The sequence below is a fragment of the Durio zibethinus genome, chromosome 25 (genome assembly GCF_047325235.1).
Source record: "Durio zibethinus cultivar Kanyao isolate XHJ-2024 chromosome 25, ASM4732523v1, whole genome shotgun sequence".
Classification (NCBI taxonomy): domain Eukaryota; kingdom Viridiplantae; phylum Streptophyta; class Magnoliopsida; order Malvales; family Malvaceae; genus Durio; species Durio zibethinus.
This window is the reverse complement of record NC_143186.1, coordinates 8,193,076-8,337,254: the sequence shown is the minus strand read 5'-3', so window position 1 is coordinate 8,337,254 and position 144,179 is coordinate 8,193,076. Positions and strand designations below refer to the sequence as shown.

General features: G+C 31.5%; 1 protein-coding gene across 1 annotated transcript; it reads left to right on the top strand.

Annotated features, from left to right (window-relative positions):
* Positions 1 to 89,765: 89,765 nt before the first annotated feature.
* LOC149511583 (UPF0481 protein At3g47200-like) lies at positions 89,766 to 91,852 on the top strand. The gene has a single exon (XM_089754543.1). The coding sequence runs from the start codon at positions 90,189 to 90,191 to the stop codon at positions 91,716 to 91,718; it is 1,530 nt and encodes a 509-aa protein (XP_089610669.1). The 5' UTR covers positions 89,766 to 90,188; the 3' UTR covers positions 91,719 to 91,852.
* Positions 91,853 to 144,179: the final 52,327 nt, after the last annotated feature.

Below are 144,179 nucleotides of genomic sequence, written 5' to 3'. Positions count from 1 at the left end.
ATAAAGAACGGGGGTTAGATGTATTTGCCTTAGCCGTATACGGACTGGTGATCTTTTCAAAGGTTTTGAGATATATTAAGATAGCAATGGTTGACCTTTTTGAGAGTGTGATCAATAGCTATAATCTTTCAACGGTAATATTAGCATAGACTATCAGATCTTTAAGTTATTATCGTCGAAATAAAAGACGCTTCATAGGTTGCATACAGTTGTTGTACTTATGGATGAAAAGCCATTTTGAACAGGGAAATGCGCTTTCTCAAAGCTTTATATCCGTAATCGTGTTCTAATCAAGAAATTCTGTGAAAGTGGATGGTCAAAGCGAAAGTCTAAACAAGAATGGATAACTTTCCTACAAAAGTTAAAAAGCGTCAGGGTGAGATGGTTGGCCCCATGGATGAATCGTGAGCCTATGCTGTATCAATATGGGGATAGTACAGTGGTCTTGCTTCTAGGTTTATGAGGAGTGACAAATTATGCACCACTCCTAGTGAGAAGGTAATTTGGGAGAGAACAGTTCATTCCTATGACTTATGGGCTTCATCAGTTAGATTTCTCTTACAGTAAGCCTAAAGCATTTTAAAGGATGAATGAGATGATTAAAGCATGAAAAGATCCCCGAAGAGTGAGTCTTGGACCATTTACTGATAAAGTCACGCTAGGATACTTGGTTTGAAGAACAAAAAGAAGATAAGAAATGGTATTCACTTATGAAATCTCTCAACCACCAATAGAAGAAAGACTCGAAGAGACACCATCAGAATTAGAGCTGACAATAAAAGAATTTGAGTCTAAAAAAGGCAAGTTAAAGTAAGAAATCCAGAAGCTTCAAGAAAAAAAAGCCTAGTGGAAAGGTAGAGCCGAAAGTCATGAAGTTAAAGTTCACAAAATTGCTAGAGAACGTGACACAGCTATTGAAGATCTAGCAAAGTTACACCAAAAGCACAAAAGGGTAAGTGTGAGAGAAAGGGCCAAAGAGATAACCATTGTCGAGCTAACTGAGGAAAATACAAGATTAAAGCAAGAGTATGCTGAATTGAAAGAAGAAAGTATCGAAGCACAAGCAGAAATTAACATGCTAAATAGTTATTTGAGCAGGCTAAGTCAAAAGTTAGATGAACAAGGAGACCACATCACTGCATTAGTTAGAGAACATAGAGAATTATCATACCAAGTCTGGTGTGATAAAAGAGAGAACTTAGGAAGGCTGAAATACATTGAGCACCTAACGACCCAAATTCGTAAAGGGGTATGCAAGGCAAGAGAGATGGTGGAAGAGGCAGAGGCATTGAGACAAATGGTGACCCTAGTAGGAGAACATGGACAGCGTTTGTTGAACTTCATCAAAGAAGCCAAGGCCCAATATGAATAGATCAAACAATTTTATGGCTATAATTCTAAGATGATAAACTCAATATAGATAAAAGTTTTTTTTGGAATAAATGAAATTTTTTAGTTGAATACCGTTTTTAAGGTAAATGTTCTTTGCATACATGCATTTTTTATTCATTGCATTTTCATTCATCACACTTAATAAAATGACCATGTGATAGTCATGCAAATTTACTAATTCTAAGATATGGTACTCAAGGTTCAAGGATAACTCAATCTAGCGAGAATCCTACCCATCGATACAACACAAGATCCAGAGCAAGGCAAATGAAGCAGAAAAATTCTTACAGATTTGAAAAGATAGAAAAAGTATAAGAGAAGATTGAAAATGAGTTGAGCAAGATTCTGGATGCTCTTAATAACCTGAATAAAGGAAAAAGAGTTAAAGAAAATGTAAGCCAACAAGTTCCTTCGTTGCAAGAAGTGGCTGACCCTTTATATCCTTTAGGTTTTGGCCCACTTCAAGCCCAGTCTACTCAAGAGGTTTCACCGTAACACTTCACATATCCAACATATCCTGGAATACCGTCAGCTTCCAACCCAGGGCATTATAATAGCTATGTAAATCTTGTCTTTACTGAAAAGACAGCAGAACAATTCCTGATCTAGATGATTTAAAAGAGAAAAAGAAAGAAAATATAAGAATGGAAACTTCTGAAAGCTCCAAGATTAGTATGCTAGAGCATAAGCTACGGGCTGTGAAAGGATTTAGTTTTTATGGGTCAGTTGATGCTACTGGGCTCTGCCTAGTCCCTGATGTGGTTATTCCTCATAAGTTCAAAGTACCAAAATTTGAAAAATATGACGGTACAAAGTGCCCTAAAACTCACATCATAATGTATTGTTGGAAGATGGCTGCTCATGCTCATGATGAAAAACTATTAATGCATGTCTTTCAGGATAGTCTTACTGGCTCTATGACTAGATGGTATGTTCAGCTGGATAGAACCCGCATTCACTCTTAGAGTGATATGGCACATGACTTCATCGGTCAATATCAACATATTATCGATTTGGCCCCTGATCGTTTGTCTTTACAGAATCTGAAGAAAAAGGCAAACGAGTCTTTTAAAGAGTATGCTCAAAGGTGAAGGGATATTGCTTCTTAGGTACAACTTTCTCTGATCAAGAAAAAGACTACAGTGCTGTTTGTTAGCACTTTAAAACCTCGACATTATGAAAAAACGATAGAGAATGCAACGAAAAACTTTACTGATATGGTAATTTTAAGAGAAATTATTGAGAGTGCCATTAAGAATGGCAAGCTAGAAGGAAATGAAGCATCCAGCAAGAGAGTTTCGAAGAAGAAAGAAACTGAAGCTTAGGCTGTGAGCTTTGATAGACAGTAATTTGAAGGCTATCCACCCTACTCACCACCAGAATATTTACCATATTACCCTACTGTAAATAACACTTCCCTTCACCCATACCAACCATTTGCACAATCACCATACCCCCAAACATATCAAACCCCTCATAGGCCTCAAAATATCATGTACAGTCTCAACACTCAGCTTATCCTAAGACCCCAAAATTACCCAACTAACCCTATTAGTGGTTCGCGGGAGCAACGAACTACCCGTGAGAAACCTGTGTTTGACCTAATTTTAATGACTTATACGAAATTATATAAGGAGCTTTACAATAGTCATTTGACTGCTCCAAGTAAATTGAAACCCTTCAAGCCACCTTACCCCAAGTGGTACGATCCCACAGCCCACTATGACTACCATTATGGGATTACCGGTCACTCTACCAAAAATTGCACCACCCTGAAACACAAAGTGCAACGATTGATCAAGGATGAGATAATTTGCTTTGATATGGGAGGGATGACTGCACCGAATGTTAGTGGTAATCTTTTACCAAATCATAATGTAAATGCTATAAGTGAAGAACAGGAGTGTCATGTAAAAAAAGGAGTGGCAGATATTAAAACACCTTTCAACCAACTGTTCGATGTTTTACAAAGAGCTGACATGATACGACTAGTAAATCCACATAGCTATCATGGAGCATATATAGCTGGTACTAGTTGTAAGTATCATAATGGGGCAATAGGTCATTCCATTGAGACCTGTGAGTAGTTTCATCAAGAGGTACAAAAACTCTTAGATTCATATCAGATGGAGGTCTATGAAGAAAGCGATGACTTAAAGAATGTTGAGGTGTACATGATTGATAGGCTTGTGAAGCTGTTTCCAAAACCAGTGACAATTCAATGTGGGAACAAACCGAAGTCAATCATAGACAAACTCCTCTTCAGGTCGATAACTTTTAAAGTTTCGACTCTTTTTTCGTACAAGGATGATAAAGCTATATCCTGGAGATATGGCTGTGACATTGTAGTTCAGAGCCAAGAAAAAAATGTCTCCAAAGCTGACGCTTCCAATATAACTGGTGTAGGAGGTATTACTCGAAGTGGGAGGTGTTACACTCCAAAAATATTAGAGAAGGCTAGAAGGAAGAAGGCTAAAGTAAGAGAAAGATGAAATAATCCTAAAATAGAACCTGAAAAAGATCATCCGAAGCCAGTATTAGAAAAAGAGGTTTATGAATTCTTGAAGCTGGTAAAACATAGTGAGTATTCAGTTGTGAAACAGTTGAATAAAATGCCAGCTCGAATCTCATTATTATCACTACTATTAAACTCAGAGCCACATCGAAACGCCCTGCTAAAAGTGTTGAATCAGGCATACGTGACACATAACGTATCTGTTGAATATGTAAACCACCTAGCTGGAAATCTAGTCATGCTAAATCATATTTTATTTAGCGATGATGAGATTCCTTTAAAAGAAAAAGAAAATGTCAAGGCTCTGCATATCACAGTCAAGTACAAGAGCCATATCATAGCCAAGGTCCTTATCGATAATGGCTCTACTATCAATGTCATGCCTATGTCAACTTTGGTAAGACTACCCATTGATTACTCTCATATGAAAGACAGTCAGATGATTGTGAGAGCCTTTAATGAGACCAAAAGAGAAGTCCTAGGGGATATTGAGATGCCCTTACAAATTGGGCCATGCACCTTCAATGTAAAGTTTCAAGTGATAGATATCTCTCTATCCTACAACTGTCTATTAGGAAGACCTTGGATTCACATGGTAGGAGCTGTGCCCTTTACTTTGCACCAAAAGATCAAGTTCAATGTAGAAGGTCAATTAGTAGTGGTAGTTGGAGAGAAAGACATGCTGTGACCCAACCATTGAACACTCCACATGTAGAGGCTATCGAAAAAGCATTGGAATGCTCCTATCGATCTTTTGAATTGGTTAATTTTGTAGGTGAAGGATTTCAAAATCAATCTTTTTCAAGGATAGTGATAAGCCAAGTCATCAACAAGGGCTGATATTCAGACTAGGGCTAGGCAAAAACTTGTAGGGAATAAAAGAACCTCCGATGGTGATAGACAATAGCGACAGGGTAGGCTTAGGCTATGAGATGGCAGAATGGAAAGTCAAAAGAAGACCATAAAAAAAGACAGCAAGACTGATGTTTATCCCACACTTGTATGAGACTTTCAGACCTGGAGGATTCATATACCTAGAGACGAAAAAAGTGTGGAAGACGCTTTTGCCTAGTTAGCCATTAATGCTGTTGAAAATGAAGTAAGGCTTAATCAAGAGGAGTGGGTTCACTTTTATCCATCAGATTATGAGTTGAATAACTGGAGTGCCATCAAGGTGCCTTTGACTTTTGATTTTGATACAATGTAATTGTAACATCTCAATAGTTATTGCCCAAGGCATTGGGGTGATCTTTTTTGTTTGGGCCATTTATCTTTTATTATTTTTAATAAAAAATAGAAAGGATGCATTTTCATTCATTTCTTCTTGTGTCTTCATTATTTCCATCTTTTCAAGCACATCTTGCCAACATATCCCATTTCATTCAATTTCAGGTCTTTAAATGAACATGAAGATAATCATGATAACAATCAAGAGGTTAGCTTTGAAAATTTAATTAACACTGATAAACTTGACAATGAAGAGAATTTTGAAGAATATGTTATGCCTCCGGACCTAATGAGGATGATTGAACAAGAAAATAAGCCAATTGAGCCTCATTAGGAGGTAGTGGACTTAGTGAATCTGAGAGATGAAGAGAATAAAAAAGAGGTCAGAATGGGCACTTCACTTTCATCTAGAGATAGGCAACAATTCGTAAACCTACTTCGAGGATTTGTAGATATATTTGCTTAATCTTACCAGGATATGCTAGGGCTGAGCACAAAGATAATGGAGCACAGATTACCCTTAAAGCCAGAATATAAGCTAGTTCAACAGAAACTAAGACGGATGAAGCCCGAAATGCTACTAAAGATTAAAGAAGAGGTGAAGAAACAATTTGATGCAGATTTTCTACAAGTGGCTAAGTATCCAGAATGGGTAGCTAATATAGTCCCAGTTCTTAAGAAAGATGAAAAAGTACGAATGTGTGTATACTATCGGGACTTGAATAAGGCTAGCCCAAAGGATAACTTTTCTTTGCCTTATATCGACATACTGGTAGATAACACGGCTAAGCATTTGATTTTCTCTTTTATGAATGGTTTCTCAGGATATAATCAGATAAAAATTGCTATAGATAATATGGAAAAGATTACTTTTGTGACTATGTGAGGAACCTTTTGCTACAAAGTCATACCTTTTGGGTTAAAGAATGCTGGGGCAACATATCAAAGGGTCATGGTAACACTCTTCCATGACATGATGCACAAAGAGATCGAGGTGTATGTGGACGATATGATTGTAAAGTCTTATGAGGATGAAGATTATGTCACTAGCCTTAAAAAGTTATTTGAGAGATTGAAAAAATTTCAGCTAAAATTAAACCCAGCCAAGTGCACATTTGGGGTAAAGTCAGGAAAGTTACTAAGCTTTGTGGTCAGTGAAAAAAGAATTAAAGTAGATCTCGATAAGATACGGGCCATTCAAAATCTGTCACCTCCCAGCACACCAAAGGAAGTTCGAGGTTTTTTGGAGAGATTGAACTACATTTCTCGATAGCTTACTTACAAATGTGATCCCATATTTAAGCTTCTTTGTAAGAATAATCTTGAGAAATGAAATGAAGAATGTCAAGAGACGTTTGATAAAATTAAGCAATATTTATCGAACCTTCTAGTATTGGTGTCACCTGTTCTTGGGAAACCTTTAATCTTATACTTAACTGTATGTGAAAATTCAATGGGATGTGTGCTGAGGCAGCAAGACGAGGCTAGCCGAAAGGAGAGAGCTATTTATTATCTAAGTAAAAAGTTCACGGAATATGAATCCAAGTATTCTTCATTGGAGAAAATGTGTTATGCATTAGCGTGGACTGCCAAAAGACTCGAACATTATATGTTCTATCATACTACGTGGCTCATAGCGAAACTGGATCCCATTAAGTATATCTTTGAAAAGCCTTTTTTATCTGAGAGAATCGCTAGATGGTAAGTAATGTTCTCGAAATATGATATTATATACGTGAGCTAAAAAACAATAAAAGGGGGCGCTATAGCAGAATTTCTTACAGATCGTGCTACTGAAGAGTATGAGCCAATGAAGCTGAAATTCCCTGATGAAGACTTAATGACTATTTCCTAACTGGAGGAAGGGAAGCATGGAGAAAAATGTTAGAGAATGTACTTTGATGGAGCTGCTAATGCCTTGGGGCATAGGATTGGGATAATTTTGATCTCTCTAGAAGAATGATACTGCCCTGTAGTAGCAAGGTTAAATTTTAATTGTACAAATAACATCGCTAAATATGAGGCATGTGTCATAGGCTTACAAGCTGCTATAGATAGAAGAGTGAAAGTACTAAAAGTGTTTGGAGACTCAGCTCTAGTTATATATCAGTTGAAAGGAGAATGAGAGATGAGAGATTCAAAACTCGTTTCATATCTTAAGTATATTCTAAAGTTGATGAAACAATTTGAAGATATCCAGTTTGACCACTTACCTCAATAAGAGAATTTGATTGCTGACGTATTGGCCACTCTGACTGTAATGATTTAAATTAATGATAATACTGACATTCAGCCCATCAAGTTGGATATTAAGGATATACCAGCTTATTACTCTAATGTAGAGGGAGAAGAAGATGGAAAGCCCTGGTATTATGACATCTTACAGTATATTAAGGATCAGCAGTACCCAGTGCAAGCAATAAAAAATGATAAAAAGGGTCATCCGAAGATTGGCTATGAGCTTTTTCCTGGATGGAGATATCTTGTACAAAAGAAACAGGGATCAAGTATTATTGAAGTGCGTAAATAAGATTAAAGCGATGAGAATCATTGAAAAGGTGCATGATGGAATATGTGAGGCACATACTAGTGGACATATGATGGCAAGATAGATCATGAGAGCGGGATATTACTGGTTGACGATAAAGAATGATTACATTAATTATGCTTATAAATACCATAAATACCATATATATGCTGATAAGATCCATACTCCGTCATTTGCTTTACATGTTATGGCACCACCATGGCTATTCTCAATGTGAGGCATGGATGTCATTGGTCCAATCACCCCAAAGGCTTCTAACGGGCATAAATTCATTTTTGTGATAATTGATTACTTCACAAAATGGGTAGAGGTAGCATCATATGCAAGTGTGACACGCTCTGTGATTTGCAAGTGCATAAAGAAAGAGATCATTTGTAGATATAAACTTTCAGAAAGAATTATTTCAGATAATACCAAGAATCTAAATAGTAAGATGATGCAAGAAATATGTATTCAATACAAGATCAAGCATCATAACTCGGCACCATACCGTTCGAAAATAAATGAGGCAGTTGAGGCAGCCAATAAGAACATAAAAAAGATTTTGGAGAAGATGATCGAGACTTACAAAGATTGGCATGAGAAGTTACCATTTGCATTACATGCATATCGAACGTCAGTTCGTACCTCTACTGGGGCAACCCTATTTTTTTTGGTTTATGGAATAGAAGCTGTACTACCAGTGGAAGTAGAGATCCCCTCCTTAAGAGTTCTAAAAGAAGTTGAGTTGGAAGAAGCTGAATGGATTCGAGAACGTTATGAGCAGTTAAATTTTATAGAAAAAAAGAGATTGACTGCACTGTGCCATGGGCAGCTATATTAAAGAAAAATGATGAGGGCTTATGATAAGAAGATTTGACCTCGTTATTTTTGAAAAGGAGAGTTGGTCTTGAAAAGAATTCTCTCAATCCAGCACGATAGTAGAGGAAAATGGACTCCGAATTGGGAAGGGTCGTATGTGGTGAAACGAGCTTTTTCAGGTGGAGCGTTGATACTGACTGAGATGGATGGAAATGATTTATCCTATCCTATAAATTTTGATGCTGTGAAGAAATACTATGCTTGAAAAAAAATAAAAAAATAAAAAAATGAAAAAAAATGAAAAAAAATGAAAAAAAGTGAATGAAAAAGGAGGACTCAAGGCGAAAACCCTAAAAGGGCGGTTTGAGTCATAGGGGGTTTGTCTAAGTTGAAAACCTGAAAAGACAGCTTAGATAAGGAGAATACAGCATCAAATTTAAAAGTCCGCTGATATGGAGGCTTGCAAATTCGGAAGAGTTTCAAGTTGTTAAATACATCAGAAGGTTGGATTTTTAAAAAAAACTTTGAGATGTGTTATCATGATTATCTGATTGTTCATTTTGGGCTTTGTCCTCATACTTATTCTTGTAATTCTCCCTTAGCTGAAATTAGCCAACATTTTACTAATGAGAGACATTCTATTTCATTTTTTGTGTCTTTTTCTGATGACTGTTTCTCAACCATTCATATTCTTTTCTTCTTGTACCCCACCATGAAAGAAATGTGCAAATGCATTCTTACTTTTTGAGTTTGAAATAATGATTGATGAATGAATAACAACATGAAAAGATTTTTACATTACATTGAATAAGTCAAGAGTGATAAAGGTAGAATCAAGATGTTCAGTTCCTGATTAGGACATTGAATCTAGAGAGAGATTTCTTACAAGACGAATGTGAGTGGAAGAGACAATTAAGAGCTACACTGGCTCGATCTTAGAAGAGCAGTGTAATTGGATCTTTGAAGAATCAAAGGGCTTGATGCCTAAGAAAAGAGCTTGAGAAATTTGAGTACCATACATTGAATAGGAATTAATTGGCCAACATTTCCATAGCATGCATTGAAATTCATATGCATTGCATAGCATACACTACTTTCAAGAAAGTATAGTGTACAAATTCAAAAAGCAAGGGTTTTCCAAGATCCCACATAGAGAAGATAGATGTGAAAACATTTTTAAAATTGAAAAAAAAAAGCTTGTCAGGTAAGTTCCTAATCCTTGAAATAAGATGTCTTTTGGTATCATGGTTGATTTGTAAGACCTTTGGGCATAATCTCCTGAAATTCCTTTAAACACAACTTTCAACTCCTTTGGACATGATTGTCAAGGAGCAATTTACTTTTCAAAGTTGTGGTGTCTCTGTTTAGAGGAGCAATTTAATTTTCAAAGTCGTGGTGCCTTTGTTTAGAGGAGCAATTTACTTTCCCAAAGTCGTGGTGCCTTTATTTAGAGGAGCAATTTACTTGCCAAGTCGTGGTGCCTCTGTTTAGAGGAGCAATTTACGTCCTAAAGTCGTGGTGCCTCTGTTTAGAGGAGCAATTTACTTTTCAAAGTCGTGGTGCCTCTGTTTAGAGGAGCAATTTATTTTTCAAAGTCGTTGAGCCTCGGATTAGAGGAGCCATTTATGTTTCTCAAAGTCGTTAAGCCTCTGCTTAGAGGAGCTTCGATCAAAAACAGAAAAAAAGCAAAAAAAAAAAAAAAAACAAAAAAATAAAAATGTCGAGTTGAGTCTTGATTGGTTGTCTACGTCTTTGCGTAATTTTTGTTTCACAGAAAATGTGCAAAGAGGGGCAGCTGTAGACACCCAATTTGGTCCAGGCCCGGATCAATTGGGCCTGGTCCAAATAGGTAAGTCTATTTTCTTTTTTTTATTTTTTTGTATTTTATATTTTTATTTTATTTTTATTTTTATTATTATTTTTTATATATTTTTTCTTTTATTTTTATCTTAGGTAGTTATTATTTTTTTATTTATCACTACTATTTATTAATATATATCTTTATTATTTTTTTCTTTTTCTGTTAATATTTATAGGTATATCAGATTGTATGTTATAATTTATCTATTATTTAATTTTAATTTATCTGTTAATTTTTTTGATTTATCTTATTTATTTTTATTTGATTTATTTTTATTTTTTTTTATTTATCCGGCTGGAAATTGGATTGGGATTCAATCAGAAGAGTCCATGTTTGATTAAATGATTGAATCCCGATCCAAAGAGGAATTGGGATTGATTAGAAACTCTTTTGATCAATCCCTATAAAAGGGATCCTCAAGAACAGAATGGAGAAAAAATAGTGAGAAAAATAGCTACTGGTTGAGAGAAAAAGGCATATAGAAGAGATTTGAAGGCTAAGAAAGGTTTAGAAGTGTTAGAATAGCTTTAGGAATCGAAAAAATTTTTTGGAGATTTTTGGCAAAATTTTTTTTCTGGAAATTTTTGAAAAATTTTCAGATTCCGGTAACTTTTTCGACGAACATTGAATTTTTCGACGAAAATTCCAGCCAAGTTTGAAGTTTTCGGCCAATTTCCCAGTTTTCGATCAATTTCTCATTTTTCGATGACATTTTCAGAAATCGATCAGTTTTTCGATGAACTTGCCACGAAAAACTTAGATTTCGATGAAAAATTTTAGAATTCCGTGAATATTCAATCGGAGTTCTTCAGGCATATTAGAGAGAAGGGAGAGAAAAGGAAGGAAGAGAGAGAGGGAAGAGGTTTGGTCTGTTAAAAAACGAAAGAACCAATCTTATATACCATCCCAAAACGATGCTGTTTTTACGTTAAATAACTCAGAGGATCCGCACGTTTTGCCAAGATCGACTCGATCCGAGCGTCGACTCGTTTTTCGACCCGCGCGTGTTCTACCTCCTCAAGCCGTTAGCTGAGCCGAGCCGACGTCTTGAGATGCTTCTCCGAGCCGTTTTTCTTCCTTAAGTCGAGCCAAGCCGAGCCATTTTATCCGAGCCGCTCTAGGTTTTTTTTTAATTAATTAATTAATTTATTATTAGATTAGGTTTATTTAATATTCTTTTATCTTTATTTTATTTTTATTTTTGTTTTACTTTTCTTTATTTTTTTATTATTATTTTTATTATTATTTTTATTTTCGCTTTTATTTTGTTTTATTATTTTATTTTCTTTAAATAAATAAAAAATACTTTTGGGGAAAAGTTGAAAGTATCAATTTTCCTTAAAAATAAATTTTCAAAAAAAAAAGTTTTTGAAGAAAAGTTGAAAGTATCAATTTTTCTTAAAAATAAATTTTCAAAAAAAGGTTTTTGAGGAAAAGTTGAAAGTATCAATTTTCCTTAAAAATAAATTTTCAAAAAAAAATTTTTTTGAGGAAAAGTTGAAAGTATCAATTTTCCTTAAAAATAAATTAAAAAAAATGATTTTTGAGGGAAAGTTGAAAGTATCAATTTCCCTCGAAATTAAAGTTTTCAAAAAATATTTTTGGAAAAAAGTTGAAAGTATCAATTTTCCTTAAAAATAAATTTTCAAAAAAAGTTTTTGAGGAAAAGTTGAAGGTATCAATTTTTCTCGTAATTAAAAGTTTTTCAAAAAATATTTTTGGGAAAAAGTTAAAAGTATCAATTTTTCTTAAAAATAAATTTAAAAAAAAATATTTTTGAGGAAAAGTTAAAAGTATAAATTTTCCTTGAAATTAAAAGCTTCCAAAAAATATTTTTGGGAAAAAGTTGAAAGTATCAATTTTTCTTAAAAATAAATTTTCAAAAAAATAAAATTTTGAGGAAAAGTTGAAAGTATCAATTTTTCTCGAAATTAAAGTTTCAAAAGAATATTTTTGGAGAAAAGTTGAAAGTATCAATTTTTCATGCACAAAAGCAATCATTTTTTTTTCTTTTTTTGAATTTTTCTTAATGTCAAATAATCCGACAATGGAGCCTCTGCAAGTAAAACAATAGTTTTTCTTGCATACTCTTGATGTGAGGGAATTTTCTCAATTTTTTGCTAAAAGTATTAGAGTCAATTGAGAGTAATTTCCAATAATTAATTACTTGATAAAATTTTAAGGCTCATTGGATAACACAAATTTAAGCTAGTACCATATTTTGATGGGCGTTGTAAGGGTGCTATAACTTTCCTCACACGTAACCGAACTCCCGAACCCTGTTCTGGTTAGTAGACCTTGTAGACACCCAATTGGGTCCGGGCCCAGATCAATTGGGCCTGACCCAAATGGGTAAGGCCCATTTCAATCCTGTATATTTTTTTCTTTTGTATTTTATGTATTCTATTATTATTATTATTATGTATATCTTTATTCATTTATTTATTTTTATTCAGATTAGATTTATATGTATATTATTTATATAGTTATATATTTATTATTATTATTATTATTATTATTTTTGTAAGATATTTTTGAATTTATCTTATTTTATTATTATTTTTTTTAAATTATCTGTTCTGATTTTTTCCTGATTATCAGATATTTTTTTTACTATAATATCTTTTTATTTATCTGTTCTAATTATCTATTATTTTTTATATTTATTTGATTTTTTTTTTGAAGGTTGAGATTGAAGCTGAAGAATCCTACTGGGAGTGGGGATTCAATCTAAAGAGTCCAATTGGATTCAAAGACTGAATCCCCGTCCAAGGAGGAGTTGGGATTGATCAGAAACTCCTGATCAACCCCTATATAAAGGACCCTTTGGAACAGTTCAAGAACACACAGAAAACAGTCAGCTAGAGCTACTGATTTGAGAAGCAAAGGCGTAGGGAAGAGTATAGAAGGCTAGGAAAAGGTTTAGGAGAGTTCCAGAAATTATCAGAAATTTTTTTGGGGATTTTTCGAGATTTTTTTTCTGGGAGTTTCTGGAAAATTCCAGTTTTCGGTTGAATTTTCCGGCCAACCTTGAAGTTTTCGGCTAAAATTCCGGCCAACATTGAAGTTTCCGGCGAACTGCCCAGTTTCCGGCGAAGAATCCCAGAAACCGGCAAAGAATCCCAGAAACCGGTGAATTTCCGATCAACTTTCGGCGAAAAAACCCAGATTCCGGCGAAAATTTCCAGAATCCGGTGAATCTTCCACCGGAGTTCTTCGGTTTTTTAGAGAGAAGGGAGAGAAAAGGGAAGGAAGAGAGAGAGGGGAGAGGAGCGTTCTGCCGAAAAACGGAGGAAGGTGCCTTTTATACCCTCCCAAAACGACGTCGTTTTGGCTTTAAGTTAATCAGAGGATCCGCGCGTTTTACCGAACCCGACCCGACCCGAGCGTCGACCCGATTCTGACCCGCGCGTGCCCAGCCCCCCTCCGAGCCGAGCCGAGCCGAGCCGTTCTTCCCGAGCCGCTTCTCCGAGCCGTTTTCTCTTCCTTGAGCCGAGCCGAGCCGAGCCGCAACCCGAGCCGCTCCAGGTTTTTTTTTTTTTTTTTTTTTTTTGAATTTTTTTTTTATTTGACTTTGATTTTGATCTTGATTTTTTTTTCTTTTTTCTTTAATTAATCCGACGACGGAGCCTCTACAAGTGAAACAGTAGTTTTTCTTGCATACTCTTGAGGTGAGGGAATTTTCTCAATTTTCTGCTAAAAGTATTAGAGTCAATTGAGAATAATTTCCAATAATTAATTGGATGATTTTGTATTTTTTTAATAAATCCGACGACGGAGCCTCTGCAAGTGAAACAGTAGTTTTTCTTGCATACTCTTGAGGTGAGGGAATTTTCTCAATTTTCTGCTAAAAGTATTAGAGTTAATTGAGAATAATTTCCAATAATTAATTGGATGATTTTGTTTTTTCTTTAATAAATCCGACGACGGAGCCCCTGCAAGTGAAACAGTAGTTTTTCTTGCATACTCCTGAGGTGAGGGAATTTTCTCAATTTTCTGCTAAAAGTATTAGAGTCAATTGAGAATAATTTCCAACAACTAATTACTTGGTAAAATTTTAAGGCTTTTGGATAACACAAATTTAAGCTGGTACCATCTTTTGATGGGCGTTGTGAGGGTGCTATAACCTTCCTCACACGTAACCGAACTCCCGAACTCTATTCTGGTTAAGCAGACCCGAACCTATTCTTTTAGGGACCCTTAAGCTTAGGTGTTCCCTAAAAGGGCAGATTCCTTAGGTGGCCAATCACACCTGGATAAAAAAAAGATTGGTGGCGACTCTCTAAAGTCAATGTCTAGCGATAGATCCCCGGATCTAGACGTTATGACAGCTTGGCGACTCCACTGGGGATTTTGAGAGTCAGGCCAGCAAATAATTTGTGTTATCCAAAAGCCTAATAAAATTGAACCTTGTTGTATATATGTGTAATTTTTTTTTTTTTTTAGTCATGTTTATTTACCTTGTTAATTATGTCATTCATATGCATGTGCATAACATGAGCTCTATACCCGAGCTCCGTCCCTCTAGGAGGGAGTAAAGTACCTATTGCTTTCGTGAGGTCTAATACCTCCGCAGTGGCTAGCGAAATACTCCCACTCAAATTGAACCTTTTTCGCTCGTAGCCTGTAATGGGTGAGAATTAGGGTGCCTTACTAGTCTGTGATGGACAAGGATGTAAGGAACAATTTGAGGGCCTTTAGACTCTGACTTTAAAACCGCATGTAGTGAACCTTAAGAGTGCTTACACCTAGGATAGAGCCCTTTCTACCCAATGATAGATATACCCTGAAATTAGGACACAAAAAAGGTGTTTATCTAATCATTTTGATTGCTTAACTTTGTGTATTATTTTTTGTAATGTTATGCATCAGCATTACTTTCATTTCATTCATGAAACTAACTATGTTGTTTGTCTAATTTTATGCATCTACATTACTTGCATGGTCATGTTTTAACACAATCATTTGTATCCATTTCATATTAGATTTCATTCAGGAAAATGTACATTTTATTCATGCATCAAAGCATCATACATAAAGCATAACATTTCTAATCATGAGTATGGTACTCAAGGTCCGAGGATAGCTCCATCTAGCGAGAACCCTGCTCATCCATACAACACAAGATCCAGAGCAAGACAAATGGAGGAGGAAAATTCTCATAGATTTGAAAAGCTAGAGAAAGCCCAGGAGAAGATTGAAAGTGAACTAAGCAAGATTCTGGAAGCTCTAAATAACATGAATAAGGGGAAAGGAGTTGAAGGAAGTACAAGCCAGCAAGAAGTGGCTGACCCTTTGTACCCTCCAGGTTTTGGCCCATCTCAGGTCCAGCCTGCTCAAGAGGTCCCGCCATATCCTGGAATACCATCAGCTTTCAACCCAGGGCAGTATAATAGCTATATAAATCCTGTCTTCACTGAAAAAGTAGCAGAACCAATTCCTGACCTAGATGCCTTAAAGGAGAAGGAAAAAGAAAAGATGAAAGTGGAAGCTGAGGAGAGTTCCAAGATTAGCATGCTAGAGCAGAGGCTACGGGCTGTGGAAGGATTTAGCTTTTATGGGTCAGTAGATGCTGCTGGGCTCTGCCTAGTCCCTGATGTGGTTATTCCCTATAAGTTCAAAGTACCAAAATTTGAAAAATATGACGGTACCAAGTGCCCCAAAACCCACATCACCATGTATTGCAGGAAGATGGCAGCTCATGCTCATGATGAAAAACTTCTGATGCATGTTTTCCAGGACAGTCTTACTGGCTCTGCCGCCAGATGGTATGTTCAGTTGGATAGGACTCGTATTCGCTCTTGGAGTGATATGGCACACGACTTCATCAGTCAATATCGACACATTATCGATTTGGCTCCTGATCGTTTGTCTTTGCAGAACCTGGAGAAAAAGGCAAACGAGTCTTTTAAAGAATATGCCCAGAGATGGAGAGATATAGCTTCACAGGTGCAACCTCCACTGACAGAAAAAGAGACCACAGTGCTGTTTGTTAGCACTTTGAAACCTCCCTATTATGAAAAGATGATAGGAAATGCAACAAAGAATTTTGCTGACATGGTGATCTCTGGAGAAATTATTGAAAGTGCCATAAAAAATGGCAAGTTGAAAGGAGGAGAAACCAAGAAGACATCAGAAAAGAAAGAAGCTGAAGCTCAAGCTGTGAGCTTTGATAGACAACAATTCAGGGGTTATCAACCCTATCCATCCCAAGGCTACTCTCCATACTATCCCGCTGTGAATAATGCCTCATCCTACCCATACCAGTTAGCTTCACAACCATCTCATTCATCCACTTACCGCCTTAACATTCAAGTTCCTGTAAGAACTCAAGTTCGCCCTACTAACCCAGCAAGTGGCTCGCGAGAACAACGGACTGCTCGAGAAAAACCTGTATTTGATCCAATCCCTATGACTTATACAGAGTTATATCGAGAGCTTTATAATAGCCACTTGATTGCCCCCAGCCATGTGGAACCTCTTAAACCACCCTACCCAAAGTGGTATGATCCTACAGCCCACTGCGACTATCACTATGGAATTACTGGCCATTCTACTGAAAATTGCACTGCTTTAAAGTATAAGGTGCAACGGTTGATCAATGATGGAATGGTAAGTTTTGATCAAGGAAAAGCAACAACATTCAATGTTAACACCCTAAGTGAAAGTCAAGAACAGAAAGGATCTGGAGAGTCACAATGAATTGAGGGGCAAGACGTCAATGGGGATTTCTTCACCTGATCATATAGGGGGCTAATTTTTAATGGAGATAAGGCGGGTTGAAAGTTTTTTTGTCACTTTAAGATTTCTTTTCAAGTAATGTTGGATTTCTTTTTGCAATATGACTTTACTTGTTATCATTTTAATAAAGGCAAGTCAATGCATTTCATTACATTTTTCTCTTTCATTTGACCATTATTCCATACCCTGCTACCCTTCATAACTTCACATTCCCATTCTTAAATTTCAGATGATGAATATTTAGACAATGATAACAATAATTCTGGGATTTAATTTTGAGAACTCATCCACATTAATATGAGAAGATGATTTGAACAGAAGTAAGCTATTACTGGAGGAGAAACAGATATGTCTTGAAGATGTGTAATCTTTTATACAGATTCATGAGCTTTGTTCAATAGATAATGTTCAAGAAAGGTATTCACAATTGAGATGAAAAATGGCCACCTTTCTTTTACCATTGGAAAAACCATTTATTGCTACCCCTTTGAGCCAATCATGATTTTTTTTCTTGAAGAACCCCAACCAAGGATCACCCTCTACACTGGAGGGTAATTTTTGAAAAAAAAAAAAAAAAAAAAAAAGGGAAAAAAAAAAACACCACAAAAGGTCTCAAAAATGAAAAAAAAAAAAAGAAAAAACAAATGCCACACATGACTTGGGGCAAAGTAATGAGAATCCTTTGTGTGATGAAAGAAAAAAGTAGTGAAATGATGTGGGGGCAAAATGCCAAGCTGCATCAAATGATCCTTTGGTTTTGAACCTTTTTAATACATGTTTTGAGCCTATTATATCCATTTCTTTTATGACCCTTCCCCTTGGCCTACGTTACAACCTTGAAAAGTCCATTTGGATCAAGTGTGAATACTCAACTTGAATGATCATATGTTGAGCGAATGTATGCTCATGATGAAGCAATGAAATCATGCTACATTGCTCTAAAGTTGGATGTATGAAAGATATCAACAATGGATGAAAAATGAGAAAAAAAGAAGATGATGAAAAAAAAAGAAAAAAATAGAAAAAAAAGGAAAAAATGAGAAAATGGAAAAAAGAGATTCAAATTGAAAACCTGAAAGGGTGATCTTGGTAGAAAAAAAAGATCCAGGGCAAATGGCTCACATGAATGAAAGGTCAAAGACATCTGAAGATCCCTCAAAGACTGGGGCAAAGTTCGACAAGCTCAAGATGACTTCAACTGTAAATGGAATGAGTTTTTGAAAAAGAATCCTAGATTAATGTTGAGAATTGTCTGAATATTCATCATTTGGACATACCATCCATCTCAATGACATCCAATTTATTTCCTTTCCCATTTGTTTTGTACCAAAACAGATCTTCATTGATTATCTTTACCATAATTCACCTTGCGTTCTCTCATTGTTTCACCCCTAGAATGAATTGAGAAAATGCTTGATTGCATGGTATTTGTCAAGAATTGAAATGATAATGAATGAATGAATATGCGCTTAAAAGAGTCTTGCATTCATTTGAAAAGAAATCTAAGATGATGAAAAAATGGTAGAAACCTAAAAGAGATGATTTAGAAGGATGTATGATGTGACCAAATAGAGAATATGATGGGGCAAATCTTGAAAAGCGATACAATCAAGTGATGAGTACGAGGATGAATTGGTCGATATGACTTGCAAGTTGTGATTGAATGATGAAGACAAAATATGTTTTGGAAAGGTTAATGCTGAGACACCTATGAGTAATGACCCAGTGATGATGGATGAAACTTGTTTTGAAATTTGTTAGTGCTGAGAAATTCATTGAATGATGGTCAAGTGATGATCGATTGATGAAGCTTATTCCAAAGTATTGAAAAACAGAACAAGGAAGAATCTGAGTGAAAGAAATAATTAAGAGCTACACTGGTTCGATCTTAGGAGAACAGTGCCATTGAATCTTTGAGGAATCAAAGGGCCTGATGCCCAAGAAAAGAGCTTGAGAAACCTGAGTACCATACATTTGAACAGGAATTAATTGGCCAACATTTGCATAGCATGCATTGAAATTCATATGCATTTGCATAGCATACACTACTTTCAGGAAAGTATAGTGTACAAATTCAAGAAGCAGGGGTGTTCCAACATCCCACATGAAAAAGACAGATATGAAAAGACTTTGCAAGTTTGAGAAGAAACTTGTCAGGTAAGTTCCTAATCCTTGAAATAGGATGTCTTTTGGTATCAGGGTTGATTTATAAGACCTTTGGGCATAATCTCCTGAAATCCCTTCAAACACAGCTTTCAACTCCTTTGGACATGATTGTCAAGGAGCCTATTAATTTCCAAAGTTCCGTTGCCTCTGTTTAGAGGAGCAATTTATCTTTTCAAAGTCGTGGTGCCTCTGTTGAGAGGAGCAATTTATTTTTTCAAAGTCGTGGTGCCTCTGTTGAGAGGAGCAATTTACTTTTCAAAGTCGTGGTGCCTCTGTTGAGAGGAGCAATTTATTTTTTCAAAGTCGTGGAGCCTCTGTTGAGAGGAGCAATTTAATTTCCAAAGTTCCGTTGCCTCTGTTTAGAGGAGCAATTTACTTTTCAAAGTCGTGGTGCCTCTGTTGAGAGGAGCAATTTAATTTCCAAAGTTTCGTTGCCTCTGTTTAGAGGAGCAATTTATTTTTCCAAAGTCGTGGTACCTCTGTTGAGAGGAGCAATTTACTTTTCAAAGTCGTGGTGCCTCTGTTGAAGAGGAGCAATTTACTTTCCAAAGTCGTGGTGCCTCTGTTGAGAGGAGCAATTTACTTTTCAAAGTCGTGGTACCTCTGTTGAGAGGAGCAATTTACTTTCAAAAGTCGTTGAGTCTCTGTTTAGAGGAGCTTCGGCAAAAAAAAAAAAAAAAAAAAAAACAAAAAAAAACAAAAAAAAATCAAAAAAAAAAAATCAAAAAAATCAGAAAAAAATCAAAAAAATAAAAAACAAAAATAAAAATAAATCAAAAAATAAAAATGTTGAGTTGAGTCTTGATTGGGTGTCTACGTCTTTGCGCAATTTCTGTTTCACAGAAAATGTGCAAAGAGGGGCAGCTGTAGACACCCAATTGGGTCCGGGCCCAGATCAATTGGGCCTGGCCCAAATGGGTAAGGCCCATTTCAATCCTGTATATTTTTTTCTTTTGTATTTTATGTATTCTATTATTATTATTATTATGTATATCTTTATTCATTTATTTATTTTTATTCAGATTAGATTTATATGTATATTATTTATATAGTTATATATTTATTATTATTATTATTATTATTATTTTTGTAAGATATTTTTGAATTTATCTTATTTTATTATTATTTTTTTTAAATTATCTGTTCTGATTTTTTCCTGATTATCAGATATTTTTTTTACTATAATATCTTTTTATTTATCTGTTCTAATTATCTATTATTTTTTATATTTATTTGATTTTTTTTTTGAAGGTTGAGATTGAAGCTGAAGAATCCTACTGGGAGTGGGGATTCAATCTAAAGAGTCCAATTGGATTCAAAGACTGAATCCCCGTCCAAGGAGGAGTTGGGATTGATCAGAAACTCCTGATCAACCCCTATATAAAGGACCCTTTGGAACAGTTCAAGAACACACAGAAAACAGTCAGCTAGAGCTACTGATTTGAGAAGCAAAGGCGTAGGGAAGAGTATAGAAGGCTAGGAAAAGGTTTAGGAGAGTTCCAGAAATTATCAGAAATTTTTTTGGGGATTTTTCGAGATTTTTTTTCTGGGAGTTTCTGGAAAATTCCAGTTTCCGGTTGAATTTTCCGGCCAACCTTGAAGTTTTCGGCTAAAATTCCGGCCAACATTGAAGTTTCCGGCGAACTGCCCAGTTTCCGGCGAAGAATCCCAGAAACCGGCAAAGAATCCCAGAAACCGGTGAATTTTCGGTCAACTTCCGGCGAAAAAACCCAGATTCCGGCGAAAATTTCCAGAATCCGGTGAATCTTCCACCGGAGTTCTTTGGTTTTTTAGAGAGAAGGGAGAGAAAAGGGAAGGAAGAGAGAGAGGGGAGAGGAGCGTTCTGCCGAAAAACGGAGGAAGGTGCCTTTTATACCCTCCCAAAACGACGTCGTTTTGGCTTTAAGTTAATCAGAGGATCCGCGCGTTTTACCGAACCCGACCCGACCCGAGCGTCGACCCGATTCTGACCCGCGCGTGCCCAGCCCCCCTCCGAGCCGAGCCGAGCCGAGCCGTTCTTCCCGAGCCGCTTCTCCGAGCCGTTTTCTCTTCCTTGAGCCGAGCCGAGCCGAGCCGCAACCCGAGCCGCTCCAGGTTTTTTTTTTTTTTTTTTGAATTTTTTTTTTGAATTTTTTTTTTATTTGACTTTGATTTTGATCTTGATTTTTTTTTTCTTTTTTCTTTAATTAATCCGACGACGGAGCCTCTACAAGTGAAACAGTAGTTTTTCTTGCATACTCTTGAGGTGAGGGAATTTTCTCAATTTTCTGCTAAAAGTATTAGAGTCAATTGAGAATAATTTCCAATAATTAATTGGATGATTTTGTATTTTTTTAATAAATCCGACGACGGAGCCTCTGCAAGTGAAACAGTAGTTTTTCTTGCATACTCTTGAGGTGAGGGAATTTTCTCAATTTTCTGCTAAAAGTATTAGAGTTAATTGAGAATAATTTCCAATAATTAATTGGATGATTTTGTTTTTTCTTTAATAAATCCGACGACGGAGCCTCTGCAAGTGAAACAGTAGTTTTTCTTGCATACTCCTGAGGTGAGGGAATTTTCTCAATTTTCTGCTAAAAGTATTAGAGTCAATTGAGAATAATTTCCAACAACTAATTACTTGGTAAAATTTTAAGGCTTTTGGATAACACAAATTTAAGCTGGTACCATCTTTTGATGGGCGTTGTGAGGGTGCTATAACCTTCCTCACACGTAACCGAACTCCCGAACTCTATTCTGGTTAAGCAGACCCGAACCTATTCTTTTAAGGACCCTTAAGCTTAGGTGTTCCCTAAAAGGGCAGATTCCTTAGGTGGCCAATCACACCTGGATAAAAAAAAGATTGGTGGCGACTCCCTAAAGTCAATGTCTAGCGATAGATCCCCGGATCTAGACGTTATGACAGACCTGAACCTATTTTTTTAGGGACCCTTAAACTTAGGTGTTCCCTGAAAGGACAGATTCCTTAGGTGGCCAATCGCACCTAGATAAAAAAGATTGGTGGCGACTCCTACAAGTCAATGTTTAGCGATAGATCCCTGGATCTAGACGTTATGACACTCCATCTTGACAGTTTAGGCAAAATATTGTTGCCCTAAATTAATTACATTGATTATATACGTCATATATTCCTTAATTACAATTAACCATTTCATTTGTTCGATAGGTTATTTGTTAATCATTGGGAATGTATCACAATTAATGTACTATCAAATTAAGCGAAAACCCTAACTATAACTTCTTTGCACCAATCTCTTGACTCACAATAATAGCTTCATTTTAATCACCTTCTCCATTAGTTTTGTAATGACTTATGAGGCATTTATCATGCAATAAGCAATATTAATTCAAGAACAAGCATGTACATCATAATTATCTGACTTCAGCCATATGTATGTCTGCGTACGAGACATACATTACTTTCATCATTAAGATTTTGTATACATATAAAAATTTTAAATTACACTATTAATTTCTTTGTCTCATTTTTTGTATAAGTTTATGTTAGTGTAAAGATTGAGAAAAAAACATTTATTTTAGTGTATTTCATTTTAAAATTTTAAAATATTCAATGATATTGACGTTTTAATAAATTTTTATGTCAAAAATTGAAAAAAAAAAGTAAACAAATAATATGTATAAAGTAAGAATATTAAATGTGTTTGAAAATGGAAACAATAGACATTCCAAAAATAAAATAGAAAATTTAACGAAGAAAATATGACATAAACAACCATTGATAGCATTACTTGTATTTTATTAAAACGTAAATATTTAACATCTACTAATCATGTAATTTGTTAAAAGAATAAATCTATTTTTAATAACCTCAAACAATAAGTTACTATAAATGATTAGGTGATAATTTAAAACAATAGAGTGATATTTTGTATTAGGGAATTTATTTAAAAGAAAGGGATGACATTGGAATGTTGTGCCTCAATTTTGGTTGCTTTGTGGTTTGCCATTGCGTGGTGAAAATGGCGATCAACAAAGGGTGATGATGAACGCCATAAATGTCCTTATTAGGTGTTTGATTATTAAAATTATTGAGCTTTAATTTAGTGGATAACGACATAACTAAAGTCGTTCACATTGTTTTCCTTTCCTTGCGGCCTCGTCAAATAAAATTGTTCGAGTAAAAAAAAATTATAAAAAAAAATTATAATGCAATATGTAACTAAAGACGTAAAAAAGTCACAAAGATCTATTCAGTTGGTAAGGAGCCTTGTCAATTAAGGTTCGATTCTTGTGGGTAACACTCTATAAATAAAATTTTGAAAATATCATGTTAATGTATAATGGAGTATACCTTTAAAATCCTTCGAAAAAAATTAAACCTAAGTAAGTATCCTTGATCGTATTACTAAATATTTGAAAATGTGAGAGTAAAGCTATGAATTTAAAAAGTTAGGTTAATTTATGGATTGTTATCTATATCTCATTTTTCGAGCTTTTACACACTATAAGTAGGTTATAGAGTTAGCACTTGACTATTTCATTAGTTTATTTAATTTTTTTATTATTATTGTTTTAATTATAGCCAAATAGATATGTGACAACATCATAAAATTTATAACTTGTGAAGTTTAAAATTTAACTGTTGATATATAGGACTTAATTTTTTTTATTTTATTATATCATTATGTTATTCAAAAATTTCATTTAATGATAGGTACGTTGCTGGATGTAGATATTTAATTCTTTTTCTTATAAGAATATATATAATAACATTAAGAAAAGAAAGGGATTTAAATTTTGAATCTTAGTATTCTCTATGATGTAAGTAATAGCTTTTGGATCAAATTTTTAATTTCTTATAATTTTATTTATACTCAATGCAATTTCTTTTTATTAAATGATATTTCCTTGTTGGGCTTTCCTTTTTCTTTACTACAACAAAAAATTAAGATATAAAAGTAAAGATATAATTTAAAATTTTAAAAATTTAATTCAATTGATTCACTTATTTGTATAAGATTGTAATTATCTCAATTATCTTAATTAAGATTGGTTCAATTAAGAAATTTCATTGGATGTTGTTTCTCACGCAGTAAAAAAGGAATGAAAAAGGGAAAGAAAGTGACACGTTGACGACAAACATAAACAGGTTAGTGGGATAATGAAAGTCACGGAACTGTACTGCAACGGACTACGGTAAAGTAGCTTTCCTCCGAAAATTGCGCTGCCCCAACGTTTTCTTGTACTTTTTACGTAAGAGGCGGTAAACTAGAATAAATGAAAAAAAAAATTAATTGTTAAAATTTGAATTTATAATTTATTGGATATTATTATTCAAAGGTGGTAATATAAATTTTGCGTTTAACGTATTCTTGTACATTGTCTCTATCTTCCTCTTCTTTCCAATTTGTTTTTTATTTTATTTTATTTTTTATAATGCCAAATTTTACTTGGATAAATAAATGGTTTTTTTTTTTTGGCTAACTAATGGCCTAATGATATTTTTTTTAAATTACTATACTAAGCAAATATCATTTTTCAATAAATAAAACTTATTTAATTAATTGTCAACTATTGAATTTAATACAAAAATATTATATAAGATAATGTTTAATATCATTTTTCAGATAATTATGATAATTTAATTATTGATCTTATTATCTTCAAATTTTGGTTAACAATAATTTATTATTAAAAATTAAGATCATATTTAGTACATAAGATGATGGATGAGATAGGATAATAATAATTTCATATTATATTTATTTTGTATCTAAAATCATCATTTTGGTATAAAATAATTTAATCTTCCCAAAATTGAGAAGATTATTTTTAATCAATGGGATCAATTATATCATTAAAAATTATATTAATAATTTAAATTGTATAACTTTAACGAAAGATAATTTTAATCAATAAATAAATTATTCTATTTTAATTCCTACACATATTAGATACAAGATAGGATGGTATTATTTGATCTAATCTTATTCATAATATTATTTGATCCTATCTTATCATATCTTATATACCAAACACATCTTAAAATTATTATATTTGATATTATTTAAAATTAAATATTAATTTATTTGAAAATATCAAAATAAACACATATATTAGAATAGTTATGAAAATTAATGATTTTAATATTATTTGAAGCTAATAATTTGTAAAATATTAGAAAATTTTTATTTACTTCATAATAAAGTATATTAAATCATTAAATTAAAAAATATATGTATTGATATATAAACCAATTTTTATAATATAAATTATATAAAAAACACTTGAAATAAAAAATAAATTTAAATATATTAAAAACATAGCAAAAGAAAATTGAAAAGATTATATTGTATATTTAAAATACTAAAAAAGGTTAAAAGATAGCTCATAATTTATTTTTCAATTGGATAAAATGGGTATTGGTTTGAAATTATAAAAATTTATAATATAAAATAATTATAATTTTAAGAGAAAATATGTTTTTAATTTGTTGGTATCGTGCTCTGACCTGAGGTATTTTTATAAATGTAGAAAGGAAGAATGGTTGAGGCAAAAGCAAGGGCTATTCCCTGTGTTTGTATTCTGATACATAAGTTAGTAAGAATTAAGTTGAAAATGAAGTGAGAAAGTAAGAAAGAGAGAAAGATATGAGTTAGATGAATATGCTTTCATGGTGCCTAAGTCTTCATATTTATAGGTAAGCTGAGGGGGACAAAAAAAGGATAATTATGATAGAGCCGAGCTGAGGTGGCAGTGGAGATGTCAAACCGACTTGACATGTCAGGTCGACACATATAACCACGATATCCCTAGTTGTCTATTGAAGACTAAAATAGAAAAAAAGATTATTATGCCCTTTTGACCATTATATGCCTTTAACATTTTATCCTCCCATCAAGCTGTTTGAGTATCAAATCATCAAACTTGTGACCAATGTCCTCGGTTTGGGGTAAGTGGTTGTATATTTCATTAAAGGTCAATGTTACAAGGGGAGATCAGCTCTGAATGATGATAAGCTTTAAGTCACAGTTCAACCTGACGGTTATCCGATCTTACGCGTATATTTTAGGTTAAGTACATAATCAATTTAAAGGTTATCGAGGTGATAATTGTTTGGGGTGATTCGAGACTATAGCTAGAGTTAGTATGGCCATGGCGAGACTCATGTTTTCTTTAGAAAATTTGGACTTGAGTCTCTACTTTGAACCCTGAAAGTGAATCAAGCTCTCAGTTTATCTCTGACAATTGTTCAGTTCAGCTAGTTTGATTTGAGGTTCATCCGATTAGGCCAGTTTGACAACATTAAATGAAGAGATAGATGGTTTAAGTAGGGAGATTTAAAGTAAAAAAATGAAAAGACATTTACCCACCAGTGCTTGGACATGTGGCGAGGATCATGCCATCCTTTTGGGTTGAAGCACGTCTATATAAAAGGGCTGGTAAGGTTTTAGCTTTCCATCTTTCATTTTTTTACTCTTAATCCAAGCTAAAATTTTTTATCTTTACAGCTTTCTTGCTTTCAAAGTTTTTTCTATGCCTACTTCGGTATATGTTTATAACCATATATTCTAGTATGAGTTCTGAAAGAGTTGAGAGCTTTAGGGTAGAGCTAAGGGGAGGTTAGTAAGAGCAGTAGGATAATGGCTTGATCCTCTATATTATTGAAGGCTACAACTATATGAAGATGGCCTATTGGTTCAATTTGATGTTTGAGAAAGGCCAATGGCACAATGAAGAGAATGTTCAGGCAAGATATGAGTGAGTTTTAAGCACTAAAAAGTTATGTGCTTAGATCAACTTCAAACTTTGAAATCCACATACTTTTTTTGTCTTTTAGGTCAATCCATCTTCTATGGTAGACTTTTCTTATTTTTTAGGTATTCCTACTTTTAGGGTTCAATCTCCTCCATCTCTTGCCACTGATACTCTCCCCTTTTAATCAATTTTTTTTTTACATCTAATCCTCATAAAGGTATTGACTTTGTCCCTTTTTTTTATGGAATCAAGCTACTTTCATTAATTATTCTTCCTCAAAAATCTTTTACTCCAAATTTAGATTTTTTTGACAAAGAGAGTTTCGAGAAAAATAAAAAAAAGGAGTACCTCAATCGAAAAAAATGATGAAGAGAGAGAGTTTTATAGAGTAGGATTAATTCATCACGGTTCTTTTATATACTTTGTGTGACCTTGACGTGATCCCTAAGGACGTGTTGAGTAAGCTAAAAGGCAAAGCAAAGGTTCAGATTAGGTCACTGATAGACTAGAGCCATATCGGCTCTATAGATATTAGGATTCATTCATGGTTGATCTGAGGTTTTCACTGCATCCTTTATTTATTTCTATTTTTAATTTTTACAACTTAACCATCACTCATCTCACCCTTAATTTTATTCAGTACATAGTCTATTTTATCATTCTTGTTAACATTTAAATATTCTTTATTTTTTCCTTCTACTTAGGAAGTCTTTTTCTCTTAAAAGACATCTTAGTGATAGTAAGTGATTCTATATCACAGCTCAATTGATTAAAAAGATTCCTTTCAATTAGTTGAGCTTGATAAAGAATTAGAAGCTACTCTTTTTATGCTGAAAAATAGAAGGCCAATAAAGATGATGAGCTCAAGGTTGAGGCTTAAAAAATAAGAAGTACACCTAGGTCTTTTATGAAAGCACCAGTGGCACTCTCCATTCTTGATCTGTAAATCAAAACAAAAATTTGAATTTTACATGTAGGAGGGAGCTCGTTATCGATGCTCATAGGATGACCTCCCTGGAAGTAATAAACAATACAAAGTATTAGGATAGGTTTGAGGTAACCTCGTCTGATTTTATTTTAAGTTAATTTTTCATCTAACTGTTAGTTTAGTTTTACAGATATGGCTGAAGCCAGGGAAGACTTCAACGTCGCATTATATCAACATGTCCTAAGGCCCAATAGGGGAAAAAAATCTAGCATGGGGCCCCATCATGTGGCAGAGATAAGATAGTCAGCATAATTATACCCCGTATTCCCTCAGGTCAGAAATTAAAGGCTATGGTAGGTTAGAACTTATTCTCTATGTCAGTGCCAACACCACCTTTAGCCAAAAAACCATGAGTAAAGATGTTATCCACTTATCTTGAAAACCTAAAAGCTAAGATGCTAAGACCTAGCTCAAAAAGAATAATCATAGGGTTAGAGTTTGCTTCAACAAATAACTTTTTTTCAACCTCGATGTTGCTAGAAGGTTCTATAAGGTCATAGTTCCTTCTCTTTATGAGTATCTCCTGACCTCAGCTTGGTTTCTTTCCTACTATTTTTGTTTTTATTTTTTTTAAGTCTAAGTTTTTTTTGTGTAGTTCGAAAGAAGTTCTTACCTTAGCCTGTGGAAAACAATAGTCAAGCCCTCCATTATACTTATCTTGCAATTAGGCATATGCTAAAGATTGAAAAGGATATGATTGCCCTTGCTGAAAAGCATAAGAAGAGCTCAAAAGCATTAGCAATGGTAGATTAAGCCTCACTACATCCCATAAGAAGTACGCAGAGTTGAGACAAAAATTAGATGACGTAGCAACAAAGTTGAGGGCTTTTTCAGTGGACAAGGCCTTAGTTGAATTAATGAAAGAATAGGTCAAGTTAAAACTAAATGATGAAAAATCTCTGATTTTGATATCAACAATATCAAATCAAGGCATGTTATGAATCAGCCAGAGAAAGATGAGAAAGAATAGGATAAAAATGAGGATGAGGCCTTACAAAAAAATTTGGAGGCTGCCATAGGGACAAAGGAAGAAGACATGAAGGTTGTTGAAGCTGAAGTCATTCATTCCACTACCACTGATGAGAGTACTCCTTTCATTGTTAGAATAGTTATGCAAATTAATGATTTTAATATTATTTGAAGCTAATAATTTGTAAAATATTAGAAAATTTTTATTTATTTCATAATAAAGTATATTAAATCATTAAATTATAAAATATATTTATTGATATATAAACTAATTTTTATAATATAAATTATATAACAAAACCTTTGAATTAAAAAATAAATTTAAATATATTAAAAACATAGCAAAAGAAAATTGAAAAGATTATATTATATATATAAAATACTAAAAAAGGTTAAAAGATAGCTCATAATTTATTTTTCAATTGGATAAAATGAATATTGGTTTGAAATTATAAAACTTTATAATATAAAATAATTATAATTTTAAGAGAAAATATGTTTTTAATTTGTTGGTACCATGCTTTGACCTGAAGTATTTTTATAAATGCAGAAGAGAAGAACGGTTAAAGGCAAAGGCAAGGGGTGTTTCTTGTGTTTGTTCTTCGATGCACAAGTTAGTAAGGATTAAGTTAGAAATGAAGTGAAAAAGTAAGAATGAGAGAAAGATATGAGTTAAATGAACCTATTTTCATGGTGCCTAAGTCTCTATATTTATAGGTAAGCTGAGGGGGACAAAAAGGGGATAATTAGGATAGAGCTGAGTTGAGGTGGCACTAGAGATGTCAGACCGACCTGACATGTCAGGTCAGTACAAATAACTACAATATCCATAGTTATCTGTTGAAGATTGAAAGAGAAAAAAAGATCACTATACCCTTTGACCATTATATGCCCCTAATACTTTGTCCCTCAATCAAGCAGTCTGAGCATCATATTGTCAAATTTTTTATTGATGTCTCTGATGTGGGGCAAGTGGTTGTATATTTCTTTAAAGGTCAATGTTGTAGGAGGACGTCATCTTTGAATAATGATAAGCTTTGAGTTGCAGTCTGACCTGGTGGTTATTTAATCTCGTGCATGTATTTCAAGATAAGTGCATAATCGATTTAAATATTACCGAGGTGATAATTGTCTAGGGTGATTTAAGATTATAGTTGGAGTTCATATGGCTGTGGTGAAAATGTGTTTTCTTTCAAAAATTTAGACTTGAGTCTCTACTTTAACCTTAAAAGTGAACCAAACTCTCAGTTTATCCTTGACAATTATCCAGTTTAGTTGGCCTGATATGAAGTTTTTTTGATTAGGCTGATCTAACAATATTAGATGAAGAGAGAAATGGGTTAAGCAGGGAGATTTAAAGCAAAAAGATATAAAAATGTCTATCCTTTTGTGCTTGAACACATGGTGAAGATCATATCGTCCTTCTAGGTAAAAACTTATCTATGTAATGGGGCCGATAGGGCTTTAGCTTTTCATCTTTCACTTTTTTTACTCTTAATTCGACCTAAAATATTTTATCTCCATAACTTTCTTGCCTTCAAAGTTTTTGTCATGCTTACTTCGATACATGTTTCTAATCATGTCTTCTAGTATGAATTCTAAAAAGGCTAAAAACTATAGGAAAGAGCTAAGGGGAGGTCAGTAATAATAACAGGATGACGACTTGATTCTTTATATTATTGAAGGTTGCAACTATATGAAGATGGACTTTTGGTTCAATTCAATGTTCAAGGAATGGTAGTAGCGTAATGAAAAGAATGATCAGGCAAGAAGTGAGCGAGTTTTGAGCACTGAAGAGTTATATGCTTAGATCAACTTTGAACTTCAAAATCTATTTGCTTTTCTTGTCTTTTAGGTTGGTCCATCTTTTATGGTTAACCTTCATTCTTTTACAGGTATTCTCCCTTTTGGGGTGTAATCTCCTTTATCTTTTGTCATTTTTACTCTTTCTTTTCAATAAATTTTTTTGACCTCTTGTCCTTTCTTGAAAGGTTTTCACCTCATCCTTCTTTCTCTGGGATTGAGTTACTTTCATCCATTATTTTTTTTGAGATCCATACTCATTCTAGAGTTAGATTATTCTAATGAAAAGAGTTTCAAGAAAGAATAAGAGGAAAAGAGTACCTCAACTAAAGAAAGTGATAGTGAGAAAAAGAGTCATGTAGAGTAGGATGAACTTGTTGAGGTTCCTATATAAACTTCATGTGACATCGATGTGATTCGTAAGGACATGATGAGTAAGTTAAAAGGTAGAGCAAATCTTAAATACTATCCCAACATGTGCTCTATTCATCACATTCGAGCTTTGGGTATCACTTTCTTTTTTCTCATAAAGGGGTACAGTATAATAACACCAAACTCTTCAGACTAGGTCATTAATAGACTAGAGCCATATTGACTCTACATATATTGGGATTCGTTCATGGTCGATCTTTTCACTTTATCTTTTATTCATTTTAATTTTAGTTCTTACAATTCAACCATCACTCAACTTACTACTAATTATGTTTGGTACATAGTGTCTTTTATTATTCTTTGTCAACATTTAAATATTTTTCCTTCTCTCTCTCTACTTAGGAAGTTCTTTTCTTTTAAAAGATATCCTAGTGATAGTATATGGTTCTTTATCACAACTGGACTAAATAAAAAGATTCTTGTCGATTGCTCAAACTCAATAAAGAATTAGAAGCTACTCTTTCTATGTCTTGAAAACAGAAGGCCAATAAAGATGATGAGCATAAGGTTGAGACTTGAAAAATAAAAAGTACATCTAGTTCTTTTATGGATGCACCAATGGTCTTCTTTATTCTTGATCTAACAGATCAGGATAAAATTTTAAAATTTACATATAAGAAGAGCTTGTTATCAAAGGTCACAAGCTAACATCGTTGAAAGTAATCAATAATACAAAGTATTGGGGCAGGTTTAAGATAACCTCATTGGATTTTATTTTGAGTTGATTTTTCATCTAACTATTAGCTTGGTTTTATAGATATGACTGAAGTCAGAGAATACTTCAACATCGCTTTATATCAACACGTTCCAAGGCCCAAAAGGGGAAACAAATCTAGCTTAGGACCCCATCATCTGGCAAAGACAAAATAGTCAACACGGTTATACCCTCCATTTTCCCAAGTCAAAAATTAAAGGCTAAGACAGGTTGAACTTGTCTTCCACATCAACACTAATGCCACCCTTCAACTAAAAGACCATCGATTAAGGTGTTATCCATTTTTTTTTTAGAATTTTGAGGCTAAGATGCTGAGACCTAACTAAAAAAAAATAACCATGGGGTTAGAGTTTGTTCTGACAGATGATCACTTATCTAACCTTGATATTGTTATGGGGTTCTGTAAGGTCATAGTTCTTTTTCTTAGTGATTATCTCCTGACCTAAACTCAATTTCTTTTTAGTATTTTTTTTATTTTTTTAAGTTTACAATCTTTTCTATGAAGTTCAAAAGAAATTTTCACCTCAACCCATGGATAAGAGCAGTCGAGCCTTTTATTACATTTATATTACAATGGGACATGTGTTGAAGGGTAATAAAGATGTGATTGCCCTTGCTTAAAAGCATAAAAAGAGCTCAAAGATGTTGGATAATGTCAGATTGAGCCTCATTGCATCCCACAAGAAGGAGGTAGAGTGGAGAAGAAAAATAGATGACCTGGCAGTAAAGTTGAAAGCCATCTTAATAGACAAGGTTTTAGCTGAATCAATGAGAGAATAGGTCGAGCTAAAACTAAATGATGTTCAAGGTGAAATTGAAAAGCTGAGGTATGAGTTAAAGGTTCAGGATAAAAGGGAAGAGGAGTTACAAGTAAAGGTATGAAGGAGTACAAGACCTTCGATGAGTGTCTTCGAGTGAAGGTGAAGTTCTTAAAGAAAAATGTATTTAGTGTTTTTCAGTTAGTTAAAGAAGAGGCATAATTTAAATTCTTCTCTTTGAACCTCGACCTATTTGATATTAATATCAATAACATTAGATCGAGACCTATTTTAAATCAGCCTGAAAAAGATGAGAAAGCGGATGAAGAAGAGAAGGAAGAGAATGAAGATGAGGCCTTAGAGAAAAAACTAAAAGCTATCATGGAGATAAAAAAAGGATAATGTAAAGGCTGTTGAAGCTAAGGTCATTCCTCCCGTTGCCACTGATGAGAGTACTCCTTTCGCTGCTACTACTACCACTAATGAATGAATTTGATGGTTTTTTTTATTTTTGCTTTTGATTTTGTAAACTTTTTGTAAACTTTTTTACTTTGAAGTCAAGTTTTTTAAAGACTTCCCATACTCTAACTGATGTATTTAGCAACATTGAAATGGAAAAGAGAGTTTTCTAAGTTTTAGCTTGATTTAACTATCATTTTTTTCTTATTGATGTTAGTATGAGAATGATTTACTTATCCAAAGGTAGATAATTAGACTGCAGACTTGTATAGCTATTTTAGATCAGATTAACGTAACTACGAGTTCTAGGTTAAATTTCTTCAAATGACTTCAGATCATTTATACATAAGCTTACTAAAGATAATGTAATTCATATGTTCGAGCATAAAAATACATTAAGTGTGAACTTGATTAGAATTGATCTAGTGATATTTTATATCCTCAAGATAAAATAATACAAGTACAAGCTTGGTTAGAGCTGAGCTACTGATAGTAAATCTTTAAGTTATTTGTGTTCCACGTTTTTGGCATAATGTCACTGTTTAGATTTTGTAATTTGTAGGTCGCATCATGGATGATCTTTTTAATAATATACGATCTTTTCCATGTCAAAGCTAATTTGCCACCTCGGTCGTCTACCCCTGAAGCTTCAATTTTTCTAATTATCAGGTCATTCTTTTTTATGTGTTTATGCTAGACTTTCTTGTTATAATAATTGGCTACATTATATTGGTAAGCTATAATTCGATTAAAGCTATGTCTCTTTATTTTTTGATGAGGTCAAGGTCAACCCTAAGCGCTTTTTTAATTTTTTCTTTTGATGCTAGTTCAACTCTTAAGCTTGATAAGTCAACCTCAACTAGCACTATAACCTAATTCTAAAAGTCAAATAAAAGGGGATTTCACCAATGGGGACCTTCATGGTTATCCTCAAGGCCCATAGAACTCTTAGTAGTTCTTCGACCCATTTTTCTTTTATTGCATCGAGCCTCCTTTTTAGATTTTTTAGTATTTCTTATTTGCAACTTCAGCTTACTCGTTGGAATAAAGGTGAGCAACCAACGAAAACTAGAGGTCAATGTGAAGATTTGAGCACCATTCCCTGAAGTTTAAATTATCAAATTATTTGCCATTGTCTATTGTTATAGACTGAGGTAGCCTGAATCTACAGACTATGTTATTCCATACAAACTTCTCAACTTTTGCTTTTGTGGTAGTTGTTAAAGCTTCGACTTCCAACCATTTTGTAAAGTAATCTACTATCACTAAGACAAGTTTTCTCTAACCTGTGGCTGGGGTGAATAGTATGGGGATGTCTATTTCTCATTACATGAAGGACTACAGGCTGATGATAAAGGTGAGCTCAGTTAAGGGGGAAATGTTACACATAGGCAAACCTTTAATATTTATTGCATTTTTTCACCAGTTCAATTGTATCCTTCATGATGGTAGGCTAGTAATAGCCTTGCCTCAGCACTTTAGAAGCCAAAGGTCGAGGTTTAAGGTAATTTTTACATATTCATTTGTGAATTTTTTATAGGATGTACTCTGCCTCTTCTTTATCCATACATCTTAAGTAGGGTAGGCTAAAGAATTTTTTATATAATTTTTTTATAATCATCATGTACAGGGTTACCTTTCTCATCAGTGCCTTAGCTTGGGCTCTTTCATTAGGTAACACTCTTGTGGTCAGGTATGCTTTGATTGGCGTTATCTAGGTTTTTTTCTTTATGATCTATCCTATGAGCTTGTCTTTGGTGCTTTTATGCACTAGTTTCTCTACTAAAACTTGGTCCGAGCTTCCCATTATTGCTTTTAAAACCAACTTGGATAGGAAATTTGCTATTGAATTTTTTGATCTCAATATCTTTTTCACCTTGAATTTTTTAAAATCAGCTACAAAGCTAGTACTTTGTCGAGATACTTTCGAATTTCATCTTTTCGAGCTTTGAACTTTCTGTTTACCTGACTAACCACCAGTTAAGAGTCATTATAAGCGATTATATGTTAAACATTTAGCTTGGATGCCAACCTTAGGCCAAATATCAAGGCCTCATATTTTGCTTTATTATTGGATACCCTAAACTTGAATCTCAAGGCATATGGATGCTGTAGCCCTTTTGAACTATCATAATGAGGTTGACACCTTCCTCTAGCTTGTAGCAAATCTGTTGATAAATAGCTTTAATTATCTTTATTTGAGGTTTTTTTCTTTTTCTTTAACTATCCCTCAGATTATGTTGAGGTGTACTATACTATGAAATCAACTAGCATTTGTGATTTTAATGTTAATCTGGACACAAAGTGTAGATCAAATTTGTTAAGCTCCACTACCCATTTGGTTAGCCTTTTTGACATTTCAAGCTTCTATAAAACTTGCTTTAGTGGCTAATCGGTCAAGATATGGATCGTGTGGGCTTAGAAGTTAGTGAAAGGGGAATTAAAGTTGACCTAAACAAGATTTGGGCTATTCAAAATTTATCCCTGCCAAGCACACCAAAAAAGGTCGGAGGTCAGAGGTCGGAGGCTTCTTGGGTAGATTAAATTACATTTTTCAATTTATTTCACAACTTACTTTTAAATACGACCCCATATTTAAGCTCTTCTAAAAGAATGATCCCAACGAATGGAATGAAGAATGCCAAAAAGCTTTTGATAGGGTTAAACATACTTATCAAATCCTCTAATATTAGCACCGTCTATTTTGAGAAAACCATTGATTTTATACATAGTGGTGCATGAAAAGTCAATGGGATGTGTGTTAGGACAATAGGATGAATCTAGCAAGAAAAAAAGAGCTATTTACTACTTAAGTAAGAAGTTTACAGAGCATGAGTTTAAAAATTTATCACTCGAGAAGATGTGTTATGCTTTGGCTTGGATAGCTAAAAGACTCAGACAGTATATGTTTTATCACACAACTTGGCTTATAGCTAAATTATACCCAATCAAGTGCATTTTTGAGAAATGATCACTATAAGAAAGAATCGCAAGATGACAAGTGATGCTTTCGAAGTATGACATAATGTATATAAGTCAAAAGGTGATCAAAAGAAGTATCATTATTGAATTCCTTATGAATCGAGTTGCTGAAGATTATGAGCCCATGAAACTTGATTTTTCAAATGAAGAATTAATAGCCATCTTAGGTTTAGAAGAAGATAATGATGATGAATAAATATGGAGAATGTATTTTGATAGGGCTGCTAATGCCATGGGGTATGAGATTGAAGCAGTTTTAATATCTCTAACAGAACATTGCTACCTTATTACAGCAAGATTGAATTTCAATTACACCAATAATGTGGCTGAATATGAGGCTTATGTTATGGGATTACATGCTACTTTGGATAGAAAAATTAAGGCATTAAAGGTGTTTAAGGATTCAACTTTGGTTATCTATCAACTAAAAGGTGACTAGGAGGCAAATGACTAAAAAATCAGCCTATACCATAAATATATCTTAGAATTGTGCAAACAATTTGAGACAGTCCAGTTTAAGCATTTGCTTCAGAAAGAAAACCAGATCGTAGATGTTTTGGCAACTTTAGTTGTAATGGTTTAAATTAGCAACATTGTTAACATTTAACCCATCAAATTAGATGTCAAAGATACGCCAATGCATTGCGCTAGTCTGAAAGAGGAAGAAAATGAAAACCCCTGGTACTATGACATATGTGATATCTAAAATATCAATAGTACCTAAACCAAGCAACAGAGAATGATAAGAGAGTTCTAAAGAGATTATCTATGAAATTCTTTTTAGATGGAGAAGTTTTGTATAAGAAAAGCACAAATCAAGTGTTATTACATTGTATAGTTGCTTCTGAGGCTAAAAAGATCATTGATGAAGTCCATGATAGAGTATGTGGTGCATATCTAAATAGACATATAGTGGTAAGATAGATTATATGAGTCGAATATTATTGGTTGACAATGGAGAGAGATTGCATTGATTATGCCCAGAAATATCATAAATGTCAAATTTATGCTAATAAAATTCATGCTCCACCCACTACTTTACATGTTTGGCACCACCTTGACTATTTTCTATGTGGGGAAATGGATGTCATTGGTCCTATTACCCTAAAGGCATCAAATGATAATAGATTTATTTTTGTGATGATTGATTACTTCACTAAATGAGATGAAGCTACTTTTTTCATAACTATAACTTGATTAGTGGTCTGCAAGTTCATTAAGAAAAAAATAATCTATAGATATGACTCTCGAAAGGATCTTTTTAAACAATGCAAAGAACTTGAATAGTAAAATGATGAAAGAAATATGTACTTAGTTTAAAATTAAGCACCATAATTTAGCTTCATATCGTCCAAAGATAAATAAAACAGTAGAAAGTACAAATAAAAACATCAAAAAGATTCTGGAAAAAAATGATTGAGACATATAAAAAGTGGCATGAGAAATTATTTTTTGCTTTACATGCCTACCAAACATCCGTACATACCTTTACTGAGGTAACTCCATTTTCTTTAGTTTATGGAATGGAAGCCATATTGCCAGTAAAAGTAGAAATCCCATCTTTGAAGGTCATAAGGGAAGTGGGGTTAGAATAAGCTATGTGGATTCAGGAAAGCTATGAGTAATTAAACTTTATTGAGGAAAAGAGATTGGTGGCATTCTACCACGATCAATTGTACCAAAAAAATGATGAGAGCTCATGACAAAAAGGTCTAACCTCATCAATTTCGAGAAGGTGAGTTGGTATTGAAAAGAATTCTCCCAAGTCAACATGATGATAGTAGGAAGTGGACTTCGAACTGGAAAAGGTCATATATTGTGAAACAAGCTTTCTCGGGTAGAGTATAGATATTAGCTGAGATGGATGGAGATAGTCTCTCCAATCCTATAAATTCTTATTTCGTGAAGAAATATTTTGCTTAAAAAAAAAAGAGAGTTTAAGTTGAAAACCCAGAAGGGTAAGTTGAACTAAATCAGGGCTATCTAAGTTGAAAACCTACAAAAACAACTTAGATACAGAAGATATGGCATCACTTGAGAGGCATACCAAAATCAGTGAATTTCAAATAGCTCTGAAGTGTCAGGCATTATATGGTTGAGTATTTGAAGAAATCTAAGATTTGTTGTCGTGATTATTTGATTAGTTGTCTTAGGGCCTTGCTATCCCAAATAGCCATCCCTATACACCTTTATTTTGTTCTTGTTTCATCATTTGTTATTTAATTCTTATCCAAATAAGTGATATTCATCTTATTTACATTCCACTTTCAATATTTACCTATTTTTTTTTATGCTTTGCCATGAATATAAGATGTGCCTAACTTGCATATCCTATTTTTAAATTAAGATGATGATTGACAATTGAGTAATGTCATAAGAGATTGTGTATTACTTTAAAAGAATTGAAAGGAACAAGTGTTAAGGATGAATCCTCAAAATAAGATAAAGTCATTCATTTTGAAAGCTTTCTTAGGGAAAAAGATAAGTGCTTATCAAGAGCAACGAAGAATGGTTTGTAATCTCCTTGGAAGAAATATGCAAAATATAGAAAAAAGATGTTGAAGCTTTAGTACCATGATTAATGTTCCATTTGCATCCTAGATAGGACATGCATTCATATCATTGCATGATCTTTCATCACTTATTCTGATCTTAGCTCGGTCCAGATCATCTTTAGGACTTACGGTTCAATCATTGTCTTTGATCTCGACTCAGTCTAGATTGTTTTTCCAAACTTATGGCTCAATCCCAGTCGTTTGACCTTGACTAGGTCCAGGTTAGTTTCTCAGACTTATGGTTCAATCTCGATCATTTGATCTCGACTCCATCCAGATTGCTTTCCATACTTGAGGTTCAATCCTAATCGTTTGATCTTCACTTCATCCAGATCAATTTTTAGACTTGCGGTTCAATTTCGATCATTCAACCTCGATTTAGTCCAAGTTAGTATTCTAGACTTATGGTTCAATCCTGGTCATTCAACCTCGACTCGATCTAAGTCAAATTTCCAAACTTGTGATTTAATCTCAGTCTTTGATCCTGGCTCAATTCAGATCATCTTTCCAGACTTGCGATTCAATCCTGATCGTTTGACCTTAACTTGATCTAAGTTAGTTTTCTAGATTTACAGTTCAATCTCGGTCATCCAATCTCGATTCCATCTAGATCATTTTCTAGATTTATAGTTCAATTATGGTCGTCTAATCTCGACTTAGTCTAGATCACCCTTCTGACTCGCGATTTAGTCCTAGTTATTTTCACTTATCGATTTGACTTTTATTTTTGGAGAAACAAAGTAGATGTTTATGTCTTTGCATCATTCATATCTAATAAAGATGTACAAAGAGAGGCAGTTATAGACACCTATCTGTGTTCGGGGTCAACTAAGGTTGATTTTTATTCTTATATTATTATTTACTATTATTACTAGTACTATTATAGTATAGTGTACCATATTATACTATGGTATTATATTATTATTAATTTATTATAGTATATTGTTGTTTTTATTTTTATTTTTACTATTACTATTATTGTTACTCTATAGTATAATATATTACTATTACTATTATTATTATTACTATTATTATTATTTCATTATTTTATTTTCTTTCCTTTTTCTTAACTACCAATTGAATAAGGAAAGAAAAGTCTAGGTCGAATTCAATTTATTCAGTCAAAAGTTTTTAATGCATAACCAAATCACAGGCTCTTAATTTGATTATGGACAATTAGTAGAAATCCAACCTAAAATTATGCTTGGGTAGAATCCAATCCCATGATTCAATCCTAGATTGGTTCTGTCCAATCCTTAAAATTGCTATTGGATTCTACCTATAAATTGGATTGATTACTATAAAATAGAACATGGTGGATTTTGGTGAGAAATATTTTATGTTTGGAGTTTTGGAGAATTTTTCTAGGTACGAGTTTTTTGAAATTTTGGTTCTGGAGTTTCTAGATTCAAAATTTTGGTTTGGGTTACTGGTTTTTAATTTGGAGTGTCGAGGTTTGATGTTTTAGATTTCTATGAAGAGTTTGAAGATCTAGAAAATATGGAAATTTCTAGGTTTTTTTTGGAAAAACTAGGTTTTTGGGATGAACTATGAATTTTTTTGTTAAATTTTCTAACGAAGTTTGGGTTTTCCAGCCAAATTTTGATCACTTTTTTAGAAACCAGTGGGTTTTCCTAGTTTTCAGTTGAATTTCTTAGGTTGTTCTTAGTTTTCTAAAGAGAAGATAGAGAAATCTAAAGTTAAAGAGAGAGAGAGAGAGAGAGGAGATTGGGCTTCTGAAGAAAACGTAAAGGACTTGGCTTTTATACTGACCCAACATGATGTCGTTTCCACATACCTAGGATTCGCGCGTGACCCGTTGACCCACGTGCGGACCTGACCCAATTGCAGGTTTTTTTTTCTTTTTTTATTTTATTTTTTGATTATTTATTTTATTATTTTAAGTTTTTATTTTATTTTAAGTTATTTTTTTCATTTTATTTTATTAGTTTTTATTTAGTAACTTAATATTTATTTATTTTTTTAAAAATTCTTTTTTGAAAAAAAAAGGGAAATAAAAAATAATGATAAAAAAACATTTTCAAATAAATTCATGAATCCCACCAAACTATTGGAGAATTTTTTTGGATTAAAATTTTATGAAATCCACTTGGAAAATTTGATAAATAAATTTTTTAAAAAATAAAGAAATAATTTATCCTCCAAATGATTAGAAGATTGCTTTTAAGTTAAGTCTTACCAAACTATTGGGAGACTTAATTAACTTTCTAAAAAAAAAAAATTTTACAAATATTTTTTTATAATAAAATCTTACCAAACTATTGGAAGATTTGCCTCAAAATAAGTTTTACCAAACTATTAGGAGACTATACTAATATTTTTTGAATAAAATACATTAATAAATCTGACGACGGACCCTCTTAGGGTGGGACATTAGTCTCCATGAATATTCCTGAGGTGAGAGAATTATTTTAAGTTGCTACCAAACTGTTAAATATTTTGGTAAAATATAAACATTTTAAGGCTTGGATAGTTCAAAATCAAACTAGTACCATCCTTTGATGAGCATTGTGAGGGTGGTACAATCTTTCTCACATGTAATCGTACTCTTAAACCTAAGAATCTGGTTTCGTAGATTAAAATCTACCATTTAAAGATACCTAAGTCAATCTTGGAACTCATCTTTACATGGGATAGATTTGATTAGATGGCCAATCACACCTAAACAAAAAATATTGGTGGTGACTCCTCTAATCTATGTTTAGCGGTAAGTCTACGGATCTATACATTATGATAATAATATAGATGAAAAAGTAAGAATGCTTGATAACATAAAAATGTATGTGATGACAAGGTAAAATGAAATGCAAATGCATGATTGATTTAGGTTTAAGAGTTAGTTTTGGGGTTTGGGTTGACTTAGGGTCTAGGTTAGGGTTTAGGGTTAGGGTTTTAAGTTTAGGATTAGGGTGTAGGTTTTTAGGGTTAGGATTTAGGGTTAGTGTTTAGGGTTTAAGGCTTACGGTTTAAATTTAGAGTTTAGGGTTTAGATTTAAGGTTTAGGAATTTTTTTGAGGTTTTATGGAAATGGAAATAAAATAAATGCAAATTACAAAAATGTCATTAATGAATACATATGTCGAATGCGTTACATAGAAAAATAAATATAAACAAAGGTATTTTCAAACATAATATGAAAAACATGGAATGCATGAAAATTCAAGAGAAAAATGGACCAAACATGAAAACAAAATGGAAATTGGTTTATATGTTCCACTATTTTGTTTTTTTTTTTTGAAAACTTATGTAACCAAACATAAAAATAAGCAAACAAACTACCAAAGCAACATCTTATTCATGGAAATTAAATCCAACATATTGGAAACACAAACAATCAAAGATAAAACAAATAACTTCTAGCCATAATCAAACTTGAAGGTTTTGGCCATGCATGGGAATGGCTTGGCCAAACCTCCCTATGGCCTTTCTGAACATGCTTCCATTTTTTCTAACTTAAACATGTATCAAACATCAATATATTCATCATGTAGAGACATTTTAATTACTATAGAAATTTCATTCAATATGTAGTATACTAAAATAGCAAGAAAACCATATGAACAAGAACACAAACTAAACACAAAGTTTACGTTAATATCTACTCAAATTTCATCCAAGATATAAATAATCTCATCATCTAATCATCATGGATTTCACTTAAAAATAAGGGAATCATCAAAATGAACCACAAAGAGGTTCGGCCATAGAGGGTTCCGGCTTGGCCGAATAGGGTTCAAGCTTGGCTGAACCTCTAAATGGTTTAATGGTGGATTGATTTTTTATTTCTTTAATATTTTGCCTCAAATCAAGTAATGGATTAGTTAATTAAGCTTTTAGATCAAGTTTGAAGCTAAAAACACAAAGAACTAAGGGTTTTCTCAAGAAAAATAGAAAAAAAAGAAGTAAATAAGAAAAATACTATGTAAATGTGATGAGAAATGCAAGAATGGGAACTAGAAATTATACCTCCAAAAATGCTCTACAAATTTTCTTTTTTTTTTCTTATTTTCTCCGCTGATTTTTTTAAGCTCCTCCTCCCATCCTCCTTCCAACGTGAATAGCTTTTTTTTTTTTTAAATATCTCATGCAAAAATTAACAATAGCCCTTGGATTTAAAACTCATCTAATGGTTAAAAATTCTTCCTTATTTCCTTTGTAAAGAGCCATTTTTAGCCATTGGATCAAGATTTCCTATGTGATCTAACGGTTCACATTGTTTACTACAAAAGTTGAATTTTTACAACCCCTAAACTAAGTGAACAAATCATTTTGCCTTTAGTACAAAGTTTTTGGTATTTAGGCCGTTTTCTTAGATATCAATATTTTCGTGTTCATTTTTAGGATTTTCAAGCACCAAAAATAATGAAATATTATTATTTTAAGATCTAAGAATTTTCATAATAATTCAACAACGAAAAAACCCAAATTACAAAAATACCCTTAAAGGGTATTTTTGTAATTTCATACCTCTAGGGTTACTATTGTGATTCCGAATTGGCCAAAAATAATCAAATATTATAAAATTATGAACTAAAAAGTTTCATGAAAAAATGACCTTAGGAAAGTTAAATTACGAAGATACCCACAAGGGGTATTTTGATAATTTTAAAATTTTCGAGGTATAATTAAGGTTTTCAAAATTTTAAAAATCATAAAATATTACAAAATCATGATCTGAAGATCTTTACGAATTTTTAACCTTGAAAAAGTTAAATTATGAAAATACCCGTAAAGGGCATTTTGAAACTTCTAAATTATAAAATATTATAAAATCATGATTTGGAGCTTTTTATGAATTTTCAACATCAAGAATGTCAAATTATGAAAATTCTCCTAAGAGACATTTTAATAATTTTAAACCTCCCAATTAGTAATTTGGGTTTTCAATGCATAAAAAATCATTACAAAATATTGAATTATAATCTAAAAATTTTCATGAAAATTTGACTTTGAAAATGTCAAATCATGAAAATATCCCTAAGGGTACTTTCGTAATTACACTTTTCAAAGTACAATAAAAATTGTTAGTCCTTTAAAAATCATAATTTCAATTTTAAACCACATTAATTAATTAATTTAGTTATGAATTTTGAGGATTGATCCGAGTTCTATGCGTTTTTATCAAGTTTGACCAATTTTTACGTTGTTTGACTAATTTTGACTTTATTGACGAAATTTGATTAGATTTTACCAGAGGTGATTTTGAGGTATTTGGGTCAAATTGATCCAAATTTTGATTTTAAAAACTTATTAAAATTAGAGAGATGTTAGATTTAAACTAGGTTGGCTTTTAAGAGCTTCACAAATGACTAAACTTTTGCCCGAAAAAAATTAGGTGTCTACACCATCTAATTCTCCTAGGATTATTTTCAATTGGATAGTAACCAAATACATTCATGAAAAAATCTAACCAAAACATTTATTACTCAATACAAACATGTTACAAATATGGTTTTAGATAGATTGTCCTCGTAATACATGGAAAAGAAAGCCAACAAAAATTTTAAAAATATGTCTAAAGATGGAAAGATATTGCCGCCCAAGTTTAGCTTTCTCTTATAAAAAAAGAAACAATTATTTTGTTCATCAGTACTCTTCGAGCCTCATACTATGACAAACTCACTGGTCATACCATGAAAAAATTTGCTAACATAGTGATTATTAAAATAATAAAAAAATGTTATTAAGAAGAAAAAGAACGAAGGGGAGATATTTCTGCATTGAAAAAAAGAGGATCACTTGAGAAAAAAGAAACAGAAGGAGAAGCAAAAGTTGTCACTACTGAAAAACCACGACCATGCCTATGTCGTGGCCTTTTACGTCTATCAGATGGCTAACATTCGGGTTGACAATATGAAATTTGATTAGATGGCTGCTATATTGATTGGGAATTAAAAAATTGACCCGACGGTCAGAATGTGAATGATGAATTTGAAATTTGCTTAGATCGCAACCTTTTACTTATTGATTGGAGTTTAGGAAGAGTGATGGATCTTGACTGGTCTATAGCTGGGGTTCGATTTAGGGATGTGATTACATATTAGATGGCCAGTATGCAGATTGAAAAGATGATCGAAATTCGGATTGAGGATATGGGGGTTGAGAATATGAAGCTTGATTGGATGGCGGGTATGTTGAATGAGAATTAAGAAATTAATTAGATTGAGGACATGGGGGTTGAGAATATGAAACTTGATTAGAGGACTGAAATGAGATTGATGAAATTAGAACTTGGTTAGATCGCTTGGCATCACTTCTAGTGATGGATTGTTGGACCTTAGCTTGGATTAGGATAGATTTTGACTGGACCTCAACTCGGTGCATTGGATGGTCGGAGTGTGATGAATTGTTGCTAGACCAGACCATAGGTTGGCTTGCAGATTGTAATGTGGATTGGTGCTGGACCATAGGTCACTTGCGGAATGTTGCTGGACCATAGGTCAGAATACGACGGATTGTCACTGGACCTCAGGTCGGCGTACTTTGGATTGTTACTGCATATTTTGGTGGAGGCACTAAAGAGAAAAAGGGAACAATAAGCTAAACAAAAGGTGATGATACTTAGAAGGTGAGTTAAGTTCGGCCCTTTAAATTTGTGAGGAAGACAGGAAGCAGTGCAGGTGGATCTGCTCTTTTAATTTGTGGGGTGGGGGGTAGTTCTCCTCGGTTGTTCTACTGCAAATATATATATGCAAAGGAAGAGAGTAGTTGTTCTGATATGCGGTTCGGTACAGAGTAAGCAAATGACAGACACAGCATTTTTAATATTTGGAGGGAAGCTTCTCCTTTTTTTTTACAGTGGATGGTAGGGCATTACCGAGATACTTCTCTTTTTTTTTTTTTTTTGTTTCAAACGTGACTTACTTATGCTTTTTTTTTTTAAATATTTGAAGGGAAGCTTCTCTTTATTTGGCTTTTGATGTTAAGATATTACCGAAATAATTTTTTTTTCAAATTTAATGTACTTAAAATATTTTTTTAATATTTGGAGGGAAGCTTCTCCTTTTTTTTTACAGTGGATGGTAGGGCATTACCGAGATACTTCTTTTTTTTTTTTGTTTCAAACTTGACTTACTTATGCTTTTTTTTTTTAAATATTTGAAGGGAAGCTTCTCTTTATTTGGCTTTTGATGTTAAGTTATTACCGAAATAATTTTTTTTTCAAATTTAATTTACTTAAATATTTTTTTAATATTTGGAGGGAAGCTTCTCTTTTCTTTTTTTCCCGTGCATGGTAGGACATTACCGAGATACTTGTTTTTTTTTCTTTCAAATTTGACTTACTTATACTTTTTTTTTTTTTAATATTTGAAGGGAAGCTTCTCTTTATTCGGCTTTTGATGTTAAGATATTACCGAAATATTTTTTTAATATTTGGAGGGAAGCTTCTTTTTTTTTTTTTTTTTTTAATATTTACATATTAGATGGCCAGTATAAAGAGGATTAAACACACACAAAAAAAAAAAAAAAAAATTCTTTGCTTCTTGAAAATTGAAATAAGGAGAAGATGTGAGAGAGAAGAAATAACATGCCTCATAAAGGGATGAAAAGTTAATAGAATTTATATTTTAAATATCTTAAAATATATTTATGGTTCCTATCATTTGGTTGGTGGAATAAAATAGAAGAAGAATGGAGATGATATTTTGTGGGAATAGAAAATAAGAATAATAGAACAAAAAAAAAACGTATTATTAAATTTAATTCATTAGAATGGAATAAAGGAAGAATTAGTATTAATATGATTGATTAGTTCAAAGAATATGAAAGGAATTAGTTCAGAAAACCATTTTATCCTTATAATTTATTATAAAATTATTAATTACTAAAAATGAATAAAAAATATAAAAATTTAATATAAAAATTAAATATTAATGTTAAATTAATCATATTAAATATTAAAATTTAAATAATACTAATTCCACAATGTAAACATCCATTATGTCTGAAAAATTAAAGTTGTGCTAAAATAAATTTGAAACGATTCTCAATTTATTCGAGTCCATTCGATTATCTTAATTACTTTTATCGAATTATTTTTGTATTGTGTTATTTTTAAATTTTATTATTACTACTATTATTATTATTTTCTTTTCATTTCTTTTTTCTTCTCTCTTTTTCTTTTTCTTCCTCCTTTCATTTTAGTCTTCATGCATTTAATGCACCAACTGCCAACTCCTACTTGCCACTACCGTGCTCCTAACTTTGAAGCAAAATTTTAGAACCCCAAAGTTAGACACCATCCAAAAACAATCCTTTTTCAATCCTAAGAAATCTAAGATTTGAAATTCCAATTGACTCTATAATTGGAGCGTGGAAACACTACAAAGGGGGACATGAAAAATATGAGGGAATATCCTTTTAGAACCTAGATGCTAGACAACAATCCATAACACTACCTCCATATCAACACAATAGCCAAAAAAAAAAAAAAAACTACAATTACCTAAGACAACATACCTAAGACCCTGACCCAAAACCTATCTCACTTAAGATTTAGTAAACAACCAAAAAAAATTAACAAAAAAAGTCTACCACACCCTCGGAGGGAGCCAACAAAAAAATCACAAAAAAATAAAAAATAAAAAATTTTGATCTAGGTTGTTTGGGATTTTTTGTTTTTTTTTTAAAAAACTAGCTGGAGGATTGTGATTAGAAGGTTGAAATGACTATTTTGGGATTTTTTTTGAAATTTTTTTAGGATCACCGAAATCTAAAAAATTTTAAATTTTTGGACTATTGAAATTTGGTAAATTGGCCTAAATCTGGGAAAATCTTGAATTTTGTAACCAAAAAGAATTTTGTAACAAATCTGTTTTGGAAAACTCCCTCAACCAGAGGTTTTATAACTTTAAAATTTGAAAATTATAAAGGACTTACAGTTTATGCCCCAAAGTCTTATAAACAAAGCTTGATTTTGAAATTTCAATAGGTTCATTCAAATAATCCTTTATTTTTTGCTTATTATTTGTAAAAATTTATTCTTAGCAAAAACAATTTCTTAAATTATTCCAACACTTAAGTGAAATTCAAGAAATATTTTTTACCTATATAAATTAAGAAAAAATAAAACTTTTTCAAATTTCCTTAATCATTATGTTTTAGGATTTTATCATTTTTTATTAAATTTTAGTAAATCTAACTAGAGGTAATTAAACTTTAAAAAGCTCCTTTAACCCCATGCTATGACACTTGAAAGACTCCCCTAACCAAAGGTTACGGTGTTTTAAAGAACTTGTTAGCTTTATAGGTTAGATGGTGATCTAAGAGGGGGGCTGAATTGGATCTCTCTAAAATTTTCCCAAATAATGATTTCAATAAAGTTTAATGGAAAATTAAGACAATAAGCCCTTTTTATGAAAATATAATGAAAGCAATAACAATTAAATGAATTTAAAATCAAATATGGACAACAAGAAAATATAAGAAGATAGGGATAGAAAAATCAAACACAATGATTTATAGAGGTTCGATCCTTCTCTACAAGGCACCTACGTCCTCTCTCTTGATTGTCCACACCAAGGCTCAAATTCACTATGTGTTGAAGATTACAAACAAGCTTCTCCAAGCTTTACAAACTCAACACAATACACTCTTAAGGGTTATCCTCCCCTTTAAGCTTTCTATCACACAATAAAAAATTTCAAGTGTTTGGCAAACTCTAAGAACCTCTCAAAGGTTGGGTGTTTGCTAATTTGAAGTACACAAATGTATAGACAAGACAAAGATGAATGAATAACAAAAAGATAATTTGGATTCAATGAATGCAATGATATAGACTTTGAAGCTCTAAGAACTCTTAATTATTTGAGAAAAAAAAATATTGCTTGTTAGCTCTTACTCTCTTGATTCATCTTGATTTCTCTTGTTTCCTTTTTCTTCTTAGTGTATTGGAGTGCCCAATTTATAGAGAAATTAAGAAACTATCCATTGGGGAAGCTTGGAGTGAAGAAATGGCTGTTGGAATGATGAAAAAGTAGCCGTTGAAGGTCTTCACACCCAGAACTGATCGATCCTTTCTTAAGGAGATCGATTGGTTCATGTTGGTTCAAGCACGATTTTGTGCTTGAAAAGCCTTACCTAATCGATCCCTTCATTGAGAGGATCGATCCGTTGCCTGGTGATCGATCCCCTATGTGGGGGGATCAATCCCTTTTTTGGATTTTCAGCTTGAGGGGCATTCTGTTTGAGGAAGTAATCGATCCCTTCTAGAGGGGATTGATCTTGTCCAAGTGGTGGTTGTTTCTCGTTCTGTACTCTACTCACTAATTTGATCATAACTTAATTTATACAAATCCAAATCACAAACCATTTGAAGATTTAGAAACTAGACTTAAAATTCTTTCTATCCATATAAAGTTCATGACTAATTCACTAAGTACGAATTATAGTGAATTTTCAAATTTACCCCTTATGCAATTTTCTGGGCAACTGCAGTGTGTCTAGTTAAAATTCAAAATCTTTTCTTAGAAAGTTTGGATTTTCATTTTGTTTAATCCATTAGAAAGTAGACTCAAAGAGCTTTCCAACCATAAAAAATTCAAATATTAAAACTTTGTGAATTTATACAGAAAAATAAAACAAGTTCAATGTTGGAAAACTTTGTTCTTGTAAAACAACTTTCCTAGGTTACTCTATTTCCCAAAACTAATATTATTAAAATTGTATTGAGTCCAAAATAAATAAGTTCACTTTAAAAACAACAATTGGACTTTCATTTAAGCTCAAATAAATAATCTTTAAAAGTAGATTTGGTTTGAGAAATATGACACCAAGAAAGGTTTGTTTAAACTTTGAAACTCATTTTATTTATTTAGTACCAAAATATAAAACTTAAGAACATGTACGAAATAAATCTTTTTCAAAATTTTGATTAAGTTTATTTAGCTTTAATATTTTGTCATTTCAAAAAAAGGATCAATTCAAGGTTAATAGAACTCCTCTAACCAAAGGTTACAGCATTTAAAAAAAAAAAAACTCTTCTAACTAAAGGTTATAGCACTTTAAAAATTACTCTAACCAGAGGCTATAGAACTTTAAGAAAAAAGTAAACTCCATTAATAAGAGGCTATGACACTTTAAATAATTCCTTTAACCAAAATGCAATGACACTTTAAAAAAAAGTTTTGAAAGGTCTTATAGATTATACCTTTTAGTTTTACAAATCATGCCTAATTTTAAAAAAGTCTACTATCTAGAGGCTCTTAATTTTTTTTTTTAAATTCCTCTAACCAGAGGCTATGATACTTGAAAACTCCTCCAACAAGAGGAAATAAAACTTTAAAAGAACTCCTCTCACCAGAGGCTATGATACATAAAAAAAACTCTTCTAACCAAAAGCAATGATACTTTAAAAAAACTCCTCTAATCATAGGTAATGACACTTGAAATTAAACAATTCTCAAAAGTCTTATAGATTATGTCCATTGGTCTTACAAATCATGCCTAATTTTGAAAGAATTTTCTATCTAAAGGCTTTTAAATTTAAAAACAAAATTTCTCTAACCAACGGCTATGATACCTGAAAAACTCTTATTTGGAAAGAAACTTAAAGATTATTATATGAAGAAATAAAAGATAGAAAATTTGATATTCACACCCAAAGGTCTTAGATATTCGTATCAAGAATCACATCAAAATTTTTTAAGATTTACATCGAAAGTTCAAGATTTACACTGAAAAGACTTTGAAATTTGCATCGAAGGTTGCATCATAAGTCTTCAAGTTTTGCATCAAAGGTTTAGGATTCACACTTAAAGTTCTTTAAGATTTGCATCGAGGGTCGTATTAGAAGCATTCAAGATTAGCATTGAAGGTTTGGGATTCATAATAAAAGGTCCTTCAGATTCGTAACGAGGGTTACATCAAAAGTTTTTAAGATTTGCATCAATGTTTTAGGACTCTTATTGAAGGATTCTCAAGATTTACATTGAAGATCACATCAAAAGTCTTCATGATTCTCATTGAAGGTTCAAGATTCACATTGAAGGGTCCTCGAGATTCGATTAAGGGTCATAACAAAAGTCTTTGAGATTGCATAGAAAGTTTGGGATTCACATTGCAAAGTTCTTGAGATTCACATCGAGGGTATGCAAATGTCTTCGAATATCATCATTGAAGGGTTTTGATAAAAGCTCAAATACTCAAATATCACCTCTAAGATTTTTTAAAAAGAACTATTCTTATTGTTCTTGTTTCTTGAATATCATTTATATTTTAAAATTTTTGGCAACTCTTCTCCTTTTTTGAATTTTGATACTTTTCTTTTAGTTATTTTTGGCTCTTTAAATTGTTTTCTTCTCTTTTGTTTTTTGCTTGATAGTCTTTTTTTTTTTACCATGATATTTTTTTTTATTTTTTCTTAAAAGCATATCCATATTTTTATATTTTTCTCAATGTTTGCAAAATTGAAAAATGTAATTATGATTCAAATGTCTAATCTCAAGATAAATGGTGATAATAGGAATATCTCTACACCAATGCAAATGATGCAAAATTCTTTTCTAGAATGTACCTAACAAAAATGCTTAACAAAGATGCGATTGCAGAACTTATCCTAATGATGGAAATGCCAAGGTTTTTATTTCATGTAGATGCCTTACAACTTCTTTGTCTATGATGCATATGCAAATGTCTCTCTTATGATGTATATGTAAATAATACGAATGTGAATGTCTTTCTTATGGTGCAGATGCAATAATACAAAAGTGAATGTCTTTCTTATGATACAGATGCAATAAAGCAAATGCGAATGTTTATCTTATGATGCAGATGCAAGTGATATCAATGTAAAGTTTTTTGTCATGATGTAAATGCAGATAATGCCAGTACAATTATTTTTTCATGAAACAGATACAAGTGATGCAAATGCAATTATCATTCTCATTATACAAATGTAAGTGCAAATGTGACTATGTTTCTTGTAAAGCAAATGTAGTGATGCAAATGCAAATAATTGACTACCATAAAACTAATTAAAGATTTTTTAAATTTTTTTATATTTTTCAAGAAAAAAGTCTCTGTTCAAATTCTTATCATTCAAAATTTTATTCATTACAAAAAAATACCAAAAGAATCACAAAATTTACTTTTATAATTTTCAAGATCAATAAAATATCCAAATTTTGAGTCCTTTGAAAATTGGTGACTACTATTTAGAATGTCCATGAATAGTGTGATTGACAATTTAACTTTTTTCACTAGTGGGCAGATTTCAAAGAGGGCTTGACAAAGGTTGCTATGAAAAAGTGATTACTTTCTTAAAAATCAAGCATGGTTTTTCATTCTTTCATTTCATTAACATGATACTTCAATGTGTGTTAAAACTAGCCACTATTTTTCACAAATATTTAGAAAATAAAAAAGTTTGGCTTTTGATTTTCACTCTTTCAGGAGATGTGAAGTCTTTAATGAGTATTGATCTCTCTAAAGGTCTTTCATCAAGTATTTCTATTCTAAATAGAACCTTGGAAACTCTAGAATTCTTTTAAGGCATCAAGAATGATTATTGTAGGTCTAGATTGCTCTGTTAGGGTTTTTACCTTAGAGATACATTTTAATCATTTTTTTAATTTTTTTCTTTTTTTAATGGTTCCATCATGCACTCTATTACTTAAAATATTTTCTTTAAAAAATATAAATTCACACCAAATAGAAGTCTCTAACAAAGAAAGACTCAATAATGAATATATACAACTTTATAAAGACATAGCTTTCCAATTCAAGTGTTCACATTTGATCAAAATAGATTTTACAAGGTATGTAATGTAAGCTAAGGTCTAGGGTTATGAAAGAATGGATAAACTTGTCAAAAATATGTTCTTGAGGGTAATTAGACCAAGGATCATTTTGTTTCTTATGGAGCATTTCTTCTAGATGAAACGTACGTCTCTTTCTTTTTTTGTTTTCTCTTTTTGAAAACTTTCAACTTCAACTTTACTATTCTACCTTCTTAAATTTCATCTCTTTTTTTCATTTGATATATTATTCACTTTTTTTTCTGAATTCCATCTCTAAGGTACATGTCAAAAGATTTCAATATAAGACATTTTTCCTTGAAGTAGGGCTCTATTGCCTATGATCCTTAAAGTTGTCTCTATTTTGCCCCTAATATAAAAGATAATCCTTAGCTGGGGTTTATTTTGTAAAGAAAAATTTAATATGCTTAAATGGGTAGCAAGTAAATAATTTTCTATGTGTGAAGGATAAAGAATGATGACCATTCATCATTTTAAAAATGATCACTTAGATTGAAAAGCAAGTCATCGATGAAGTGGGTACAGAATGCTTTCTTTTGTTTTTTCATTTTTTATTTGTTTGTTTTTTTAGTTCTCTTTTTGCTCAAATCATTTGAATATCTCAAATGTATGATGTAACCATCAATCATTTTTTTGTGTGAATGATGCCCCAACTTATTTACCATTCAAGGTTCCTATGACAATGAAAATCATGTTGTATGGGGTGTCCCAAATTTCATTGCAAAGCTCACAAGAAAGGTCATTTTGAATTCAAATCATTTGGCATATTTTTGTAAAATAAAGGAGAAAGGTATTATGGTATGGAAAAATTATCTTAGGCAATAACGAATTTTGCTTCTTTTGGTCAGTGTGCCTTAAAATGTAAAACAAGAACTACTTAAGGAGAAAGTTTAAGCATTTTTCATATCTATGATCATCAAAAATATTTGGATGGCTCAATCATTTCAGCAAAATTTTAATACACATTAGATTAACAATTAAAATTTTGAAAGTGTATCATGCCTGATTTCCAAAACTCAAAATGAATTTTCAAAATTAGTTTCTTTTGTTCATTGCCAAGATAAAAGCTTGGCTTTCAGGTATCATGAAAACTAGGTTCATAAAGCTCAAACTCATGCCTTTCAAAGTATTAGTCTTATTTGGTATTTGAATAAAGAAAGCGTTAGTTGAAAAGAATGATTTCTAAGTTAAATTCATTCCAATAATGACTACTAATGATTTGGAGATTCGTAAAATTTTTTTACCTTATTCTGATGATCCTGAAATCAAACTATGAGGTGTTTTTATTCCAAACAATCTTTTATAAATAAAGAATTGTTGCACTATTGTTCTTAAAATTTATTTATATAATGTCCAAGTATAATGTCAAACATATGCATAATCCAAAATAAACAAGAAAAGCCTTTTTCATTAGCGTAAAAAATTCAAATTTAATGAGTCAAAAATAGAAATGTCTTGAAAATACCTAAGATGTATAAGAAAACTAAAATGTTAGTCTTTCAAGATTTTCTTTTTGTTTTTTTTTTAAAAGTTCAAAAAGAATTTTAACTTCTAAAGTATACATTGATAGATGTATCCTTTTTCATTGAGATTGAGTGCAACAATATTCACAAAGATGAAACATGAATGTATTCCGGGTCGATGGTGCACATGAAATGCAACAAGTTTTAAAATGATGAATCATATGTATGCATGATTGACTATGTACATGAAATGCAATACTTACAATGATGGATCATTATATGCAAAGATTGGTGGTGCACATGAAATGTAACAATATTTACAATGACAATGCAAATATATACAAGATTGGTGGTGCACATGAATTACACCAATATTTATAGAGATGTCGCAAATGTATGCAAGATTGGTGGTGCACATGAAATACAACAACGTTTACATGGAGATATGTAGCAATGAGACATATCTATACAAAATTTAACATAACTACTGTGAAGGCACTATAAAATCATTTTTTTTCTTTTTTTTATAAAGAAAAAGAAAACATGGTAGCTATAAATGTAAATGCTACTTGAGAATAAGTTGTACATTATAAAAACAAAGGGTCTCAAATTCAAAATCTTATTTTAGTTGCTTTCATCTTTTTTTTATACCCCTATTTTAAATTACACACGCAAGGAATTTTTTTAAAATTGAAATAAAAGTAAAGAAAATAACTCCATTTTCTTTGAAGTTACAAAAAAATAAATGTTTTTACAATGTAACATTATTTTGAAACAAACATTGAAAATACTAAAATTGGAAAGCAAAGACAACCTAGATTAAACCTTAAAAGAACTATAAGAAAAAGTCTTGCAAATAAAAGCAAAAGTCTTTTTATTTTCATTTTAAAGTTTTTTTTTACATTTTCGATGAAAAAATCAAAAGAAAAAAAAAATCTATTCCTCTTTAGAAAATGGAATGAATGAAAATAAAAACAAAATTTATTCCTATCTTTTTTCTTTTTTTTTTGCCTTTTAAAGAAAGGAAAAAAATTACTTTTTTTTTATTTCTTAGGAAAATCAAACAATTCAATTTTTGAAATGCAATATGATAACAAAATGATCATACAACACAATTTTTAAAAATTTTTTAAAAAAGAAACTTTACACAACCACAAAAAAATTACAATTAATTTTTTAGCATAGACAAAAAAATGTGAATAATTTTTTATTTTACTACCTTTATCGACAATATTTATGTAACAATTAATTCTTTTTGTTTCATGATCATGGAATATCATGAACATTTATATATAGGATGTGCTTGTCAATGTGCCAATATTAATTAGAAAATTTCTAGTTTTTGCTTTGAAACACGTTCACAATGTTTTCAATTTCAAAGAGTATCCTGTATGAAGATATCAATGAAGTGATGACTCTATCACTAAAACCCAAAGCATAAAAGGAGATTGTCTAAAAGAATCCGAAGAGGAAACTTTGCTTGCAAAAATAAAACTAGGGTTTCACCACTGATTTGGTTGAAATTTGGCATTGTGAAATAATATCTAAGAAGATGTTTTTTAAGGAAAAGTATGGTCATATTGTTTTATTCCTTAAGGTGCCTAAGAAAATCCAATTGATAAAAACTTTATTTTAGTTTTGAGATCTTGCATATAGATATTTCATGCTTAATGAGACAGATATGACTCTAATGATTGAAAAGTATTCTATATTGCAATCGTTGCATTTTGCCAAATTCAAATAAGATTTACTAGCGAGGTAAAAAACTTGGATCTTGAAAAAAATTTTGCATATATGGTGGAAGTCTCCACTTAGAATGTGAACTCATATATTCAAACAAAAGGTAAAAACAACTGCTTCCCATGGAAAATCTTGCACGATTATATTATTAAACATTGAAAGGATGAATGAGGTATGAGAATGATAGTTTGGGCAATTTATGGTTTGATAATTTTTGCTAAAGTTTTAGGGCATATCAATGTATCAATGATTAACTTTTTCAAGTAAGTAAACAACAAAATTAAAAATGTTCCATTGATAGTGGCAGAAACTTTTAGATTGTTGAATCATTATCAAAAAAAGGGAGGACACTTTATAAGGTGTGCATAACTACTTTATATTTGGTTGAAAAATCATCTTCAATATTCTATGGGCAAATTTCATCCTACTTACAGTAATAGAAACATACCAATTAAAGAGTTTTGCAATATTGAATAGCCAAAATTAAAGCCCAATGAAGAATGAGTATTGGTTTTATAAAATCTCACCAGTGCTTAAGCTATATAAAAAGCTCAATGAGTGCCATGAGAAGCCATGTTGTATAAGTGTGGTGATAAGCTATGGACTCCACTCTTAGGAACATGGAGAGGTATAAGCTATACTTCAACAATAGTTCATAAAGCAATTAGTTTTGATGACTTATGGATTTAGCAAATTAGAAATTTCTTTCGAGGAAACATGATTTCTTGGTAAGGTAAAAAAAATTATCAAAAAGTGAAAAAAAACCTGGAAAGTAGATCGTGAAAGGTATACAAATAAGGTCACACTTGAATATTTGATATAGAAAAGGAAATATGTTAAAAGCAATATTACTTCCAAAAAAAAGAGACCATGCCATCAAAAAGACACCTATCTTGAATAAGTCATTGAAGATATGAAAATTGTGAAGCGTAAATTTGAAGAAGAGAAAGAAATGTGAAAGCTTGAACAGAAAAAACTTTAGCATGAGATTGACGAGTGGAAATATAAAATTAAAAAGAATGAAGAGAAATTTCATAAGCTTTAAAGAGAACGAGAAGAAATATCTAAAAACTTATGTATATCTATCATTTCAATTATTATTGAGCTTGAAGAATTCAAAAGGAATATAGAACAATTTTAGTCCAATTTGTTTTCTAAGGAATATAGAACAGTTTTAGTCCAATTTGTTTTCTAAGGAAAAAGAGCTTATTCAATCCATGAAAGAAAAGGAAATGTTGCAAAACCACATTGATAACTTAAAGTAACAAATATACTACCAATATGAAGCCATTTGAATATTAAAAAAAGAGTGAGATCAATTTGAACTTAAAACTAAAAAAGCACAATACTAAAAGGATGAATACTTGTTGAAAAAATCTCAAGCCATTCATTTGGTAGAGCAAATAAAAGAAGTCAACTTCCAAGCAAGGAACATGGCCCAAGAAGCTAAGCAAGTGAAAGCAGAAGTCTATATGAAATAGAATGGACAATGCTTGGTTAATTTTCTTGATAGTGCTTATAACAGTACAAGCATGTAAGCTATTTCATTCGAAAAAGTTTAAGTGTAAGGAGTTCTCAACAACATAATGTTATGATTTGAAATGGTAAAATCGAGTTTGTGATGTTGTGATATAAGTTTAACTTGAAATCTTTTGTAAATAACAGGTACATTGCAAGCACATCCTTTACATTCATGTATTTGCATAGCATATGTTTATTCCATTTATTGTTAAAAATTCAATAAAAATGCATCAATTAGATTTTAAAAATAAAAATGAGCCTTGAAATAAAAGATCTCTGAGAGTTTACCTTACTTTAGTTAGGAGCAAGGATAGTTGAGCCATAAAGAAACATAGAATAGCTTGCTTGTCATTGCTACAACACTCGTTCACATGTTAGAATCATGGAAAATGAGTAAGCATCTAGAATGAAATGGATAAAGAGAATTCAGTTTGAAATGTAAAAGCAAATGATTAAGTTCCAATAAGAGGTGATAGAACAAATGACTAGGTCCCAAGAAAATACTCAAAAAAAGTGATTGTGATGATAGATATGATAAGAAAAATGACCAAAAGAAAGGGGTAGCTAAAAAATTAACCACTGAAAAAGAGCCTGAACCTTAAAAAAAAATAATGATAGGGAAGATCTATTACATCCAACGGGATTTACCCTACCTTATACTCAAGCATCTCATCAAGCGCATCCATAAATGACTTAGCCTTAAAAACAGTCATGTGCTTAGTTTAATTTACTGCATTTGCAATCCAACCAAAGAGTTAAAGACATGTTAGGCTAAACATAGAGGCATGTCAAGTCGATCTTATTAGAGAACAAGAGAAACTAAAGAAAAGCATGTTTGAACACTTTAAAAGTATAAAGGCATAACAGAAATTTGATCTTTTGGAAAAAAGGTTGCAAGCTGTTGAACGTGAGAATTTTTTCTGCACCATTAACACAAGTGAACTTAGTTTGGTTTCGGATTTGGTAATCATACCAAAATTTTAAGTGCCTAAATTTTAAAAATATGATGGAACCAAATGTCTCATGGCACATATCACTATGTTTTGTCATAAAATAATGTGGCATACAAACAATGACAAACTGCTTATCCATTACTTTTAGGGTAGTCATACCGAATCAATTGCTATATAGTATTTTCAATTAGATAATAGCTGAATACATTCATGAAAAAATTTGGACAATGTATTTATTGCTCAATACAAACATGTTACAAATATGGTTCCAAATATAATATCCTTGCAAAACATGGAAAAAAAAAGCAAACGAAAGCTATAAAAAGTATGCCTAAAGATGGAGAGACGTCACCTAAGTTTAGCCTTTTTTTACCAAAAAAAGAAAAAACACAACTATTATATTCATCAATACTCTTTGAGCCCCATATTATGATAGGTTCACTAGTCATGCCACAAAAAACTTTGATGATATGGTGATTATTGGATAGATAATAGAAAACACCATTAAGAATAGAGAGATAAAAAAGGGAGATGTTTTTGGATCAAAATAATGAGGGCCACTCAAGAACAAAGAAATAAAAGCACAAGTTGTCATTCCATACCACTCATGTCCCTTATACTATCTTATCCTCCTACTTTTAACCTTTCCCAGAATCCATACTTTATTAGTCAATGTGAACCTAAATACCTACCTTTTAAACAAATTTTTGTCCTTGAACACCTCTACCACAACCTTTCACCTAGCCTAACACTTTAGACTTTAATTGTAGAGAACCTTGAAACAACTAAAAGTGACACAATTTGATCCAATCCCTATGACCTACACAAAGTTTACATAACTAGTCTAAAAGCTCTTGGTGGCCCCATTACCTATAAAGCCATTAAAATCGCCTTATCCAAAGTCGTATGATCTTAAAGCCCGTTATGACTATCTTTGTGGGATTCAAGATCATTCTCCAAAAAATTGCATAGCTTTCAAATATAGTATACAAGGTATAATTGATGTTGAGATTTTAAATTTTTAACAAAGACCATAGCAAGTATTGATGCTAATCCATTGCAAATCATGGTTGAGGATCAATAAATGCTTTATGTAATAAGACAACCCAATACATTAAAATAAGTATGAGTAAGATTAAGAACTTTATGGACTAGATACTCGCTGTCTTAGTAAAAAATTATATGATTCATTTAATATTTAGATACTTAAATATTGTGTGTTTCACACATAATCCTAATTATACTTATGAATTATATATGGGGGTTGTTGGACATTCATTTTAGAATTATGAAGTCTTCAAATAGGAGCTGCAAAATATGATGGATTCTTTTTTTATTAGATTTTATAAAGAATATAAAAAGGGTTTAATGAATGAATATAAAGTCTTGTGTTAAAGCAAGCCACAAGTGATGATTGAAGTCTTTAGCCCATTTCCATACAACATTGATGAATTAGTCCCATGAAAATATGACTCAAAGTGGATGGTGGTATACTTAGAAGCACTTGATAGAGCATGAAAGGGGAAAAAAGTGGAAATGGGATTAGAAAAAGAAGATATCCCAACTAACGGTTAAGAGATTCACTTGGCTTTAACCAAAGACTAAAAATGTAAAGATCCAATCATAGAAAGAAAAGGTTGTGAGTTCTTGAAACTTATCAAGCATAATGAATACAATGTAGTAGAGCAATTGAATTGCTTACCAACATGAATCTCCATGCTTTCATTGCTTTTGAATTTAGAGTTTTATAAAAATGCCTTGCTTAAAGTGCTTAATAAAGCTTATGTTGCTTATAACATATTTGTGGAGAAATTCAACCACAGAGTGGGAAACATTACAATGACAAATTTCATATGGTTCAATGATGATAAAATCTCATCCAATGGTAGGGGCGATACTAAGGTCTTATATATCTCCACAAGATATAAAGATCATACATTAGCCAAAGTGTTTATTGATAATGGATCCTATTTGAATGCCATACCTATAACTGCACTAGCTAAATTACTGGTTGACATGTCTTATATAAAGACAAGTCAAATGATAATTAGGACTTTTAATGGAACTCGATGTTAAGTGAAAGGTGATATTGAGCAGCCAATTCAAGTTGGCCCATGCACTTTTGATATAGTTTTTAGGGTCACAGATATTGCTCCTTCCTATAGCTATTTTTTAATATGACCATCAATTCATATAGTAAGAGCTGTCCTTTCCACTCAACATAAGAAAGTGAAATTCATAATAGATAAAAAGGTAGTCATTGTTACTGGTGAATAAAATTTGTTAGTGACTAAACTATCAACAACTTTATATGTTAAAGTGGCTGAGGAAGCCTCAAAGTGTTCTTTTAAATCCTTTGAATTTGATAAAACAACCTATGTGGAAGAAACATCAAAGGTGCCTATTTCGTGTTTATCCAAAGCTTCTAAAATGGTCGTTATTAAAGTGATAGGAAAAAGGCATCAAGTATGGTCAGACTTACAAATGATGAAATGATCATGGATAAAAAATAGATTCAAAATAAAAACTCCATATTGTTTTATAGTATTAAGGCAAAATTTTCATATCATTTTAGAAAATAAATTTATTAATCTATTAAAAAATAGATTTTTTGATAATTTTATTTTTTATTCAAAAAATCTATTTTGAATCTATTTTTTGTTGAAAACTTTATATTTATATGAAATAAAAAATATAATTAAAAACATTTTTATTTTTTCTTTTTTATAAAACGTATTTTATAAAATATATTCAAAAAGGAAAACATAAGATATTTAATATTTAAAAAATTGGATATAAATAATATTTTTATTATGATTTATGAGTGAAATAATATTTGTATTAGAAAATAATTTTTTTGGTTTTAAAATGTATTAATTTTTCAAAAAAAGACTTTGAATTTTTTAACTTAATTTTAAGTTTTAATATCTATTTTCTATTTAAAACTAATAAGTTATATAACAACAAAAAATATAAAAATATAATTTTAAATTTAATATTTTTTATAAGATATGTATGAAATATATAAAACTTTGAAATAATTTCATTTTTGGTCTCTAAACTTTGAGAGTATTTTGTTTTGATCTCTCTTTAACATGTAAGTGTCAGTTGATGTTATCACATAGTGTCAACTAGTATTTATTATCAATTTAGACAGTTCCATGTGTGAAAGGACCAAAGTAGGATAATTTTGGGTAATTGGTGATGCAATTAGAACTTTTAAAAAATTAGGAATCAAAATAAAATTTGAGTCAAAATGTAAGAACTACAAGTGCTATTAACCCTTTGTTTAATTATATCAATTTTACACTAAAATGAATCGAATGATAAATATAACAAAATAATTAGTATCAGATAAACTTTTTATTATCCTCGATTTGATGTGAATATTTTTTTTAAGAAACCGGTATCAAATCAATTCAATATAAAAGTTCAATTTTAGATATCTCGTGCCAACCTCATTTGCTTTTTTAGTACCTTTTATCTTTTTTTTTTCTTTTTGTTAAATTAGATAAAATTTTTTTAAAAAAACCAACAAATAGGAATGATTAAAAAAAAAAAAACCCGCAATAACCTACGGTCACTCACCTAATTATATATAAATAAATAAATATTGGACTCTCCAACCAAAGTTCAATTGTGAGTTTAGGCCAGTTTGAAAACAGTAAGAACTTTGACTAGCCAGTAAATTGGAGTAACTAATTTGTTGTGAACTTAGCAATATTATATTATTACATATTCTAATATGGAAAAGAAATTAAAATGATTCTCTAGGAAAAGGCAAATCTGATAAGTGGCTGATTTAAAAATGGCTAAATCCCACATGCATTTCATTCGTATCAGAACCCTCACGTTTGTCTAGGTAGCTAGGTGGGAGTGAAAATTAATTCAGGAAGAGAAAATATAAGCTGATTCTTTTTCAATTTTCTTTGGCTTCCTTTTGGTCTCAAAAAAGAACTACTCCCCGCGAATCAACTGTTTTGGTTCATATATAAGCATTGCCAGAGGCAGACAGCTGTAGCCTAAAGGTATCAGTATCTCAACTACCATTTACTGCAGTCTCCAATTTATTTATTGCTTCTTAGTATTTTCCCATATCATTATTTCTTCATTGGACATTGTTATTCAACTTCATTGCTCAAGAATATTAGCTATAGCTTTCCCCACATAACATTTCCAATGTGATTTGTGAAAATTCATGTAGAGAAGATTGTTGAACAGGAGAAATTAATTACTAGTGAAACCAAAATCATGGGATTATGTTTTTCCGTTTTTAATGCTAAGTTCATGTTCATCCCGTCAAGGTTAAAGGTGGGAAAACAATCTGATGATCGCTTGACAATCTACCAACAAACCAAGTAGCGGAAAATAATAATTTCTTAGAAGATCTAATCAACAACGATTTTCAATATGTGTCAATTTATTTAAGAATTCAATATGTGTTCCCCCTCAAACTCCGTAGAGTGAATGAAGCAGCTTACAAACTTCAATTAGTCGTTATTGGTCATCTTTGCCATCATAAGCCATATTTGGAGGGCTTGGAAATGTGTAAACAGAGTTTCCTATGCTCATATCTGAAACGAGCTGAGAAAAGGTCTCTGTAGCTTTTGAACATTTGAATTTGAACTCGCTTTTCTCTTGCAGAGGTCTCCGTAGTTTGTGCAATATTATTTTTAATGTTACTTGTTTAAACGGAGAGAAGTATCAAATGAAGCATATCATAAGTTAATTGCCTAGTAAACCAAAAGCTTGGGAACCTGAGGAAAGCCTAGACTGTAAGGTGAGTATAATAGAATACAGTAGTTTTGCTGCCTTGAAAGCATGAAATTTAAGAGAGGCCAAGCATATGCTAGGATTAGAATTGAAACAAAACTAGCAAGAGCTTAAAATCCAGAGTGGATGAGTCGACTGAATCATTTTATCAAAACCACATGGCTTGGAAGCAATAATGCTACTCTATATATGACACGATTATATATTTCTATCAGTATTTCTCATTAAATATGTGAAAGATTTAGATTTATTTGTTTGAAAGAACGATTATAATTAAGAGCAGTTGACCTATCAAAATATTAATAGATCCCATATGATTTGACTAAGAAAAGTGAATAATTCCAATGTTGCAACTCATACTTTAATTTAAAAAAAAAAAAAAAGAGAATATTTTAATGTACCATCTAATTTCCTCTTCCACATCTATTGTAAATTTTTTTCCTCTCGCAATTTTGTAAAGATGTACAAAAATTAGATACTAGCTATGGATGCAGCTAGAGTTTGCAAGTCATATGTTCAAATAAACCCTCAACTTAGCTAAAAAAGACTTTTAAAACATAAAATTAAAACTTTTAGGGGGAAAAAAATAACTGTCATTTGGTCATATATTTTTATTTGTGATGAGAAATAATCTCGTTGGATGCAACATCCTATTGGCGATTTATCAAATAGCCTTTTACATTTGGAACTAAGCTGGGCCATTGGATGCAGTTTGGACTTGTGATTGGCCATTGGATATATTAAAATTTTATCCATTATTTTCCTGGTTAAATTAATTTATAAGTTCAATTTCATATACTTAAAAAAGAAAAAGAAAGCTTAATTTCAAATATATGATACTATTTTGTCAATCCTATATAATTCTAGTAATAACGATCATAATATTCATGGACATTATTGAACAACTATTAAATATGGGTATTCACTATAGAGCTATACTTTAAAAAATGTTAATAATTTATTTTATCGTATAAGTGAAAGAATTAAAATGACCTAAATTATTTTAAATATTATATAATAAGAGTTTTCATGATTATAATTATTATTTATTTTATTTTGCAGTGAATTGTGCAAAAGTAAAAAAAAAAAAAATTACGATCACAATGGACACGAGAATCTTTATTTTATTTTTTTTATCTTTTAAGTAATAATAAATGCCATGTAATCGAAAATGTGATTGTAATCTCAATTTAAACCTATACCTAAATGATTCATTTAATGATCGGAGATAAAAGCAATGTAACAAAAACGTAATCGCAATTATAATTTAAATTCATGATCAAATGATTCGATTAAAGATTGAAGATATTGAGGCTGATGGTTGTTTCGACGGTTAGGTTGTGGGAATGCTTCTTGGATTTGATCTTAGATTGGGATTTTGCCTGGATTTGATGTTTGGCTTGGGATTCTAAAAGAAATTTGATAATTAGCAACCAAAATTTTATGTAATGTTACAAGGTATTGCAAATGATCATGTTACAAATATATATTTACATCAACTTATATAAACATTTTTATTGCAAAAAAATAGTTTAGAATACCTATTGCAACGTAAGACTTTTATGTTACAAAAATATTGTATAAATTGCCGCAAATAATAGTGTTGTAAAAAGTATAAGCAACAATTTGTACATATTTTTGCTGCAAAATGTAACTTGTATTACACTATTACAATATAACACCATTTATTATCTTGTTCGCATGTTTTATACAAATTGCACTAAAAAATTTTATTGCTAAAGATGAAATTTCTTGTAGCGGACTTTTGCTGGATTCAATGTTTGGATTTGGATTTTTGTTAGATTTGATCCTTGAATTGGAATTTTTCTTTTTCTTTTAAATTATTGGATTGAGATTTTTTTTTCATTCGATCTTTGGATCGAGATGATGATTTTAATTCTTGGATTTTATCTATGGATCGGGAGATATTTTCCATTCCATCCATAGATGGAGATTATGATATTTTTTGGATTTGATTTCTGGATCGGGATATTCTTTGAATTTTATCTCTAAATCTGGATTTTTTTTTTGGAATTTATCTATGAATTCAGACCTTCTTTGATTTTTATTTTTAGATCGAGATTGTGAAATTTTTTTACTTTCATCTTTAGATCAAAATCATGATTTGGATCAAGTTCGTGAGGTTTTTTTTCTTGTTTGGGAGGAAGCTGATGCTATTGATAAAATTGATGTGTAAAGAAGATTAAACAAAAAAAAATTATTTGCTTCTTGAAAATTGAAATGAGGGGGAGATAAGGGAGAGAAGAAATAAGAGGTCTCTTTTTTATGTTTTAATATCTTAAAGTTCATTAAATAGTTGGACGGAAACTTCCCTCTTTTTACATGGTGATGCTCTAAGAAATTCATAGTTGTTGGCCTTTGTTTTAATAGGCTTTGGTTTATTAATTTGGTTGTACAAAATTGACCCAATACTTAATTTGGGTGTACTAAATTGACCTAATTCCTTGATTATATGTAGAAAATTACAAGCACAACTTCTATTTTCTTAAAAAAAAAAAAAATTGACCGAATCCGGTTTTCTTAACTTTGATTAGACTTCATAAGTCATGACATCTTCATCAAGTATTAATTAGATAGAAAAATTATGATATTACAAATCATCTTTGATATATGGATATAAAGACCTTTCACCTAAATAAATTTATTGTCATTTTTAGGTAAATATATATATATATATATGAATTTGTGTATTTTATTATTGGCAATGGGTTTTCCTTTGAGAAAAAGAATATGAATTTGTCTATTTTATATTATCTATTGCTATATTTTTAAATGAGCTCCTTAAAGTTGTTGATTATTAGCCTTTAAAGCTAAATACTTTACAATAATCATCTTATGCTATATATTAAAATAAAAGACTCAATAATCATTTTTATTATATTTCTATCGTTATTGTAAATTATTTAATTTGGTATTATTTTTTAATAAATATATTTTTTAAAAAATAAAGTGATGGACTCATTGCTAACGATGAGCTATGAAATGAGTATATCATAAATTGCCTTTATGGAGATTGAGTGATAATTAGTTCCCACTTACTTTCAATAAAAATCCAAACTATATATGATGATATTTGTAGAAGATATTAGTTTTGAAGGCTGCAAACGCAATAATAAACATTTTTTTTTAATAAATCTATAATAAACATCTTACGTACCACATGTAAGAACAATTGTAATATAATTCCATGTTAGATATTAGATTGTCAGTATGCAAATTGAGAAGATGAAAATTGATTAGATTGGGTGCATGTAACTTGATCAGACGATCGGGATTTGGATTGAGGATATGGGAGTTGAGAATATGAAACTTGATTAAACGAAGGGTATGTTAATTGAGAACTCGAAAATTGATTAGATGACTGAAATGAGATTGACGAATTTGGAACTTGGTTAGACCGCTTGGCATCACTTCTAGTGATGGATTGTTGGACCTTAGCTGGAGCTCGGATGGATTGTTGGACCTCGGATGGATTGTTGGACCTCAGCTTAGACAGCTCGGAGGGATTTTGACTGGAGCTCAACATGGAGGGATTTTGGCTGGTGCTCAGCTTGGAGGGATTTTGCCTCGAGCTTAGAAAAGAGGGATTTTGGCTGGAGCTCAGCTCGGAAGGATTTTGTCGGCACCTGAACTTGGTTTAGAGATTGTCGCTGCATATTTTGGTGGAGGTACGTTAGACTAAAGGGGAATAACAAGCAAATGTTGACAAAAGATGATGATACTCAGAAGATGAGTTAAGTTCTTCCCTTTAAATTTGTGAGAAAGTAGTGCAGGTGGATCTGCTCTTTTAATTTGTGGGATAGGGCAAGTCTCCTTCGGCTCTTCTACAGCAAATATATATGCAAAGGAAGAGAGTAGTTGTTCTAACATGCGGTACGGTACGAGTAAGCAAATGAAGGTTCCCCTTACTTGGGGGGAAGCTTCCCCTTATTTGGCTTTCGATGTTAGGCCATTATCCAGATACTTCTTTTTGTTTCAAATTTGACTTAACTTTTTTTTAAAATTTTTGTAAAGACAGAATTTAGATGAGTTTTTTTTAAATAAAATTAGTAATGTTTTGTTATTAAAAAATTTTGGCAAAAATTTTAATAAAAAATTTAATTTATAAATTAATAAAGTTTAATAAAAATATATAATATGTAAAAAAATTATTAAAAATACTATTTTTAATTAAAATTTGGCTCATACTCATTTAACTATTTAAAATTCTATCAAAATTTCTATTAAAAATGTATATATAAAATATATATTAAATTTTTTTAAATTTTACATTATATTTATAATAAAATCTTTTGATTTGTTTTTATTATTTTTAATAAAAAAATTCACAAATTTTATTTAAAAATTTAATTTAATGTAAGACTTTTCTTTTTTCTAATAGTAGGAAGAAGATCTTGTATTCCTTTTTCATATATTTTATTTAACTTTTACATTATTCAAGTTGACTCTACGTAAATTATTCTTTGGAAGATTTTTTTGCTTTTGATGTTTCTTTTGAGAAAATATTTCTCAAGTATGAATTTAGTTAAGATGAGTGAAAATGAATTCATGATCCTAAAAATTTTGATCAGAAAATTACTGACAAAATAGAGAAGCTCAACAGTTCCTCTAATGTTAAAAAAAAAATGTGCCATTAAAATTACAGTTTTTTATTGTACAAAAAAAAAAAAAGATAATAGAAGAATAGTAACGGGCAATAAATTATATGCCATTAAATTATTTTTTAATATTTAAAATTGTAATAAATTGAATTCTAATTATTATAATTAAAAATTAAATTTTCCTTCAACAAATTATGTCTCAGAAAAGTTACATATAATAATAGTATTATACTATATGCATGCATGTCTACCTGTACTTTACTTTTATTGATTACCATAAAATTTGCCAGGTTGTTAAAAAAATTATATTAAAACTCAAATAGACTTTATAATTAAAGAAATTAATACATACATAAACAAAAATGTGAACAACAAAAAGCAAAAGGGTAAAAGAAAAAAAAAAATCTTGAACTAAAATTTAATAATCATTCAAGTCTTGGTTATTTTTTTATGATTAATTAAATATTTAAATATTTATTTTTATCAATTGAATTCTTATTAAAAAATGATTAATTGTTTTAGTTCAATCAATGACTTAATTGAGTGAAAATAAATATATAAAAGTTTAATTTGATAAAAATAAATATTTAAAAATTTAATTGATTTAAAATAAAAGATTTAAGATTTGATTAATTATAACAAAGTATTAAAATTTTAAATAATTATTAAATTTTTATTTCAAAATTTCTTTTAGCCTTATGCCATAATAAACGAAGTAGTTGTTAATCTTGACTAAAATATATTCCATTCCTCCTAAATTAATTGACTTTTTTTTTTATCAAATCAACTTAATTTTATTATTATTATTAAAAAAATTAAAAAAATATTAAAATATTAAAAATAATATTTGCAAATTATGAGTTTCAAATTTCTTAATACACATTTTTAACAATTGTAGTTTCATATAATATTTTATAAAATGAAGATCAAATTGAGTTTTTTTTTTAAATAAAAGATAATTAATTATGACGGAAATAGTATTTACAATGGATGAGGACAATATAGATTATTATTTATATAAAAATATATCTAGTATATTTTAGTGTTAAATATATAACTGACCCTTTATTATATATTCTTGTTAGTTTGATATATAAAAAAATAAAATTTTTAGTTTGGTACTCCAAATTTAATTTTGTCATCTATTTTGATACCAAATACTAACATCATTAGTTAATTTATTGATGTAATATAAATATCTAATAAAATGCTAACATATGTAAAAAATTTAATCAACACCATATCATTAATTGTCACATTAATATTAAAAGAAAATTTTTAAAAATTCATAAAAATTTTAAATTTTTTAAAAAATCTAAAATATATTAAAAATTAAAAAACTGAAATGTTTAAAAATTTTATGAGAACTTAAAAAATTTTAAAAATCTCAAAATTTTAATAGAAATCCAAAAAATTCTAAAAAATTGAAAAAAATAAAATTTTAATAAAATAAAATTTTCTTAAAATTAAAAAAATTCACAAAACTTAAAAAAGTTGAAAATATTAAAAAATTTTAATTTTTTTTAAAAATCTAGAAATTTAAAAAAATTGTAAAAAACTTATTTCAAATTATGAAAAATTTTCACTTTTTTGAATCTTAATATTTTATTTTTTTAAATATTTATGAAATTTGAAGATTCTTTTAAAATTTTTAGATTTTTTATTCAATTTTTAAGTTTTATTTTTTAGAATTTTAGAATTTTTATATTTTTAGAATATTCTAGATTTTTGAAATTTTTTCGAAATTTTTTAAAATTTTAAGAATTTCTTTTTATAAAATTTCATATTTTTTTAAAAAATTATTTTTAATTTTCAAAAAATTTGAGTTTTTTTTATTTTCAGTTTTTAAGTTTTGTGAATTTTTTTTAAATTTAAATAATTTTTATTTTGATTAAAATTTTCAATTTTTTGAATTTTTCAGAATTTTTTATTTTTTGGATTTTTATTAAAATTTGAGAGTTTTTGAAAATTTTAAATTTTCATTTTTTTTTTCATTTTGATAATTTCTAAAATTATTTCATAGTTTTAATTTTTATAAAATTTTAAAATATTTTAGTTTTTCTAAAAAATTTTTTTAATGTTTAAAAAAAACTTTTCTAATGTTGACACGGCATTTGATGTCATGGCATTGATCGGACTTTTTAACATGTGTTAACATTTTATTACATGTTCATGCCACGCCAGTAAGTTGATTAATAGCATTAATTTAAAGTATTAAAGTAAATAATGAAATGAAAATTCGAGTACCAAACTAATAATTTTATTTTTTTTAAGTACTAAATTGACAAGAAATGTATCCTTCAATCAAGATCAAGAATGATCATTGAATTTGGATCGAGATCGATTCTCATATCGAGATTATGAATGATCGTTGATTTGTATCAAATCAAGATCAAAAAAGATAGTTAAGTTTGAATAAGGATCGATATTGAGATCGATCCTCCGATTGAGATCAGGATCCATTCATGAGTCAAGATTTTTTGGATTCAATCCATGGATTAGGAGTTTTCTTGAATTCGATTCACAAATTTGGAGTTTTTTTGGACTCGATCCATGGATTGGGAGATTTCCTGTCGCCAATTGCTGATCATACTTCTAGTGAGATATAGATGGTATATGGGAGAAAGCAGATGTTGACAAAGTTAATGTATAAAGAAGATTAAACTTAAAAAAAAAAAAAAAAAGAAAACACCTTTGCTTCTTAAAAATTGAAATGAGGAGATATGGGAGAGAAGAAATAAGAGGAAGGTTGATAGAATTTATTTTTTAATATCTTAAAATACTTTTAATATTTTGAGGAAACTTCCCTCGTTTTGGCTATTGATGTTCTACGGAATTACAAAGTTGTTCCTTGAAAAAAATGCAAAGTTGTTGGCTTTTGTTTTAATAAGCTTTGGTTTATTTATTTGGTACCAACTTAATCCATGAGTCAAGACATCTCATCAAGTATTAATTGGATAACACAATTAGGATTTTACACATCATCCTTGATATGAATAAAGACCTTTGACCTAAATAAATTTATAGTCAATGTTAGCTTGAAAAAGAATATGAAATTTGTATATTTTATATCGGTAATTGGTTTTCCCTTGAGAAAATGTGTTTCTAATTGGTAGATTTGGTAATTTATTTCGTTATATCATGTTTTATGTTAAGCACAATTTTGAACATGATATAAATATGATATTAATATATAAATGATATAAATAATCAAAATATAAATATAATATATTTATTATATATGTTACATATGATATGATATAATAATATGTTTTAATTCGTTTTAAAAAATCGTAATACGACATGATACAGTATGATTAATACAATTAAATATAATTAACACTTAAATATATAATCAACAGTTTAACATTAAATTAAATGATAATATAACAAAATATTAAAATATGATTATTAGTGTGTTATAAATAAATTATTTATACATATTGATACGATAACACGATTATTTAATTAGTCACATGTCTTAAACATGAAATACGACATGTGTAACGTTATTTTTTAAACGTGTTGTTACGATTAAAATATGAAATACAATTATAAAAAATATAGATACAATTTATTATATATCATTTCTATATTGCATCATTGTATTATATCTAAAATTATCGTGTTTACTAGTTGATACCATTAAATATGAGTTCTGCCAACATGTTTTGACCAAATATCAGTTTAGCACAAGTATAATATAGCTAGCTACCAAACTCATTATATATATATATATATATATATATATATATATATATATATAGAGAGAGAGAGAGAGAGAGAGAGAGAGAGAGAGAGAAAAGCTTCGTCGATGGTGCTGATTGCCCCTTAAAGCTTAATAAATAAAAAACTCAATAGTACTTTACAATAATTGTCTTTATTATTTGTATCATTAAAGTAAATTATTTAATTTATATTATTTTTAATAAATATATATATTTTTTGATTTGAAACAAATAATAAATTTGGTACAGATGTGAGCAACAGGAAAACGATTAATGTTAAATTTAGTATTTAGCCTTGCAAATTTTTTATGACAAGGAGTATATTTGCATGCTCTGAGAATGAGTCTTTAGAATATTTAAACTTTTGTTTACATGTAAACCTACTTGTTTTTAGGTCACTCGTTAATTATAGAATTGAAATGATTTTCTAAATAAAATTATAAAATTTCAAGTTATTTTCTGTCATGATAATCTATGCGATATATTAACCCTGTCCTAAAGTTCAATTTAGTGTCAAACAAGTAATTTTATTTCATTGTATATGTATTAAAATTATAATAGGCTGATGAATCACAGGATCCAATTTTGGTGGGTCTTGGTTTCAACGGTGATGATCTTGACAAATGATCCATCTGGCCTACAAGATTAGTATTTAACTAAGAATAGATTATTTTTCATAACATAAACTCATCAATACAATCAATACCGTTATATTAAAATTGTCCCAACTTAATATGAAGCTCAATTTTTAGATAAGTGAGATGGGTGATTAAAGTTGATTTGAGGGGTATTTGCAGTAGTAATTATATTTTTTGGATTATATTTGATTTTTATCTATAAATTTGGGGTTAATTAAATCATAACAACAATTTTTACTTTGTTGAGGGTCAAATACAAATTAAGGTTGTCGATTTTATATTCTACGTGAATATATTATGTATGTAATTAGAAAATACCTGACTTTGTTAAAGGATAATCTCAATATAAATTGAGACAACTATTTTAAATAATCTTAATTAATTTATTGATACTTACGTGTTAATATCTATATATTTTGATATAATTATTATAATTATATTACTTTTCTGTTTAATTATGCATGCATATATTTTGTTAGTTATATATTTTTATATTGTACTTATTTATATTTTATTTATATATTACATGTTATTGATATAACTTTTTAAAATCAAATAAATGCAAAACTATTGTTTCTCTCAATGAAGTGCGAAAATTCGTCAAGTGAAAATAATTATAAAGAAATGTCAAATGAGTCAAAATTATTCGAAAACCAAACAGTAGGTCTACATACACAATAACATTGCTTGCAATATCATGAACTCTAAATATAATTTTTCTTATATGTTCATCTGCTTGGTTTCAAAATGGTTTTTTTCTTTTTTGTTTGCAAAATTAGTAAGTCATTTAGCTTTATCCAAAATTATAACCATTAAAAAAATTCAAAATTTTGTGCTTGAATGTATCTAAAAGTTGAGAAATTATGAAAAAAATAATTTTTCATAAATATATTAATTTTGATGTAAATAAATTTACTTGAACTGATAAAAAAAATGAGCGAAACCCACAAATCGCTTACTACTAAGTTGAAATCATGACTAATGTCTTAAAAATGTTGCCCAAAAAATCTTAAAACATATATTCCATATCAAAACCCAATAAAATTGAGTAGTTGGAGAATACGTAAACCATTCCTTTAGAGGTATTCATGTCGTGCTTGTTACTCAAAATTGGTGTTTTTCCAAAATTACGGGTCCCAAAGGGACAAGTGATACATGATGATTAACAACCGTGGCTAAGCCCAACCTTATTTCGTTAGTTGTTTTTTACCCAACCTTATTTCTTTATTTGTTTTTTCAGATAAAAGAACAAAAAATTTTTTTGAAAAAAATAATTATTTAAGTTTTTATCAATTTATTTTAATTAATTAAAATTTTAAATATTTATTTTCAGTAATTGAATTTTTATTATGTGACAATTGATTAACCGTTAATACTCATTTCCATTTAATCAAAAATTTAATTGAGTAAAAATAAATATTTAAAAGTTCAATTGAGTGAAAAATAAATGTTTAAGAGTTTAATTAATTGAAAATAAACATGTGGAATCTTAATTGATTGCAATAAAACAATAAAAACTTAAATAATTATTTAATTTTATTTAAGAGTATTTTTTGTATTTAAGTTTTTTATAACTTGATTAGGAGAATCCTTTGCTTTTGTATATATGGATCTATTTTTTGTCAAATACATTAATTTGTTATATTCATAATTTAACTTTTATGATGCTTTTCATAAAGATCGATTCTGATAAAAATATTAAGACTATCGATATTAACATCTTTAAATTGTCTTTATTATTTAGAAAGAAAATCAATTTTAAAAAATCTTTATTTTGGAATATTATAAAAATCTTTAAATTAAAAAAAAATTTTCAAAATTTTCGACATAAAGGCAAAATATAAATATAGTAATTTCATTTAAAATTTATTGTAACATTCTTTTAAAAATAATAAAATAATATTTTTTGTAAATGATAATCATTGATAATTTTTCAATATCTAGACAGAGTCTCAACAATTATAATTATTATTATTATAACATATCAGTTCGAAAATTCGATCACAAGACGTAAAAATTTAAAATTGCAAAAAACATAAAAAGTCATCATCAATCTTCTTTATAGTATGATTGACCACCCAAATATTTTATCTTTTTAATAAAACAGGTTTAAAGTCTATTAAAAATATAATTTTGGTCTACGAAAATAAGATTAGATCCAAGAGTCGGTTACACATGGGAAGGATTAGCACCCTCATAATACTTACAAAATTGGTACTAATTAATCATGCACTATTTATTATTTTGGACAAAAATGGGTTTTATATGAAATTTAATTATAATTTCCTTCATTATTTAAAAAGAAAATCAATTTAAAAAAATTTTTATTTTGAAATATTATGAAAATTTTTAGATTAAAGAAATTTCTTCAAATTCTTTGATATAAAGGAAGAATTCAAATATGTCTTCAGCCAAGCAGCTGAAGACATAAAATGAGATTTTACATATAAAGTTGCACCCAAACTCTACCTAGAGATTGGAAAGTTCAAGTGGCCTCTTTATATTTGAAAACTCAATTCTTAAATCCGTATTTTATTGTCATTTACATATATATCTCATTTTTAAATTAATATGTACATTTATAATGCATATATATATTCTTATTCTAATTATTGACATTTAATATTAATTATATCATTTTTCATTTTTATTGTACAAAAAAGTTTTCAAAATATTAGTGTTAAATGAATAAAATTAAAATAACATTTCATGAAATATTATTATTGATACTTTGCTTAGATGTTGGAGAATCATAAATAATTATTATTTACAAAGAATGTTATTTTATTATTTTTAAAGGAATGTTCGATAAATCTTAGATAAAAAGACTATCTTTGAATTTTGCCTTTGTGTCGGATAATTTTGAAGGAACTTCTTTAATCTAAAAATTTTCATAATATTCCAAAATAAAGATTTTTTTAAATTGGTTTTCTTTCTAAATAATGAAGGGAATTATAATTAAATTTCATATAAAAACCTTTTTTGTCCAAAATTATAAATAACGTATGATTAATTGGTACCAATTTTGTAGGCGCTATGGGGGTGCTAATCCTTCTCTACATAACCAACTCTCGAATCAAATCATATTTTCGTAGACTAAAATTATCTTTTTAATAAACTTTAAACTCATTTTATTAAAAAGATAAATTTTTGGGTGGCCAATCACACCCTAAAGAAGATTAGTGCTAACTCTTTGTGTTTTTCATGATTTTAAGTTTTTATGTTTAGCGATCAAGTTTTCAAACTGATATATTATAATAATAATATTATTATAATTGTTAGTACTCTGCCTATATGTTAAAAAAGTCATCAATGATTATCATTTACAAATAATGTTATTTTATTATTTTTAAAATAATGTTACGATAAATCTTAGATGAAAAGACTATCTTTAAATTTTGCTTTTATGTCGAAAAATTTGAAGAAACTTCTTTAATTTAAAAATTTTCATAATATTTCAAAATACAAATTTTTTTAAATTGATTTTCTTTTTAAATAATAAAAGGAATTATAATTAAATTTCATATAAAAACCATATTTATCCAAAATTATAAATAGCACATGATTAATTGGTACTAATTTTGTGAGCGTCTTAGAGGTGCTAATCCTTCCCCACACATAACTGTCTCCTGAACCCAATTTTATTTTTGTATACTAAAATTATCTTTTTAATAAACTTTAAACCCATTTTATTAAAAAGATAAAGTTTTTGGGCAGCCAATCACACCCTAAAGAAGATTAGTGGCGACTCTCCATATTTTTCATAATTTTAAATTTTTACGTCTAGTGATTGAGTCTCCAGACCAATACATTATAATAGCTTGGTAACTCTACTGGAGACATTTTGAGAGTCAGGCCAAAAATTTTTAATTATGTGCTATTAAAAGTTTTGAATTTAATTGGTTTTATTTAATATTTAATTTAACTCCTTTTATTTTAATTTTTCAAAAAAAATACATAAGTTAATAAACAAAATAAATTGTATTTTAGTTATTATCTTGTTTTAATTTTGTATTTGTGATTTATTTATGTTGTTTCAATTAATATATCACTTTGCACACTTTTGCATATGCACTTACATGCATAAGCTTTAGACTCAGACTCTGTCTTTATTAAGAGAAAGTGAAGTAGCTACACACTCCTGAGGTGATAACCTCCACATTTGCTAGCAAAACATTTTCACTAAAGTCGAACCCTTTTAGTTTATAACCTGTAATGGGTGAGGATTAGTGAGCGTTATTAGTCTGTAATTAACAATGATGTAAGGTTGATTTAGGAACCTTTAGACGAATAAATCCCAACCTAGCATATCGTGAGCCATAGAAAGCCTGTCTAAGATAGAGCCATGTTATCTTTTAGAAAATCACCAAAAGTTAGGACACTACATATATTATGTTATTTTGCTGTATGATATGTTTGTTTTGTTATTGTTATTATTTATTTGTTTGGATTTTTTATTTTTTTATTTGTATAGTATTTAATTTTGTTGCATACATCATATAGACATTGCATTTTAAGAGGGGTATTTGTTTTGGATCAATCAACAGTAAAATAAGCACTTATGAAGCCATAAGTAGCATCAGCCTCTAATAAAAATTATTTGAAAGTTAAAAGCCAATCAAAAAACACTCAATGAAAAAAAGAAGGCTACTTAAAGGTCAATTATATTTCTTCACTTCCACTATTAGTGTATGTCGATTTGAGTCAAAATGATATACCCAAGTTGGAAACCATATGGCAACAATAAAGAGTAGGAAAAAAGAGTTTTTTTTGAAAAAATATAGGGATGTGGCACTGCTTATGTCAAAAAAGATTGATGAGTCATTAGTTAGGGTTGCAAAATAGTTTTGTGATCCATCTTATCAGTGTTTTGTGTTCAACCAACAAGACTTAATCCAAAAATTGAAAAATACTCATCTATACTCCAAATAGAGTCTGCCAGTCAAGACAAGATCTATTGAAAAGAGAAAAAAACCACCAGATATAGAAAAAAGTCAGCCAAGATTATGCAAATAGAGGTCCAAGAGATAGACAAACACAAAAAGAAAAAGAATGAAGTCGAGATAGTTCCATCATCCTTTCTATTAAAGCATATAAAGAAGCATTAAGATGATAAATGCAGGTTGGATTTGTTTACTTTGGCTATGTATGGTTTGATGATATTCCCCAAAGTATTAAGACATGTAAAGTTATCAATGGTTAATGTCTTCGAATAGTTGGATAAAGGTATAAATCTTTCATTGATCATCTTAGCAGGGACCATTAGATCGCTAAATTTCTTTTGAAAGAAGGGTGAAGGGCGATTCATATGATGTGCTCAATTGCTTTTTATTTGAATCAGAAGTCACTTTTGAAAAAAAGAAAAGATATCGTTTCAGCCTTTCTCCATGTATTTTGTTTCCATAAAAAAGTTTGTCACCAAGGAATGGCGTACAAATTGGACAAAAAGTCAATGGATGTCATTTTTTCTAAAGCTTATGAGTGATGTTGTAATATAAAGAGCATCATGGATGCTTTCTATAGCCATTTTTTATAGTTGTGGAGACGAGTCATGGGTACCATTACTAGGAATATAAAGGGCAATGAGTTATGCACCTCTATGGTTGCATCCCTATGACTAATGGACTTAGTTTGCTAAAGTTTGACGATGGGGCACCTGGTTATGTGAAAAAAGTCCAAGAGGTCATTAAGGCATGGAAGTAGATTAATCGAATGAACCTGGCTAGATATGTAGATAATGTTGCAAAATGATACTTTGCATGGAGAATAAAGAGAGTCAATGAAGTTAGACCTTTACAGATAGATGTTTTAGATCAGTTGCCCAACCCCACATCAGAGCCTATATTGTTAGCTCTTGAGATCGTCCAATGATAATTTGAGATTCAAAGAAAGAATATAGAGAAAGAAAAGATGGTAATGATGGATCTGATCAACCAATTGAGTTATGATTTGATGATGAAAGAAAATACATTATAGAAGTTTACCAAGGAGCGAAAGGTGTTGAAAGGAGATTTGCAAAATCTTCACCAAGAGAATAAGAGATTGAGGATGGATATCGAATCTTCGAAGGGATCCAAGAATGAAGTGGAAGAACTAAGAAAGATGGTAGAGTACTAGAAGAGTAAAGCCAAAAAAAACAAGGAAGTGATCTCTACACTCACCAAAGAATAGCAAGCATGAAAAGATAAACTTTCTAGAGTCTCTACAAAGGTAGCCAAGTGCCAAAAGGAAAACGAAAAGCTAAGCCAGATTGAAAGAAAAGCAGAATAGGAATTTTGATTTGCAAAAAAGGAAAAATGCTTTGGAACATGAGCTGATGAGATTGAAAATTCAGTTGGTTAACAATCAAAATCATATAAATAAGACTTTGATCGAAGGCAAGAAAATGAGGATTATTGGGCTCATACTTGCAATATAAAAGTGGAGGCTCGAGAAATGTGAAGAACGGAAAACTAGGAAGGCAATAGTATATAGAGCACTTAACTTATCAAATCTACAAGGCAGTGTAGAAAGCCAGCAAAATGGTGAAAAGAGCTGAAGAACTTGAACAAGAGGTCCTACTGACTCAAGATTGCAATCAACGACTGTTAAGTTTCTTATGTGAAGCTAAGAAGTTAAGTGTTTTTATGATTTTAATGCACGACTGATTGGTTGATGCATAAAGATTTCTATGGTTAATGGATGTGTCCTTTGCTTAGATTGATCCCAAGCATTACCTCTTTTGCATTACATTACATTCATGGCATACATGTAAATTAATAAAAGTAACATATTAATAATATTAATGTAATATTAATAATAATAACATGATTTCTTCTATTTTTTTCCTGGTTCTCTACTCCGTCAGCTACTGCGTTTTTTGGGCTTTCTCGCCACCAGCCTCTTTCACGCTGGTGCTTCTGTCCATTTTTTTTTTTTTTTTCTGCTCTTCTTCCTTCCCTGCTCACGCCTCTCCCTTTTCTTTGTTTTTTCTGCAGCAATTTTTCTGGCTTCTGTTCAGCACGCCCTACACTTTCCAACTTCTACTGTTTTTTTTTTTTTATGTTTTTTTTTACTGCATTTTTTCTATTTTTTCTGCTTGGCGCTACTGCTTTTCTTTCTGCTTTCTTTCTGCTTGGAGTTACTGCTTGCAATTGTGCCTTTTCTCTTCTGCTTGTGTTTTTACTTCTGCTTTTTTCGCTGCTTGCTATCTTTTCTGTTCTCTTCTTCTGTTTCTTCAGGTTTTTCTCCGTTTTTCTCTTGGCAGCTTGCTAGTTTCCCAATCTTTTTTTCTGCACGTTCTCTTCAGTTTCTGCCTTCTTTTTTGCTGCCAAATTTTCATCCCTTTTAGCTGCTGCCTCCTGCCCACGTCGCCTCCACGTTTATGCAGCAGTTTCATAATGTAATTTCCTCATCTCCCCCAAGGCCGTTTACACCTATGGCCCTTTATCAGTTTTGTTTTCATGCATGCAAACCGAGTGGACTTTCCCTCTTTTCATATTTTGGGCTTCTCTTTTTTATATCTTGGCCTTTAAAAATTTTATTTGTTTGGGCCACGCTTTTATATTTATTTTATTTATTTATTTTTATTAGTTTTATTTTTTATTTTTAATTTGTAATTTTAATAATTTTTTTAAAATTTAATTTTATAGTTTATAGTTTATAGTTTAAAGTTTAAAGTTTAAATTTTAAAATTTTAAAATTTTAATTTTTTTATTATTATCTATTTTATTTTATATATATTTTTTGTGTTTAGTGGGTAACAATGAGCTTTTTAAGAATAGGTCTTTATCAGGCCATTTTGGGCCTTATACGGAGTATTTGAAAATGGGTCGTATATTAGACTCAAAAAATGAAAATCGAGCCAAATTGCAAAAACAAGACGGATTACAAGGAAAAGTATCTCAAACAAAATTATGTCTTTATAATAGACACCTAATTTTTCTAGGTAAGATCTTGACCATTTGTAAAATGCTTAAAATCCAACCAAGTTCAAATCTAGCATTTCTTTAATTTTTACAAGTTTCTAAAATCAAAATATGAACCAATTTAATCTAAACGCCCCGATGTTAAATCTAGTCAAATTTAGTCAATACAGGTCAAATAAAGTCAAAATTATTCAAAACGGATAGAACTCAAGTCAACCTTCAAAATTCACAACCTAATTTGAATCAATATGGTTTAAAATTAAAATTTGTGATTTTTAAAACATTAAAAAGTCTAATTACATTTTGAAAAGTGTAAAATTATCTAAATACCCTTAGGAGTATTATCATAATTTGACCTACTCGAAGTCGAATGTTCATGAAAACTCCCAAATCATAATTGACTTTTTTTTAATAATTTTTTATGCATTAAAAACCCCAAATCACACCTTGGAAGGTTTGAAATTATAAAAATACCCTTAGAGTATTTTTGTAATTTGACATTTTCAAGGTTTAAATTTTATGAAACCAGATCATGATTTGATATTATTTAATAATTTTTAGAATTTTAAAAATCTTGATTGCACTTCAAATAGTGTGAAATTACTAAAATATTATTTATGGGTAATTTCTTAATTTGACCTTCCTAAGGTCGATTTTTTGTAAAACTTTTCAAATCATGTTTTTATAATATTTGATGATTTTTTGTGCATTCAAAACTATAATAGTACCTCAAGAGGTAGGAAATTACCAAAATACCTCGTATGAGTAATTTCGTAATTTAACCTTCCTAATATCGAATTTTCACGAAAATTTTTATATTTTAATTTCATATTATTTCATGATTTTTGGCATTTTAAAATTACAAAAATGAATACGAGAGCATTGATTTCCAAAAAAATGACCTAAAGACTAAAAACTTTAAAATTAAGGACAAAATGATCTTTTCACTTGGTTTTAATGACTGTAAAAATCCAACCTTTACAGTATACATCTTCGACCGTTGGATCACATTAGGAATCTTGATCCAATGGTTAAAGTTGGCTCCTTAAAAATAAAAACAAGTGAGAAACATAAACCTTTGGATGAGCTTATGTTCTAATGGCTAGGATTTAATTTTTTAGAGATATTTCATCTTCTTCCCAAGTGAGCTATTCACATTTTATGCATATTAAGGAAGATAACAGCTCATGAAAGTAGAAGAAGAAATTTGAGGGAAAAAATCATGAAAAATAAAAAAAAATTCTTGTAAAGAAAGCTTGAAGGTATATTGCCTTTGCCATCCATTTTGCACTTTTTTTGCATTCCCATCGTATATTCCATAACATTTTCATATTGTTTTTTTCCACTTTCTTTATTTTCTTAAAGCGTTTTAGTTCATTTTTGTTTGCTTAAAGCTAGAATCATCTTCATCCAATTAAGCAGTAGTTGGATTGAAGTTAAAATTCAAGCAATAAAAATCAAATCCACCATAGAAAATCCTAGTTGGAAGTTTAACCATGGTGTTCCTCTTGTTGGCCAAACCTTCTCTTGGCCTTTTTAATGTTTTCCTTATCTTTAAATGTTGGTTATGATAAATAAATGATGAATTTGTTGGTGTTTTGTATGATTTTTGAATGGTTGGATGTATATGTTGTTGTTTGGTTGATAATTTTGTTCACATGAATTCCTTACCATTTTTGGATCATTACATATTTGTTGAAGTTATTTTAATGCTACAAATCCCTTTATGAGGTAAGTTCCAAGTGATTATTGCTTTGTTTGGATGAAATGACATAAAAATAGGGGTAAGGAAATGCCATGAAGGTTCAACCTTAGTGGTGTTTTGGTTGATGTGTTTGTTGTTTGATTTCATGTAATGAATTCTATTTTTGAGTTTATATTCATGTTTTCATGTGCTAAGCCAAATTTCCAATGGATAAAAAGATTGTTTTGATGTTTGATTTTGATAATTTTTATAAATTGTTTGGTTGAGTTTTTTCAAGAAAAAGTGGTGGAACATTCAAATCAAATTCAAAGTTTTTTTCATATTTGTTCCATTTCGTTCTTGAATTTTCACACACAACATGTTTGTAATTTAATTTTGTAAATATTTTAGTTTATAATTATTTTTTAAAGTCATACTTTTGTCACATGCATTCATTAATAACATTTTTGTAATTTTCTTTTGTCACAGTCCATTTTCATAAAACCCTAAATTTCAAAACTAAATCCTCAACCTTAAACCTCAAATCTTAGACCCTAAAATCTAAACCCTAACACCAAATCTTAAACCCCAAACCAAACCCTAAACCTAGACTCCAAACCCAAAAACCAAACCTAAAATGCTAAAACTAATCATGCATTTGCATTTCATTTTACCTTGTTATCCAGTGCATTTTTATATTGTCATGCATTAATACTTTGTCATTCATATTATATTGTCATACATCCATCATATTATTATTTTCATACATTTAATGTATATGTTTTTAAAGTAAAATATTTTAAAATAAAATAATATTTCAAATAAATATAGTTATTAAAATTTGACCTAACTATAGAAGAATTTTCAGTGATTATTATTATTTACGAGACGTATTGTATCAGTTTTGTAGGATAATTTAAAAATATTTAAATTAAAAATATTTTTAAAACTCTACATAATTATAAGAGAGTTAAAAAAATATTTCAATATTTAAAGTATTTTCATTGTGATCCAAAAAATAAAAAAATAAATTTTTTTGTTTTTTCAAAATTTGATTTGGTTTAAAAAACAAAAGAGAAATAATTTTAAACATTAAAGAAAATAAGATCATTTTAACCAAAAATCAAGTATAACATGCAATCGGTACTGTCTTTGATGGACATTGTGGAGGTGTTAATTATTTTTCACACATAACTAATTTTCAAATCCAATTTTAATTTTACAATTCTTTTCATAAAACTTTTAAATTCGTTTTAACTGTTTTATTAAAAAAAATAATTTTTTTATATGATCAATTATACCTTAAAAAAATTGACAATAACTTCTTATTTTATTTTTATCAAAAATATTTTTAACCCTCAATTTTTAAATTCTTCTATTCGTTTAACTTTCAGGTCACTTGCCCCGGATCTCGAGATGTCATGACAGCACCGAAATTCATCACAGTTATTTTTCAACAACTCTAATTTTTGCAGAAACTATTTCCTCTCACCAACCTCTTTTGGAGCATATACATTAATAGAGCCAGGGAACTTAATAAAATTACCTTTTAGCCAGATAAATCTTTCCTCTACTATTGCAGGAACTAAATGGAAGTCTTCTTCTGGCCACATGCATGTGAAGCCTCCAACCGATCCATAAGCATCATTATGAATTAATTTTACGCCATTTTTCCCCATAGCTGTCGTACTACTCTGTCAATCAATGCTTTCAGTTTGCTTTCTTGGATTAAAACCATAAATGGCTTTTCTTTATTAATAAGCTTCTTTAAGGCCCTTCTTTTCTCTAATTTCCTTAGTCATATGATATTTACTAAAATTATCTTCATTTATAAAATTGTAACCCCAGAAATAAAATTGAGATAAAGAAATTATCAATTCCCATCCCAATTTTCATCTTGTATCTCAATTCTTAAACACTTTCTCAATAATTACGTTATTAGCTTCATCATACATCCCACATCAAAAGTTAGTGAGTTTTGAATTTATCCAGTATCTTATATCAATAGTTTAGTAAAGGTATAAGGAGTTTCACCCTTATAAATAAGATATTTTAGTTTTAGTTTGGTAATCTCAGAGAGTTAAACACAAAGAGAATAGCTAAGTGAGTAGGCTATTAAAGGGTGTAATTGGGTTTTGGGTTAAGTTTTGAGTAAAGAGTTTTAAGAGACTTTTCTCATTCTAAAAGTCTCACAGTTGTAAAGATTTATTTGTGAGTGGATTGTGTTTGGAGTAGGCAATTTTGAGTTGGGCCGAACCAAATATATTTGTGTTCTTATTCTTGATTTGAGCTTGCTATTTTGTGTGTGAGTGCTGCGTGTGGCTGTTGATTTTTTCAACAAGTGGTATCAGAGTTGTGATTTTCTAACAAGTGGTATCAAAGTGAAGTTCAAGGTTTAAGGTTCATAGACCTAAGAGATCGTGAAGTAGTGTTTGAAGATGTTTGAAGAAAGTATGTCTGGTATGCCTATGCCTAAGTTTGAGATTCCTTTATTTGATGAAAAAAGTAATTTTATGTTACGGCAAAGTACAATTCAATATCTGTTAGTACAACAAAGGTTAGATTAGGCATTAGAAAGTAATAAGCCTGAGGGAATGTCTGATGCTAATTGAAATAGGATTAAAAAAAAGCTATTAGTACTATTAGATTGGCGTTAGCTCTAGAGGTAAAGTATAATGTGTTGACTGAGAGTACTTTGAAGAGTTTGTGGGATAAGCTTGAAGGTATTTATGCTTCGAAGTCGTTGACTAATAGATTATATTTGAAGATGGATCTAGATTCTCTGAAGATGAAAGAAGGTACGAATCTTCATAATCACCTGAATAAGTTTAATAGATTGGTTTCTCAATTGTTAGTAATTTTTGTTGATGAGTTAACAGATGAAAAGAAGGCTTTAATTTTGTTGTCATCTTTATCCAAGTCTTATAGGCCTTTAATTTACACTATGTTGGTAGGTAGATCTACTTTGAAGTTGGATGATGTGACTGTCTTGTTGCGTGAGAATAAAAGGTTTATGAGAGCTCAAAACTCATCATTTAAGAGGAATACACTAGCTATAGAGGGTTTTGATCGAGGGAGGACTCAAAAAATGATTGATGGATCAAGAGAGAGATCTAAGTCAAAAGACAGAGATTACAGTGATATAGAATGTTATTATTGTGATGAAAAAAGACATATCCAAGCGCATTGCAAGAAGCTGAGAAGGGATATGACTGCTGGTGAATTATGAAAAAAAATCAAATGAAAAAAAGAGTGATATTGTTACTGTCGTGTCTGATGATGATGATGTTATTTTGACAACTTGTGTGGATGAAATTCAGATTTTGAAAAGTGATAAAGGTTGAGTTTTAGATTTAGCTACTACAATTCATGTTTGCAATGATAGGAGCTGCTTTGTGGAGTTAGACGAGAATGAGAAGTATGAGAATATTATGGTTGCTAACAAAAAAAAGGTGCAGATTGAAAGCATTGAGAGTGTTCATCTTAGATCTCACAATGGTGTTGTTAGGATACTTCGTCATGTAAGGTATGTACCAAGTTGTCACTACAATTTGATTGCTTTGGGTAAGTTAGCTTCTCGGAGGTATACATATTATGGTAGTAATGATTGGTTGAAAGTGTACAAGAATGGTAGCGTGATTCTATAAGAGAATAGGGTCAAAAATCACTTGTACATGCTTGATGAAGGCTCAATTGCTGGGATCCTTATGATGAAAGAAAAGAAGAAAGGTAAGCGTATTAGCTTTGAAGATACTGTTGAAGTGTTTGAAGATTTAAGTCAATGGAGGATTTCTTGGGATTTACCTTGAATCTTATAATCCTACATCAAAAGTTAGTGAGTTTTGAATTTATCCAGTATCCCATATCGGGAGTTTAGTAAAGGTATAAGGGGTTTCACCCTTATAAATAAGATGTTTTAGTTTTAGTTTGGTAGTCCCAAAGAGTTAAACACCAAGAGAATAGCTAAGTGAGTAAGCTATTAAATGGTGTAATTGAATTTTTGGTTCAGTTTTGAGTAAGAGTTTTAGGAGCCTTTTTTCATTCTAAAAGTCTCACAGTTGTAAAGATTTATTTGTTAGTGGATTATGTTTGGAGTAGGCCATTTTGAGTTGGACCAAACCAAATATATTTGTGTGTTCTTATTCTTAATTTGAGCTTGCTATTTTGTGTGTGAGTGCTACATGTGGGTGTTGATTTTTTTCAACAAGTGGTATTAGAGCTGTTTTCTAACAAAATTTTCTGAACTTTATTTCTTAGAACTCAATACCTGCTTCTAATATCCTCATCAGATAGCATGCTTTCTAGAAGGTATTGAGTTTCCCAAATCTTTTCCCATGTCTCTTTTCTTGGTGTTGCCCTTGCTGCCTTTCCTGTTTTTACTCATTTTTACCATTCCATGTTTTTCTTCTTATGGTTCCAACACAATAGCAATTTTCTTACTTTTCCTTCCCTTCTTACTTCCCTTCTTATTTCTTTGTTGAACTGAACATGGACCTTTTAGTTTTCATTGTCTAAATTTGTTACAGCTTCCTAATTGCTGTTGATCCCATTCTCGGGCTCCTCTCTATCCATTTCTGCCAATTTCTTAAAGGAAATTCTATCTTTAATTTCATTTACCATCCTCCCCCTTGATTTGTTCTTGTCCGCACCATTTAGTTTTTAGGCTTTGTTTGAATGTAGAGCTTTAATGGCCCCATTGGGTTCAAGCTACTAAAGCTTATATCTTTATCCCATTTTAATCTTTCTTCCAAATTAGGCCCGTTTCCACATGATTTAGAGACCCATTCCAAATCTTTCATCCCAGCATTTTTAGGAGGATTGTCTTTAAACACGTACAATTTTGGTCTTCATTTTCTACGTTTTGTAAGGTATCATTGGCGTTTGATTACAGCTACCTTTCAACGGCTTCTCCAGTTGTATTTACCAAATCCAAAGAGACACTGTTATTCGAATTTCCTTGGTTTAATGAAGGCTGTTCCTCTTCTCCATTGGTTTCTACGTAATTTCTTGAAACCTTTTCATTTAAATGCTTACTTTGTGTCCATTCATCCCTGGGAGAAGCTTCAGTCGAACTTGATCTTGATAAGGACTGCAAAGAATTGACTTTTAGCAAATTTTTTACACCTGAATTCCATAAGAAGTCTGAACCTTCCTCAATGGAAACTCTTACCAGATAAGTAACCCTCTTGATCATCACCTGGACTACACTTTGGGGAGGATAATCTTTCCTGATTAAAGATAGAACCCTAGTAGTATCTAGCTTCTTTTTATTCATTGTACTCTCATCAATAGATATGAAATTTCTCCATAAATTCCTAATTTTCTGAATGAGATCATAACGCCATCCATGAGTGAGGACGTTTTCCAATTTTAACCATACAAACTTATCCCTACTTATCAACTCCAGACTCCATGGTTTTACCCAAAAGAACCATTCACTCAACTAGGTTTTTCGATCTTCCAGCATCCATTCCATCTCCATTCTCGACTCAAATTGCAAACAGGATCAAGCTGCTACCCATACTGTAATAGAGAAATGCAATACACTTTGACTAACAATGTGTTGTTGGAGCATGTTTATTGCTTGTGGACTTTTAACTTCCACCACCGTGCATGCTTCTAGCCATTCCATCTCCAATTCCTCTTCTTCTATAACTATTTGAGAACTTTGTGTTTTTCGCCTTCAACTTCTTACTCCAGATTTGAATCAGTGCATACCTTCTCTTCAACTCTTCTACAACCATTTCGGCCTCTACTGGCTTCCACTTTGTTACTTCTGCGTATGAAGGTTTTTCATGCCAATATACTGTTACCTATTGTGGCTTTTACATGGCTCAAGAAACCTTATCTCAAAATTAAAATTGTCCTAATTTAAGATAAGTTGAACTTGAAATGACCTAAGCTCAAAAGAATTTGAATATGAAATGTGATGAATCTCAAATACTCCAAATCCCAAAGGATCTAAACTTTGAGACCAACTTGATCAAAACACATAACAAATCAAACTTCATTCTAAACGATCCTATGTTTAACTATTAAATTTATTTTAATCCAAAATCGAATATGAAATAAGTTGATCCAAAAATGACCTGAACTTTAAAGGATCAAAGCGACCTTCAAAATGATCGTAAACATGAAATAATCTGACTCAATCCCTCTTGAACCTTACATTTGCCATGTTTTAACTGTTAGGCAAATTATCGGCATGTCTCTTATCTCCATTTAAATGATTTGTCCCCAAATAAACAATATTGAAAGGATCATATCCTATTTGAAAAAAAAAAAGTAAAATGCGTAGCTCTTAAATTGACAAACTTATCAGAAGCTTGATCTTGATTTAAGTCTTTAGTCAAAGCTAACATTCGGTTCTACATGTTCAAATCAGTATTTAGTCAATTTTAAAATTTGGCTCATCAAGTTAATTGGAAAGAAATTAAAAAAATTAGGAGTATAAAGATGGGATAAAATAAATTTGTTGTCAACAAGAGATTGGGTTTAGATAATTAAGGAAAATGAATTGTATATTTTAATATTGTCTACAAAAGTTTTAAGCATTTATTTGAGAAAATTTGTTAGTGATGGACTCATCGCTACCGACGAGCTGTGAAATGGGTATAACATAAATTGCCTTATGGTGATTGAATGATTAATTTGCTCCCACTTAAATTCATTAAGAATCCAAACTATGATGATATTTGTAGAAGATATTAATTTTGAAGGAAGAAAAGGCTACAAAAAACATATTTTCTTTTCTTTTTATAAATCTAAAATAATAAACATCTTGTGCACCAACGATGAGAACAATTATAATATGAACTAACAATAATACTGAAAATGAATCTAAAAGATAATTTAATGTTAGATATGGAGTTACACCATGGATATCGATCCTTATTCCATACATATATATTAAGGTAAAGTGTCTCATCACTTCAACCAAACAATATATGTTTTGGCTAGAATACCCGACAAGAAACGTGATTTTTGTTGTTGGCTAGAATACACTGATCAAAGTTTTGGGATTGTCGCTGCATATTAGATGGCCAATATGCAAATTGAGAAGATGAAAAATGATTAGATTGGGCATATTTAACTTGATCAGATGATCGGGATTTGGATTGAGGAAACGTTGATTGAGAATTTGAAAATTAATTAGATGACTGAAATGATTAGATTGATAAATTTGATTATTATTTTTAAAAAAATCAAAAAATTTTAAAAATAATATTTGCAAATTATGAGTTTCAAATTTCTCAATACAGATTTTTTAAAATTTTAATTTAATATAGTATAGATTTCTTTTTTTATATTTGGGTGGAAACTTGTTTGGCTTTTGATTTTGGGATACTACGGAGATACTTCCTTTTTGTTTCAAATTTGACTCACTCTTATTTTTTGACTTTTGGAACAATATGAAGAATCTTCTCACTTTTTCATATATTTTTTTGAGAAAATTTTTGGTTTTTGATGTTCCGAATTTTCTTTCAAAAGTTTTTTTTCTCAATTAGGAATTTGGTTAAAATGGGTGAAATTGAATTGATGTTACCAAATATCAAGATAACATCAAAAGCAAAAACTCGTAATGAACAGAAACAGTACTGAAGAGTAATAAACTACATTACGTTGAATGCATAAAATGAACAAGCAACCTGTAATAGGAGGTATTATTATTTTATACAAATAAAATTATAATTTAAAATAAAAAAAAGTTGTAAATTTTATGATTTTAAATATAATTTTATCAATCTAATTAAATTTTAAATTTTAATTAGTCGAGTTTTAATCAATCATATTATTATTATTATTTTAATATTTAAAATTATCATAAATTGAATTATGATTATATAATATATAAAAATCACTAACGCCAGTTGGCATAATGTTATTAATTTAATTATAGTATTATAATACGAAAGCGGGTCTGCGTCAATGCATGCATGTTGGAAAAATTGCGTTGCAGCCAATAAAATATGCAATATATATTATTTATCATTAAATAAGTCCAGTTGTTAAAAAATATATATTAAAGAGAAGAGAAATTATAACATAAACAAGCCTGTGAAAAATAAAGGAATAGGCGTTGGAAGGAAATACAATTAACATAAAAAAATGACCTTAATTTGACCAATATGTATCGTACAGACCCGATGGGTACATTAATATAGATTATTATATAAGAATGCAATGCATATTTTATTGGCTTGAATGTATCTAACCTTGGCAGTATGTGTTCTTTCGTTGATAAAAACACCAAAGCCCACATGCATTGACGCAGGTCAATGGTATAATAGTATACATATATGAAATATATTTATATCTTTATGAAAGGAGTGAAATAATAGTGCAGATTGCAGATTAATTCAGGGAAAGGAAGAGAAACCCAGGGCTCCCTTCTCTCATTGAAGAAGACCTCCTTACCAGAACCTATAGTGTTTTCGTTCATCGATTGATCATATCTAGCTACAACAGGAGGTACCACTCCTAAAATTCTGTTGTTACTATTTCTGAATCTAATTTATTGCCCCCTTACAACTTTACTCATTGTTAGATTCTCAATTTATGAATAAATCAAACCAGAAATTCATAGCTTTTAATTTGTTTAACATATAGTGAATAAATTTTTATATATTTGATATTTGACTTATAAATCAGTATTACATGATTATACGTGAGTAAATTTAGCATTTTACATTTTTCTTCTAACACCGAGATTTTGGTCATGTTAAGGTGGAAATCAAAGAACCTGACAGATGGTGATTGTTGCAACAAACCAAAATAATTCTTCATCGGAGGAAAGTCTAGTCAATGCTTTAGCTATACAGATTCAATCCAAGTTTGATATCGTAAAGCACTATTCTCAGCGACCCTTGCTACAGGATCGTATTATCTGCTGTGTTGACCCCTTACTTCGCCAAGTAAATGCAGCAGCCTACAGACCAAATTTTGTCATTATTGGTCCTCTTCGTTGTTACGAGACCATTTTAGAACACATCGAAATACAAAAGCGGATATGTTTGGCCTCATTTCTCCAGCGAGCTGAGAAGAAAGCTAGGTTGATCGATTTTTTCAAATTGATCAAGGACTCCGCAGACCGAATCCGTGGTTGTTATGAAGAAACCTATTGCCGAAGTTGGGATTTTCTCTCACACGTCATCCAACAGAACATACCAGTCAATGATGGCAGTTCCGGATTGTTTATTGAGATGGTATTAGTGGATGCAAGCTTCATCATTGAACTTTTCTTGAGAGCCTACAACAAGGAATTAGAGAGAGGAGAAATTGATTTTATATTCAACACCCCAAGGAAAATGCATGATATCCGGCGAGACTTGTTTTTGGCTCATAATCAACTTCCTTTCTTTCTTCTCAAGGACATGTATGAACTTGCCTTTGGTGGTAACCCCGACTTCCCTTCCTTTATTCATCTTACTTGTCACTTCTTCAGCCCTTATTACAACCAAAACAAACCCGTTGAGGATATAATGCTACCAAACCATTGCCATTACGAATATAGAGCCAAGCTGGAGGGAGCTAAACATTTCACAGATTTGCTAAGAACACTTCAGATGCCATATACATTTCAGGATGATTGCAGCAAAGAAAAATCTCTCTGTAGCAAACTCGGAATCAAATGGATGAAAACCAAAATTGCGCATTTCTTTAATCTAATGTCTTCTTCATATGTACCATCATCCAAAAAGACAGAAGACAGCCTAGAGGAGGGCAGAGTGCAAGGTCAGTATTTATATAGTGCAGTTTTGTTGCGTGATGCAGGGGTGAAATTTAAAGTGAGCACAAGCAGATGCTTACTAGACATAGAATTTAACAAAAAAAATGGAGAGTTGAAAATCCCACCTTTGAGAGTTGATGAGTCAACTGAATCATTTTTCCACAATATCATGGCCTGGGAGCAACGCTACCATTCACATGAAACTTACTTGTGCGACTATATCTTTCTAATGGAATATCTCATCAAATCTACTGAAGATGTGGATTTACTCATTCGAAGAAGAATTATCATCAACCAGCTCGGCAGCAATACGAGCGTAGTAACTTTATTCAACAACTTTTGCAAACATATTACTCCAATGGAGAAGAACCATTTCTCTGATATTTTTAGAGAACTAAACGCTTACAATGCAGTTCGTCATCACAGTTGGCTAGCAATTCTGAGACTCCAGTATTTCTCAACTCCATGGAGAGGTGTTGCTACAATTGCTGCAGTTGTCCTCCTTGTGCTTACTCTAATTCAAACCATATGTGCACTTATCTCTCTTTAGCTGTAAAGAGTAATCCTATCTGATGGAGACTTTGTCAGCAGGAAATTGATCCTTACAGAGGCAATGGAAACTAGAAGTCTTGGTAAGAAACTAGGCCTAATTGCTACCTGTAGTGAAGACTTAATTATTGAAAAACTAATGAGCTTGGAAGGATGTGTAAACACTTTCATTTTCGGTGTTTTGGTGTGTTCAAAATTTGGGCCTTTTGACTGTTTGTAGAAATTATGATCTCTATTATGAGAATTTTATCTTGGAATGATAAAATTATGTCTAGTGCTTGTATTCCGTTTAGAGTTTTTTTTGACACGTTTGGCAATTGATGTTTGGTGTGGCAATTGACGTTTCACGCATTCGGTGTATCTTGTTTAGATGAATTTTGTTGTTGTTGTTGTTGCTGTTAGTTCTAGCTTTGTAATCTTTTGATTACTTAGTAAAATTTATTTGGCTTATCCAAATAAGGCTGTAGAGAGTAATTAAGTGTTTAATTTAGAGTCTAAAACATTACATAAATTTTGAATTGGAGCTAAATTTTGGTAAACCAAAAGCTTGGGTACCTGAGGAAAGCCTAGACTATAAGGTGAATCTAATAGAATACAGTAGCTTTGCTGCCTTGAAAGCATGAAAATTAAGAGAGACCAAGCATATGCTTGGATTATAAATGAAACAAAACTACAAAGAGTCCAAAATCCAGAGTGGATGAATCAACTGAATCATTTTATCAAAACCGTATGGCCTGGAAGCAATAATGCCACTATATATATATATATATATATATATATATAACACGAGTATATATTTCTATTTTGGTATATATGTAACACAACTATATAGTTCTATTGGTATTTCTCATTAAATATGTGAAAGTTTTGGATTTATTTATTTGAAAGAAAGATTATAATTAAGAGAAGTTGACCTATCAAAATATTAATAGATTCAACATAGTTTGACCAAGAAAAGTGAATAATTCCGATGTTGCAAACTCAAACCTTAATTCAAAAAAAAAAAAGCATATATTTTATAAATTGTCTATATGTAAATTTTATATAATATCAGTTAATCAAATGATATTATTTTATTAATAAATAACATCAACCCATAAAATAAATATATAAAAAAAATTTTTAAAAAATTTATTTATTAATGAGATAATATCATCTGATTCATCTTATTAATAAGATATCATCATCTGATTTATTGATAATGTACAAAATTTATATATTGACAATGCACTAAATATAAAATCAAAACAAATTAAAATCTTATAATGTACCATTTAATTTCTTCTTTCACATCTATTGTAATTTACCTTTAATGTCCGTTTTAATTCATTGACAGTTTTCTTTCTCATAGATTTATCAAAAGTTAATAGCTCACAATCTTCTACCTCGAGATCTTTGTTTAGTTTACCTTTTCCTCCTTCTCTTCTAATTAGAATATCTTCCTCTTTAAAGTTAGATTTCCTTTATAAAATTATCTTTAAAAAAAAAGTCCAAGAAACAGATTTTCCATTTGTAAATCCTCATATTGCTTTTTCAAAAAAATTTTCTTCCCTTTTTAGATCCATAAAAACACTTTTAATACTAAAATATCAAGATCCAAAAAAGTATGTTCAAGCCTCAAAGTTTGATCAATGCATTCTCTTAGCTAGATCTCAAGAGCACCTCATTACTCTTTAGATTTTTCCAGAATTTTCACAACAATAGTTGGACCAAGAATATACTTACATTCACTTTAGTGCTATCAAAGTTGCTTAAAACTTTCATGATAGAAATGGTATTCTTGCCTGTACTGGGATGGCCTTATTGGATACGAGATTCAAAAATTATCAACATGCAATACTTATCATAGTTAAAGCAACGCTCAACATCGAAACTGTCTTCTTCATAGTTTTTCCAAACTATAACATGTCTCTACATGATCCAACACTACTAGATGCTCTAAAAGTTCAAGTGTAGATTGTAGAAACTGAGATAGAAGGATTCTAGGAAACACCTTACACTAGATGGCATACAGCATTCAAGATCACACTATAAACTTACCTTTACCCAACTCTAGTGATGCTATATTTGTAAAGCTAGAAGCTGCAGACAAAAATCTCAAATGTGTTCATATTCCAAAGAAGATTTCAAATGAAAATCTTGTTGCCCTACTCTATAAGTCATGGACAACAAGTTACCAAAAGATTTAGAAATAAGATGAACCAATCCAACACTTTGACCCTTTCTACAAAACAAACCCAGATGGTACTATGACAATTGAGTTTGATCATAGTAAAAGAAAAGAAATTCCTACCCCAACTATCTTTCCTACATAGTTCATGATGCAACCATGTCAAGCTGAGCCAAATGTACCAATTCCACATTTCAAACCTAATGGAAAGCCTGTTGTAGACACCCAATTGGGTCCGGGCCCAGATCAATTGGGCCTGGCCCAAACGGGTAAGGCCCAATTCAATCTTGTATTTTTTTTTTCTTTTTCTTCTTTTGTATTTTATGTATTTTATTATTATTATTATTATGTATATATTTATTTATTTTTTTATTAGATTAGATTTATATGTATATAGTTATATATTTATTATTATTATTATTTTTTTTTTTTGTAATATATACTTGGGTTTATCTTATTTTATTATTATTATTATTATTATTATTTTTAATTATCTGTTCTGATTTTTCCTGATTATCAGATATTTTTTTTTTTTAAATATCTTTTGATTTATCTGATTATTATCTAGTATTTTTTTATTTTTGATTTTGGAGGGCTAAGATTGAAGCTGAAGAATCCTACCGGGAATGGGAATTCAATCAAGAGAGTCCAATTGGATTCAAAGACTGAATTCCCGTCCAAGGAGGAATTGGGATTGATCAGAAACTCCTGATCAATCCCTATATAAAGCACCTCCTGGAACAGTTCAAGAACACACAGAAAAACAGTGAGCAAAGCTACTGATTTGAGAGTAAAGGAGGCGTATAGGAGGCTAAAAAGGGTTTAGGAGTGTTCTGGGAGCTAAAAGAAATTTTTTGAAGATTTTTCGATTTTTTTTTCTGGGAATTTCTGGAAATTCCAGTTTCCGGTTGAATTTTCCGGCGAAACTTGAATTTTTCGGCCAAATCTCCAGCCAACCTTGAAGTTTCCGGTTACCTGCCCAGTTTCCGGCGAAGAATCCCAGAAACTGGCGACTAATCCCAGAAACCGACGAACTTCCGGCGAAATTCCGGCTAAATTTCCAGATTCCAGCGAATTTTTCCAGAATCCGGCACCGGTGTTCTTCATTTTCTAGAGAGAAGGGAGAGAAAAAGGGAAGAAGAGAGAGAGAGGGGGGAGCGTTCTGCCGAAAAATGGAGGAAGGTGCCTTTTATACCCTCCCAAAACGACGTCGTTTTGGCCTTAAGTAACCCAGAGGATCCGCGCGTTTTGCCGTAACCCGACCCAACCCGAGCGTCGACCCGATTCTGACCCGCGCGTGCCAGCCCCCCTCCGAGCCGAGCCGAGCCGATCCAAGCCGCCAAGCCGCTCCCCCGAGCCATTTTTCTTCCTTGAGCCGCGCCGATAGCCGAGCCGCTCCAGGTTTTTTTTTTTTTTTTTTTTGAATTTTTATTTGTTTTATTTGTTTATTTATTATTTTTATTTATTAGATTAGGTTTATTTAATATTCTTTTTATCTTTATTTTATTTTTAGTTTTGTTTTACTTTTCTTTTTTTATTTTTTTATTTTTTTTCTATTTTTCTTTAAATAAAAAAAATCAAAAGTTCCAAAAAAAAAAATATTTTTAGGGAAAAGTTGAAAGTATCAATTTTCCTTAGAAATAAATTTCCAAAAAATACTTTTGGGGAAAAGTTGAAAGTATCAATTTTCCTCAGAAATAAATTTCAAAAAAAAAATATTTTTAGGGAAAAGTTGAAAGTATCAATTTTCCTTAGAAATAAATTTTCAAAAAATATTTTTGGGGAAAAGTTGAGAGTATCAATTTTCCTCAAAAATAAATTTCAAAAAAAATATTTTTAGGGAAAAGTTGAAAGTATCAATTTTCCCTAAAAAAAAAAAATCATTCTTTCCTTCCTTTCTATCTTAATTTTGATTTTGTTTTTTTAAATAATCCGACGACGGAGCCTCTGTAAGTGAAACAGTAGTTTTTCTTGCATACTCTTGAGGTGAGGAAATTTTCTCAATTTTCTGCTAAAAGTATTAGAGTTAATTGAGAAAAGTTTCCAATAATTAATTACTTGGTAAAATTTTAAGGCTTTTGGATAACACAAATTTAAGCTGGTACCATCTTTTGATGGGCGTTGTGAGGGTGCTATAACCTTCCTCACACGTAACCGAACTCCCGAACTCTGTTCTGGTTAGTAGACCTGAACCTATTCTTTTAGGGACCCTTAAACTTAGGTGTTCCCTGAAAGGACAGATTCTTTAGGTGGCCAATCGCACCTAGATAAAAAAGATTGGTGGCGACTCTCTAAAGTCAATGTCTAGCGATAGATCCCCGGATCTAGACGTTATGACAGCTTGGCGACTCCGCTGGGGACTTTGAGAGTCAGGCCAGCAAATAATTTGTGTTATCCAAAAGCCTAATAAAATTGAACCCTTTTGTATATATGTGTTGTTATTCATTCATGTTTATTTGTATTGTTAATTATGTCATTCATGTGCATGTGCATAACATGAGCTCTACACCCGAGCTCCGTCCCTCTAGGAGGGAGTAAAGTACCTATTGCTTTCGTGAGGTCTAATACCTCCGCAGTGGCTAGCGAAATACTCCCACTCAAATTGAACCTTTTCCACTTGTAGCCTGTAATGGGTGAGGATTAGGGTGCCTTACTAGTCTGTGATGGACAAGGATGTAAGGAGCAATTTGAGTACCTTTAGACTCTGACCTTTAAAACCACATGTAGTGAACCTTAAGAGTGCCTACACCTAGGATAGAGCCCTTTCTACCCAATGATAGATATACCCTGAAATTAAGACACAAAAAGGGTGTTTATCTAATCATTTTGATTGCTTAACTTTGTGTATTATTTTTATCATATGTAACACTATGCATCAGCATCACTTCCATTTCATCCATGGAACTAACTATGTTGTTTGTCTAATTGTATGCATCTGTATTATTTTCATGATCATGTTTTAACGCAATCATTTGCATTCATTTCATACTAGATTTCATTCAAAAAAATGTACATTTCATTTGTGTATCAAAGCATCATATATAAAGCATAGCATAACATTTCTAATCATAAATATGGTACTCAAGATCCAAGGATAGCTCCGTCTAGCGAGAACCCTGCTCATCCATACAACACAAGATCCAGAGCAAGGCAAATGGAGGAAGAAAGTTATCATAGATTTGAAAAGTTAGAAAAAGCTCAGGAGAAGATTGAAAGTGAACTAAGCAAGATTCTGGAGGCTCTTAATAACATGAACAAAGGAAAAGGAGTTGAAGGAAATACAAGCCAGCAAGATGTGGCTGACCTTTTGTACCTTCCAGGTTTTGGCCCACCTCAGGCCCAGCCTGCTCAAGAGGTCCCACCATATCCTGAAATGCCATCAGCTTTCAACTCGGGGCAGTATAATAGCTATATAAATCCTGTCTTCACTGAAAAAATAGCAGAACCAATTCCTAACCTAGATGATCTAAAAGAGAAGGAGAAGGAAAAAATGAAGGTGGAAGCTGAAGAAAGTTCCAAGATTAGTATGCTAGAGCAGAGGCTAAGGGCTGTGGAAGGATTTAGCTTTTATGGGTCAGTAGATGCTGCTGGGCTCTGCCTAGTCCCTGATGTGGTTATCCCCTATAAGTTCAAAGTATCGAAGTTTGAAAAATATGACGGTACAAAGTGTCCCAAAACTCACATCACCATGTATTGCAGAAAGATGGTAGCTCATGCACATGATGAAAAACTCTTGATGCATGTTTTTCAGGACAGTCTTACTGGCTCTGCCGCCAGATGGTATGTTCAGTTGGATAGGACTCGTATTCGCTCTTGGAGTGATATGGCACATGACTTCATCAGTCAATATCGACACATTATCGATTTGGCTCCTGATCGTTTGTCTTTGCAGAATCTGGAGAAAAAGTCAAACGAGTCTTTTAAAGAGTACGCCCAAAGATGGAGAGATATAGCTTCACAGGTACAACCTCCTCTGACAGAAAAAGAGACCACAGTGCTGTTTGTTAGCACTTTGAAACCTCCTTATTATGAAAAGATGATAGGGAATGCAACAAAGAATTTTGCTGACATGGTGATCTCTGGAGAAATTATTGAAAGTGCCATAAAAAATGGCAAGTTGAGAGGAGGAGAAACCAAGAAGGCATCAGAAAAGAAAGAAACTGAAGCTCAAGCTGTGAGCTTTGATAGACAACAATTCAGGGGTTATCAACCCTATCCATCCCAAGGCTACTCTCCATACTATCCCGCTGTGAATAATGCATCATCCTACCCCTACCAGCTAGCCCCACAACCATCTTATTCATCCACTTACCACCTTAACATTCAAGCTCCTGTAAGAACCCAAATTCGTCCTACTCACCCAGCAAGTGGTTCACGAGAACAAAGAACTACTCGAGAAAAACCTGTATTTGATCCAATCCCTATGACTTATACAGAGTTATATCGAGAACTCTATAATAGCCACTTGATTGCCCCCAGCCATGTGGAACCGCTTAAACCACCCTATCCAAAGTGGTATGATCCTACAGCCCGTTGTGACTACCATTATGGAATTACTGGCCATTCTACTGAAAATTGCACTGCTTTAAAGTATAAGGTGCAACGGTTGATCAATGATGGAATGGTAAGTTTTGATCAAGGAAAAGCAACAGCACCTAATGTTAGTGTACTGAGCGAAAGTCAAGAAGAGAAAGGATCCGGAGATTCACAATGAATTGAGGGGCAAGATGTCAATGGAGATAAGGCTGGTTGAAGGTTTCTTCTGTCATTTTGGGATTTCTTTTCAAACAATGTTAGATTTTTTTTGCAATATAACTTCACTTGTTATCATTTTAATAAAGGCAAGTCAGTGCATTTCATTACATTTTTCTCTTTCAGTTGACCATTATTCCATGCCTTGTTACCTTCCATAACTTCACATTCCCATTCTTAAATTTCAGATGATGAATATTTAGACAATGATAACAATAATTCTGGAATTTAATTTTGAGAACTCATTCACAGAGGAGATGATTTGAGCGAAAATAAAGAGGGTAAGCCATCACCAGAGATGAAAGAGATATATCTTGAAGGGGTGCAATATTTTATACAAGTTCATGAGCTTTGTTCAATAGATGATGTTCAAGAAAGGTATTCACAATTGAGATGAAAAATGGCCATCTTTCTTTTACCATTGGAAAAACCATTTATTGCTACCCCTTTGAGCTTATCATTTTTTTGAAGAACCCCAACCAAGGATCACCCTCTACACTGGAGGGTAAATTTTGAAAAAAAAAAAAAGGAAAAAAACACCACAAAAGGTCTCAAAGATGAAAAGAGAAAGAAAAGCAAAAAGAAAAATAAATGCCACACATGACTTGGGGCAAAGTAATGAGAATCCTTTGTGTGAGGAAAGAAAAAATAGTGAAACGATGTGGGGCAAAATGCCAAGCTGCATCAAATGATCCTTCGGTCTTGAACGTTTTTAATACATATTTTGAGCCTATTATATCCATTTTTTTTATGACCCTTCACCTTGGCCTACATTACAACCTTGAAAAGTCCATTTGGATCAAGTGTGAATACTCAACTTGAATGATCATATGTTGAGCGAAGGTATGCTCATGAGGAAGCAATGAAACCATGGTCTAAAGTTGGACGTATGAAAGATATCAACAATGGATGAAAAAAAAATGATGAAAAAAAAAAGAAGAAAAAAGGAAAAAAAGAAAAAATGAGAAAAAAAGAAGGAAAAAATGAGAAAATGAAAAAAAAGATCCAAATTGAAAACCTGAAAGGGTGATTTTGGTACCCAAAAAAAAAAAAAAATTCAGGTCAAATGGCTCACATGAATGAAAGATCAAAGACATCTGAAGATTCCTCAAAGACTGGGGCAGAGTTCGCCAAGCTCAAGATGACTTCAACAGTAAATGAATGAGTTTTTGAAAAAGAATCCTAGATTAATGTTGAAAATTGTCTGAATATTCATCATTTGGACATACCATTTACCTCAATGACATCCAATTTATTTCCTTTCCCATTTATTTTCTACCAAAATAGATCTCCATTGATTATCTTTACCATAATTCACTTTCTGTCCTCTTATTATTACACCCTTAGAATGAATTGAGAAAATGTTTGATTGCATTGTATTTGTCAGGATTTGAAATGATAATGAATGAATGAATATGTGTTTAAAAGAATCTTACATTCATTTGAAAAGAAATCTAAGATGATGAAGAAATGGTAGAAACTTAAAAGAGATGATTTAGAAGGATGTATGATGTGACCAAATAGAGAATATGATGGGGCAAATTTTGAAAAATGATACAACCAAGTGATGAGTACAAGGATGAATTGGTCGAATGGTGGGAACAATCAGTGGACAGAGTTTGTTTTGGAATGGTTGATGCTGAGACAAGGACCCAGTGATGGTGGATGAAACTTGTTTTGAAATTTACTAGTGCTGAGAAATTCATTGAATGATGGTCAAGTGATGATCGATTGATGAAGCTTATTCCAAAGTATTGAAAAACAGAACAAGAAAGAATGTGAGTGGAAGAGACAATTGAGAGCTACACTGGTTCAATCTTAGAAGAGCAGTGCAATTGGATCCTTGAGGAATCAAAGGGCTTGACACCCAAAAAAAAAAAGAGCTTGAGAAACTTGAGTACCATACATTGAACAGGAATTAATTGGCCAACATTTGCATGGCATGCATTGAAATTCATATGCATTGCACAGCATACACTACTTTCAGGAGAATATAGTGTACAAATTCAAGAAGCAAGGGTGTTCCAACATCCCACATGAAAAAGACAGATATGAAAAGACTTTGCAACTTTGAGAAGAAACTTGTCAGGTAAGTTCCTAATCCTTGAAATAGGATGTCTTTTGGTATCAGGGTTGATTATAAGACCTTTGGGCATAATCTCCTGAAATCCCTTCAAACACAACTTTCAACTCCTTCGGACATGATTGACTAGGAGCAATTTACTTTTCAAAGTTCCGTTGCCTCTGTTTAGAGGAGCAATTTACTTTTCAAAGTTCCGTTGCCTCTGTTTAGAGGAGCAATTTACTTTTCAAAGTTCCGTTGCCTCTGTTTAGATGAGCAATTTACTTTTCAAAAGTCGTGGTGCCTCTGTTTAGAGGAGCAATTTACTTTTCAAAAGTCGTGGTGCCTCTGTTGAGAGGAGCAATTTACTTTTTCAAAGTTCGTTGCCTCTGTTTAGAGGAGCAATTTATTTTTCAAAGTTCCGTTGCCTCTGTTTAGAGGAGCAATTTACTTTTCAAAAGTCGTGGTGCCTCTGTTTAGAGGAGCAATTTATTTTTCCAAAGTCGTGGTGCCTCTGTTTAGAGGAGCAATTTACTTTTCAAAGTCGTGGTGCCTCTGTTTAGAGGAGCAATTTACTTTTCAAAGTCGTGGTGCCTCTGTTGAGAGGAGCAATTTACTTTTCCAAAGTCGTGGTGCCTCTGTTGAGAGGAGCAATTTACTTTCCAAAGTCCGTTGCCTCTGTTTAGAGGAGCAATTTACTTTCAAAAGTCGTTGAGTCTCTGTTTAGAGGAGCTTCGGCAAAAAAAAAAAAAACAAAACAAAAAAAACAAAAAAAAAACAAAAAAAAAACAAAAAAACAAAAAAAAACAAAAACAAAAAAACAAAAAAAACAAAAATTTTAAAAAAAAAAAAAAAATCAAAAAATAAAAATGTTGAGTTGAATTTTGATTGGGTGTCTACGTCTTCGCACAATTTCTGTTTCACAGAAAATGTGCAAAGAGGGGCAGCTGTAGACACCCAATTGGGTCCGGGCCCAGATCAATTGGGCCTGGCCCAAACGGGTAAGGCCCAATTCAATCCTGTATTTTTTTTTTCTTTTTCTTCTTTTGTATTTTATGTATTTTATTATTATTATTATTATGTATATATTTATTTATTTTTTTATTAGATTAGATTTATATGTATATAGTTATATATTTATTATTATTATTATTATTTTTTTTTTTTTTTGTAATATATACTTGGGTTTATCTTATTTTATTATTATTATTATTATTATTATTATTTTTAATTATCTGTTCTGATTTTTCCTGATTATCAGATATTTTTTTTTTTTAAATATCTTTTGATTTATCTGATTATTATCTAGTATTTTTTTATTTTTGATTTTGGAGGGCTAAGATTGAAGCTGAAGAATCCTACCGGGAATGGGAATTCAATCAAGAGAGTCCAATTGGATTCAAAGACTGAATTCCCGTCCAAGGAGGAATTGGGATTGATCAGAAACTCCTGATCAATCCCTATATAAAGCACCTCCTGGAACAGTTCAAGAACACACAGAAAAACAGTGAGCAAAGCTACTGATTTGAGAGTAAAAGAGGCGTATACGAGGCTAAAAAGGGTTTAGGAGTGTTCTGGGAGCTAAAAGAAATTTTTTGAAGATTTTTCGATTTTTTTTTTCTGGGAATTTCTGGAAATTCCAGTTTTCGGTTGAATTTTCCGGCGAAACTTGAATTTTCCGGCCAAATCTCCGGCCAACCTTGAAGTTTCCGGCGACCTACCCAGTTTTCGGCGAAGAATCCCAGAAACCGGCGACTAATCCCAGAAACCGGCGAACTTCCGGCGAAATTCCGGCTAAATTTTCAGATTCCGGTGAATTTTTCCAGAATCCGGCACCGGTGTTCTTCATTTTCTAGAGAGAAGGGAGAGAAAAAGGGAAGAAGAGAGAGAGAGGGGGGAGCGTTCTGCCGAAAAACGGAGGAAGGTGCCTTTTATACCCTCCCAAAACGACGTCGTTTTGGCCTTAAGTAACCCAGAGGATCCGCGCGTTTTGCCGTAACCCGACCCAACCCGAGCGTCGACCCGATTCTGACCCGCGCGTGCCAGCCCCCCTCCGAGCCGAGCCGAGCCGATCCAAGCCGCCAAGCCGCTCCCCCGAGCCGTTTTTCTTCCTTGAGCCGCGCCGATAGTCGAGCCGCTCCAGGTTTTTTTTTTTTTTTTTGAATTTTTATTTGTTTTATTTGTTTATTTATTATTTTTATTTATTAGATTAGGTTTATTTAATATTCTTTTTATCTTTATTTTATTTTTAGTTTTGTTTTACTTTTCTTTTTTTATTTTTTTATTTTTTTCTATTTTTCTTTAAATAAAAAAAATCAAAAGTTCCAAAAAAAAAAATATTTTTAGGGAAAAGTTGAAAGTATCAATTTTCCTTAGAAATAAATTTCCAAAAAAATACTTTTGGGGAAAAGTTGAAAGTATCAATTTTCCTCAGAAATAAATTTCAAAAAAAAAATATTTTTAGGGAAAAGTTGAAAGTATCAATTTTCCTTAGAAATAAATTTCCAAAAAATATTTTTGGGGAAAAGTTGAGAGTATCAATTTTCCTCAAAAATAAATTTCAAAAAAAATATTTTTAGGGAAAAGTTGAAAGTATCAATTTTCCCTAAAAAAAAAAAATCATTCTTTCCTTCCTTTCTATCTTAATTTTGATTTTGTTTTTTTAAATAATCCGACGACGGAGCCTCTGTAAGTGAAACAGTAGTTTTTCTTGCATACTCTTGAGGTGAGGAAATTTTCTCAATTTTCTGCTAAAAGTATTAGAGTTAATTGAGAAAAGTTTCCAATAATTAATTACTTGATAAAATTTTAAGGCTTTTGGATAACACAAATTTAAGCTGGTACCATCTTTTGATGGGCGTTGTGAGGGTGCTATAACCTTCCTCACACGTAACCGAACTCCCGAACTCTGTTCTGGTTAGTAGACCTGAACCTATTCTTTTAGGGACCCTTAAACTTAGGTGTTCCCTGAAAGGACAGATTCTTTAGGTGGCCAATCGCACCTAGATAAAAAAGATTGGTGGCGACTCCCTAAAGTCAATGTCTAGCGATAGATCCCCGGATCTAGACGTTATGACACCTGTATATACATACAAATATTCAGAATGACATTGCTATTGGGACATTAATTGCAAATGCAAAAGATGTCAGAAGATAACTATAGAAGCTTTCTTAATGATGATGATGATGATGAACCTTCAAAGAAACCAAAAAGAAAATTTTCCCAACAAAAACGAAAAAAAAAAAAAGATATGAAAAAAGAGACCCTGAAGTTGATCTCATTGGTGAACCCTCAGGAAAGTTTGACTATTATGTCATCTATCCCAAAAATAAGAAATCAAACCTTCCACAAAAAACCTGAAAACCTTATACACCTAAAAAGCTTATACACCTAGAAAACCTAAAAATGGGTATAATCACAAATAAATATAACTAATCTTGGCAAGAGCAAAGAGGATAACAATGAAAAAGGAAAGAAATATGAAAAATAGAGAACATGGTATACGTGAAATGCATTGTATCCATCATTTTATTAAGACAATGCAAATAAACCCATACATTTAACCTTCGCATGCTCTTGTTCAGAAGCAATTGGAATTTCCAAGTTAAAAGGTTCAAGGATAACAAAAATGGTACACCATTCTCGGGTCTTTTAACCTAAAAAGAAAAAAAGATATTTTCATTCTGTATGACTCTTTCATCTGCTTTAACTTGAAATCGAGAAAAGGCTTTCTCCAATCTTATTATTGGTTCCCCTTGTTCAATCTCTATTGATCTAAGATAGATATGCCTACCTGAACGGAATGTTTCATACAAATAAAGGAACACCAATTTTTTATCAATCGAGTTTTGCCCTTTGAGGCGTGCCATTCTCTTTTCTTTCTTTTCCAACATTACGTTCTTTTTCAATAGTCGTAGGCTTATGCCTAACCTCCATATTTCTTTATTTTTCACTGAGCACGATGCTTTTGTGATTCCTTATAGAGCTTTTCATAAGCCTTGCCCGGCTCATCAACCCTCACCAATAGTTTGTCTGATCACCATGTCTATAGTTTTTGACAATTTAAGGATTGGTATCTTTGACCCTTCTCTAACATAAATAGCATTTGCTACTTCAAAAGCTCTGAATGAACATTTGATCACTTCTTCTACTGCCTCAATATGAAGAGTAGTTAAGGTTTTTGTTTCTAATAAAGTCTCCTCACTATCCACACAAACTTGTTTTCCTTCCACGATAAATTTTACCTTTTGGTGCAGAGATAAAGGTATAGCTCCGATTGTGTAAATTCAAGGTCTTTTTAGTAAATAACTATATGTAGGAGTTATTTCCATCACTTGAAATAGGACATTGAATGTACAAGGATTGATTTGTAATAGAATCTCTATATTACCAATTACTTCTCTTCATGCTCCATTGCATGCTCTAACAATCATATGATTATTTCGTATGTGAGAGGGGTCTACTGGGAATCTTGTCAATGTCATTAGAGGCATGACATTAATAGAGGATCCATTATCATTTAGGACTTTAGCCATAATGTGGGTTTTGCACTTTACAGTAATATGCAAGGCCTTAATGCTACCTCGTCTTTTTGGAGGTATTTCATCATCATTAAAGAAGATAAAATTTGAGGCTATAATATTCCTAACCATGTGATCTATTTTTTCAATAGAAATATTATGCTCGACATAAGCTTGATTAAGTACTTTTAGCAAAGCATTCTTGTGTGGCTCTGAATTCAACAACAATGATAATAAAGAAATACAAGAAAATAGTTTGTTTAATTGGTCAATCACACTATACTCATTATGCTTAATGATCTTTAAAAACTCACAAGCTTTTTTTTTTGACATCAGTTTGTTGATCTGCACTTTTGAGCATACTACTAGCTGAAAATGTCGACTTTTCTTTATGTCTTCTTTTCTTATTTTACCTTTCCCTCTTTTGGTCCTTTTTGACATTTTGGGAGTGTAAATCTAACCACTTCGAGTCATTCTTCCTACTCTTGTTATGTTGGCAGTATTCCTCATACCTGGATCATTCGAGGTCACATTAATCCCTCATATTATAAATCATAATCGTACCTTTATGAGACTACTTTATTGGTTTGATAAAGGAATGGATTGGGGACATAAATAGTCATTGGTGTCTTAAAAGAAGAAATGGCTTTCTCAGTTGCGAGCTTTAATTTTTCATCATAGTAGACAATAAAAGGTTTGGGAATAAAAGACTTGTCAAGATGCTCACCACCCATTGTATTCACACGGCTTTCATCATAGTCATCATAAAACTCAATGATGGCCTCATCCATCAAGCTATGCAATACTTGTCTAAAGGTTTCACAAACTTGGATCGAATGTTGAACCGTTCCCTCATGATATTTGTAAAACTAGTGAAGATCTTCACAACTTTCATTCTTATCCAAAAATAGTGGTTGAATCATGCTTGTCTCACATAAACAGTCATACACTCATTTAAAAAAGGTCTTTACTTCATCCATGCATCTTTTGATCTTTACATCTTTTCCCTTAGCGTCCATATTAATTTTTCTTTTGGTGTGATTTGGCAAAGGGTTTTCACTAGCACTTGACTTAAATTTGGTGTCAAAAGTTAAGAGCCCATCATTTATCAAACCTTGCACTTTATGTTTAAGTGTCGTGCAATTTTCAGTAGAGTGTCCTATAACACCATTGTGATAATTATACTTAACGTTAGGATCATATCAACTCGAGTAAAGTGACTTTAATGGTTTCATGTAAGAAGGAGCGATGAGGTGGCCTTTTACCAACTAAGGGTATATATCAATGTAAGACATGGGCATTAGATTGAAATAAGGTCTTTCTCGATTGTTATTATTTTGTAGGTTTCTTTTATTATTGTTTTGGTGGGTTGTTTAGGCAAATGGTCAGGTTGGAAGTGCGAGGGTGTAATTAGATGGTTGAAGGTTAAAGCTCAATCTGTGCGACGATTGTTGAAGGGCTCGGTAATAATATGGTTACTGAGAAATTTGGTTGGTAGTAGGGTAATAAGGAGGATATGGTGAGTTTGGATTATATGGGATAAAAGGATGACATGAGAAATTTTTATGAATGATAGCATATGTCTCCTATTCTTTCTTTTTTTAGTTTGCTATCTTCCTTTCGACCCTTTTGATGGCGTTCTCTATCATTTCTCCTGAGATTACCATATCAGAGAAGTTTTTCATGGCATTCCCCACCAACTTGTCATAGTACGAGGCTTTCAATGTATTGACATAGCACAGTTATCTCCTTTTCAGTCAGTGGTAGTTAGACTTGGGCCACTACATCTCTTCACTGATGTGCATATTCCTTTAAGGCTTTCGTTGATTTTTTCTCCATATTTTGTAATGACAGCCTATCAGGGGCCGTATCAAGGATATGTTTATATTGAGCAATAAAGGTTTTGGCCAAGTCTTGTCACATATGAATTTTTTCTCTAATCTAACTGCACATATTATCTTGCTACTTATCTGGTTAAACTGTCTTAAAAATAGTGTATCAAGAGTTTGTCATTCTGGGTATGTCTTGTCATCTTTCAACAGAACATGGTAATATGAGCATAAGGACATTTTGTTCGATCATATTTCTTAAAGTCTAGGGTTTTAAATTTGGCTGAGATAACCAAGTCTAGTACCAAGCTTAGCTCATTAGCATCAACGACCTCGTAGATATCATTGCCTTCTACTACTTTGAGCCTTTCTTCAAATTGATCATACTTGTCTTGTATTTTTGAGTTTATAACAAGCTATGACATTTCACGAGAGTTCTCCTGTTCAACTAGGTCATCAAGATTTGGTACCATGGTAGGATCAACTAGGATAGCCCCTATATTAGTATTCAAATGAATTGGTTGTTGATTAGTAGAATAATTAGCATAAGGGTATGACTGCACACTTGGTGGCTGAATGTGTATGCCACAAAGAGCTTAAACTTGGGCCTAAGGCAGAGTGAATCTTGAAGGATAGAGTGGTTCTTTTATATTAACTTCTTCTCTTATCCTTGATGCGCCAGCAACTCCTTTCTCTTTTAATGAACTAGATAGTAATTGTCTTAATTTAGCTATCTATGCTTCGATACTTTGCTGTATCTCTATCACTCTTTCTCTTATTTCCTCTTGTGCCCTTTTAACTCTTTCAAATCTGGCTATGTTCTCTTCTTTCATAACTCAAGCTTGAGAATGAGTATCATAACTATATGGAATTGTCTGACTTAGATTCTTCAGCTTCGCTATCCTTGAACCTTAGTTTATTAACCATGAATTAGAATGCATGATATAATATCATTGTTTATTATTGTTAGTATTTACCTTTATTAAAATGCATGTATGGAATGAATGTTATGCAAATTGTGGGTATTGTTTTAGATCAATCGAAACAAAAAAAAACTTTCATTAACCATGAAAATCTTTATATATCATCCGATCATCCTTGCATTAAAACTATAAAAACATTTGATTTGAGCATATTACTCTCTAGCTTCACACAAAAAGTTTAATAATCTTTGACCGTGGCCTTGGGTTGGTACAATCTCTAATTCCAGTGCTTTTGCCTTTTCGACCATGTAGCCTACTTTTTGGACAGCCTTGTAAATTTGAGCAATCAAATGTTTTATATATTGCTGCCTTCCTAAACTTTCAGATCTGCATATTTCTCAAGCATCCACTTCCATATTGCAAGTGCTAGCCCAATAATCTTCTCTCTTACCATTCAGTCAAAATCTTGTCCATGTGACTCTGATTGCCTGTCAACTGAAGCTCTAAGCTCATTAATTCCTATTTTAAAGCTTTTTTTCTCATTTTGCAAATCAAAGTTCCTATTATGTTCCTTTCTTAGTTTAGCTTTTAGCGTTTTGTTTTCTTTTTGGCACCTCACTACCTTTTTAAAAGCTCTTGAAAGTTTTTGTTTTCATTCATGCTATTTTTTGGTGAGTGCAGGATCACTTCATTGTTCTCTCAAGCTCTATTCTTTCAATACTCCACCATATTTTTTAATTCTTTTATATCTTTCTTGGATCCCTTTAAAGGTTTACTATTCAACCTTAATTTCTTATTTTTTTGATACATATTTTATAGATTTTCCTTCAATACCTTTCGTTCTTTGGTCAACTTTTGTACTATATTATCTTTTATCATCAAATCACATCTCAATTGGTTAGCTTGATCCATCATGGTCATCATCTTTTTCTCTAACTTTTATTTTTAATTTCAAACTCTCATTGGGCAATCTTAAAAGTCGATATACCAGTACTAAAATAAGAGTTGGTAACTTTTTGGAAACATCGGGTCGTGGAGGCTTAATTTCGTTAACCCTTTTCATCCTACACATAAGGTAACCTTTTTCAATATTTTTTACAAATCTAGCTGGGCTTATTCGGTTGACTTGCTTCTATGCTTTGATGATTTCACGAACCCTTTCACATAATCAGATGCCCCATAATAAACTTGAGTGAACTGAGTCTATGAGTCATAGGGATGAACTATCGTGAGTCATATTGTCTTTGAACCATAAAAGGTGCATAACTCATTGCCCCCCATATTCCTGACAAGGGTACTCATAACTCATATCCACAACTATAATAGATGGCTATAGGAAATATCCATGGTGCCCTCTATGTTATGTTATCACTAGTGAGTTCTAGAAAAAATGACATCCACTAACCTTTTATCCAATCCTTTCTCCATTCCTTAACAACAAAGTCCTTGATGGGAATAAAATGAATAGAGAATGGCCGAAATGATATCTTTTCTTTTTTCTAAAAGTGACTTCTAAGCCAAACAAAAAGTAACTGAGCAAACCCTATAAATTGCCCCTTACCCTTTTTTCAATAAAAATTAAGTGATCTAACAGTTTCTGCCAAAATAGTTGGTGAAAGGTTTATACCTTTATCCAATTGTTCAAAAAAGTCAACCACTGGTGCTTCTATATATCCTAACACCTTAGGGAATATCATCAATCCATACACACCAAAGCAAACACATCCAACCCTTGATCAGTAGCAATATACTTTTTTATATACTCAAACAGAAAAGCTGATAGAATAGTCTCAACCTCATTCTTTTCCTTCTTATGCTTGTCTATCTCTTCAACCCCTACTTACATGATCTTGGCTAACTTCTTTCTATATCCAGTGATTTTTTACTCTTTTCAATAGATCTTGTCTTGATTAATAGATTCTATCCGAAGTAAAGATGAATATTCTTCAATTGTATGAGCCAAGTCTTCTTGGTTAAACACAAGGCATCGGTAAGATAGATCCTAGAATTGCACTACTGCTTCAATCAACTGTTCATCAATCTTAATTGACATGAGTAGTGCCATATCCCTATATTTTTTGGAAAATGATTCCTTTCTTTTTATTCCCTACTATTTCTAGATAGCTTCCAATTCTTATGTGTCATTTTGACTGAGATCCACATGCACTAACTACGATAGCGATTGGATATGACCATCTATTAAACAATCTCTTTTTTTCTCCTGAGTAATTTCTAATTGGCTTTTAAACTAAGTAGCTTTTACACACAAATGACATCCCGTAGGTTTTCTAAAAGTTTTTCTTGCTAAAGATTGGTCCAAAACAATACCCTTTTAAAAAATGTGATACCTAATGATGTATGCAGCAAAATTAAAGACAACAAAAGAATTAAAAAAGTTAATAATGTAAATAAAACAAATAAATAAATGAATGAGTAAATAAACAAACAAGTATAACATATGACATAGTGTCCTAGTTTTAGGTAATTTTCTCGTAAAAGGGATAACATGGCTTTATCTTAAGGTTGGGCCTTACAGCTCACTATATGTCGGGTTAAGATTTATGTGTCTAAAGGTTCTCGAACTATTCCTCACATCATTGTCCGTTATAAACTAGTGAGGCTCCCCGGTTATCACCTTATGAGAGTATAGCTACTTCACTTCCTCCTAAAAAAATAGAGCCCGGGTCTAGAGCTTATACATGTGAATGAATATGCAAAATGTGTGTAAAGTGATGTATTAATCGAAATATTATAAATCATCAAAACAAAATAATAACTACTACACAATTGGTTTTATTTATTAACTTGTATATAAATTTTTTGAAAAATTAAAATACGAGGGATTAAATTAAATACCACATAAAACCAATTAAATCTAACAAATCTTAATAGCGCATAATTAAAATTTTGGCCTGACTTTTAAAAGTCTCCAACGGAGTCACCAAGTTGTCGTAACAGTTTTGGGATCATTAGACGTTATGGATTTTAAAATCGAAAAAAATGGGAAAGTCACCACTAATGTTTTTATAGGGTGTGATTGACCATCCAAAAGTTTGTATTTTTAACAAAACTATTGTCATAACGTCTAGATCCGGGGATCTATCGCTAGACATTGACTTTAGGGAGTCGCCACCAATCTTTTTTATCTAGGTGCGATTGGTCACCTAAAGAATCTGTCCTTTCAAGGAACACCTAAGTTTAAGGGTCCCTAAAAGAATAGGTTCAGGTCTACAAACCAGAACAGGGTTCGGGAGTTCGGTTACGTGTGAGGAAGGTTATAGCACCCTCACAATGCCCATCAAAAGATGGTACCAGCTTAAATTTGTGTTATCTGAAAGCCTTAAAATTTTACCAAGTAATTAATTATTGAAAATTTTTCTCAATTGACTCTAATACTTTTAGCAGAAAATTGAGAAAATTCCCTCACCTCAAGAGTATGCAAGAAAAACTACTGTTTCACTTGCAGAGGCTCCGTCGTCGGATTAATTAAAGAAGAATCAAAATCAAAATCAAAATAGGAAGGAAGGAAAGAATGATTGCTCTTGCGTAGGGAAAATTGATACTTTCAACTTTTCCCCGAAAATATTTTTTGGAAATTTATTTTTAAGGAAAATTGATACTTTCAGAGGCTCCGTCGTCGGATTAATTAATGAAGAATCAAAATCAAAATCAAAATAGGAAGGAAGGAAAGAATGATTGCTCTTGCGTAGGGAAAATTGATACTTTCAACTTTTCCTCGAAAATATTTTTTGGAAATTTATTTTTAAGGAAAATTGATACTTTCAACTTTTCCTCAAAAATATTTTTTTTGAAAATTTATTTTTAAGAAAAATTGATACTTTCAACTTTTCCTCAAAAATATTTTTTTTGAAACATTGATTTCCAAGGAAAATTGATACTTTTAACTTTTCCTTAAAAATCCATTTTTGAAAATTTATTTCTAAGGAAAATTGATACTTTCAACTTTTCCCTAAAAATATTTTTCGGAAATTTTGATTCCCAAGGAAAATTGATACTTTCAACTTTTCCTCAAAAATCTTTTTTTTTTGAAATTTTATTTTTTTGCAAAAAATAAAAAAAATAAAAATAATACTCCTCAAAATAACTAACGCACAGAAAAAAGTAAATAAATAAAATACCAAAAAAAGATTATCTTACCTTGAGGAATTCGACGTGGCTCCACTAGATTATCCATAGCCTTCACCAATTTGACACGATCTCCCCTATTTTCCACGAAGGAAATGATGGCTTGAAGTGTTGCTGAACATAACCATATACTCCCATTTGGTTGCCATACATTTGTTGCGGATACATAGAAGCCATTTGCTGTGAAAGTATGTCCATATACTGTGCTCCCAGAACTGATTGAGGATGAAAACCAGCAAACCGGTTTCCCTGAACAGCCTTGTTATTAATTGCTGACAAATGACTGGTTGTGATTGGCTGAATGTACATACCCACCATCTGATCACTTCACATATGTTGAGGTCCTTGAGGTTGGCCATGTGTTACACTAACTTGAGTAACCATTGATTGAGGATATTGAGCACCCGCAACTGGGCTAGAGTCTGGCGCCTGTACTTCCCAGAGTGGTGGTGGTAGCAAGCCACTTCTCTGAGCACCATAGACAGGTGAAGAAGGCTGCTGTTGTAGAACCAATTGACCATTCCAAGCAGGACCTGTGCCTTGAGCATATGACTGCTCAAATCGAGGCAATCCCGTGTTTGGTGCAGCTCCAGTCGCATGAAAATTCTGCTGCTACTGAGTAGGCTGTCGTTTCTGGTCTGTAAAATTCCCATCAACAACCTTCATTCCCACAAATATACACCAATCGGTTCTTCCAGAAATCAACGAAGCTCCAACACTGTTGCCTCTGCATGCCGTTACAGTCGCCCACCGTTGATGCTGAAAATTCACCATGAACCTCCCTTTGACCTACTCATCTCCTATTTATGGTCGGTTTCTCACCAACCATCCTCCAACAGCGTAGATCCAGAAAGGAATCTGTGAACTTTCTTCACTGTTTTGGTTCCTTTACACTGTACGATCATTCTAGGTTCTGAGTACGTCAGTGGCCCCTTATTGCTCTTCATTTTTATTATTTTTGATCTCCAAAAGCTCAACATTCGCTATGGTTTGTCACCAGCGCTGACAGTGTATGACCAAAGGGCACTGTGGAAACTTGACCTTGAGAACTACTATCAGAATGGAAAGCCATCTGCTGGAGTTGCTCTGAAGAATGCGATGCTGTCCCAGAAAATAGCTTCTGTCGAGGCTTCTATCAAGTGCACCATCTGCTCTCTTTTCTCACCGGCTTGGTTGCCAGGGCTGGGAGAAAATCAGAAATATTGGGCAGACCCCAAAGTCTCCATTATTTCCGAGATGATGTACCCGAACTTGGTGACAAGGCTGGCCATTGACAGGCGATCCAGCCTTGCTGTACAGCCTTGCTTTCTTAACATCCTGCACTCAGGACCATAGGGGTTAGCCGCTAATGTTTGACCAGCAAGCATTCGTGATCTCCTTCGTTGGGTAACTTTGTTTTGGCTCGAGAGGGTGCCTCCAGCACCTCGATCTAACGGGATGCCCTCAGGATTTTGATTTTGCGATAGACCATGATCCTGGACGGGATCATCATTCATTGTGGGTGTAATACCCGAAACATACCACTCACTGCTTCTGTAATATTTTATGGACTGCAGGAAGTGAAAATGGTGGAAAAAAGAGTCATGTATGACACCCCGAATACCCTCATGATCCTCTTTCCACATACCACTGTCATAAAAACCAATCCCTAACTTGATTATGCCTTCGCCTCTGAACACACAAAGCATGGGAAAGAACTTGTCTTTTTATCACCAGCTTGAAGCCGCTGAACCCGAGACTGACATCTCCAGAATTCCTTTTCCCTCTTAAGATCCTGCTTCAATGATTTCGCCTTTACATGGTCACACACGGGCTGTCTAGCTAGCTTCTCCATTTCAGCAGCTCAACCCGAGGTTCCAAGCTATGTCACATCTGCCGTTTGCTCAGAGGGCAGTCACAGGCACGTCACGATTGACAAATGTGATGTCTTGGTCTTTAAGCACTTCATGGGAGGGGAGATCGCCCACCAAAGAGAGGCCTTGAGGACTGGTGGAGATGGGGGCTTTCCCCCCCTCTTTTTTTCTCTCCTATTCGGACTCCTCCTCTTATTCAGATTCCTCCTCTATCTTTTTTTTTTCTCCCCCCCCTCTATCTTTTTTTCGTTTTATAAAACCATGCTGTTTTTTTATAGAATTTCAGTTCTATTCCACTTAGTCCTCCAATGCTAAAGATTAGCCACCAATCATGCTTTCTGATCATCATCCAACTTAATCTCAATCTTTCCCTTTTTTTTTTTAAAACAATAATCAGATAATAAAAAACTGATAAATATGAAATAAAAAATCTAAAATAAAAATGAATAAAAATCCCTGCAATTGAGCTTGGATTAGTCTCAATTGACAAAGAATCCCGGACAAAATGGGGTGTCTACAGCTGCCCCTCTTTGCACATTTTTTGTGAAACAAAAATTGTGCAAAGACGTAGACACCCATTCAAGACTCAACTCAATATTGTCTTTCTTTTTTTTTTGTGTTTTTTTGTTTTTTTTTTTTTTGTTTTTTTCTTGTGTTGTTTTTTTTTGTTTTTTTTTTTTTTTACCAAAGCTCCTCTAAACAGAGGCTCAACGACTTTGAGAAACATAAATTGCTTCTCTAAACAGAGGTACCACGACTTTGAAAAGTAAATTGCTCCTCTAAACAGAGGCAACGAAACTTTGAAAAGTAAATTGCTCCTCTAAACAGAGGCACCACGACTTTGGAAAGTAAATTGCTCCTCTAAACAGAGGCAACGGAACTTTGAAAAGTAAATACTTTGGAAAGTAAATTGCTCCTTTAAACAGAGGCAACGAACTTGGAAAGTAAATTGCTCCTCTAAACAGAGGCACCACGACTTTGGAAAGAAAGTAAATTGCTCCTCTAAACAGAGGCAACGAACTTGGAAAAGTAAATTGCTCCTCTAAACAGAGGCAACGGAACTTTGAAAGTAAATACTCCTAGACAATCATGTCCGAAGGAGTTGAAAGTTGTGTTTGAGGGAATTTCAGGAGATTATGCCCAAAGGTCTTATAAATCAACCCTGATACCAAAAGACATCCTATTTCAAGGATTAGGAACTTACCTGACAAGTTTTTTCTCCATCTTGCAAAATATCTTCATATTTGTCTTCTCCATATGGGATGTTAGAACACCCATGCTTCTTGAATTTATACACTATACTTTCCTGAAAGTAGTGTATGCTATGCAATGTGCATGATTTTCAATGCATGCTATGCAAATGTTGGCCAATTAATTCCTGTTCAATGTATGGTACTCAAGTTTCTCAAGCTCTTTTTTTCTTTCTTGGGTGTCAAGCCCTTTGATTCCTCAAAGATCCAATTGCACTGCTCTTCTAAGATCGAACCAGTGTAGCTCTTAATTGTCTCTTCCGCTCAGATTCTTCCTTGTTCTGTTTTTCAATATTTTGGAATAAGCTTCATCAATTGATCATCACTTGACCATCATTCAATGAATTTCTCAGCACTAACAAATTTCAAAACAAGTTTCATCCACCATCACTAGGTCATTACTCATAGGTGTCTCAGCATTAACCTTTCTAAAACAGATTTTGTCTTCATCATTCAATCACAACTTGCAAGTCATATCGACCAATTCATCTTCGTACTCATCACTTGATTGTATCACTGCCCCATTTCTTCATCATATATCCTTCTAAATCATCTCCTCTAGGTTTCTACCATTTCTTCATTTTATCTCCACCATCATCTTAGATTTCTTTTCAAATGAATGCAAGACTCTTTTAAGCACATATTCATTCATTCATTATCATTTCAAATCTTGACAAGTACAATACAATCGAGCATTTTCTCAATTCATTCTAAGGGTGTAACAATAAGGGAACAGAAAGTGAACTATGGCAAAGATAATCAATGAAGATCTATTTTGATAGAAAATAAATTGGATGTCATTGAGGTGAATGGTATGTCCAAATGATGAATATTCAGACAATTTTCAACATTAATCTAGGATTCTTTTTCAAAAACTCATTCCATTTACTGTTGAAGTCATCTTAAGCTTGGCGAACTCTGCCCCAGTCTTTGAGGGATCTTCAGATGTTTTTGATCTTTCATTCATGTGAGCCATTTGACCTGGATCTTTTTTTTTTTTGGTACCAAAATCACCCTTTCAGGTTTTCAATTTGAATCTCTTTTTTTATTTTTTCATTTTCTCATTTTTTCTTTCATTCTTTCTTTTTTTTTTCTCTTTTTTTTGTCTTTTTTTTCATCTTCTTTTTTTTTCATTTTTCATCCATTATTGATATCTTTCATACATCCAACTTTAGAGCAATGTAGCATGATTCCATTACTTCATCATGAGCATACCTTCGCTCAACATATGATCATTCAAGTTGAGTATTCACACTTGATCCAAATGGACTTTTCAAGGTTGTAATGTAGGCCAAGGTGAAGGGTCATAGAAAAAATAGATATAATAGGCTTAAAACATGTATTAAAAAGGTTCAAAACCAAAGGATCATTTGACACAACTTGGCATTTTGCCCCCATATCGTTTCACTATTTTTTTCTTTCTTCACACAAAAGATTCTAATTACTTTGCCCCAAATCATGTGTGGCATTTATTTTTCTTTTGCTTTTCTTTCTCTTTCCATCTTTGAGACCTTTTGTGGTGTTTTTTTTTTTTTTTTTCAAAAATTACCCTCCAGTGTAGAGGGTGATCCTTGGTTGGGGTTCTTTAAGAAAAAAAATCATGATTGGCTCAAAGGGGTAGCAATAAATAGTTTTTCCAATGGTAAAAGAAAGATGGCCATTTTTCATCTCAATTGTGAATACCTTTCTTGAACATCATCTATTGAACAAAGCTCATGAACCTGTATGAAAGATTACATATCTTCAAGACATATCTCTCTACCTTACTTCTTGCTCAAATCATCTTCTCATATTAATGTGGATGAGTTCTCAAAATTAAATCTCAGAATTACTGTTATCATTGTCTAAATATTCATCATCTGAAATTTAAGAATGGGAATGTGAAGTTATGAAAGGTAACAGGGCATAGAGTAATGGTCAAGTGAGAGAGAAAAATGTAATGAAATGCATTGACTTGCCTTTATTAAAATGATAACAAGTGAAGTCATATTGCAAAAAAGAAATCTAACATTACTTGAAAAGAAATCTTAAAATGGAAAAAAAACCTTCAACCCACCTTATTTCCATTAAAAATTAGCCCCCTATATGATCAGGTGAAGAAATCCCCATTGACATCTTGCCCCCCAATTCATTGTGACTCTCCAGATCCTTTCTGTTCTTGACTTTCACTCAGTACGCTAACATGAGGTGTTGTTGCTTTTCCCTGATCAAAACTTACCATTCCATCATTGATCAACCGTTGTACCTTATGCTTTAAAGCAATACAATTTTCAATAGAATGGCCAGTAATTCCATAATGGTAGTCACAACGGGCTGTAGGATCATACCACTTTGGATAGGGTGGTTTAAGCGGCTCCACATGGCTGGGGGCAATCAAATGGCTATTATAAAGCTCTCGATATAACTCTATATAAGTCATAGGGATTGGATCAAATACAGGTTTTTCTCGAGAAGTCCGTTGTTCTCGTGAGCCACTTGCTGGGTTAGTAGGATGAATTTGGGTTCTTGCAGGAGCTTGAATGTTGAGGTGGTAAGTGGATGAATAAGATGGTTGTGGAGCTAGCTGGTATGGGTAGGATGAGGCATTATTCACAGCGGGATAGTATGGAGAGTAGCCTTGGGATGGATAGGGTTGATAACCCCTGAATTATTGTCTATCAAAGCTCACAGCTTGAGCTTCAGCTTCTTTCTTTTCTGATGCCTTCTTGGTTTCTCCTCCTTTCAACTTGCCATTTTTTATGGCACTTTCAATAATTTCTCCAGAGATCACCATGTCAGTAAAATTTTTTGTTGCATTTCCTATCATCTTTTCATAATAGGGAGGTTTCAAAGTGCTAACAAACAGCACTGTGGTCTTTTTTTCTGTCAGAGGAGGTTGTACCTGTGAAGCTATATCTCTCCATCTCTGGGCGTACTCTTTAAAAGACTCGTTTGACTTTTTCTCCAGATTCTGTAAAGACAAACGATCAGGAGCCAAATCGATAATGTGTCGATATTGACTGATGAAGTCATGTGCCATATCACTCCAAGAGCGAATACGAGTCCTATCCAACTGAACATACCATCTGGTGGCAGAGCCAGTAAGACTGTCCTGGGAAACATGCATCAATAGCTTTTCATCATGTGCATGAGCTGCCATCTTTCTGCAATACATTGTGATGTGAATTTTGAGGCATTTTGTACCATCATATTTTTCAAATTTTGGTACTTTGAACTTATAGGGAATAACCACATCAGGGACTAGGCAGAGCCCAGCAACATCAACTGACCCATAAAAGCTAAATCCTTCCACAGCCCTTAGCCTTTGCTCTAGCATGCTAATCTTGGAACTTTCCTCAGCTTCCACCCTTATATTTTCCTTTTCCTTTTCTTTTAAATCATCTAGATCAGGAATTGGTTCTACTGTCTTTTCAGTGAAGACAGGATTTATATAGCTGTTATACTGCCCTGGGTTGAAAGATGATGGCATTCCAGGATAGGCGAAATGTTGTGGCGGGACCTCTTGGGCAGACTGGGCTTGAGGTGGGCCAAAACCTGGAGGGTACAAAGGGTCAACCACTTCTTGCTGGCTTGTACTTCCTTCAACTCCCTTTCTTTTATTCATGTTATTAAGAGCTTCCAGAATCTTGCTTAGCTCACTTTCAATCTTCTCCTATGCTTTTTCTATCTTTTCAAATCTCTGAGAATTTTCCTGCTCCATTTGCCTTGCTCTGGATCTTGTGTTAAATCGATAGGCAGGATTTTCGCTAGATGGAGCTATCCTGGAGCCTTAAGTATCATACTCATGATTAGAAATGTTATGCTTTATGTATGATGCTTTGATGCATGAATAAAATGTACATTTTTCTGAATGAAATCTAATATGAAATGAATGCAAATGATTGTGTTAAAACATGATCCGGAACATAATGCAGATGCATACAATCAGACAAACAACATAGTTAGTTCCATGGATGAAATGAAACTGATGCTGATGCATAATGTTACATATGATAATGAAAATGATGCACAAAGTCAGACAATCAAAATGATTAGATAAACACCATTTTTGTGTCCTAATTTCAGGGTATATCTATCATTGGGTAGAAAGGGCTCTATCCTAGGTGTAGGCACTCTTTAAGGTTCACTACATGCGGTTTTAAGGTCAGAGTCTAAAGGTCCTCAAATTGTTCCTTACATCATTGTCCATCACAGACTAGTAAGGCGCCCTAATCCTCACCCATTACAGGCTACAAACGAAAAAAGTTCAATTTGAGTGGGAGTATTTCGCTAGCCACTGCGGAGGTATTAGACCTCACGAAAGCAATAGGTACTTTACTCCCTCCTAGCGGGACGGAGGTCGGGTGTAGAGCTCATGTTATGCATATGCACATGAATGACATAATTAACAAGGTAACTAAAACATGAATGAATAACAACACATATATACAACAAGGTTCAATTTCATTTGGCTTTTGGATAACACAAATTATTTGCTGGCCTGACTCTCAAGGTCCCCAGCGGAGTCGCCAAGCTGTCATAATGTCTAGATCCGGGGATCTATCACTAGACATTGACTTTAGGGAGTCGCCACCAATCTTTTTTATCTAGGTGCGATTGGTCACCTAAAGAATCTGTCCTTTCAGGGAACACCTAAGTTTAAGGGTCCCTAAAAGAATAGGTTCAGGTCTACAAACCAGAACAGGGTTCGGGAGTTCGATTACGTGTGAGGAAGGTTATAGCACCCTCACAACGCCCATCAAAAGATGGTACCAGCTTAAATTTGTGTTATCTGAAAGCCTTAAAATTTTACCAAGTAATTAATTATTGAAAATTTTTCTCAATTGACTCTAATACTTTTAGCAGAAAATTGAGAAAATTCCCTCACCTCAAGAGTATGCAAGAAAAACTACTGTTTCACTTGCAGAGGCTCCGTCGTCGGATTAATTAAAGAAGAATCAAAATCAAAATCAAAATAGGAAGGAAGGAAAGAATGATTGCTCTTGCGTAGGGAAAATTGATACTTTCAACTTTTTCCCGAAAATATTTTTTGGAAATTTATTTTTAAGGAAAATTGATACTTTCAACTTTTCCTCAAAAATATTTTTTTTGAAAATTTATTTTTAAGAAAAATTGATACTTTCAACTTTTTCTCAAAAATATTTTTTTTGAAACATTGATTTCCAAGGAAAATTGATACTTTCAACTTTTCCTTAGAAATCCATTTTTGAAAATTTATTTCTAATGAAAATTGATACTTTCAACTTTTCCCTAAAAATATTTTTCGGAAATTTTGATTCCCAAGGAAAATTGATACTTTCAACTTTTCCTCAAAAATCTTTTTTTTTTGAAATTTTATTTTTTTGCAAAAAATAAAAAAAATAAAAATAATACTCCTCAATATTTTTTTATAGAATTTCAGTTCTATTCCACTTAGTCCTCCAATGCTAAAGATTAGCCACCAATCATGCTTTCTGATCATCATCCAACTTAATCTCAATCTTTCCCTTTTTTTTAAAAAACAATAATCAGATAATAAAAAAATGATAAATATGAAATAAAAAATCTAAAATAAAAATGAATAAAAATCCCTGCAATTGAGCTTGGATTAGTCTCAATTGACAAAGAATCCCGGACAAAATGGGGTGTCTACAACTATAAAAACGGGTTTAAAGTTTATCAAAAAGATAAATTTTAGTCTACGAAAATCAGGTTGGATCTGAGAGTCGGTTACGTATGTGAAAGGATTAGTACCCTTGCAATGCCCATAAATTAGTACCAATTAATTATGCACTATTTTCAATGTTAGATGAAATAGTTTTAATTTGAAATTTAATAATAATCCCTTTCGTTTGAAAAAAATAAAATTTTGCTAAAGCTCTCTATTTAGGTATATTGAGAAACTCTTTAAGTTAAAGAATTATCTTTAAATTCTCCAACATTTAAGCAGAATTTAAAATAACTATTTTCGTTTAAGATTTAACACAACAATCCTTAAAATGAAATAACACTCTTTATAGAAGATAATTGTTAATAACTTTCTAACATCTAGGCAGAGTACTAAAAATTATTCTCTTCGAAATGTTATTTTTATTTTATTTTATAATATCACAAATAAAATGTATTGTCCCTTTTTCATTATAAAACATTTTATCATTAAATGGTAAATAAAAATTAAAGATAGAAGAATGCAGACAATTACCAATGATAACATGCTAATGTATGTATGCCAATAAATGTTATATAGGATGAAATGCAATTTTAAAGTTGGGTTCTTAAGTATAATGAGACCACCTCAACTTTTCAACATCTAGGTAGAGCTTAGGTGCAACTGTTTATATTTAAGATCTCATTTTTACTAGTACTTTTTATTTAATAATCCCATTATTACTGTGAATTAAGGATTTGTATGAAAAACTTAATAAAATAAAGTTTCCTAAATACCCCATCATCTAGGTGGCATTCAAAGAACAAATCATTTCATGTGAAATTTTCACACATATCCTTGAAGTTTCGGAATAGATTTAGGGTATAGGTTTAGGTTGAGGTTTTAAGGTCCACATGATTTTTAGGTAATGATTAGGGATTGTGTGCTAAATTTAGGGTTTTTTAAAAGTTTAAATTTTAAGGTTTTGGATTTTAGGGTTTGGGATTTTGGATTTTTGGGTTTCAGATTTTAGGGTTTAGGATTTTGGGTTTAATTTTAGGGTTTAGAGGTTTGAGGTTTTGATTTTAGGGTTAAAGGAAATGCGAACATCTATAAAAATTTTCAACATCTACGTAGACTTTTGGAGCATATTTAATTTTTATGATTTTCAAAAATTAACTTTTTTATTATAAAGAGTTAATATTAATTTATTTAGTTTTAATATTATTTATTATTTTAATAATAAATCTCCAATATCTATGCAAAATTATCATTATTTAAAGCATGATTATATTCCTTTCAACATCTAGGTAGGGAAAAGTTTTTTTTTTATTATTCTATCATTTTATACATATTTTTTATTTTTATTTAATATTTGGATTATTAAAAAAATAGTAAAAAGAATTAAAAGTTTTAAAAATCATTTGAACTTTTATTATTGTTATTGTCATTTTATTATTATTATTGTTAATTATTATTATAAAACAAAAAGTATTTATTTTAATAAACTCTAAAAGTTTTAAAGCATGCATAAATAACGATAATAATAATGTTAAAAATTATATAAATAAATAATATATAAAAATAAAAAAAATGAAAAAAATTTTTTTTTTACTTGAGCCAAACCGGTCAATGACCGATTCAGCTGGGCCGAAAACAGAGGCAGTTCGACAAACGGTTCGGTTGAGCCAGTTGAGTTGTAGTTCGATGGCGGTTCAGTTGAACCAGTTTAAGGCTGGTTAAGGGAAACGGGTTAGCAGGCGGTTGCATAGATCTTGGGTCGGATTTCAAGCATACATGGATCTTTCTTATGCCTTTAACAACATTGTTTTGCTTGTTTGGTTCTTCTATAAAAGTCATCCTTTTTTTCATAGTTCATTTCACCCCTTTTTTAGAAAAAAAAAAGAGTCTCCAACTCCTAAAAAACTCTCTCTAGCTTTGATCGGAGTCTACTACCATGCTGTCTAGGTCGCTGTAGTGATCGTCGGTGATCGAAAATTTTTAAAATTCACCAAGAAGTTCCTTTTGATCTCCTAAGCTCAAATCCATCACACTTTTGGCAAGAAATAGCCCCGATCATCATAGATCAGGGTTTGAAGTTTTCTATGTTTTTTTTTTAATACTAACTGATGATCTTTTTGTTCGTTGTAGGTGGCTATGGCGTTCAGGCTCCTCTCTACAGAGAGGACTGCTTGTTTGGCCTTGTTTTTTTTTTATGTTTTTGTGGATTTGTTTTGTGTTTTTTGTTTTCTAATAGATGGGGATAGAGAAGTGTTTGGGTTTCTGGGAATGATTTTAAGTTTCTGGGTGTGGGAGTTTTGTGCTTTTGGGAATGGAGGTGTGTTTGAGAGAGATAAAAAGAGGGGAAACTGAGTGTTTTATAGGGCTAGGAGGTGGCGTAAGGTGAAGTAGGTGGTGGCTGTAAGGTAGGCTGTAGGTTGGCTAGTCGGGTGGTTGGTGAGGGCGACTAATCTGATGGGACTAGGTAGAGGTGGCTGGATCTGATGGGATTAGGCAGAGGGCTGGACGAGGGTAACAGCGACGTCGTACACCAACCCCCTTGTTTTCTGTCTCTTTTTATTATTATTAATTGAATTTTTTGTTTAATTAATAAATATTAAAGTAAAATAAAATAAAATATAAATATAAATATGTTTTAGGCTTAAAGAATGAGATTGGGCTTCGGGCCTGGTTGAATCAAAATGGGCCTGAAGCCCAATTGAGTCAAAATCGAGCCTGAGGCCTAGTTAAATTAGAATTAGGCCTGGACCTGAAAACCCAATACACGTGACGAACTTTAAAACGAGACTTGACTAAAAATTGGACAAATTTGGTGTCTACATACATAAAAAAATAAAATTTTAAAAAAATTAAATAGAAAATGTTGTTCTTGTACAATATCATAGAATGAAATATATAAAGTTATAATTAATATCCATTTAAATGGATTGTGAAATTGATTCTAATGAGATTAAAAGTAAGGTTGGTAGCCCAATCCAATTCCGACGAGTTTCGACCCGATCTGATCTCATAAGGTCTTTTTTTTTTTTAAATTGGGTTTCGGGTCGGGTCAGGTCGGGTATTATTAAAAAAAATCAAGATCGGGTCTGGTTCAGATTTTAGGCAAACCGACCTAACCCTACCTAATATTATATTAAAAATTATTTTTTAATTTCTTATTTATATATAATTATATAATTATATTTTAAAAAATAATATTTTATTAATTTCAGGTTGAATCGAGTATGTTTATACAATATCGGATTGGGTAGGGTTTAGATATAAAAAAAAATTTCAGGTCGGGTCAAATTTGGATTTTATAATTATAAAATCGGGTTAGGTTCGGGATGAGTAAAAATTTGCCCTGACCCGACCCATTGTCAATCCTGATTAAAAGTAATTATAAAGATAAAATTAATTATGAAAAAATAGATTCAAATGTAATAATGACTATAGGAGGAATTATAATCAAAAGAGAAATAATTATTATAAAAATATTAAATTAATATTTGTATGTAACAAAAATCCATTAATAAATCGGTTCAAAACCAAAGTTTCATGTCCTCTTTCAAGCTTCTTAGCCATTAAAGGAACTGAAGACCATCGATTTGTAGTCCACTGAGCCGATTTCTCTGGGCCCTAGCTTTTGCTTTCCTTTGAAAAACACCCTAGTCTGCCATTAGAGGGTTTCCCGTCCAATTGACCACTGAAGGCAAAGGCTGGTATAACGCCGCACAGGAGGTGATTCAAACGGGTGACCGAAATAATTGAGGCCAAAAATTGGTCCTTATCTCACCAAACTGGGAGTCTGATGGAATTTAAATGGAGTTTTAAACCAATTTAGATAGATGATGAGATTAAAAATAACGGTGGATGTGATACTAATTATTTTAATAGTAAAATTAAAATTAGTGATAAAAATATGTATTTAAATATAAAAATAATAGTGACAATAAGATTAATTGTAGTAAGAATAAAAAATTATTATTAAGGGTATTAAAATAAAAAATTATATTTAATAAAAATTTTAAATAATTTAATATTTATAAAATTAAATTAAAAAATTATCAAATTAGTTTAAATAGTAGTTTTATTAATAATAATTAGAAAGTAATAATAAAAAAATTAAAATTTATTTATTTATTTATTTATCATATAACAATATTATTTATTTATTAATTTACTATATAATAATAAAAAGAAAAAAAGAAAAAATGGAGATGAGGACATTTTTAGATCAACATTAAAATTTTAGGAGAAAAAAAAAAAAAGGCTCCAATGCAGTTGGCAATTGTACCCATTTAAGTCTGTTGGCCAATTGCCTCAGATTTCAAGGTGCCGAAAACCCGTTTGGATTTCCACTGGCCGGTTGGTACAGATTTGAACGGCAATCGATCCCTCAACGAGAATCCAATTGCCGATTGCATCCAAACGGACCTTTAGTAATAAGATATACTGTTGGCCTCCTTGGTAATGGATATGATAACGTAGTAGAAGTAAAGTCTCTTAGGTGGGGAAGGACTTCTAAAACGATGGTAGGTAGAAGTCAAGTCTCTCGTCTAATCTAAATGAATGGAATCCTGACAACTTATATTTATATGATGGACTAATTATGATATGATCGGGAAGCAATTTTTTTAATTAAAGAAACACCGATTAATCAAAGAAAAAAAAATTATAATAAAATTATATATATAGATGTAGTAATCTTGATATTTAATTTTGAAAAGCCCATTAATATTATATTTTAATTTTTTTTATATAAAACATACTTTATCATTAAAAAGGATCAATTTGTATTAATATAAAATTAAAAATTTTATTTTTTTAATTATTGATTTTAATAAATAAGATAAAAGAGACAAATTAAAAAGAAAAAATAATTTAACAGTGTTTTTATTTTTATTAAAATTAATGATTAAAAATATAAAATTTTTTAATTTTATATTAGTGTCGGTTGATTTTTACCTTTTTTTTTTTTTTTTTAACAATATTTGGTTTCCGGTTTCAAAAGGGTTGGAGAATTGTCATTATCATGCACGTGATTTTCGTTGATATTTTTAGCAGAAATAAAAAAATTATAGTAAGTACAAAATTTACGAAGCTTCACCTAGCCGATCTTTGATGAAATTTATGTAATAGATTGATTAGGTTAGAAAGCCCTTGAATTATCTCAAATATAATTTTGGTGCCTTTTTAGTGAGCTGTTATTTGAACGACAATATGAACATTACTAACCTTTTTTGTCAATTACGATAGAAGTATATCATATGATATATGTTGCCAGTTTAGAATATTGGTGATCTTGTTATTCCATATTAGAAAATAAAGTTTTTTGAAATAATTTAGGTGAACCCAATATTTAATATTAGTGACAAACTGTTTAATTAGCTTTCATAAATTAAAACATAGATTATAAAAAGTAATGTTTGTTGATTCAATAAAAATTGTATTTGTGTAGTAAGAATAATTATGTTTCATCATTGATGAAATATTACATTTTTTAATCAAGAGTTGTTTTACGAAAGAAAAAAAAGCATTTTCATCCATTATATAAAGTTTTTTTTTTTATATTGTGGCCAAAAAAAACTATAGAATCATTTTCTCTATTCTACTCAGGGTTTTGTTGTATTTAAAAGTGTTTATTGGCCTAGATTATATTTAATGCCAAAATTAAATATGATATCAACACCATACATATTTACTAAAATCCAATCTAATTTAATAATTCGTGTCTCAAATTTTGATATGCCTTACCATATTTGTAGATAGCATGATTCAAGTCCGTCTAAGTTATTTTAAAAAATAAATTTAAATGGGTCGATCCCCTAGTAAAGGATCAATCCCTTTTACCTATAGTCAAAGAAATTATTATGTGTGAAAATATTTGTTTTTAAGATAAATAAAAATATATCAAAATATAATAAATAAATTTCCTAATTTCATTTATAAAAAATTAAATTAATCTTTTATAAAATTTCCTAGTTGTTATCTGAGAATGGAATTAAACGTAAGATACAAGAATGGAATTAAACATAATAAAATTTCCTAGCTTTTATATCAGAATTAAGCATAACCAACCATATACAAAAAGTCAACTAAACATACAACAACCAATGACTGGTTTGTTCAGAAATAAACATAATATAAAGGAGCTTAAAAAGTATACTCTGGAGCATGGTAAGCCAAAGGTCCGCTAAATTCGAGTAGAATGAGAAAAAGCTGCCATTTCTATTTTATTTAAATATCTTATTATTAATCTAAGAGATAAACAAACGAGCTCTGACCCACTACATCCATTTATATTTGGCCAAACATCATCCCAGAAGCGAATCGGCTTACCATTGCCCAATCAAAGTCTAACCCAAGTTCTGCCTGAAAGTTTCTTTAAACCAAATAATACATTTCTAGATGCAGGATATATCTCCAGGTTAGTGGAAATGACTTCATCTCACTTTAAGGACAAATGGCTGTATCAAGGATCATGTCATCATCAAATCTACTTGCAAGTTATAGCATAGTTTGTTCTTCAAACCAAAAAATATTGGGGTATGATTGGTATGAAGGTGGGTAAATGTTTGAGAGCATGTGGGTGGGCAAATGATTCAACGTATATGATTGAAAAATAAAAATCATAGCACAGAATAATATTGTTTTATTAATTTTTGAATGACATGATTCATTGTAAATGTTTGATAACACAATCTTAAATTTATTTTTTATTATATTTGCAAATAAAATAATAAATTTGATTATTTGACAATTGGCAACAATAAATTTATTTTAAAAATTTTTATGTAAAAAAAATAGTCATTGCTACAATTATTTGACTTGGTTGTGTCAAAATAATCGCAATGATAAAATTTACTGTTAAAATTATATAAATCATTGTGAAAAATATTTTTCCAATGACAATTAATAGTTATGTAAAAGATTTTAAAACGATTATAGTTCTTGTTAAAATTATTGTTTGTAACAACAAAAAATCATGATGCTTAACATAATTAGCAATTATATATAAAAAAAATATACGTTGCAAAATATTATAAGGCAATGAAAATATTATTGTTATGAAAAAAATTTTATAACAATGATATTTAATTGTTACTACATATGTTATGTAATGAAAACAATATTGTTACTTAAAAGTTTTGTAACCAATTTATACGTTTGTTGAAAATAGTTTAATAAATGATATTTAATTGTAACAAAATATTTTATATAACCACACTAATATGGTTACTTAAGAGTTTTTGCAACCAATATTTAATGATCACTGAAAATAGTTTAACAACCAATATTTAATCGTAATGAAATATGTTATGTAACCATAATAATATGATTACTTAAAAGTTTTGCAACCAATATTTAATGGTTGTTGAAAATAGTTTAACAAATGACATTTAATAGTAACAAAATATGTTATATAACCACATGAATATGGTTATATAAGAGTTTTTACGACCAATATTTTATGGTTGCTAGAAAAAGTTTAAACAATAACATGTAATCGTTACGAAATCTTTTATGTAACTAAAATAATAATGTGACGTAACATTTATTGCAACCAACTTATATGGTTGCTAAAATGAAAGATTATACAATGCTATTTGCCATTACAAAAACAGTTTTTAACAATTATGTTTTTTTGTTGTGTTATAAATTTAACAAATAAAATATTGTTACTATAAATTTTTTGTAGCCAGAATAATATTGTTGCATTAACTTTTTTTTAACCAAAAAATACCATTGCTAATAAAAGATTTTAAACAATGGCTTTTATCGTTACAAATAAATGATTTATATGGCAACAACCAAAAGTTGTTACAAAATCTATTTTTACCAACGATATTATTTGTTATTGCAACAACTCTAAAACAACGAGGTTATTAGCAATGAACCCATAATGACAAAAATCATTTTAAAACACTTAAATAAATTGATATATAGCAAAGACTCTGATCGATACTAAATGTCCATTTTTTTTTTGTAGTGATATTTTTTAGGAGGGTTGGTTAATCCATTTTTTCCATTGGAGAGGTACTTAGCAGCACCATGGCTTTTTCTTTTCCTTTGGAAATCTCCATAGCCACTTCATAAGAAGGGCTGGCTTGGTTAAAGTCCACCTCCTTCGTTAAACTCAAGACTAAGAATATGAGTATATTTGTTAACAATTGGGTAAAATATTGAATATTTTTTAATTTAAATAATTAGGGTTCAAATTTTGATAAACTCAACTACAAAAAAAAAGAAGAAGATATATTTGTTCTAATTATAAGATTTAATTAAACAATCATTTAAATTAAATCTTATTTGATTCATTCGATGCCACGATTACTATGTATTAGGGAATTACAAACTGGATGTCCAATCCATTAATTAGCTGTGATCTACGCTACAATTATCATAAATAAAATGTTCAATTTTATTTACGGTTGAACCATTATGATTATAAATACACATTAAATAAAACAAATCAATTTTGTTTAATTTATCAAACTGAAAATGTCGTTTTCATTTGGTTTATAATAGCACAATCCTAGCATTTAAAAAGCCCTCAAAAGTAATTCTGATGTGGTTGAATAAGTTCCTAAAAATCCTACTATGGTTCCAAACAAAATCACTCCAAAATTGGCAACAAGTTTGTAGCTCCAAATCTGGTATGAACCGGAAGCTTTAAGGTAGCCCAAGCAAGGTAGAACAAGGGTAATTAAACATTATTAAAAATTTGAGGATCGAGTGGAGTCTGAAGTCTGAACTTAGTCTTATATTTTCCCAATTAGACTAGACTGATCAACCCATGAACACCATTTGGTCGCTCTAGAGAAGAGTCCTCTACGCAAAATATTTGAGAAATGGTAGATGACAAATTTATAGCTGACGTTTCCATTAATGATATAGGCGGTAAGGTTTATAATTAAAGCATGCATGTATGAAATTAAACAGGCAAGATGTGAGGCGAATAAAGTATTTTTCTTCTTATTTTCAGATTTTTATATTATATTAATCTCTGTATTTAGAGTCAATGGATATTTTAAATCTATCTCTATTTTCATTTTCATGAATATTTATGAGTATAAATAATTCTTATACCTATAGTTTTTTTTAAAAAATAAAAATAAAAATTTATATTTTTAGTTTTTATATTTTTATCTTGCATATTTATGTAAAATTTTTTATAAATATATATTTTAAATAAAAATATATTAATTTTAATTAATTTAAAAAAATAATTTATATTATTTAATTAAAAATTTATTTATTAAATATATGTGTAGGGTATGGGTATAAGTATAAGTACACAAGGATGTTATATTATTCATACCCATCTTCATATTTGATAAAAAATTTAAAATCATACTCATCTTTAATTCGCATCTTTGCAATATAATACTTTTCTATATTTTTATTTGGATAAAAAATCGAAATTTTTATTGTGTAAGTGAAATTGACATCTATCTATAGGTGTACACATCCATACAGTAAAAAGAAGAAAAAAATTGGATTGATTTTCCCAAAAGGGTAGCAAAATTTTCGTCCAAAAATGATCTTTCTAAATATTTTGGTGCTAAAAAATTAAATTTGGATGGAAGATATCATGCATCTCGGAAATTAAGAAACCACGTAAATCCTAAATTGGATCTCATACTTAACTTTAAATTGAATGATTCGTACTCAACAATTGCAAATTTGTATTATTATAGACACTTAATTTTATTCAAGTATTTTTCATTTAAAATTATTAATTGGACTCAATAAAGCTCTAATTTGTTTAAAGTTTAAAAATGCGAATTTCATTACTTGATTCTTTCTTGAAATTTTATGGCTTAATCTTTTGATCGGCTTCGATTTTAACCCGAATTAGGCATTGATTTAGAGATTGATTTTTTGGATGTTTTTATTTGTTAATTGGGTTTTATTGTTTATTCATGATTGATCATTGAGCCCAAAATCATGATTGGGTGTCTTAAACCCAAATAAGAATAGCCTAAGTTTTTATTTTTGTTTTATTTTTATTTTTATTTTCATTTTCATTCTTGATTTTGTTTTAATTTTGATAAAAATAGAAAAACAAAAAAAAAAAAGATAAAATAAAAAATTAAAAGGGGAAAGTTTACAAACTCGGTCTCAGTTCCTTGGAAAATCATCTTTGAATCTATGAGAATTAAGGGAAGGAGTGAAGCAATCAACTCTGTTCAAATCTTCTTAATTGAAATCAGAATTAAGGAATCGAAAATTTTGCAAAAGAAATTCTTAAAGAAATATGGAGAATCAAAATGAAGACAAAATCAGAAAAATGCAGGAAAACATTATCATAAAATTCAAAATCAAAATATGTAGACGATTCATCTTTAATGAAATCCTAGAATTTTTAGCAAAAATTTCACTATAATAGGATCATCGACGGCAGCCAAAAAATATACAGAGAGAGAGCACAGACAATCTACAATAGAGAAATAATAACAATCATAAGAAAAATGCAATGAGCATTCATTTTTCTATTTAGCAGAGAGTTTGTATTCCTAAGGGTTTCGAGTTTAGTTTGCTATGAGGTTGCTTTTATGGGTTTTTGTCTTTGTGAAAAAAGAAGGGTTGTTTTTGGTGGCTTGACGTTGTTTGCGTGGTGTCTTGTGATAATTTTTGGATGGTGGCAGAAGAAGCTTTGGCTTTAGATCTATTATAATCTAAAGTTTTTCTTAGAAATCTGATTAGGAAAACAGGATTAGGAGATTGAGAGGATTTAAAGGGATATTTTTGGATTGTATGAACTTGTATGTTTTCAGGATCATGCAGGACATAGCTATGAGAATTTTGTGCCTCTCTTGACCTGATCCCTGTTGCTATCATGTCCCCCAAAAAATTCGTGAAGTAAACGAAGCAGCCTACAGCCCACAATTATTCATTATTGGTCTTCTTTGCTATAGTCAACCAGATTTAATTACTGAACTTGGAACGTTGTAAATGGAACCATCTTTACGCATTTCTGAAAAGGGCAGCTGAAACCAAGACAGGCGCTAGCCTTAAAATTTTCCTCAGATTAATCGATGACTTGCTACCAAAGATCAAGGCTTGTTACGAGGTAATTGCTCTCCGTTCTTGCCACATTTTATCTGATGAAACACAGGAGAAGATACAGAAGAGTTGTAGGTGGAATTCACTGGTTTCAATTTTAGTGGATACATGCATCATCATTGAACTGTTTTTAAGAGCATATTTAAAGGAATGCAAAGACAATGTTTTCATTGCTAGAGCAGGTGTGCTACATAATATCCAACGTGACTTGCTCTTACATGAAAATCAACTTCCTTGCATTTGCTGAAGATCCCAATTTCCCTTCCTTTCTTGATCTTACCTGTCATTTCTTCGGTGATTATTGCAATCAAAGCATAGCCATTCAAGATGTACTATCATCAAAAAGTTGCTATAGGGAATATAGATGAAAATTAGAGCAGGAGCAAAACATTTCACCCACCACATAATATTCCACACTCATCACCTCAGATGTGTTGCGACTATTAATGAACGGATCCAAATAAAAGTAAAACATTTCAGGGCGGGTCGGATAACGTCTTCAATATTGACACCATCATCCCCAAAATCTGGAGAAAATGAACCTGAAGAAAGCAGCCTGGAGGAAGGCAATCAACAAGGGGAATGTTTATGCAGTGCAGTAGTTATGTTGCGTGAAGTGGGTGTGAAATTTGAAGTAAGGTCAAGCAGATTCTTACTTGACATAGAATTTAATGGAAACACTGGAGAGCTGAAAATACTCTCCTTGAAAGTGGATGATTTGACTAAATCATTTTACCAAAATCTCATCGCCTGGGAAATGCCACTATTCAGATGAGGCTTACATTTGCGACTATATCTTTCTAATGGAATATCTAATCAAATCTATTGAAGATGTGGATTTACTTGTTCGAAGAAGAATTATCTTCGACCAACTTGGCAGCCATGAAGCAGTAGAAACTCTGTTCAACCAACTCTGCAAACTTATTAAAGTGGAGAAAAGCCATTACTCTGGTCTGTTCAAGATGCTCAATGCATACACTGCAGTTTGCCATCATAATTGGATAACAACCTTGAAACACCACTATTTCTCAACTCTATGGAGAGGTGTTACCATCACTTACCACAGTAGCTGCACTTAACCTCCTTGTGCTTACTTTGATACAAACGATTTGTACACTCATTTTGCTTTGAAGTGAATGCTTTTGTGTTGTTAGATCGAAATCAATTGTTTTAGCTCAAACACTCAAAACCATAGATAGATCCACTGGAACGTGTTTGCGTTGATAGCTAACAGGTGTTTTATTTTCTTTAGAAATTTGTTCATTTTATATTTTTATTCTATCATATTGCCAACTTATTTGAATTTAATTAGCATACCTTTTGTTATACTAGTTTTGTTTTTTTTGTTAAAAATGTTTTTTTGTTGTATTTAACTTTTATGTTTACTCTTATCCCGTCCCCAAAACGAGAAGTTTGTCTGGCTATTAACTTCCTGTCTTGATTCTAGCAAAGGAGCCATTTATAAATTGAAAAACAAAATAAAATAAAAATTTGCGCAAACTAAAAACACTAATTAGAAAATTAGCAACAATACCAATTTCTAATTCGAATATACATCCATATCCATAACTTAAATTTTAGTATGTTTATTTTTAGCTTTTTTTTAATTTAATAAATATTTTTTAATTATAAAAAATATAAAATTTATAAAAATTGTAATTTTATATGTGAGATTCACTTATGTCAATTTTTTTCATTTTTTTTTCTTGTTTAATTTTTAAACTAAATAAATATTTAATAAAACTCTTTTTATATATTTTTTAAGACCTACTCTAGTGGCATACAATCAACAGTACCATTTTCTTAAACTATCGCCTGTCATTTTCAGGTTTCTTTTTTTTTTTTTATGCCCCTTTTTGGCTTTTTTTATTTTTTAACTTTTTCTTTTAAATTATGTAATAAGTATTTTTTTAATTATAATAATATATTTTTGAAGATTTTATTTTTTATATTTGGTATCCATTTATATTATCATTACGTCCAGATCCGGAGATCTATCGCTAGACATTGACTTTAGGGAGTCGCCACCAATCTTTTTTATCTAGGTGCAATTAGCCACCTAAAGAATCTGTTCTTTCAGGGAACACCTAAGTTTAAGGGTCCCTAAAAGAATAGGTTCAGGTCTACAAACTAGAACAGGGTTCGGGAGTTCGATTACGTGTGAGGAAGGTTATAGCACCCCCACAACGCCCATTAAAAGATGGTACAAGCTTAAATTTGTGTTATCCAATGGGCCTTAAAATTTTACCAAGTAATTAGTTGTTGGAAATTATTCTCAATTGACTCTAATACTTTTAGCAAAAAATTGAGAAAATTCTCTCACCTCAAGAGTATGCAAGAAAAACTACTGTTTCACTTGCAGAGGCTCCGTCGTCGGATTAGTTAAAGAAAAATCAAAATAAAAAAATCAAAATAGAAAGGAATGAAAGAATGATTTTTTTTTTTTGTGTAAAGAAAATTGATACTTTCAACTTTTCCCCAGAAATATTTTTTGGAAATTTATTTTTTAAGGAAAATTGATACTTTCAACTTTTCCCTAAAAATATTTTTTGGAAATTTCGATTTTTCAAGGAAAATGGATGCTTTCAACTTTTCCTCAAAAATCCTTTTTTTGAAAATTTACTTTTAAAGAAAATTGATACTTTCAACTTTTCCCTAAATATATTTTTTCTGGAATTTTTTATTTTTATTTAAAGAAAATAGAATAATAAAAAATAAATAAAAATAATAAAAATAAAAAGAATATTAAATAAACCTAATCTAATAACTAAAAAATAAAAAAAACAAATAAACAAAGAAAAAAAATTCAAAGAAAAAAAAAAAACTTGGAGCGGCTCGGATCGTGGCTCGGCTCGGCTCAGCTCAAGGCAGGGAAACGGCTCGAGGGGAGCGACTTGCTAGCTTGGCTCGACTCGGAGAGGGGCTGGCACGTGCGGGTCAGAAGCGGGTCGACGCTCGGGTCGGGTCGAGTTTCGGCAAAACGCGCGGATCCTCTGGTTATTTATGGCCAAAACGACGTCATTTTAAGCGGGTATAAAAGGCACTTCCCTCTGTTTTTCGACAGAACCCTTCTCCTCTCTCTCTCTCTTCTTCCTTTTTCCTTTCCCTTCTCTCTAAAAACTGAAGAACACCGATGGAATTTTTGTCGGATTCTGGAAAAAGTCATCGGAATCTAGAAATTTTTATCGGAAGTTGGCCGAAAGATCACCGGTTTCTGAGATTCTTCGCCGAAAACTGGGTTGGTCGCCAGAAACTTCAAGTTGGTCGGAATTCTCGCCGAAAAATTCAAACTTCGCCGGAATTTTCGCCGGAATCTGGAAATTTCCCAGAAATTTCCAGAAAAAATTTTCGCCAAAAATTTCTAAAAAATTATTTTCGATCCCTACAGCTATCCTAACTCTTCTCAACCTTCTTTAGCCTTCAAAAACTCTTCTATACTCCTTTTTTTCTCTCAAATTCAGTAGCTTTGCTCACTGTTTTCTTTTGTGTTCCTCATCTGTTCCAGGAGGGTGCCTTTTATAGGGGTTGATCAGGAGTTCTTGATCAATCTCAATTCCTCCTTAGACGGGGATTCAATCTTTGAATCCAATTGGACTCTTTTGATTGAATCCCCACTCCTAGTAGGATTCTTCAACATTTAATCTTAGCCATCAAAAAAGAAATAAAGAAAAAAAAAGAAAAATAATAATACTATCAGATAATCAAACAAAATCAGATGGATGAATAAAATAAAATTAACAGAAAATTAAAATATAAAATAAGATAAATCCAAAAATATTTACCAGAAAAAAAATGATAATGATAATAATATAATAATAATGATAACATAATAATAACAAATATAACTATATAAATAAAATACATATAAATATTAACAGAAAAAATAAATAAATAAATAAATATATTAATACACAATAATAATAATAATAAATAATAAAATATAAAAGAAAGAAAAAAATAATAATAAAAATAATACCAGATAGAAATTGAATTGGGCTTAACCTTTTGGGCCAGGCCTAATTGATCTGGGCCTGGACCCAATTGGGTGTCTACAGCTGCCCCTCTTTGCACATTTTCTGTGAAACAGAAATTGCGCAAAGACATAGACACCCAATCAAGACTCAATTCAACATTGTCATTTTTTGTTTTTTTTTTGTTTTTTGTTTTTTTTTGTTTTGTTTTTTTGTTTTGTTTTTTTGTTTTTATGTTTTTTTTTTGTTTTTTTTTTTTTACCAAAGCTCCTCTAAACAGAGGCTTAACGACTTTGAGAAACATAAATTGCTCCTCTAAACAGAGGCACTACGACTTTGAAAAGTAAATTGCTCCTCTAAACAGAGGCACCACGACTTTAAAAATTAAATTGCTCCTCTAAACAGAGGCACCACGACTTTGGAAAGTAAATTGCTCCTCTAAACAGAGGCACCACGACTTTGGAAATTAAATTGCTCCTCTAAACAGAGGCACCACGACTTTGGAAATGTAAATTGCTCCTCTAAACAGAGGCACCACGACTTTGGAAAGTAAATTGCTCCTTGACAATCATGTCCAAAGGAGTTGAAAGTTGTGTTTGAAGGAATTTCAGGAGATTATGCCCAAAGGTCTTATAAATCAACCCTGATACCAACGAAAATCCTATTTCAAGGATTAGGAACTTACCTGACAAGCTTTTTTCTTTCTCAATTTTGAAAGTGTCTTCACATCTGTCTTCTCTATGTGGGATCTTGGAACACCCCTGCTTCTTGGATTTATACACTATACTTTTCTGAAAGTAGTGTATGCTATGCAAATGCATATGAATTTCAATGCATGCTATGCAAATGTTGGCCAATTAATTCCTGTTCAATGTATGGTACTCAAGTTTCTCAAGCTCTTTTCTTAAGCATCAAACCCTTTGATTCTTCAGAAATCCAATTACACTGCTCTTCTAAGATCGAACCAGTGTAGCTCTCAATTTTCCTTTCCACTCACATTCTTCTTTGTTCAGTTTCTCGATACTTTGGAATAAGCTTCATCAATCGATCATCACTTGACCATCATTCAGTGAATTTTTCAGCACTAACAAATTTCAAAACAAGTTTCATACATCATCACTGGGTCATTACTCATAGATGTCCCAGCATTAACCATTCCAAAACAGACTTTGTCTACTGATTGTCTTCATCATTCAATCATAACTTGCAAGTCATATCGATCAATTCATCACTTTTCAAGATTTGCCCCATTATATCATATACCTTTTCAAATAATCTCTTTTAGGTTTCTACCATTTCTTCATCATCTTAGATTTTTTTTCAAATGAATCTAAGATTCTTTTAAGCACATATTCATTCATTCATTATCATTTCAAATTTTGACAAATACAATGCAATCAAGCATTTTCTCAATTCATTCTAAGGGTGTAACAATAAGAGGACAGAAAGTGAACTATGGTAAAGATAATCAATAAAGATCTATTTTGGTACAGAACAAATGGGAAAAGAAATGTCATTGAGATGGATAGTATGTCCGAATGATGAATATTCAGACAATTCTCAACATTAATCTAAGATTCTTTTTCAAAAACTCATTCCATTTACTGTTGAAGTCATCTTGAGCTTGGCGAACTTTGCCCCAGTCTTTGAGGGATCTTCAGATGTCTTTGATCTTCCATTCATGTGAGCCATTTGACTTGGATCTTTTTCTATCAACCTTTCAGGTTTTCAATTTGAATCTCTTTTTTCATTTTTTCATTTTTTCTTCTTTCTTTCTTTTTTTTTCTCTTTTTTTTTTTTTTCATCATCTTCTTTTTTCCTCATTCTTCACCTATTATTGACATCCTTCATACATCAAACTTTTAGAGTAATGTAGCATGATTCCATTGCTTCATCATGAGCATGCCTTCGCTCAACATATGATCATTCAAGTTGAGTATTCACACTTGATCCAAATGGACTTTTCAAGGTTGTAATGTAGGCCAAGGTGAAGGGTCATAAAAAAATAGATATAATAGGCTTAAAACATGTATTAAAAAGGTTCAAGACCGAAGGATCATTTGATGCAGCTTGGCATTTTGCCTCACATCGTTTCACTACTTTTTTCTTTCCTCACACAAAGGATTCTCATTATTTTACCCCAAGTCATGTGTGACATTTATTTTTTCTTTTTCCATTTTTGAGACCTTTTATGAAATTTTTTCCAAAAATTGCCCCCTAGTGTAGAGGGTGATCCTTGGTTAGGGTTCAAAAAAAGAAATCATAACAGGCTCAAAAGGGTAGCAATAAATGGTTTTTCAAATGGTAAAAGAAAGATGGCCATTTTTCATCTCAATTGTGAATACCTTTCTTGAACATCATCTATTGAACAAAGCTCATGAACTTGTATAAAAGATTGCACACCTTCAAGACATATCTATTTCACCTTCAGTAACAGCTTACTTTTTGCTCAAATCATCTCCTCACATTAATGTGGATGAGTTCTCAAAATTAAATCCTAGAATTATTGTTATCATTGTCTAAATATTCATCATCTGAAATTTAAGAATGGGAATGTGAAGTTAAGGAAGGTAACAGGGCATGGAATAATGGTCAAGTGAAAGAGAAAAATGTAATGAAATACATTGACTTGCCTTTATTAAGATGATAACAAGTGAAGTGATATTGCAGAAAAGAAATCCTAACATTACTTGAAAAGAAATCTTAAAATGACAAAAAAACTTCAACCAGCCTTATCTCCATTCTAAAAAATTATCCCCCTATATGATCAAGTGAAAAATCTCTATTGACATCTTGCCCCTCAATTCATTGTGACTCTCCGGACCCTTTCTGTTCTTGACTTTCACTCAGAGTGCTAACATTAGATGTTGTTGCTTTTCCTTGATCAAAACTTACCATTCCATCATTGATCAACCGTTGCACCTTATACTTTAAAGCAATGTAATTTTCAGTAGAATGGCCAGTAATTCCATAGTGGTAGTCGTAGTGGGCTGTAGGATCATACCACTTTGGATAGGGTGGTTTAAGCGGTTCCACATGGCTGGGGGCAATCAAATGGCTATTATAGAGTTCTCGATATAACTTTGTATAAGTCATAGGAATTGGATCAAATACAGATTTTTCTCGAGTAGTCCGTTGTTCTCGTGAGCCACTTGCTGGGTTAATAGGGCGAATTTGGGTTCTTGCAGGAGCTTGAATGTTGAGGCGGTAAGTGGATGAATAAGATGGTTATGAAGCTAGCTGGTATGGGTAGGATGAGGTATTATTCACAGTAGGATAGTATGGAGAGTAACCTTGGGATGGATAGGGTTGATAACCCCTGAATTGTTGTCTATCAAAGCTCACAGCTTGAGCTTGAGCTTCTTTCTTTTTTGATGTCTTCTTGGTTTCTCCTCCTCTCAACTTGCCATTTTTTATGGCACTTTCAATAATTTCTCCAGAGATTACCATATCAGCAAAATTTTTTATTGCATTCCCTATCATCTTTTCATAATAGGAAGGCTTTAAAGTGCTAACAAACAGCACTGTGATCTCTTTCTCTGTCAGTGGAGGTTGTACCTGTGAAGCTATATCCCTCCATCTCTAGGCATACTCTTTAAAAGACTCGTCTGACTTTTTTTCCAAATTCTGCAAAGACAAACGATCAGGAGCCAAATCGATAATGTATCGATATTGGCTGATGAAGTCATGAGCCATATCACTCTAGGAGCGAATGTGGGTTCTATCCAACTGAACATACCACCTGGCAGCAGAACCAGTAAGACTATCCTGGAAGACATGCATCATGAGTTTTTCATCATGTGCATGAGCTGTCATCTTCCTGCAATACATGGTGATGTGAGTTTTAGGGCACTTTGTACCATCATATTTTTCAAATTTCTGTACTTTGAACTTATAGGGGATAACCACATCAGGAACTAGGCAGAGCCCAGCAGCATCAACTAACCCATAAAAGCTAAATCTTTCTACAGCCCGTAGCCTCTGCTTTAGCATGCTAATCTTAGAGCTTTCCTCAGCCTCTACTCTCATCTTTTCCTTCTCCTTCTCTTTTAAATCATCTAGATCAGGAATTGGTTCTACTACTTTTTCAGTGAATACATGATTTATATAGCTATTATATTGCTCTGGGTTGAAAGCTGATGGCATTCCAGGATAGGCGAAATGTTGTGGCGGGACCTCTTGGGCAGACTGGGCTTGAGGTGGGCCAAAACCTGGAGGGTACAAAGGGTCAGCCACTTCTTGCTAGCTTGTACTTCCTTCAACTCTTTTTCTTTTATTCATGTTATTAAGGGCCTCCAGAATCTTGCTTAGTTCACTTTCAATCTTCTCCTGAGCTTTTTCTAGCTTTTCAAATCTATGAGAACTTTCCTCCTCCATTTACCTTGCTCTAGATCTTGTGTTGTATGGATGAACAGGGTTTTCGCTAGATGGAGCTATTCTGGGACCTTGAGTACCATACTTATGATTAGAAATGTTATGCTGTGCCTTATGTATGATGCTTTGATACACAAATAAAATGTACATTTTTCTGAATGAAATCTAGTATAAAATGAATGCAAATGATTGTGTTGAAACATGATCATGAAAAGAATACAGATGCATACAATCAGACAAACAACATAGTTAGTTCCGTGGATGAAACGAAAGTGATGCTGATGCATAATGTTACATATGATAAAAATAACACACAAAGTTAAACAATCAAAATGATTAGACAAACACCCTTTTTGTGTCCTAATTTCAGGGTATATCTATCATTGGGTAGAAAAGGCTCTATCTTAGGTGTAGGCACTTCTAAGGTTCACTATATGTGGTTTAAGGTCAAAGTCTAAAGGTCCTCAAATTGCTCCTTACATCCCTGTCCATCACAAACTAATAAGGCACCCTAATCCTCACCCATTACAGGCTTCAAGCGGAAAAGGTTCAATTTGAGTGGGAGTATTTCGCTAGCCACTGCGGAGGCATTAGACCTCATGAAAGCAATAGGTACTTTACTCCCTCCTAGAGGGACGGAGCTCGGGTGTAGAGCTTATGTTATGCACATGCATATGAATGACATAATTAACAAAGCAAATAAACATGAATGAATAATAACATATATACAAACAGGTTCAATTTTATTAGGCTTTTAGATAACACAAATTATTTACTGGCCTGACTCTCAAAGTCCCCAGTGGAGTCGCCAAGCTGTCATTACGTCCAGATCCGGGGATCTATCGCTAGACATTGACTTTAGGGAGTCGTCACCTATCTTTTTTATCTAGGTGCAATTGGCCACCTAAAGAATCTGTCCTTTCAGGGAACACGTAAGTTTAAGGGTCCCTAAAAGAATAGGTTCAGGTCTACAAACCAGAACAGAGTTCGGGAGTTCGATTACGTGTGAGGAAGGTTATAGCACACCCACAACACCCATCAAAAGATGGTACCAACTTAAATTTGTGTTATCCAATGGGCCTTAAAATTTTACCAAGTAATTAGTTATTAGAAATTATTCTCAATTGACTCTAATACTTTTAGCAAAAAATTGAGAAAATTCCCTCACCTCAAGAGTATGCAAGAAAAACTACTGTTTCACTTGCAGAGGCTCCGTCGTCGGATTAGTTAAAGAAAAATCAAAATAAAAAAATCAAAATAGAAAGGAATGAAAGAATGATTTTTTTTTTGTGTAGGAAAAATTGATACTTTCAACTTTTTCCCAAAAATATTTTTTGGAAATTTCGATTTTCAAGAAAAATTGATACTTTCAACTTTTCCTCAAAAATCCTTTTTTTGAAAATTTATTTTTTAAGGAAAATTGATACTTTCAACTTTTACCCAGAAATATTTTTTGGAAATTTATTTTTCTTTTAAGGAAAATTGATACTTTCAACTTTTCCCTAAAAATATTTTTTGAAAATTTCGATTTTTCAAGGAAAATGGATACTTTCAACTTTTCCTCAAAAATCCTTTTTTTGAAAATTTACTTTTAAGGAAAATTGATACTTTCAACTTTTCCCTAAATATATTTTTTCTGGAATTTTTTATTTTTATTTAAAGAAAATAGAATAATAAAAAATAAATTAAAAAAATAAAAATAAAAAGAATATTAAATAAACCTAATCTAATAACTAAAAAATAAAAAAAAACAAAAAAACAAAGAAATAAAAAAATTCAAAGAAAGAAAAAAAAAAAAAACCTGGAGCGACTCGGATTACGGCTCGGCTCGGCTCGGTTCAAGGCAGGGAAACGGCTCGGGGGGAGCGGCTTGGTAGCTTGGCTTGGCTCGGCTCGGCTCGGAAGGGGGCTGGCACGCACGGGTCAGAAGCGGGTCAACGCTCGGGTCGAGTCGGGTTTCGGCAAAACGCGCGGATCCTCTGGTTACTTAAGGCCAAAACGACGTCGTTTTAAGCGGGTATAAAAGGCACTTTCCTCTTTTTTTCGGTAGAACCCTTCTCTTCTCTCTCTCTCTTTTTCCTTTTTTCTCTCCCTTCTCTCTAAAAACTGAAGAACACCGGTGGAATTTTGGACGGATTCTGAAAAAAGTCACCGAAATCTGGAAATTTTTACCGGAAGTTGGCCGGAAGATCACCGGTTTCTGAGATTCTTCGTCGGAAACTGGGTTGGTCGCCAGAAACTTCAAGTTGGCCGAAATTCTCGTCGAAAAATTCAAACTTCGTCGGAATTTTCGTCGGAATCTGAAAATTTCCCAAAAATTTCCAGAAAAATTTTTCTTCAAAAATTTCTAAAAAATTATTTCCGATCCCTACAGCTATCCTAACTCTTCTCAACCTTCTTTAGCCTTCGAAAACTCTTCTATACACCTTTTTTTCTCTCAAATTCAGTAGCTTTGCTCACTGTTTTCTTTTGTGTTCCTCATCTGTTCCAGGAGAGTGCCTTTTATAGGGGTTGATCAGGAGTTCCTGATCAATCCCAATCCTCCTTGGACGGGGATTCAATCTTTGAATCCAATTGGACTCTTTTGATTGAATCCCCACTCCTAGTAGGATTCTTCAACATTTAATCTTAGCCATCAAAAAAGAAATAAAGAAAAAAAAAGAAAAAAATAATACTATCAGATAATCAAACAAAATCAGATGGATGAATAAAATAAAATTAACAGATAATTAAAATATAAAATAAGATAAATCCAAAAATATTTACCAGAAAAAAAATGATAATGATAATAATAATATAATAATAATGATAACATAATAATAACAAATATAACTATATAAATAAAATACATATAAATATTAACAGAAAAAAATAAATAAATAAATATATATTAATACACAATAATAATAATAATAAATAATAAAATACAAAAGAAAGAAAATAATAATAATAAAAATAATACCAGATAGAAATTGAATTGGGCTTACCCTTTTGGGCCAGGCCCAATTGATCTGAGCCTGGACCCAATTGGGTGTCTACATATATCAAAAAATTTTTTACTTTTCTTTTTTCTTTTACATTTTTTTATTTTTTAATTAAAAAATATTATTAAAATTTTTATTTTTTAGAATCTATTTGATATCAATTGTATGTTGACACATGCTTTTTTTTCCTTTTTTTATATTTTTAAAATTTTAAATATATATTTTTAAAAAATAGTATTCTTATGCGTGGAATTCACTTATACAAAATTTTATTCTTTTACTTTTTTTTTACCACTTTTAACTTTTTTTTAAATATTTAATAAAGATTTTTTGGAAATTTTTTTATAGGACACACTTAAGAAATGTTCGGTTCGTTCCTTGGGCTAATGCGCATCATTTTCAAGGTTTCTTTTTTCGTTTTTTTTTTTTTTTGTTTTTAAACTTTTTCTTTTAAATTATTTAATAAATATTTTTTAAAATTATAAAGATATTATTTTAAAAGGTTTTTTTTGTTTTTTGTTTGGTATCCGCTCATACCGAACTTTTTTTTTTTTACTTTTTTTTACTTTTTTCTTTTTTAAATTTAAAAAAAATTTAATATAGTTTTTTAAATTTTATTTTTTTGTTCTACCTAATTGATATAAATGATATGTCATGTGTTTGTTTTGTTTTTCTTTTTTTTTTTATATATTTTTTAATAAATAAATTTTTATATTTTTTAAGCCTCACTTGATATTAAGAATATGTCAATATGCCATATGTTAAGTTATTTGACTCCTTTTTTGCTTTACTTTTTTTTTGTTATTTACTTTTTAAAAAAAAAACATTTAATATTTTAAAAAATATATTTAAAATTTTTTTTAATATGGGATCATTTAATATGATTATTTAAAATTTTCTTTTTAATTTTTTTAAAAATTCATGATAT

What these genes read in the sequence shown, in the direction of transcription:
- LOC149511583 (XM_089754543.1), top strand. Translation starts at nt 90,189, where the DNA reads ATGGTGATTGTTGCAACAAACCAAAATAATTCTTCATCGGAGGAAAGT.